Here is a 144,179-nt window from a genome sequence, read left to right on the forward strand (position 1 = left end):
ACTGAGATACAACATGTTGCTCATACAGGTCACTGGAAAGCTGCCTATCAGAAGTGGAGCAGAAATACTCTTCGCTGGATGGCCTAGTTTAGTTGGCCAGTTCATATGCACGTCTGTCCAAAACCTCGCATTAGGTTTACATATCCACAGCCTCCATGTCATCTAGCTGAGGGGAAACCTTACAGGAGTTAAGCCGCTCTGTGCTTGTCAGAGGCCCCTAGGAAGCCTGGCACCACAGTGAAGCTACTTCTTTCTGCAGGGGGATCAAATGTAGCCAACGAAGCTGGACCAAATCCCTGGTTGATGTTGCCCAGCTTTTCTTTTTCCCTCTCCAGCCTTTATTCCCCGGCCACTAGCGCAGGCCTCATTCCTTTACAAGCCGGGCAAAAGACAGAGCTCTCTTCAGGCAATGCTGTAACCTCACAGCCCAGAGGATAAATATGGCCTCAATGGAAAGTGTGGCGGCGTAGTGATGGGGTGTTGCAGGATTATAATAAAGTGTAATTTAATTTTTGCTCCCCCTCCATGTAAAGGAAACAGAAAATCAGCAAATGCATTCCTCTAACATCCAGGGACGTGTCATAAAACACCATTTCTCTTTCTGTCACCACAAGCATCAGGGATATCTCCTGAGAATACACTTCTAACTGACCCTGAGAGTGTGGATGCAAGGGATGTTTTCAACAGCTACCAGTGCATTATAGCTAAGTAATTAATCTAGAGGGAAGGCAGAGGGCTTCTTTGATAACAACCCAAACAGATGGTGAGTGGCAGACCCCTTCATTAAGATTCCATGTCCCTCTCCAGCACAAGATTCTGCCACTTTAACTCTCCGAGACAAGAGGCGCCCGTTGCATAAGCAAATAAGAAACCAAACTCTGTGGACACAGAATCGAAGACAGAACTGAAGCTCGAGTAGAAGTTTGTTCCTGGCGTCTCTGATGGAGACGGAGGTCATAACATATCAAACTGAAGTTAAACGTGATTCCAAACACACACCTGTTATAGTCTATCTAAGTCAAAGACAGAACAAGTTAAGCATGCAGAGAAACATGAAGGTTTTAGAGGAATCTGATCTCCCATTAGTCATTATGATAGGAGTGTATATACTACATTTGTGTCTGCGGTTTTACCTAAGAAGCCTGCAGATGCTGCTTCTGTAACTGAGTCTCTGGCTTGCAGCAGCCACACTCGGAGGCATCGGTGGTCGTGATGGGAAGTAGAGAAGGACCGCTGTAAACAGCACCGCAACTGCGGCCAATTCTGTCCGAGCAGAGACACAGATAGAAAAGAAAGAAAGAAAAAAGACGTGTTATTTTCAAAGATACACAAAAATGGTCAGACCAGTATGACATTTTGAAAAGGTCAATGTGACATCTTAAAGTTCTGTGCAGACATCCTGGAGGTGGTTGTAATGGTCTGCAAGACTAGACTGGAGAATGAATGCACCTGACAAAATTGATGGAATCTGACATAGCACTTGCTGATAACACAATTTACTTCTTTTTAAGTAGCAACACTTTTTAAAGTTCAGCTACTTCTAAAAAGGCTCCATGGCATTCATACTGAAGTATGTCCCATCCAACGTACCATAAAAGGAGCTGATATAAAAAAGTAAAAATAAAAGAAAAATTGAATGAGCTTCATATTCTTTGAATGACCTTTGAAACTTTTTGATTTGCAAAATGTGACAACTTTGTCCTTCAAAAATTAATAATCCGACTGTAGATTAAACAAAGCCACTGCTTCAATCTATAACAGCATGCTTGTTTCTCTTTTCACCGTGTTTTTAATTTTCTGAATCAGTTAAGCATAACAGTCCCAGCAAGCCATTTTTCAGAAGCGCAGTTATGAGGATTAGGAAAAAAAAAATCCTGAATCCGCCTGCCTGATTGTATTTCTGCCTGTCGATGAGGCTGACATGATGTTGGAATGATGTGCTATCGATCCCCAATGCTTTCACAGGTTCTCGCTCCCTTTTGGTACCTGCATACATAACAAGCTGGATCCTGTCTCGGATGGAGTTTTCAGTAACCGCTGCTGCCATTGTGTTGCCTGCCTGGGAGTCATTTGGAGCTGGAACAACCAGAGGTCCCACTACAAAGGAAGTAGCGCCTCCCAGGTAGGAAAAGAGTGAGGCCACGGCCGTTGCTGTTGCTCTCTGATCAGGCGCAAACCAAGTGGTAGACAGGAAGGGACCGGCACTCATTATAGTAGGTCCAGCTAAACCATTTAGAAACTGGCCTCCATGTATCAACCTGTAAAAGAAAAGACAAGAAGTAGTAGTTTCAGATGCAAAGCAAAAACCAACCAAACAAAACAATATTCATGAATCACATGAAATCACTGTGCTTAGGGGTGGCAGCCTGGCCAAAGGCAAGAGGCAGGACCAGGTCTGGGGTTCTCCTGTCTCGCCTTTGTGTGGGCGGGGTCACATTGGCATGATCACTCTTCTCTGAGCACGTTCCACTCTGTATGTTCTGCATGTGACACAGTCACTGAGTCATCCTGCATGTTTATCCACTAACAGCACCTAGTTTCTCATTTATTTATATTTAAATTGATAGTTTTTGGTGCTCCTGAAAGTTGATAGTTTAGTCCTGAGTTGATAGTTTAGGGGGAATATGAATCTAAGGTTGGCTTGTTTGTGTATATGTGGCTTGTTTGTGTGTGTGTATGTATATATATATATATATATATATATATATATATATATATATATATATGGATAGGTCTGCTTTTTCTTTCTTTCTCTCTTTATCTCTCTCGTTTTCTCTTTCTCCATGACGTGTTTTCTCTTCCCTCTCGTTCCCTTTGTCTTTCTGTCTCTCTTCTATCCTCTCTGGTCTGGTCCAGCAGTAGAAACTCTGTATTACAAACAATTAAGCAAAATAAATAGAGAAATAAAATAAGAATCTGGAAAATTGAGGGGATTATTGTACCAATAAAGCTCCCCTTGGCAAAGTAAATTTGCTCAGCAGAACTGCATCCAGACCATCATTCTGCTTGCTTAAATGCTGGACAAGACACATAAAAAAGGGAGAAAAAAAATTAAATAAAAAATAAATCACATAAAGGTAATTCAAACCTTAGTTCACTTAGATAAATATGACAATTCAAGTTTCTAAGCCCAACTGCTTTAAGTTAGCACAATGAGTATCAATATGTTCAGTATGGCAATACCTAACATTCTCAAACATCCCAATGGGCAACGGCAGATTTACTAAAATGTGGTCTTGCATCGTGTTAAACCTAGACCCGACCAGCTGTGAGGTTTTGGTCACAAAATTCTTTGAAGGTTGAGGCAACTTATAAAACAAGTTAAACATAAAATGGTATTATATTCTACTAGAAAAACAGGTCTGAGTGGAAAAAAAAAAACGATATTTTAACCAAAATGTGCCTTTTGAGAAACCTTTTTTCCTTCCCACTGTCGCCAGTGTGCTTGCTCAGGATGGGAGATTGAGTTGGACTCAACTCAATCTGTTGGTTTCCTTATATAGGCTGTTATGAATTGGCCTTCATTATGTTTTCCCCTCTGTCTGTAAAGCGTCTTGAGATGGCATTGCCGTGATTTGACGCTATATAAATAAAGTTGAATTGAATTGAATTGAAACCATGGGAAAAAAAGCTTTTGCACTCAACATATTTATATTACATAGACACACACACACACACACACACACACACACACACACACATATAAGTGTAGAAAATCTCATAAGATTAAAGTAATCACCTCCCCCTGAGAAAGTCCAAGTTTCAGCCCAATTGTGCCGCTTTACAGCAAGCTGTGTGAGACAGATGTATTCTGAGATATTCCCTGATGCCACAGGAGCCCTGAAAACCCTCAACCCCTTCCAGACCTGTCTGACAGAGACAGCCAGCCGCTGGAGACAGCTCACGGCTGATTGATTGTCTGTAAGCTCAGTAAAGACACCATTCATTCAGAGCAGTCTGAGCCAGCTCAGCAGGGAGACCAGGAGGGAAGGAAAGTGGAAAGAGGAAGACAGAGAAAATGACAAGGAAGACGGGCAGAGATCTTGTGCTAATTCAAAGTATCCAGTTTTCATAAATATTCAGTAAATGTTCCATCAGATTAGAAATTTCACAGCCAAGATACCCATCTGATTGTCACTGAGAATGAACTAAAGAAGACTGGAAGGGCAATGTTCAATATTTACAGTATAATTAACAGAAATTTTATATTTTAAAAAGATCTTTTTAATACAAAAAGCATGTGGCTATTTTACGCCAGAGGTGGACTGAGATACTTGCTTGAAATGTAGAGACTGCAAAGGCACTTTATTTCATTTTGTCGACATATTTTATCATTTTGGGGTAAAATCATGAACATTCTTACTCAAATTATTGGTAAGGAAGTTCCTGTAAACCCAAAGATGAGTCTGTTAAACATTTTTTCCAAAGGATTTCAGTTTTAAAAAAATGTTCAATTTTTATTAAACATTTATTTTCTGGAAGCAAAACGCTGTATTGCAACATCAAAGAAATCAGATGCCCCTTGCGCTGTTTCACAATGGCTAAAAGGAATAATTTTGTCACTCGCTTTGGAAAAGATAAGCCATACAACTAAGAACAGACTGAACCGGTTTAATAAAATATGGACTCTCGTTTATAACTTTTTGGAGAAAAAGAATATTTTTGTTGGCGGTTGGTTGGATGATATAAATTAATTGAATTATTTATTATAATTTTTGTTTTAAACTTTTTTTTTTCTTTTATTTGTACATTTAATGTGCCTTTTTTATATTGCGTTTTAATTTTCTTTGTCAACGTTGTCTATATAAGAAAATCTTAATAAAAACGTGGGGGGGGGGGGAGTGGACTGACTAAACCATGAAATAGTCACTTTTGCTTTAAGACAAGACCGTCACTATTTTTAACAACTAAAATTTTAATTATTATTGTTTAAAACACTGTTTCAGACTAATTACCATGTTTCTGATGTCCAACACTCATGGATTAACATTTACAGAAGAGACAGTGACAATGCTGACAAAAATCAACAATTACAGACAAACAAAAACTGCCTGAAATGAATTCTACTCCAAATCCTACTTGACACAAGCCTTTCATATGCTTTTGACATATATCTTGACATTTACTATCGTTAAGAGAAAAAAAAAAAGAGAAACAACTCAGGCATGTTTTTCTGAGTGCTTTCACCGCACAGACCTCAAACACTGTCTGGCTTTGCTGTGCACCGCCTCTGGGCTTCACGGACGAATGTGTCACATCACAACACAAAGAGCTGTGGTCAGTGACAGACTGATTGGAGAAGAACTTGTTCACCCCATATCTTCTTCCCACATCTCTGACCTGCTGACATCCCAGCCTACACACCAGCACCTTCTGAAACACTTTGCAGGCCTTACTTTTCATTCAGCCCACTCCTTCCTTCTTTCCAAGTTTCTTTGTAACTTCACTCTCAACTTTACTCCAAGAGTTTTCATCACTTGATACTTGTTTGTAACACAGGATGACCCTTTTATCTGTCTCTCCAAATGCAGAAGTCTAACATTACCAGGCCCTCTGATCAGGTCATCTGTATTGGTGCAGGTATGACTGACTCCTGTGCATGCAGTTCCTATCAGTCCTTTATTAAAATGAATAAACTCAGCAGGAAGGCTGTGACCAGTACTTAGACATTGCTTTATTCCTCACCATTTTCTTTGCTATGTAATTGTGCATGACAGGAGATAAGCTGTTTTTCATTTGAACATGTAGGTCATCACAATCATTTGTCATTATTTTGTTGTGTGACTATCTTAAAAACAATGTGCCAATTTACCAAGAGGCAGAGGCCTTATGCATTATCCAGTCTTAATACCTAAACTATATTAGTCACATCATTTGGAAAAGGGCTGGCATGTCACTTTATTTAATTCTGATGAAGTGCTTGAATGGTGTGTAAATGGCAAAAGGGTGCAACATTAAATCTTTATTTTGAACCAGACATTTGGCCATTTGTATCCGTGTCCCTCAACTGCTCCAGCAGTTGCAATCTGAGAGTTTTATCTAAACTACAGACTACTTTTGTATGTCTCCAAGAATGAGAAGTTGCATTCCTTGCAAATTCGCTGACCAAGAAATGGGGGACCTTAAATAACATGAAAGCACAAATCACATTCAGTCTAATTTAATCCAGTAATTGTATACAATAACAATATTGGCTCCATTGTACTTATTTTTCTTGTTAATATTCTAAAGATGTGTCCACAGCTTTACATTTGCTATCTATAAAAACATGTATTTTTGATCCATACTATTAATGAAGTTGTTGATACACACTTGATCTGTTTACTTGCAGCAGAAAGACTTTGATTACAGTCCACACACAGTTTGTGTGTTAAATCCAAGCATAACTATCGGAAACATCCCCATACCAGTCAGGTTTGGAGTGCTTTATAAAGGCTAAGACAGAAACCAGACCAATCTAATTTTATTATCAGAAATCATCTCATTGTTCATTTAAAACTATGATCTAGCTTTTATTAAAAAGGGACTCAACTGTCCAGGGTATGCTCTTTACTCTCATAGTTATGGGTAGTCTTGCCATCCATTACTTTATGTAGCAATGGGGACGTCACCTGATGCACTGAGAAGTACCTTGCTCCATTTCTCTAACGTATTAATGTATAAATATATGACAATATCATCGTCTCTAACTTATTTCTCCTTTTTTCCCACAGGTCTTCCTGAATAAGTGCAGTTGTACATGTTGATCTGTCTTTCCTGTCCTCTCCACCCCAACCAGTTGAGGCAAATGACTGCTGGAGGTTTTCTTCCTGTTAAAGGGGAGTTTTTTCCTTCCCACTGTCGCCTCGTGCATGCTCAGGATTGGATCAAAGTCATGATTCAATGCAATCAGTTAGTTTCTATTATAGGCTTTGTATCAATTTGCTTGAAATGATGTGTATGTAAAGTGCCCTGTGACAACATTGTTGTGAAGTGGCGCTATACAAATAAAGCTGAACTGAATTAAACACTAATAATCCAAGTAAGAGAAGTACTCAGACAAAAACTTAAACCTTAAGCATTGTTTTCTTTGACTTTCTTTCAGTACACATTTTGTTTTCTACAACACAGCTCCACTGCAGTAGCAAAAATAATTATGACTTTGTGCAAAATTGCGACAATAAAGCATCAAAAGAATTCATTTCAAGCTGAAATGGATTCATGTGAATAAATATAACTCGTTATTTGCACAAGAGGACAACTTTCACTGTTGATGGTTTTGAAACTTTGTTTTCTACTGCTGGTCGGTACTCTGCTCTACCGTCAATTAGATCACAGAAAAAATAAGACCAAAAAAAACTGTGTTTAATTTGACAGGTGATGCAGATGGATGGTCACCAACACAAAGATGAGAGGTCACATGAGGAAGCTGCAATGTGTCTGGCGAAGGAAAGAAAGACGTTTTTTTTTTCCAAAAAAGTTATTATCATCACATTTGATGAAACTTGTCAGGCCAAATCTGATTGAGAATGAGAAATGAAGGCTTGCTTTGTGCCAAATTTAGCCGCCTGTCTCTGTTCTACTATGGCTTACAGGTTCAGCTCTGTCATGATAAAAAAAAAGGCATAAAAAGGTCTAGTTGGGAAATGGTAAGACAGCAACACAACAGCCCGCCACAGGTTCCACTTACTTGTCAAACAGCTGTTCTGTAAGTCAATAAATCAGACAAACTGGGAAGGTGAAAGAACGCAACGGGAAGGGTAAAAAGCTGACCTCACTGATTCAATAGAAGAACAAAATCCCAGCAAGGTCTAATCTGCAGACACAGATGAAACCAATGTCCCTTGCTTGCAAAAAACGCATTCAGCTCACTTCCTTCTCAAAGTTCATTTCAAGCTACTGAACACAGAAGAGAGGAAGTTTCATTGGTCTGTGCTCACATGTCTACAGCTCCCTTTGATTTAAAAAAAAAAAAAAAAAAAAGATCTTAGAAACTCAAAACAAAGAGGCAGTTTGTTTCCTCAAGTGGCTGTCGTGAAAAGAAGTAATTGCCTTTTTAACATGAAAAGGTGTGTGAAACAAACAGGTCTGCAGGGGGGATTTTGAGGATATGTCACTGTTTTTAAAACCTGGATAACCGACGCAGCTTGTCTGCTGATCAGAGCAGCAGGAAATTTCCAGTGCCCCTGCAATCCCCTTGATCTCCACACATGGTTATGATCTGGAATCAGTTCAACTGTTTTTATATTTACCTTTCCTTTGTTCCAGGTTATCTAAATCAGTTCAGGACATTACAAAAAGGATTTTCATGAGAGGCAGCACAGTCTACAGTGGCATGTAATTAAACAATGCTCTGACAATCAAAGCAAAGAGTGACACCTGCTGATGATTAGTGGAACTGTTTAAGACTTGTCTCTTATTTCTGATAATCGAGCATGTCATCCGTTAAAACATGGCTTAAAGAGCTGTGACCTATTACATTTGGTATTCAGATTAAAGTGAACTGTGTCACACTAACATTTGCTGTGTGATTAATGTCATCTTTGCTTTCACCATGCTTTCTTGTTTTCCCCTTTGAACAGTGAATCTAAAGAGCTGAAGGTCATGGTGGCTGCAGGGTAACTGCAAAGAGAAACAGCAGGCAGCTCTAACTATTCTGCTTTTTAGCTTTGGCTCATATGACATTGAGAGTTGATGGAAGCTGCTGTACGGTAAAAAAAAAAAAAAGGAAAAAAAGAAACATAAAAACCAGCTGATAATCCTTTGTTGAGCATTAAGGAAAAGGAAGAGGTGTCTTTTGCCAACATCCTGTTTCAATTGCAATTCTTAGTTATAGTAAAAGCTGTTGGGTTGTTGGTTGCAGTGAGTGTTTGTGACTATTTTTAAAGTAGCATCTGTGCAAATGCCAGAAAGCATTTTTTTCGTTTTTGTTTTTTTTTTCCCCCCCAGTGGTTTGAGTGAGCTCAAGCAATCTTAAAAAAACTGCATTTGCATTCATTAGCAAAAGAAAATTGGCTAAACTTATAAATATCAGTGTCAGTACTAACTTGAGTTTGACACTGACATTGGTGGAGGTGGATTTGGTCGTTACAGCATTTATAACTTTAAATCTACATTGAGAGGCATGAAAGACATTAATGATCTCAGTTAAAAAGAAAAAAAAAAGTTATGGAATAAACACTGTAGATTCTAATATAGATAATTTAAATCAATCCTCTTTTGAGAGGATTTTGATTATAAATAACTGATAAAAATCAAAGTAATTAATATCTCTAGACTACAAAATGAAGGATGTCAAAATGTATGCAAATTATAACATGCAGGTCCCACCAAGTAAAAATACAGGACTGAAGATTAAAGTTTTTTTCACAGCTTCATTATCAGCTACAACAAAGCTGTGATGAAGGTCTTGTTTTTTGGGGGTTTTTTTTTACAGACATGCCTGATAAGATGCCCTTTGGCTTCAAACATATTTATCATAATTGATCTAAATCATCCAATTGTACCTGCCTATGTGGTCCAAGTTAAAAGGAAAATTCCACTGAAAATACATTAGGACTAAGATCTTGCATAACAGAAGAATCTATAGAGGGTCAGCAGGCTGAGATAATAAGTCTCTAACCAACCAAGTTAGCGTAAACTTGTGTAAGTAGACTCATATGAAAGGTCATCCCTTCGGATTTAAGATGGTAAAAAGACACATTAGTATGGAGTGTGGCAAAAAACAAATGAACAAACAAAAAACACTTCAGGGACAACAAATCCAGGTTTGATGTCTCTCTTTATAATACAAGTTCTTTTATTCAAGGTAAGCATTCCAATGAGGGAACTCTGAATAATTTCTTCCTAACATTCATCAAGAGAAGCTTTAAATTGTCCTTACATTTGGCATATTCCTCTATAAAACATTCACTCAACTAATAGCTTTTTTATTGCTGCCTCATAACACAAGGAAAAAAAGTGATGAGACACAAAATTGATTTATCTGCTCCGAGGAAGCCAAAATTGTTTGAAAAAAGCTCAACTTCAAGGACTAAAAGTGATATGAAACTCATTCCCACTGGAATACAATTCTCTCCATGCACTGATTTGAGTCCAATAGGAATCATTAAACAGATTACCTATTCAGTGGAATTACATTTTTATAAAAGGCACATGATAATTGAAATGACCTTTTCTGAGCTCTTGCACTCTCTGAAAGAGAAAGGCTAGGCCCATTAGTCAAACTGAAAATGAAATGAGGGGTTTCTTTCCTAAATATTTTCCAGCGATGCTTGTCAATGTGCTGTCTGAAAGGGGAAGGAGCTGAAAGGAAGAACTCAAAAGTTGTAAAGAAATCTCAAAACATTGAGCTGTCTTTCAGAACTGTTCGTATTGTTCCTCGAAGCCGCTGTATCGCTCTGCGATGATGAAAAAGAATCAGGACTGGCGGGAATAAGAATGACTGGAAACTTTGCCATAACATTGCATTTCCAATACATTTGCTCTCTTAGGAGACACTTTTTCAAAGTGACACACAACTTGCAGGCCTTAATGAATGAAGAAATCTGTGTCTGGGTACATTTAAATCCAGCACAAGTGGAGCAGGTTGTACAATGCACAAAAGTGCACGTGAACATTAGGGAAGTTAAGATGTTGAAGGCGACTGGAGGGGAGGGGTTTTCTCAAGAGACAATTTCTCAAGAAATACTTTAAGTCAAAGAGGGATGCCAAAGTTTTCATAGCATTTGATTCATTTCACCATTGAAGAACCATGATAGGGAACTGGACTATCAGACAACATTGCTGAAAGAAATGAAGAGGATGAAAGGGAACATGATCCTATACAACTAAGTTTAGGAACAGATCTTACATGGTCACTCTTTATATAAGTAGTGATGGCTTAGAACTGATTCAGATTTACATGGCTGGTCTCAAAATGTTAAGGAAAAAAAAGTTGCTTCCTACAAACATAAAATAGTCTTTTGTGTAACTCTGGTATTAAAATTAATGTTTATTAATGCACAATGTCACTGTGAAATAATCCAATTAAACAAAAACTTTTAATAAATCTAATTAAGAAAAACATGGATGGCTTCTGCCTGCACTGCAGCTCATGAACGACTGTTTCCGTTTCGGTCTCCTTCCAAACTTCATTGTCATAATTGACTCCTGAACTGTCTGTGATTGTAATGTTTACAGGCATCTTACCATTTTCTGAGATTTGAGTTTGTCAGTGGGATGCTTCGTAAGGTCGCTCCAAGCAGCATGAAGAAGGCAGAGAGGAGAAGGGATGCCCGTAAACCTGAAAGACAGAAGACACAATCATAGAGAAAGTAAAAAAAAATAAAAATAAAAAAAAATGGCCAGTTAAAGATGATAAAAATGAAATTGATTAGGACAACTATTCTGTATGTTAAGTGTTTATTCCAAATTAATCTGTATTTAAAAGTATTAAATTAAAAAAATAACAAAACAAAAAGAAAAACAGAATTCAAACAACTCTAAAATTCATCCTACAACATTAAGATAATAATTTTAGTACTGTACAGAGCTAAACATGGAAGGGTTACGGTTTTATACTCTTCACATGTACAACAAACTTCCAGAAAAATGCAGGTTTGCTGAAATTCCCAGTTGTTTTAAACAAAGGTTAAGCTGTTTCTTGCTGCCACTGGCTTTTATTAAATAATTATTACAAAATTCCTCACACTGTCACTTTTAGTTCCTGTATTTTATCTCTTTCAGTCTTTACCCAGTTCCTTTTTGTTTTTATTGTACTTTTTAATGCTTCTAATGTTTTATGTAAAAGACTTTTTATGGTCTTGCACGTGAAATGTGTTACACAAATAAATCAACCTTGGCTTAGACGGAGATTTAAAGGAGTAGATGAAATAAACAAAAATGCCATGCAGTTGCACTGACACTTAAAACAAACAGCTACAAAATAATCTAGCAGTCTTTATGGGAAATCTGGTGTGCTGAACTGCTTTAGTTTTCCTATATTGCACACATATAAGATAAAAGCCAGAAATATGTGGTCTGCATAACTAATGATGTAAGCAAACCAATCGTTTAATATTTCAGAAAGTTCCTTGTTTTATATTTCCTGCGTGACAGCAATAATAGAAAGACTACAACCTTCTCTATAAATCTGATATTCTATCATCTCTGTCGGTCACATGAAATCTATTTTAGGAAATTCCCTCTTTGTAACTCAGTTCCCCTCTTTCCACACACGTTATCATTTAAGCTTTGATTAGAAACATTTCATTATCATTGCTGCGCAGACAAATATATTGGCATAAGTTAAAAAGGGTTCAAACATATTTAAAGCAGCATCTGATCTAACAAGTAAAACATTTTGTCATCAATTCTGTAAAATTTTCTAAATGTCGCCGTGTTGGGCTGCATCAGGTCCTGACACGTACCACAGATATTGACAAGAGCTTATCACTGAAATGTTCTGTGGTTATCAGCTATCTTCAAAGACCCCTCACCTGTGCTTTACTTAAGAAATAATGTTGCTTTTTCTTGGGAACCTTGTTCCAAGTCATTTGGACATCACGCCATGAAAACAGCCTTTTTATTATCCCACCACTGATTTGATTTGAACTTACTGATAAAATATTCCAAATGAAACATTGCTTTATTTCTGTTAAACTGTCAAAAAGAAAAAACAATGTTTTTTGCTTCTGTCTCTTTGTAAAGAAAAAGATTTTGATAAAACATAACAAAGAATTTAAACATATCACTTTAAATTGTGAGAAAAATTAACAAAATTATAAAGATATCTGAAATTTTATGTATAATGACAATATACTTAAATGTCTCAGTAACTAGAATGAGATCATTTCTTGAGGCTCTGAATTTTTTTAAATGCCAAAAGCAGCAGAACTAAAAGGTCTTATCAGAAGGGGTAAATAAGTACTCCTACTTCTCTTCTTTCAGCAGTGTTTAGGTACTATTGTTGATTAATACCATCAAAAGTCTGCCACTTATGTGAATGTAAAAATTTTGCTACTCTGCATTCCGGCTTGTACCTAAAATGATGAAACAGTAAACAAGTAAAGAGACCATTTAGATCAGTTTCCGCAAAATTTAACAGCTTCAAGTAAATTTTGTTAACTTTTATTAAGCATTTCACTGTTGATTTTTCCCCTTATTATTAATATAAAAGTAAAAACAAAACAAAGAAATTGTAGAACCTTTAAGCAGTCAGATTAGAAAACTATGTAGAATATGTATTTTTCAAAGAAATACAACACAAGGCTGCAGGCAGCCATAATTATTAAGCACATAAATAACACATAAGATAGGTAACCTATATCTTAGAGAATCACCATTAAGGCCAACTGTTGCAAGCTTGCAGAACAGGTTTTGCAAGCTTTAAAACCTTATAGCTAAACGAATGGATCAGCTCTGTTACATTCTGCACCATCAGGAGATGCAGTTTATGTATGTAATTCACATGTATACACATGTACGTTATGCAACATTACTACCTCTTGATGGCATACATATAACATAGTCTGAAGACCTAGTTCTGGCAGGCAGTAATTGTATTGTTGATCATTAGCAGTTTCTGCCTTTAGGGAAAGGGAACCTTTCAGCAGAGCACAAAGCATTTCCATAGTGACAAGCTGGAACAGAGCCACTGTTTATATATGTCAACAAGTATAATACTACATGCACATATGCAGGAAGACAGATGTATTTCGAGCCTGTTTCACTCTCTGTAATTGAGCTTTTCTGAAAACAAAGTAACATGGTATAATCCAATTTATGAAAGCTGCCCTAATTTTAAGCATGACTTAGATGAAGACTTGCTGGTAAAGTAGGAATGAGCTTTAGAATTCATTTAAAAAAAAAAAAAAAAAAGGGAGTCTCTAGTTGTTTAATTTAGTCCTATAAAGTCCTGCCAGAACTTTTAACTACTTACTTTGAGAAGCAAACACACAGAGGCAGATTTGATGAAATTACGCAAACAGAAACACTCTTAAGTCCCTAATTGCGGATGAATCAGGATCACAAGATGATCACATCATTCCTTGGCAAGTTTATCCTGGTTACAGTCCTGTTTGATATGATGTTGCTGTGTTGTTACTGTCATCTGACAATCCAGTGTGGCCAGGTATTATGCATGTGATGCCTTGTCAGGTGATGCAGAAGAACTGGTTTGGTAGTATGGACTCTGGCTAAGAAGCTCAAATTGACAGGTTTTCCTCTGACTTCCCAACTATCAGCCAAAAAAATCTTTTTTTAAAATTATTATTATTTTTCTACTTTAAAAGTTATGCAAAACTTGTTTATCCAACATCAATACTGTTTAGCTCTCACATGCCTCCAACTCACCAGCTGCAACTTAGGACACAGATAAACCTACTTCTGCAATTTGCTATTGATTCACAGAGTAAAACAGGCTAATCATATTATCATTTCAATAAATTAGTAAGCAAAAATACTTTATGTATATTGTAAAATCTTTTGGAACATTTTATATTTCATTATGTCATAATTAAGTATCTGTGGAGTTTGGAAAATTCTGACTGGCAATAGTGCATTCCTACCAGCTTAAAAAAAATTTGCAACCAGATAGCCAGGGGCATTTCAGTGCAACAACAAAAAAAAAAAAAAACAGCATTTAAATATAATCTTCAATAGTAAAATGACCTCAATTCTTAATATGAAAATATATATAAAAACTTAACCAGCTAATCTTACGGTCTACTGTCTGTATAAGGCTGTGACGTGTGTGTGATTCCCATTGTATCTATAAACTTTTCAGTACACCAACAATCAATCAATAAATGTGTTACATTGCTGTAGAGGAGTGAAAAGTAACCAATAAAGGTCGAACAACATATGTGGAGTCAGGACACAATGTACCAAACAATAACAGCTCACCTTTTTTGTCCATTAACCACATGAACAGCAACCAGGGGATGAATCCCACAGGGCCCCACAGCACCAACACCGCGATATCAGACTTGGTGAATCCGTAAGCATGAGCGGCCGAGTTCTGTATGGGACCCCAGAAGTTCCATATCATCCCCTGCATCAATGCAAGCAAAGAAAACAGCGCCAGAACCAGCCATCTTCTCCCGTACACTCGGCTGTTTACTGGCTGGCTATTCGTCCCCGGGATAGAAGGAGCGAGAAGTGGCTCCCTTTCGGCCTCGGTGCTCCAACCAGCACCCATAACAGCAGTCCGTTTGGTTCGTTCAGGCCAGATGTCGGGTTAAACAACTGTACGAAATCAGGAATTTAACGTGAAGCTAGTGTTTTTTGTCGATTAGACAAATAACAACAGCCGACAGCCGTCTTTGTTAAATTATCCCACTGCGCATGTCCACACGGAAATGGGCGCATTCTGAAACTGTTGTGCTAAGGCCGCCATTTTGGTGCGAGTAGTTCGTTGAGTTGAGTGAAGTTGTTTCCGCGACCGTGGAGCCAAAATGGAGCAGATTCACGGGGGTGTCACAAATATAAACTGAAACTTACAGGGTCATGTGAGTTTTGTTTACATCCGCCAGAACGTCATCTACACGTGTAGCAAGAGGTAAGTTCTGTTTCTCAGACCTCTGCATTTCCACGAAGCTATGGTTAGCTTAGGGTTAGCTTTCCTGGAAAATCGTTTAACCGTAAAATGGAAGTACATTGCTAATAAATAGAAGCTAATTAACACCAATAGTTCCTTTTCTTTTACAAACACTAGGTTCGGATGGTGGTATTGTAGTTTAAAGGGGATTTACTGTGGACATGATTGAGCTATTTGTTTAGTTCCTATAACACTAAAAAGTTGTCTTGTCTCGTTGAGTTGAACACACCCAAGAACCCACTGTTGATCACAGCTTCAAGCATGCGACATTGAGGCTTCTGTTTGTACAGTGAGATGGTGGTTTAAAAAGAATCATTTTACGGCTTTGTGGGGGACTTGCACCACTAAAGATCAAGTCCATGTGAAATCACAATATTAAGAGTTATTTATTTATACAATCTTTAATTTATTTATCGACCACGATAGACTAGGCCCTGATGTTAAACCACAATCTTTAGGCTGGTCAAATCCTGACTAAATTAGCCCTCATTTAGCCTACTTGAATATTTAAACTTAATCAGACTATCAAACTGACTGTAAAATAGGTATTTTATAGGATGAATATATTTCAAATAAACAACAGCAAAGATATCAGTGTTTTACAGGAAAAGAACCAATTTGTCTGTGCAGAAATAGAAAACAAAATCCATCAACACTGTACTGAGGTTGGGCAAGTTTTTGGATTTCCAATGCTCATAATGTTGTCAAATAATGATTACCATATGATGCACAAAGGTTATGCCTTTTAGAGGTTTGCTGTTACCCAATGCAGGCCAACGTAAAAGAAAATGCATATCTATCTCAGTGCATGTTTGCAATTCGATACATGGGTTTAAGCATCATCTCTGAAATTGCCGTTTTATATTGTGAGAATAAGACAGACAAACCCAGCCAAAAACATAACCTCTTAGTTGAGGTAATTAAAAAGATGCAAGTAGGCAACAACATTCAAACGTCAGTACAGACAGTAAGGCAAGGCAGGTTTATTTAAATAGCACAATGCAGTGAAAGGGTGATTCAAAGTGCTTTACAGAGAAGAGTTATTTTAATTTAAATGTAAAATTTGAAAGGATAAAAACCAACATCAGATAAAACCATATTAAAAACATGATTAAGTTACAAAAAAGTCAAGCTTCAACTGTGTAGCTTTGGACTTTTAAACAAAAACTATGCAAATGCAGGAGGGAACAGGTGAGTCTTTATCCTAGAATTAAAATTAAGTTAAATTAAGTGTTTTAGCTGATCTGAGGCTATCTGGGTGTTTGTTTCAGACACATGAAGCATTAAAGCTTCATGCAGTTTCTTCATGCCTGGTTCTGAATCTGGTAACTGATAAAATACTGGATCCAGACGACTTGAGGTGTCAGGTAGGTTTTATACTGGGTCAAGAGCCTTTACAGAGCCTTCATCTCCTGGTGACATTGTAATATAAATATGTGGTGTCTGCATAGCTATGGTTAGAAATGTTGTTGTTATTTATGACCAGTGTCAGGTGTGACCTTATGCATGTAGATGTTAAAAAGAAAAGGGTCCCAGATTGAAACTTTTGGGAACCCCGCATGCAATTCTTGTGTGCTCAGTTGTAAAATAAACCTATTGACACAAAAGTACTTCTTGTTCTCTAAGAATGTTTTGAACCACCGTGCTAGAGAGGCCCATCCAGATCTCCTGTCATTTGAGCAAAGTATCAAGGTCAACTCTGTCAAAAGTGCTAAATCTTTGTAAATGTCAGATTCCAGGCATAAGAAGTAAAGATGTTTTATAGTAAGTCAAAGTCATGGAGTATGGAGTACCAGTTGAATCAAATTTAGAGAAATCAAATGTAAAATAAATTGCATGGATTCAGTTGACTTTGGTTTCCTCATGCTGTTAAGCAGATTAATGTCTGCTTGGAGTGATGACTGATCACTCCTCTGGGTTTTCGAGGGTTCTTCATAACAGTGCACTGAGAGAAAAACATGCAGCAGAGACACAGCTGTTTTTATGTTCAGATTTGGTTTTTTTTAAAAAACCCAAACAGCTACACACTGTGATAATCTTTCTGAATAAGAAGCACTGTCAAAGTCTTACTGCTTATTTAACACAGCATTTAAAACCTTTTCTTGATAAGCTAATCTGTATCTTTATCCTCTTTCCCAACATCCTATCAAAGTGCACTGCAGGCTATGGCAGCCACAACCCCCATTAAACCCTTCAGCTCAGAGGAGGCCCAGGGGATTCTGCATCATTTGCAGCAGCCTGCAGTTTTCCTGAACATGACCTGTGACTGGCCTGTTCTCCACTGGACCACAGAGCATCTTTCAGGCTGCCTCGGTGACAGACTCATCCGATTTAGACTTGGGAGAAAACGGGAGACAAACGGTAAAAACAGAAGATTAATCTTGACAGAGCTGTGCTCCAGTTCCTGTAATTCATCACCTGGAATGAACATTCAGGCTGAAGGCAGACGTGAATTAGACAGATCATGTTCAGGCTCCTGCCAGGCTGAAGTGGTTATTGTGAAGGCACGAGTTAATGTAAAAATATGCAACAGTAAAAGAATATAAAAAGAAAAATAATGCAAACTAAACTTATGCCCTTTGCTGTTTTAGTGGCTTTGTGAAAAATTTCAAAACAAAATGCAGAACCATCAAAACATTTCAACTTAAGTGTTTCAGCACATCATCAGTGATGTTCTCAGGTCTTTGGTGTTACAGGTCTTGCAGCATCATACACCCTTATTCATGGGATAAATCACTCCCCTCTTGATCCATATCCACCTAGAGGCTCTCTCTGCAAACTTTATGGTGGACTTGATGGCTCTCCTTTTTGCAGCTCCTTATATGTCAAGAAGGGTGTAGATCCTGCAGATGGAGCACGCAGCTAAGTCCCCAAACCCTGTCTGGTTCGCAGCCAGCTTTTTAGCCTTTCCCCTGGTATTCCTCCACTAGTTCTAGGTATTTGTTGCTGGCCAATGTACTGAAGATTGCCTCAGCCATTCATTTCAACACCTGGTCATCTCACTAACAGTAGCCACTCTCTCCAAGGGCTGTAGGGCAGCTGCTTAGGATGTGTTCCAATGCTCCTTTCTGGGGGAGAGCGAACATGTTGGAGAGTCATCCTTGCCACACAGGTACAGATTCTCCAGACTGGTTAGCACACCATAGACAGATTGGACAGTGATCCTAATTCATTGGTTCTGCTTGCCAGATGTCGTTTTAGTCAGCTTCCTCTCCAAACTCCTTTACACCTGATCCTTGCCCCCCCTCTGGCTGCCTCATGCTAACCATGCTGTTTGTCATCACCTGCTGGATTGTTTAGAAATCACTGCATAATAAGATAAATTTTTATATTTATTTTCAGAGCACAGTTTGTTGTTACATCCATAGATATAACTTAAACCACCATGGAATGAAAGAACGTATATCCAAAGCCGGGGTCACCCTATCTGGGCACGAGTTTCTTAAAGACGGACTGAAGCAAATGAAAAAACGTCTTGCCTTTTAGGTTTATAGCTAATCTGTTTCCCTTTGAACAGCTGAAATGAGCTGTAAATATGATCACTTTAACCACAGTGGCATTTGATTCCATGATACAAAAGAAACAGTAAATGTCTTTAAGTAATTGTTGAAAAACTTTTACTTCTAATGACATCCAGTGCTGTGAAATTGTTTTAACAAGATAACTTTTTCCCTGACAGTTTTCTAGTGATTCCACCGTTTCTTGACTAAGTGCTCTGTCATTGTCTCCTGCTCTTTAGCTCCTCTGTTTGAGACTCAGTGTTCCTATGTGGAGGCCAGAATGACTCAGTTTCTCAGCTGGACCCAGGGTCAGACTGATGTGGGACCTTTTTCTGAATACCCCTACTCAGAGTATTGGGCTTATGCTGATTACAAGTACATCGCACTGCTCTTTCAAGACCAGCCTCGCATGTTTGAGGTAATCATCCTGCTGCTATATACTTGTTAATGTATATTTTATTGCATCCTATTCAAATGATTTTAAAGCCTTTTCTGGTAGGGTTTTTTTTTTCTGTGTGACAAAAAATTCAATTTTTTCTTGCAGCTTTAAAAAGTCTCCGTGATCCTAAATTGGAAAAAGCAGTGTAGAAAATAAATGAATGTATGAGCTTAAAAGAGTTGCTTCCACATAGATGCTTTAAAATATGTCTGACTTGTTACGGTTTATATTAGAGGTGGGGAAATCGAATAAAAAAATTGAATATCGTGATTTTTTTTGCTTCACAATTTTAAAATAGATTTTTTTTTAAGACAACAAAAAAACTTTTTTTTTCAAATAAATGAAAATAATCATAAAATGTTGGTCATTTTTATTGTTTTTATTGATCTTTTTCCTTTTCTTTGGCATTATCACAGCAGAATGATGGTCTGGCTACTGTGTTGTGGCTCCCCTAATATTGGCACATGGATAAAAACTAATAGCTCATTGCAAATCCATGGAAAAATAACAAATTTTAAAGAATACCATGACACTATATGATCAAATTTAGAGCTCCTATAGCTCATTTACAGAACAAGCACATGACAGGGAATTTATAGATGAAGGAATCACAGATTCATAAAAGCAATAAGTAATGTTAAAATAAAACAATTAATATTCTGGCATTTGAATGCTGTGTCTTGTATAGTTGCTGACATGATTAGAAAATAACAAAAATATAGGAGAAACAAAAAATCTGAACTGGTCCCTACAGCAACTTTACATTAGCAGTTATTGTCATCCTTTGTGATGTACTGATATAAAAGTGCCATCCTTTCTTTAGCCGCTGCCAAAATCTTTATTTCACTTTTATATCAGTATTAAATTTTTTACTGGGCATTTACCTGCAATTATTAGCAACTGAAACTGATGCCTTTTAGACAGACACACATGGGCTTTAAAGGATAAATGGTTTCATAAAGGCTACATTAACCAGTCTGTCATTTCTATAGCTGCTTTCATGTTTGGTAACGACTTCATTATTCAGGATTCTTGTCTGATTGCAACATTTTTTCTCTTTGACAGCACATGATTGAGAGAGTAGCTTTGCTTCCCTACACAGAGAGCTTCATTGGTTATCTTTAATACTCCTTGTCATAGTATGTTTTTAGGCAGGATAAACACTGAGATTAAAAGGATGTTGTGACATTTTTAAAGATCCAAATTTTGCTTCCGTCTCTTATTGTCTCATAATTGTGGACACAATGAAGTAAAACTGTCATTTAAATGTCAGAAATGGTTATTACAGTACGTTTGTATTTGCTGCAGGATGTGAAGTGGTTGGATTTTGGTTTTGAGGGGCGCGATGGCAGAGAGAGCACTTTGTGGATTGGCACAGGAGGGGCAAACACACCATGCCACATGGACTCTTACGGATGTAACTTGGTACTGCAGGTCCAAGGGCGGTAAGAAGGCTCAATGCGTTTGGCTTTACATGTACCATGGTATCTAGATTTAAAAAAAAAAAAAAAAAAAGAAAGAAACAAATTCTTGTCTAAATAAAAGAACAAACAGGAAAACTTATTTTGTCTTATGCTGTATGTTATTTTGAACTTAAAGTGGTGCTATTATGGTATTTCGAGTTTTCTGAGCTTTCTACAGTGTTACAGTGTTGAATCCTTATCAGACATGTGAACAGCACTGTTTTTTATCACCTAAACGCATGTTTGAGTTTGAGTTCCAGCACCCTCTCCATTCGGTTTCCATGGCGACGAAAAACGCGTCATTTTAGAGAGTTTTTTTCTACTTGGAAATCCTTGTGACGTCCCGGGGGATAAGGTTCGGTGATTGGTTACATTCTACTGGTTAACAAGGACATGTACAAATACATCAGGCGGGTGGAAAACGTGGGATAAAGTTATTTCCAACGATGGCTGGTGAGTTTACCAAAGAGAGACATCCTGCTGCATTTGTTGCTGTGGGTTGCTGTTTTCCACTTTGTTTTCAGGGTCTGATTCAGGTTCCAACATGTAGGGCTGTATGCTATGTGTTGATATTGTATTTTGTTTTTTTTAATTGACTTGATATTAGCCTAATTCTTCTGTTTATGAGATGTTACAATGACGGCGAAAGCAGGTGCGGTGCGCGCTCCCGATGTAGTGCGGTGGCGGGAGGCGGGGCTTAATGCGGAAGAGTCTCAATCCACTCGTTTTGCCCGCAGGCTGATCTGACAGCCTACGGAGAGGGTCAGTCTGAAATAAATACAGCGATTTGTGACAATAACTCAATCAATCCCAGCCCTTCTGGGCTCAGAAATAAAAATAAATTAGCCTGAAATGCTCATAATAGTTCCACTTTAAGTGAAGCAGCAAACTATGAAATTTTGTTTAAAAAAAACTGAGCAGATTTGTGTTTGGTGGATTATTTCTCCCCTTTAATTCTACCAATTGATGTTGTATTATACATCACTGGAAAGCTTAATTAATAATCTTTACAGTAAGTTATAACTTGTAAAGATTGTGCTTCTGAGGAAAAGTGCAAAAAAGCTAAACATGTGGGTAATTTCTCCCCAAAATATTCCAAAATCTGCTGCAGAACTTCCCTGATGGTATTCACTCTTTTTCTGAGATCCAAGTGCTGCCAGGTGTGTGCCAGATGTATTACTGGCACCTGTTTGGCATCAAGATACACATGTCTGAATGAGATACTGGATCCAGTGGACATCCCATATATCCAGAATCTGGGATCTAGCTCCACTTAATCCACCAGGATTACAGCGCTCTTTCTCACAGATCCAGGCATGGGGAGGATAGGATGAGGCCAGACCTCAACACCAGTGATAAAAAAAAACACATGGGTGAACTTCAACAATACTTGTTTGAGGAATGGTACGCCAACCCACATGAAGATGTGACCAAGTTGGTGACCTGGTTGTGGAGATTGCCTGTATGGCTGAGAGTGGATCTTTCACACACTACTGAGGATAATGTGTAGAAATGGTCAATAATGGTTTTTTTGTTGTTGTTGTTGTTGTTGTTGTTGTTTTTTTTTTTGTTTTTATTTTTTACTTATTACTGTTGGAGAGTGCAGACATCCAATCCACCAAGCAACTCAAAACAAGAGTGAATACAAACAAGACAATATTGCAGTAGATTTTGGCAAAACTACCCACATCTTTGGCTGTGTTGCTCATTCCACAGAAACGTGAGTCTCACAAGTTAGGCTTCGTTGTAAAGGTGACCAACAACTGATCCAGTCTGCAGTGGAGTGGAGACTTGTCCAGGGTCTACCCTGCCTTTTGACTGCTAATTGCTGGGACAGGCTCCAGCTTCCCTGTGACCCTGAACTGGACTTAGTGGTGAAGAAAATGAATGAATAATCCAGTTGGTTTTATATAAGACTGCCTTTCCGTGCAAGAAAGACAGTCCCCACCTTTCCCTTTAAATAAAATGCATTCTTGGATTAAAAGTTCTTACATAGAAAGATGGATGACATCAAAGTCAACGCTGGATACTGGGTTAAATTAAAATTAGATTAGACTGAATCGATTTTACAGATATTTCAATCTTAAGTAATGTGCAAGTGCGCTACACAAGTGAGGGCAATGTGGCGTTAAGTGTACAGCATTGATAGCAGGCAGAACATTTAAATATGATATATGGATGTTGTCTGCCTTACTCTTTTGCAATGTTGAAGAAGTAGACTTCTGCAGGTGCTGACATGGACTGTGTTCTTTGGAAAAGATTTAATTTGTCGCACTGCTCACCGGGGGAAGAAGGTGGAGATGGAAGGGCAAGCTTCAATATGAGGAGACTTGGAGTCAATAAACGAAGAAAAAAAGTCTTCCTTATCTCTCTCTACTGTTCTTCGGGAGACCAAGAGTTATATCTCGCTCCTTGTAATTGGGTTGCAGCTTCTTTTATTTGGTATTGATCTCAAATGGAAAAAAATCCAGTTAAAAGAGTTCTTTGACACCAGTTGACCTATGAAAATACAACAGTGTTGATTGATCCTGTGGCATTTGGCCCATTTTGGATCAGATGAAGACAAAGCACCACTGGTAGTTTTAAAAAGCAAAAAAATATATCAGTAAATGCAGTTTAAGTGTTAAGTTGGAACAAACAGGACTGCTTTATATTAAAATCATTGGTGATTTTGTTTTTTATCATTTAACCCTATAAAGCTAAATATATATTATTTGATACATACTGTCTCTAAGACATTTTGCATCACTTTTTATAGATAAAACTTTGCTCAAAATCATGTTGAGCACAATCTAATACTGGTCTTTTCCCCTCCAGATAGATATCAGAAAGCAAAAGATTATACAATAATTTTGACATATCACATGGTTTTAAATGGTAAATAGTTAGACATTTCTTAACCCTTTAAAAGGTGACTCATGAAAAAATGGTAAGTAAATAAGAATGGTTTGTTATTTGAATTGCTGAAATGAAAATATCTTTTTAACTAAAGAAACAAAAATCCTTTAGTTTAATTTCAGTTTTTGATTTATAGAAAATTAGGCATGTTTGACTTTTTTTCACATATGCAAGTCAGTTTTTACAATTACAGTTTGAAAAATTTGTTCTAAATATTCATTGTTGCTGTTAATTAATGCATTCATGCCAGTCAGCTTAGATTTACAGCTTGCAAGATCATCAGGTGATACCTCTCCTTCTAACCAGACTTTTGTCTTTGAAACATCTAAAAGTAGTTTTTGACTGTCACCATAATGTCCACAGGAAGCGCTGGCACCTCTTTCCTCCAGGCGACACATCAAACCTTTACCCAACCAGGATTCCCTACGAGGAATCCAGTGTCTTCAGCCAGCTGGATGTTCTCCGTCCAGATCTGAAGAGGTTTCCGGCATTTCAGGGTGCCAGGGCTCACATCGTTACCCTGCAACCTGGACAGGTCAGAACTCAAGACCTATCAAACAAAACCAAATGCATATCCTGTTATTTCCTCAGCTTGTAGATGCAGGATGCAAAAAGGGTGCAAACAGATCTCCACTTACAGCATCATTTCAATATCATTCATAATTATTTCCTTTCTTCTGTTCAATGCAAATAAATGAAAATCAGTACAGTAAATACAAGTTTAAAGTAAAGGATTTAAGAAATTTGACATCGCCATGGCAATCAGAGACCCCTGTTAGACATTATTCTTTCCTTTCTGACCTTTTGCAAATATGTCAATTTACCAGGTAATGGGAAGTAATCAAGGAAGTATTCAACATTGCTGCAGCCCAACATAATTATAGATTAGTTACATAATGAAACGGCTGAAGAAATAATCTACTTGTAATTTGCTGTTTATTAGAAAAGTTCTCAGGCCAAATCAAGGGGTAATAGAGTGAAGTTTGATGTGGCAAAATTCTGTGCCTCTACAATAATATGATGAACTGCCAGTGACAGAGAAGAAATTACAGTGAAATATAACTTTATTGTTCTTAAGATGTGATTAAGTAAAAGTTGACTCAGCTGAGAGATTTATTTGTTTCGGTGTCCTCCAACTGTGAATGACGACAGCAGTCCTATTTGTCTTCCAATTAAAACAGTGTCTTTTACTGTGTCACCTTCAGTCGGCCGCAGTTTTTATGTTTAAAAAAACGGGTTGTAAAGCTGCAGTAAAGTAAGCTGTGTCATCACTCATGATGTCTTGTCAGAAGAAGTGGGGTCAAGTCCATGCTGGTAAGGCTGACAAATGAGTCAAGTTCCTGTCATTTGTTCTGCTTTAGAAACCAGTGAGCACCGAGTTGCACCTAATTTGTCACGGAATCTGAGGTTGACTTTCGTGATTATTTATAAATGTCTTCTTTGAGTCATGAATTAAATCTGAAAGTCCTTCTGTTTGCATCCGTCCTCCTTCACCTTATTTCAGATTCCAGACGTATATAGTTTCTTAAGAGTCAGATTGGCAAATAATGTCTTACTATCTGCTTTCACTGGTGCTCCTGTTGCTTACCAAGTAGCCCTCTATCAGCAGCACCAAATCCAGCCGTCAAGTCGCTCCTGGCTGCTTGTGAATTGATTTCTAGGTCAGGGTCACCGCCGATCCTTTTGTTTGCTTAATGGGAAATCTATTCGGATTTAAAATGCTCCAAATCTGTGTATAATCTTTTCCTTTAGCAAAGCTAAATCATCAAGTGTTTTAGTAACTAGGTCCTGTACAGTCTTAATGACCTTCCTGAACTTTGCTGCTTTGACATCCTTCCTCCTCCTCAGTTCTTCTGCAGCTGCAGCTATATAAATGTCATTTAATACTTGCAGCCAGTATTGTGGCCAGACTCCATGGTGTCGTCATGTGGCCGGCCGCTTTTGTGTTCAGATTTGCTCTCGTTAACATTTGGAATTGTCGAAGTCGAGGGTGTCCAGCTCTGGTCCTCCAGGCTCACAATCAGTCACTGTGCAGGACTTCATTGACTGTTGGATCTGATTGATGTGAGTCAGGTGTGTCAGAAAAGGGATACATTAAAAACCTGAGGGGCATCTGCTGACTTTGGACCCCCCGGTCTAAGCTATTGGCACACAAAGGATAGTTTTGGCACCTTTAGCCATCTCTTACAGGATGACTCCACCTCTGCAAATCAAATAAAAGGAGGGATCATTGCTCTTGTCTTTTCAGACTGTAGGCTACCAATGAATCAATGCTGTGGCAGAGGTCTGGAATCGATACACCATCTCCTATTTTTTTAATAGAGTCACTTTATGAATTGATGGATCTCTAAAAGCAGGAGATGGTTTATTCTGCCATCTAGTGGAATATCTAGCGGAGTGCAGCTATAAGTGATTTTTTTTTTCTTTTTTAAATAATAACATTTTAAATAACATTTGTTATTTTGAAGACTTGTTGTTGTTGAACAGCTTTAATTCTTCTTTACACAGGTTCTTTATGTCCCAAGACACTGGTGGCACTATGTAGAGTCAGTGGATCCCATCACTGTCAGTGTCAACTCCTGGATAGAGTTGGTAAGCACCTATTGTCACATTTCTTTTCTATCCTAAAGTTTTCAACCTCCAGACCTAAAATGGTGACGCAGTGCTCTATTTATTCCAGGCATAATATGACGCATGACAGGAAACACCACAACTAAGCTAAAAAAAAAAAATCCTGCTCATGTTGATCCTAATTTTAATTAGCGCTCTCGGATTATACTCATGTTTGACTAATGAACAGGCCTGGTAGTAAAAGATTCCCTGTCAGTATGATGAGTGTGTGTGCACAAGGAGGAAGGAGGGGCGGGGGGGCTGTTTACTTAAAGTGTTCCTCTGTAACGTCACAAAACAAACTGTGCATGCATCAAATCCTGAGATCATGGTATCATTTAGTGTAATTGCATTAATATGCTACCCTCAGTCTCTCTGCTCCTGCACAGGATGTGGATCATGTTGCAAGAGTTAGTGAAGCTGTGACCAAGACAGTCGTTTGGGCAATTAAAGGCGCAAAGAGTGATGACAACACAGATGACTGGCTCAACCCCACTGAGGTAAAAAATTAATAACTCTCTGACATAAATCGGGGCTCGCTTCACACAGAAGCTTCCAGGGGAGCCTTACTTTCCAGTGTGCCTCATTTTTCGATTTCAGAAGTCATGAAGTCGTGTATGGTGTTGCTGAGTGGACATATCTACACCCATGCTTGTAGTTAAATAAGCATTGGAGAAGAAGCACACATCAGAGACTTAATGGCTGCTTTTTGAGTTATAATGAAACTGAAGGTGATAGCAACTTAATTTGCAAAGATCTTCACAACACAGGAGTTGAGATGCAAACTACTTCATGGACTTCACCTGCACAGTAATCTTTCATCCACTTAGTATGGAAAACACATAGACAATCTCTTAAAGTATGAGTCGATATAAAGTGGTACATAACAAACTTTATAATGAATTTCTCTGACACAGACTTCCAAGAGCTTGATTGCATTTTGGTGTTGGTTTTTCCCATAGACCGTATAAAAAAGATGGACGGAGCCGCCGGCAGTTAAAAGTGAAGCCTATGCGGAAGTGCGTAAAACTGCAGTTCCCCCTTCATCCACTAGGGGCTGCGAAACAGAGAAAATCTCCACAGACTCCCATGTTAAAAAGACCAACTTCACAACAGAAATAAACATGTTTACAGCCTGGTTCAAATATCCATTTTCAGTTTAATAGGTCAGGTTTACCTTCATGACAACTGTGGGGGGAGTGAAATTTTGTCTAACTCACCTAATTAAAAGTAATTTCATTTTGAAGTTTAGCATATTTAGGGGCGTTTCCTTTTGATTGACAGGTATCAATCCTTCACCATGACACTCACAGCCCCCTGTCCCTTCCCCTCAGCTCTACACCTCTTTTCCCATATATGTATTTTCCGGGCGAGATAACACGCATGCCTGTGCCAAGATGGCGATGGTAGGAACCGCCCACCGAGCTTCAATTCATCTCTTCAGAAACCTATGGGTGACGTCACGGAGGCTACGTCCATCTTTTTATATACAGTCTATGGTTTTTCCATCAAATGTTCCTCTAACAACTTCATCTTTCTCTATGTAGTCATTCCTACATCCAGGAAGCTTTTCCCATCAAGATCTATCTATTCCACCTACAGGAGGTTATTTTTACTTTCTGGTAACAATGAAGTGTGGAAACACAGGCAACAGGCAGAGAATAAGGTTTTTGAAAATGCTTCCTGAACATACACAGAGGCTTCAGACCCTATTACAGTACTCTCCCAGAGGATAAAGGAAATCTTTTATCATGCTTTACCGAAGTTTGAGAAGTTGGGATCATTAAGTTCACTGTGGTTCTTTTCAAACCTCTGGAGGAGTTATGATGGTTTTAAGGGCCAGTTTCTGACAACCAGTTGCTACTGTGAACTGGGGATAGATCTGTTACTTTCTACTTTATTCTTTAAGGTTTGTTTGTAGATAAAATCTAAATCTGACATGGTCAGTGGGATATTGTTGAGTCTTGAGGGACTTGAATCAATTTCCTTAAATTTTCTTTCAACTGCTTTCAAGTTGGATTCAAATTTCACATTTCCATACTTTCTTTTTTTTTTTTTTTTTAATTTAAGTTTTTCTGTGTGATGGGGGAGGGGTGGTTGCAATTACAACTTATTCAGGCATACAGGAAACAAACATTGCACTTCTATTTGGGCAGAGTGCTCAGTCAAAGTTAGCGACAGATGAAATGTGCCTCCTTTTTTTGTGATCTTATAAGTTTTTAATGTTTATGGGTTTTTTCAGGAAGGGAATGTGTCCCATACTGAAAACATTCAGTATCTGAACCTGGCAGTGATGGCGTGTGCTCAAAAAAAGAGGGACCTCCGCCATGGAAAAGTTACCCAAGACTTCAGAGACGCTCATCCAGTCAAGCGGGACTCAAGTGGACAAATAAAGACTCACACAGACAACATCAGCAATTCTGAGCCCTTTCTTGTTCCATTTGGACCACATCTAATACCTGTGAGTCCTCCACTAAAAGTAGAGACGAAGATGACCTCAAAGGATGAAGGGATCAACTCTTTCAGCACCCGTGTTGACACGTCTCAAGAGGACTGCACTGATAGCTCAGAGGGAGCTGATGCTACCAGTCTGCATCAGGGCAAACATGCATATGGATCTGGTGTAACCTGGTGTGGAACATGTGACTGTGCAGATGGACCATCTGATCACTCCTCAGGGGATAATAAGGAATCTAGGCACACAACCATAACAACTAATGACCTGTTAAACTGTCTGGTTCACCCTGACATCATCAGTCGAGTTACTAAGCTTCTACTGGAAAGAAACCAAGAAGGTCAACTTTAATATTCACCTAAAGCAATGATTTTAGCTGTGGAAGGTCATCCACCATTTTCTGCAAAGGTGCATTAAACACGGACCACAGATGTTAGAAAACCAGCACAAGATTAATTGTACCATCAAGTGGTCTTGATGTTTCTTTATTTTGTTGTCCTCCACATGCTAATCCCGTTTGGTGCTTCCGCATTTGGAAAAATGATCACCGTAATCAAGTTGGTATGCTAATAAACAAAATAATTCAAGATGATTTTCCAGACATGGATGCATTTGTTTTCTGTGTAATGTTTCTCTGTCATTTAGTGATGAGAATTATCACTGAACAGCTGCAGAAGGCAGATCATAATGGGTTTGGGATGAATAAATATTGGATTAGTGAGAGTAAGTTAAATTTGTCTGAATATTCTGCTGCCGCTGGTCACACGTTTGAAAGGAGGAAGATATGCATCTACATGCAGAGTGTAAGTCATCTGGATCTCTTTTTTTTTTAATCGCCTTACTCATAGATGTAATGCAGGGAGTTTCATCATTGTTCTGATGGAAGGCTAAAAACTAAAAGAATGCACACTTTAATCGGTACTAAATGTAGCAACCACATTGCATCTCAGTCTCGATTTATTTAGAGGATTTTGTGTGATAAGTTTTATTTATTTTATTATTTTATGTGGATTCACTAGCCACAACAAAACAGCAGCAACAGGATTTTCCCCTCAATATAAAGAATTAAATATGTTAACAAAACACCAAAACCCCGATCTGTAACTGTGAGTACATGGAAAACAAAAAGCATCTCAAGAGAATCTTCTCCCAGCAGCATATTTATTTATCACTACAATAAAATGGATCTAACTCATTATCTGTATATCCTGTTCCAGTAAACCAGCATGAAAATGAACCAGTTTGAGAATTACTCCCATCTCGCAATTTGATTGGGAACAACAGTAGGGTTCTGGACATGGACCGACATGGTTCCGACTTGCAGTCACGTTGTGTGAACATTACCATCCATCCATCCATCCATCCATCTTCTGCCGCTTATCCGGGGTCGGGTCGCGGGGGCAGCAGCCTAAGCAGGGAAGCCCAGACTTCCCTCTCCCCAGCCACATTTGCCAACTCTGCGGGGGGGATCCCGAGGCGTTCCCAGGCCAGCCGAGAGATGTAATCCCTCCAGCGTGTCCTGGGTCTTCCCCGGGGTCTCCTCCCCGAGGGACGTGCCTGGAACACCTCACCAGGGAGGCGTCCAGGAGGCATCCTGACCAGATGCCCGAGCCACCTCAACTGGTTCCTCTCGATGCGAAGGAGCAGCGGCTCTACTCTGAGCCCCTCCCGGATGACTGAGCTCCTCACCCTATCTCTAAGGGAGAGCCCGGCCACCCTGCGGAGGAAACTCATTTCAGCCGCCTGTATACGAGATCTCGTTCTTTCGGTCACGACCCACAGCTCATGACCATAGGTGAGGGTAGGAACGTAGATCGACTGATAAATCGAGAGCTTCGCCTTCTGGCTCAGCTCCTTCTTCACCACGACAGACCGGCGCAGAGTCCGCATTACTGCAGACGCCGCACCGATCCGTCTGTCGATCTCACACTCCATCCTGCCCTCACTCGTGAACAAGACCCCGAGATATTTCAACTCCTCCACTTGAGGCAGGACCTGACTCCCGACCCGGAGAGGGCAATCCACCCTATTCCGGCTGAGGACCATGGTCTCAGATTTTGAGGTGCTGATTCCCATCCCAGCCGCTTCACACTCGGCCGCGAATCGCTCAAGCGAGAGCTGGAGATCACGACCAGATGAAGCCAACAGGACCACGTCATCCGCAAAAAGCAGGGACCCAATCCTGAGGCCACCAAGTCGGATCCCCTCAACCCCTCGGCTGCGCCTAGAAATTCTGTCCATATAAGTTATGAACAGAATCGGTGATAAAGGGCAGCCTTGGCGGAGTCCAACCCTCACCGGAAACGAATCCGACTTACTACCGGCAATGCGGACCAAGCTCTGACACCTGTCGTACAGGGACCGGACAGCTCGTACAAGGGGGTCCGGTACCCCATACTCCCGGAGTACCCCCCACAGGAGCCCCCGGGGGACACGGTCGAATGCCTTCTCCAGGTCCACAAAGCACATGTAGACTGGTTGGGCAAACTCCCATGCCCCCTCCAGGACCCCAGAGAGGGTATAGAGCTGGTCCACTGTTCCGCGACCAGGACGAAAACCACACTGCTCCTCCTCAATCCGGGATTCGACTATCCGGCGGACCCTCCTCTCCAGGACCCCTGAATAGACCTTACCAGGGAGGCTGAGGAGTGTGATTCCCCTGTAATTGGAACACACCCTCCGGTCCCCCTTCTTAAAAAGGGGGACCACCACCCCAGTCTGCCAATCCAGCGGTACTGCCCCCGATGTCCACGTGATGCTGCAGAGGCGTGTCAGCCAGGACAGCCCCATAGCATCCAGAGCCTTAAGGAACTCCGGGCGGATCTCATCCACCCCCGGGGCCTTGCCGCCAAGGAGCTTTTTGACCACCTCAGCGACTTCAGCCCCAGAGATAGGAGAGTCCACCCCTGAGTCCACCAGCTCTGCTCCCTCATGGGAAGACGTGTTGGTAGGATTGAGGAGGTCTTCGAAGTATTCCCTCCACCGACCCACAACGTCCCGAGTTGAGGTCAGCAGCTCCCCATCTCCACTGTACACAGTATTGATGGAGCACTGCTTCCCCCCCCTGAGCCGCCGGATGGTGGACCAGAATCTCCTCGAAGCCGTCCGGAAGTCTTTCTCCATGGCCTCGCCGAACTCCTCCCATGCCCGAGTTTTTGCCTCGGCAACGGCCGAAGCCGCATGCCGCTTAGCCCGTCGGTACCCATCAGCTGCCTCCAGAGTCCCACAGGCCAAGAAGTCCCGATAGGACTCCTTCTTCAGCTTGACGGCATCCCTCACTGCTGGTGTCCACCAACGAGTCCTGGGATTACCGCCACGACAGGCACCAACGACCTTGCAGCCACAGCTCCGGCTGGCCGCCTCAGCAATAGAGGCACGGAACACAGCCCATTCGGACTCAATGTCCCCCGCCTCACCTGGGACATGTTTGAAGCTCTGCTGAAGGTGGGAGTTGAAGCTCGCTCTGACAGGGGACTCAGCCAGACGTTCCCAGCAGACCCTCACAACACGTTTGGGCCTGCCAGCTCTGACCGGCTTCCTCCCCCACCATCTGAGCCAACTCACCACCAGGTGGTGATCAGTTGACAGCTCCACCCCCCTCTTCACCCGAGTGTCCAAGGCATGTGGCCGCAGGTCCGACGATACGACTACAAAGTCGATCATTGAACTGCGGCCCAGGGAATCCTGATGCCAGGTGTACATATGGACACTCTTATGCTGGAACATGGTGTTCGTTATAGACAATCCATGATGAGCACAGAAGTCCAATAACAAAACACCATTTGGGTTCAGAGGGGGGGGACCATGGCTCCCAATCACTCCCCTCCAGGTCTCACTGTCATTGCCCACGTGAGCATTGAAGTCCCCCAGCAGAACAATGGAGTCCCCAGAAGGAGCACCCTCCAGCACTCCCTCCAAGGACCCCAGAAAGGGTGGGTACTCTGAACTGCTGTTCGGCGCATAAGCACAGACAACAGTCAGGACCCGTCCCCCCACCCGGAGGCGGAGGGAAACTACCCTTTCATCCACCGGGGTAAACCCCAACGTGCAGGCACCAAGCTGGGGATGAGAACATTACGTACTTTTTTTTTTTTTTATTTATGCTGAGAAGTTACAAGCATGTCCTCCATGTATTTGGTAACAAGTTATAGCTAACAGCTAATGTTATTTTGTAAAAACTGTGATGCAGCAGTAAATTATCTAGGGCTGTGACGATTCGATTGAATTTCGATTTTTTTGGGTGCCGATTTGATTTAAATTGCAATTGTCACAATTCTTTGATATTGCTGATTTTTTGTAGATTAAAAACAAAAGATATGTGCAAAAGTTTATCTCCTCATCATTTTTCTTGATTTCAGTTGGGAAAAAAAAAACAGCACAGTAGCCAGACCATTATTCTGATGCCATAATGCCCAAGAAGACAAGTAAAAAGATCAATAAAAACAATAAAAATGACCGAAAACTAATAATGGATTATTTTTATTTATTTGAAAAAAAAAAAAAATTTTACAAAAAAAAAAAACTATTTTAAAATTGTGAAGCAAAAAATCCCAATATTCGATTCGATTTCCCAGCCCTAAAATTATTGGACTTGATTGCTTGATTGCTGGACTGTTCTGTTTCTAAAATAAAGACAAAATCAGAATAAATTAGCTTACATGTCCCGCAGAAAGCCTGCAACTTCTGTGTCAGTCTGTGTTGAATCGTCTCCATCTGGTAAACATGACTCTTGTTTGTACCATTTCGACAACCCTATACCCTATCACCTAAAGATGGCCATATATTTGTTAGTGTGTTAAGTTGGGTGTGCTGCCACCAATGTGTAAACTACATTAACGTTTTCATTTGGATTAGATTATCATATTTTGGAAAATTAGATATTTATGAAAGCAATACTTGATTTTAGCTAGTAAAAAGCCAAATTAGTTACACATTGTACCAAGAAACTAAACATAATATAGTTGTTGATATGCTTAAACAATACCAGGATCCTACTCTGACAGTGCTCACCTGGTAGACAACTGGAGATACTGTCAAGGAATGCCACCTTTCTAAAAATGTAAAGTTTTAAAACAGAAAAATCTGACATACCACCTTGTATTGCGAGTTCTCTGACATAAAGACACAGGGTGCACGGCTTGGTTGTATGTTGAATTATAGGGTTACTAGGCAGGCAGTTGCAAACTGCACCAGATAGACAAATGATCATTTAAATGTGTAGACAGGTAAGTGCATGCTTAATCCAACAGAACCAAGATTATACGATATTAAGAAACTTTTAAAGCTTGCCAAGTTATTCAATAGCAGTCCCCATTGTATGTCACCACAACCAGTGGCATATGTGGATGTTTTTCCTCAAAAGAAAAATGTGAAATTTAGCTGTAACCCTCCAGTGAGCACGTCAACCACCTTTGAGAGCAAGGCATCAATTCTCTAATGTGGACGTAGATAAATCATTAGCATACTGCAGTAATATAAAAATGTCAGTTTAGCGATCTGCTTTTTTGCCATATACTGTATATACATATACTGTACATGTTTTTTGCACATATGATTTTACTTGGTGAAACAGACCGCGCATGCGCAAACACAGGCGGAGCAGCGCTGCCTTCAGCAGAGGGCGTGGCTTACAGCGTAAGGGTGCAGCTTCTCTTTCTGGCCAGCAGAAGGTGCTGTTGAGTAACTTTTTATTGAACTATGAAAAGAACTAAATGCACATAGCACATGGATTGATATTACGGGTTATAGGAAATTCTAATCTGAAAGATTATGTTTAAAATAATTATAAAATATATATCAAGATATATCAGTTCTTAAAATGGAATGATTCTATTTCGTTCTTTCTGCCTGACTGCATACCATTGCAGTAAAATATCAGGGTTCTTCAGCTCTAGTCCGGGAGGCCCACTGCATTGCATGGTTCAGATGTTTTCCTGCTTGAACACACCATTTTATTAGGATCAATGTGATGGAGCAGGGAAGCGTCTGAATCCTTTAGGACTGTGTGGCCTTTGTGGACCCCTCCTCTGTGGTGATTGAATAAAACAATTTTTCCTCAGAACAAAGTAAAGTGGGGTTAGGCCACTGGAAAAGAGCCATTATCACTTCTATACTTGTTTTGTCTCCTTTGAATCTATTTAAAATTTTAATGACCTGCCAGCTCCAAATTTACACTTATATAAAGCATATGTGTTCTTGAAAGTTCAACTTTTCTTAGCATTTTTACTTTTAAGGTTAAGATTACAACTAGTCCTGATGTTAAAATTACTTTGAGGCATTTTAAAGCTTTTATTTAAATACTGGAAAATGACAAACACTGTTTTTAGGGTTTATATTGTCAGACTCCAGACACAACTGTAACCAGTAAGTGATTTCTGTTCAGCTCATGTTTACTCCATGAACTTTTCTTCGTGATGCTTGGGACAACTGGTAGTGTGTTCAAGGCAAGGTTAGATCAGACTGCTACAGACAGGTCGTGATACCTTTGCAACATCATAGAAAACAGATTTACATGGAGTTGATAAAGAACAAATATGTACAGATTCTAAATGCAAACATCTATAATATTATCAATCATACAAATGAAAAGCCTTAAATATTAAATGGATTCAGTCATGCACAAAAATTCTTGTGCTTCATGTACAGTTAAACTGATGTTATTCAAGTGTTACAAGCTCACAAAATACATTGTCAAAGTATCGCAAACATTCATTGAAAACTACTAAAAAATGCCTCATGTTCACACATCTTAGTCCTTTATTTTTGCACAAACATAATAAACATAAAAACCCACAAAACATACACAAAGCAGACACTGGTGAGATTACAGTTTGGTGTTCTTCCTTGTTTTATTCAGTTGTATGCCTTTGGTTTCCTTCTTGAAGTCGCCTTCATCGTCATCTTTCTCTGAGTTCTCAGAGTACAGATTGTCCAACTGCTCGGGGTCAACGTAGGTGTAGAAGCACGTCATGATGGAAAAGATGATGCAGACACCCAGCAGCAGCCCAGCAAACAGCACAAACTCTTTCCACTGAGAACAGAGTGAAAGATTTTAATATAAGAACAACTTGTTCAATTTTTTTCCCCCATAATGCTCCATAAAGCCGTACCTGTTCCAGACCCGCCCCCTCAGCCACAATAAGCACGATGACATTTCCAAACGCAACTGTGAGCAGCCAGCCGGCCTGCAGGACTGACTTCATGCTGTTTGGAGCCTGAAAAGAGCACAGTTTTTATGTTTGTGAAGTATATGAAGAACAAATAGCTCTGTTCTCTTATGCAGTTATTTAATCTTGTAATGTGAAGGGATTTTTGTCGCTTAAATGTTATCTTTGTTAAAAGTACTTGTCTTTTTGCTGGAAGGAGATCAAGGGAGCCTAAAGATAAGGCAATGCATTCAGACCTACATTTTTCATGGGATCTTTATATGATGAATCTTATGAAAGCCAACGTTTTAACTATCAAACCTTGTTCTACAGATAAAAAAAGATACTGATTTTGATCTCCTCAGCTATAGCCAGCTGGGATTTTTGCTGATTTTCATTTTAAAAATATGTAAAATATTCAGCTGTTTTTTATTCGAATAGCTGCCATCTATTTCTTTTCTTTATTTCCCTCTTTCATGTTTTGTTTCTCCAACTAACAGCATGCGATTTGTCCAGTTGTTTTTTATGACACTGTTCATTCCAACAAAGACGAGAAGAAAAGGCCTTTGTTTTTTTCTTTAGGTGTTTAACAATTTGTCATTTTTTGTTTAAAATGGCACATTGTGACACATTAAGTGTACAAATAAAGAACAGTTTAGCTTTCTCCCGACCATCTTTTCTTCTTTACCCCACCTTGATATTGGATTTATGTTATAATACACAAAAATCAAAGGCAACAGCAGCTAGAAACATTTTATGTCTATATGTGGTGTTTAACTGTCAACAGAGAACCAAGGTAGATGTAGAGAAAATGCCATTAGAGTGCATCATTGCAAACCTGCGAGTAGGAGAACTCCAGGCCTGTGATGGAGAACATGACTTCTCCAGCAGTTATGAGGACGTACTGTGGGATCTGCCAGGCAATGTGCACGTTGTTGGCTTTCACATCTTCCATCTTTTCAGCCACAATTTTACCCGATTTCTAAAAGCACACACAGATGGGTCCTCAAGCTGTGCAACAGGTAAGATCAGGCTCAATAAAATATTTCCACGTGAGGTATCCCGACCTCCATGAGAATGAAAGTGTAGGAAGCTCCAAAGTCCAGCAGGCCCAGGTGAACATCAGAGCAGTCTGATGTGAGGCTGCAGACGGCTGCTGTATATCTACACAAAGGATGAAAGTTGTGAGGGAAAACTAAGAAATATAGCACAATATAATAAGCAAAGCGTTGTTCTACGTTATACCGAGTTTACATGACACATTTTGCATAAAGTCATAGGAGTCAAAGTTTTGTTTTTTTCTTTTTTTTAAATAAGTGAACTCCCAGTTTGTTTCATTTGTTACATATCACACTTGATTTTTGTATTCTTGCTCTACAACAAACACAACCATAACTTTATTCAAGAGACTTAATTCACATGAAAAACTAATACCCATTTAAAATAGACATTTCATTATGTAAACCTGAAAAACTTCCCCCTTTAAGAGGATAAAACCATCCAAATTCAACTGCCAGCTATATTATTCAACATGAAATTTTCATCTCAACTTGAGTTTGTTTATATATCAGCAGCTGCAGGATTTTTGCTTTGGTTTAAACCCCAATGTCCCCGGATGTACTCACTCTCCCCGATCCACACTCTTGTTGTTAGACAGGTGGTAACCAGGGGGTAGCAGGGGGAAAACCACCTTTCCAACTGTCACTTGCAAGGCTTCCGGTTGCGTGTTTAAGAACCTGTTAGATTTAAACCAGGAGAACTTATGAGCGACCCCCCATGAAATGAACCAACCTGTTAAAAAGGCAGAAAGGAATAAATACAGTACATGTAAAATGTCTTATGCTGGTAAAAAGCCTTAGAGTGATAGAAAATGCATTTTACCGCACATTAGGATTCCCATTCTCATTTTTTGTAATGTAGTCCTCCTCCTGAAACAAAAGAAAATGATAGTTTTTCCAAGTTTCTGACAATGATACTTATCAAACTAAAGAAATTACGTAATGAATCAGTTTTTGTTTCAATACAAGTTAATTTTTCTATGTTAAATGTTTCTTCCGAGGCCATGAAAAGCCGTTTTCTCCTTTGATTTTATTTACGAGTGAGGGAGATCGACATTAACATATAGTCAGACTTTGTGTCCTTCAGGGTTTAAGTCGGATTCTGAGCACTTCATTGTTTTGAAATGTCATGAGATATGGAGGATTTTCTTTTCTTTACATGTTTTAAGTCTAATCTGCATAAAAGCTGTAAAAGTGATTAAAAACTGTGGAATGGTAAATGGACTTGTACTTCTATAGCGCTTTTCTAGTCATACAGACCACTCAAAGCGCTTTACACTACTTGTCACATTCACACACACTCACTCAACACACTCATACCCCGATAGGCACATCGGGGGGCAGTTTGGGGTTCAGTGTCTTGCCCTAGGACACTTCGGCATTTCAGGGGAAGCCTGGAATCGATCCCCCAACTTACCAGTTGAAGGACAACTGCTCTTCCTCCTGAGCTACAGCCATGGAAGTCATGTGTGGACAGCTACAGTTATAAGGTTGGTACGTAGGGGAAAGCAGGGTCACAGTAGGAGGGAGGGAACACTTCCAGTCTGTTTTTGTTTAGTTACTGGTTTAATTGGTTTGACTCGTATCTAAAAAAAACAAAAAACAACTAAATGTTGTCTGTCTGCTCTTCTGTCGAATGTTAAATGCTAAAACAAGAGAGTCTAAGAACTTTCCTTTTGTGACCTCAAAATGGGAACTATACACCCTCCAGTTGGGATACTGCTGGCAAGCAGAGCCTGCCCTCTTAAATCACAGCGTGGGCGCTAGCAAAAGTCCTGTCATGTCACTACATTTAGAAGTTTTAAGGTTCAGACCCAAACAGCCTCCGTAGAGCTCATAAGAGCCACTTTTGGAAAAGATAAAATGAAAGAGCAGGGCTGAATTTGGGGTAATAAGCTGTGAAAATAATGTAGGACCTCTGACATCCACATTAAATATAAAAAAAAAAATTATAAATGGGACCTCTAAGGTGGTATTATCCCACATTTAACATAATATCACATAGTTTATTAAACAATGGAAAACATAATCATTAGTCAGTGTTTCCCAATCCAGGTCCTCAAGGCCCCCTGCCCTGCACGTTCCAAAACACTCAGGTGGGTTACCTATAAAACATGCAAGGCAGGGACTCCTGTGGACCTGGATTTTGAAACACTGCCATAAGCCAACAAGCTGTCTCCAAAGCTGTGAGCTGATATGTGGCTCCTTCAGAAAAAAGAAGAAACGAAAAAAAGAATATGTACATGTATCTGTTTATTAAGTTGTGGGAGTTTCCTTAAAATTTTACCCTCTATTCACAAAGTCCCCCTCCCACCCCCTTTTTAAAAAATATATATTTATTTTCTATATGATCATGGAGAAATGTATAGTAGTTCCATGTCAAATTTAAATATGACAAGATGGAGCGGCCTGGTTGATGTTACATTTACATAATAAACCCAACAAAAAGAAAAAACAGGTTATACAAAATACTTATGAAGCAAACACCAATACAATTCTGTTTAAGTCAAGAAAACTCACTCCAATATTCTGATATACAGATAAATTTCACACTCATTTTCACAACTTAAGAAAATTCTAGTATTCATCAGGCTATAAAGCTGACTAATGATGGCATTAAGGTTTCAGAACTTTAGTTCTTTTAGAATATGTATGTGCTGTCAATTTGTAGGGAAACTCACCAACTTGCATTTAATTCCAGTATTTTCATTGTGTATGATGAGACTGTAGGCTCTCTCTTCTTTAAACATCTCCTTACACATAAAGGTGGTTCCATTAGAGCTGACTTCAATATTCACTTCTTTGATGGGAGCCTCGAGTGAAACCATTTCATATTTGGGAGGGTCCTGCAACCAGGACACAAGGGAGATGATGTTCTGGTTTATTTTACAATTTGCAAATTAAAAATATAGTCCTAAAAAAATAAATAAATAAAAACCAGCATGAATTTTATGTCAATAATAAAGAATGAGAAATCTTTGTGCTCGTGTAGAGTAGCTGCAGTTTACGGTTTTGTTGCTGGTCAAAAAATAATTTTATATTCAAAGCTGAAGAGAAATTTCATGACAATACACTGAAGGTTTATTTGAACATTATCCGTCTGATCTGATCTAAATAAGTTAACCAATGTTTTGTCTTTAGATTGATTTGAATAACTTGGTCAGAGCACATTTTCATTCTCAGTGAGACATTTCCTGGTAAAGTGAAGGTAATGTGACCCTGTAGCAATGGAGATGCAACCTGGCAAACACTCATCTCTGAGCTCAGAAATACAATATAATCCTGATCTGTGTTAAGTACAAGGATCAAACTCCAGTCCTCAGGGATCACTGTCCAGCAGATTTTAGATTTCTCCATTTAATGTAAATTCAGGCTTGTTGGAGCAGGGAAGCATCTAAAACCTGCAGGACCGTGGCCCTCGAGGACCAGTGGCAGAGACCCCTGGTTTGGGAGAAAAACAAAAACACAGAACACATCAAAACCACTGTATATTTTGTCGGCAGATATTCTGCAATAGTTTTAACAGTTGTTTTTCTCCTGTCTGGTTACCTGAAGGGGTGGGATCCAATCTGTAAACAGGTGATTGTTTTGGACTTTAACACTGACATTTCTTTCAGCCACATTAATAACCTGCAGCAGAGACATCTCTTCAGGTGCAGGGTTCACCACCGTTTTCTGGCAGACATGGACAATACACCATCAATATTAGAGAAGACAACTTCATAAAGACATTTTACTAACATTATAAATACCATAAATAAAATTTATCATGGCAGAACATGAGGAACACATTCATTTACTAACATAAAAGGTCACGCTTAGTTCAACCCTTGACACGAAAGGATGAAATAATCAGTTGGAGGATGTTTAGTTTGTTTATTTTCTTTCTACTAAATAAATACATGAAAATCATCCAATTTAAGATTCTAAAACACTTTCCAAATGTCATAACAAAATCCTGTGCACCATGGAATTGTCCTTCAGAAGCTATTGGATGCTTTTGGGACAGTGTAAGTGACTATATATGTCATAATGATTTGGTTTTATTAAAAAAAAAAAAAAAAAAAAGGGGGGGGGGGGGGGGGGTTCTATTAAAAAAAATAAAAAAATAAAAAAATAAAAAAAATAAAAAATTGCGACTAGTTGTCCCACGTACCACAACGTTCACCTCCACCAGTGTTGCTGCTCCAAAGGCAAGCGCTGCAAAGATCATCCCTGCAGCCATCTTCCTCAAAGGCCTGCAGGCAGAGAAAATTCATCATCAGTCGAAGCAAGAGGGCACACCTGCAATATCACCTAAATATCTAATGATTCAAATTTGCTACATCTTGTGGCAACTGGATCACTTTTATGAGGGAAACGCATTTTTTATGTTCTAATATAAAGTTTGAAAAAAAAAAAAAAAAAAAAAAAGATGAGCACTGATAAAAATTTTCAAGCTGTTCTTGCAGATGGGATTCCTCTTCATACCAGTCAGGTGAACCGTTTTTGCAGGTTTCAGTTTTGGACTTTTTCCTTCATCAGAAGCCTTTATATTGTCATCACAATCAACATATGCAGAACACCAAATGAATGCACAACATGTCCTGTCTTTAAGCAACAGAAGACCACAGTAGGTGTTACTCTTGTCAGCAAGGAACAGGAAACCGAGGCTACAACTTACAGACTCACCAAAACGTTGAAAAATGTTGCATGGTTCGATGAGTCTCTGTTTAACTGTGATGTTAAGATGGTGGGGTCAGAATTTAGTGGAAACATCACAGTATGGATCCATCCTCCTTTGTATTAACAGCTCAGGCTTTTGAAGGTGGTGCAATGCTGCAGAGAATACTTTCTTGGCACACTTTGGGTCCTCTGGGACCAACTGAGCATCATTTAAAAAACACCACAGCCTAACTGAGTATTGTTGCTGACCTTGTACATCCCTTTATGACCACAGTGCGAGATCTTCTGATGGATACTTCCAGCAGAATAATGCACCATGTCATAAAGCTCCGACTGGTTTTATCGAACATGGCAATAAGTTCAACATACACCAATGGCCTCCGCAGTCACCAGATCTCAAACAGAGCAACTTTCAATGTGGTGAAACAGGAGATTCTCATCAAGGACATGCAGCAACTGTATGTCATCATGTCAATATGGAGCTGAATATGTGAGGAATGCTTCCATCACCTTGTTGCGTTTATGCCACATAGAATTATGGTTCTGAAAGCAAATATATTCGCAAGTTGTACCATATAAAGGAGAAGCCTCGTACATGTGCAGACATACATGCAGACGTAACCTGTAGTTTAGCAACTGACGGATATAACACTGAATTTGATGAGCATGATCTTGTAGTTAAGTTAATTGGGGAAAAAATGTTACTTTTTTTTTTTTTTTATTAAGTTTTTTAAAGCCTGACCTAAATGTATAGGGAGTCAAAACATGTAATAAAAGAAATCTACATTAAAAAAGCAAAAAAATAAATAAACCTTGTGTGTGTTTTCTAGCCAGCTAGAAAGAGGGCTATAATGCATGTTGCACTTACTGCACTAATAGGAGCATCTCATGTAAAGAAAGGAGGTCATTGTGCACCAGTCTCCAGATTTTTTCTTAACATTACAAGGCTCATTTCATTCATTGCATTTTCCTGTGATCCAAAAGATTTTTCATGTGAACAAAAAGGCAGAAATGCATAAAATGGAAGATTTTGATGGACATCCTTGTAGGTTTTCATTTCAGGGAGTTTCCAAAATTTCTTGCTAAATTTCTCACTTAACAGGAACTATTGTGCTCATCAAGTTACAAATAATGTGCTTCAGCTTTAAATAATTTGGAAATCAAGTTATTTCTACATACACATGTATGTTTTTCACTCCGTCAGTTAACTGTTACATGAGTGCCATTTCTGATTTCTTCCAAAAAAAGAAAAAGAAACTCTGAAGCTTAAATGAGTTATTCTTTAAGGCGTATCCCTGTCATAAATACAAGGTCATATGAATGACTTTTCCAGTTAACAGGCCTCTTAAATGCTCACAATATTCATAAAGATGGGAGTATCCAAAACAACACGCTTTTACTCACGTGATGTTGATCCTGCAAAAGCCAACGAGCGGATATATAATGAGGTCAAAGATGGGAACAAAGAGGAGGATCAACAGAGCGTTCAGCATCTACACAGCAAGGAGGAAAAAACTTGCATTTAAATGACTCCATAAAAGCTCAGTAAAACTTGTAAAATCATAAAGCCGAGAAAGAAAGATTAGATTCTTATTCAGCACATCATGAACAAAAAGACATGATGGTGGAGATAAGTAGTCATAAAAGTGTTGACAGGAGAATGACAGGCTTATTTAACCCTGTTAAACATCAGTCTTCTGGTTTGGGTTACATAATGTTCTTCATGGATGTGAAAAACATGAAGATAGAAATAATATCTGTAGCTGCAGGTATTTCATGCATCAGTCTTAAACCATGTTTTAAATCAAAGAGTGAGGACAAAGGAAAGAGTAAACAAGGCCCATGTGGTATAAAGGGATTTTTTAAAAGATATTACTTTAATAAACGCTAACGTCTACATTTACAAGCAAGTAAATGATTAAGATTTACCGCTGCTGCGCTGTCACATGATGCCAGTGACTGTACTTAAACCATTCCAACGTTTCAGAGCAACAATCATTCCAGCTTTTATGAAATTTAATAGGTTTGTAGCCCATAAACTTAAATGGTGCAAAAATAAACTAAGGAATGAAAATTCAACAGAAAAAAAAAAGAAAAAAAAAAAAAAGTATTTTTCCAAGGGAAATGAAACCAATTATGATATATATAAGTCTGTCTTCTGTCATGTCAAGTCTGATGTGAAATTTTAGTTCAGTTTATTTATATGGACAACAATTCAGACAAGCATGTGGCATTTTAAGGCACGTCAAAAAGAGAAGAACAGTTTAATAAGTCAAATTAAATATATATAAATACTCCATCAATCCAAAACAGCCCAATCTCTCCATGTAATGACAATTTACCCATTTCATACAAATATTTCTTCTAATGCTGCGTCTCATGTCACAAATGAAGTCCTGACCAGCATTTTCTTCACCCATCTAACAGCAAAGTGCAGTAAAACTTATTGAGGTAAATTATCTTCTATAACTGTTTCAGCACACACCACATGCTGCCAAAATGTTTAAAACTGATGAAATATCAGTTTTACAGACCTGGCCCGGAGTGTCTGAACTAAAACATTTATTTTGTTCTAGTTCACCTTATCAGAGTAGACCTTGGCAGATTTAATGTTCTTACAGATTATGCTATAATTTGATGGAGGTTCCAAAGGAATATTCCTGTTCATCATGAAGTGTTTGTATGTTTTAGCTGAGCTGAAACGTTTACATCTGTGCTTCGTGCCGTCTCGATGTATTCTTCACCAGTAAATGCATATATTTATGTCTTAACATGCAAACTAATCCGACAAGAATTTCTTTAATATTGTGACTCCAAAAAGCATTCAAATAGACATTAAAATTTCATTTTCAAGCAGAGACCTAAAAATGGGCACAGAGCTTAAAGGGTTAACCATGCATCTAAGAGTTTATAGCTTGGAGCTAGTTGCATTTTTCTTTTGCTTTGTTGGTTTTTTTTTTATTTTTTTATTTTTTTTTTTTAATTTTCACAGCACTGCAGCGAAGCTGAATGTCAAACAAATTTTATAAGCACCTAAACTTCAGCTGTTTCTGACAGTTATCTTTGTTGGATATATATTTAGAGGTCTTTTTAAAGCAAAAAAACAAACAAAAAAACACTAAATCTAACAATTGCACTTCATTGCTTTTGTGGCAGTTACTACTCGCACAAATGTACTGCACAACACTGACAGGGGAAAAAGCGTTAAAGGTCACCTAATACATAAAGCAATGAAAAGACATTTGTCAAGACAACTGCCGAGTTATTAACCGACTGGAAGTTGCCTGAATGAGTTAACATACCTGCATCTGGTCAGGCTTAATGCTGAAGGACTCTCCCTGTGATAAGAACAGGACAAAGAAGAGAGACAATTAAAATTTATCTCAGCAAATCCAAAACCCAATGAGCTCATGGTTTTATCAAAACCATAAACAAAGATTTATTGGAACAAAATGGCAAATTGCAGCAACACCCTAACAAAGCTAAGACGTGTTTTACAGGACAGTTTGTACAATCAGATCAAAATCTAAATCCACCTGCTGATATTGAAGTGAAAATACGTCATCAGCACTTTTATGGTGACGCCATTACATTAAAAACAGCAAGGAGTCTCTTACAAAAGCCATGTTCATCCTGGTGGCTTGAAGTGTCCAGCGGGATCCCTGCAATTAGAAAGCAGCTTCACTGTAACAGCAGAATGACCTTTTACCCATATCTGATTATTTTTTCTTTGCACTCTTTAGTGAATAATGAACTGGTAAAAGATCTGTAATACCTTCCAAGGAATTTATAGATTTGTTTGCTTTTTCTGACTTTTTTTTTTTTTGCTCCACTCACTGTAAAAGAATGAGTGGGTGGCAAAATGAAAATCAGGAATGCTGAACTTGGCTTTGAGGTTTCCTATAAATCAGACTGTTGTGTTGAGTGTTGGCCAGAGAAAAAGATAACAGATAGTTAAATAGATTTTGTAAGAGCTATGCAACAAGTCCTTAGCCTTGTGCTAACAGAAGGCTGGTAGCGTACAGCATGTCCAAATTCTTATTACTCAGTAAAATAAATATTACCTAAAACTTGATTTATAACATGTGGGTAAAGAATGTTTTGTGGTCAGGTTCAATTGAAATAAAAATAGATTTATGTTTTTACTGTACTTCCAATCTGTAAATGTTTGTGTATCCTGGCTGCACTACAAAGTAAATATGACTAAATTAATCCCACCTACATTCAAGTCTTTTATAAAACTGTAATGTACTAACTCAGTAGTTTCCACTGATTCCCTCATGTGCAAGAGTGTTGTGGAAATGGCATCAGGTTGTTTAAGAATGTGATCATAAAACAAAAGCTATATTTAATTAGTAATGGTTAAGACGTTTGAGTCTGAACCAAAGTAGTAAAACAGAGGACTTCCAATGCCATCCGATAAGCTTTGTCTAATCAAGGCAGGAAATAATCAAGACTTGATTACTTCCTGCCAGTAACGAAGAAATGCAGCCATAACGCCACACCAATTTTCCATTACTGATCATCTAAGGGTCAATTTGTTTCCAAGTGAGATAAATCTCATCTGCACCAAAGAGCAGATTCCACGAGGATCCATGGGGAAACCTCTTCAAGGATCTTTCATGTGGAGCGTCTCCTAGCAGGAGATTTGATCAGATTTTTTTTTTTTTTTTTTTTTAAATCTACATTTATGGCATGTGTCCATGGTGCATTTCTAAAACTAAAAACAGAAGCAATAATGCATGATAAGAAATGTGGAGTCAGTGTGGCAAAATGTGTTAAAATACGTGCACTCTGGTGATATATTCAGGATTGACTGAGTAAGGCTCAGTGTAAACTAAATATGGTGAATTTCTTACATGAGGATGCATTAATGAGATAATTCCGTTTGACTTTTACATATTTTTCCAGCTCTCTGGCAAAAGGTACATTCTCCTGTAACACCACAAGTCACTGGAATCCGTAACCATTGTGAAGCGATACTGTGTGGAGATTTATACAATCTACACAAACATTAATACAAGGACATTTGCAGGGATTATTTCTGATATAAAAAAAAAAAAAGCTGTTAGCATTCCCCTTCAGAAATTATATGCAACTACAGAAAATTATAGATTTAAAACTATAGTGTGAAGCTTGTCTGTGTTACACCCTCACTCTTCACAAGATCTATAATAACTGACTGCTGTAAGTGTTTTTAAAACTGTTCAACTTTGTGCTTTTGACACATGAACTCATAATCCTCATGGTTTAAAATGCATTTAGGCCTAATGTGCTCTTTGTCACTGACCACTAGCAACTATGCAGGATGACTTGGCTTCAAAACAGTTTTCTGGGCTGAATTTTAGTTACCTCACACTGATACGTTTAAAATAAAATGAATACGTGGGCTTAGGACTGTCAGTTACAAATTTTGCCATGCGATTAATTGTCTCAGAAATTATTGTGATATACGATATTATTGCACCAAGCGATTATTGTTGTCATTTTGAGACCATTTTCAACTAAAATGACAATAATTTCAAAATAACAAGTTTCAAAGATCAACATACTTTAGTTTCTATAGAACATTTAGTACGATGTGCAGACTAGACTCATCCAGTCCTCAGTCTACTAAAACAGATCAGGATTTCTCCTGGGGTTTTGGCAAGATGTTTATCTGGAACATATGGTCTCCAAACACCATGTAACACAGTTACATAGTCTATGGTCAAGATATAAGGAGACATGTTTGGACTTGACCAGAGGTGGAATGGTAAAATGTCATTTTTCATGCCATTATAAAGTTGTGGAATAGCCGTTTGTAACATGTATGTTCATCCAGGTAATTCATACTGGCGGTGATATTTTCGCAACATTTTTCAAAATGTCACTTTGACAATATTAAAGGGCAGCATCACTTTACCAGCTATGCTGTCTGTATGTACACCATGTTGCACTGTCCTGTTGGTATTTAATCTGTCATTTTAAACATGTCAGTGATCGTGGACTGTCGGGAAGATGGAGCTAGCCTGTTTGTTAAGGTCTTAAGTGCAGATGGAAGCTTGTTGTATTGCCGTTTTTAGTTAATATTGTCTTAAAACAAGTGCGGCAGAAAAAAAAAAGAAAATCATTGCGTCTGAAACTTATTGCGTGCATTTTTTCTTATCGTGCGATTAATTGACTTATTGCGACAGGCCTACGTAGGCTGTCAGCTGTATTCATTGTTCAGGCTGTCACACTTAGCACTATCCTTGAAGGCAAAACACTGGCATTGTTGACTATTTGGTAAAAAGCTTAGTGAGGATGCAGAAATTTATCAAGTAAAATTTAACTTTTTTTTTTTTTTTTTAAACCGTTCATGAAGTTGACACTAGATTTCATCTGTATCGAAACTAATTTAAAAGGATCTTTTCAGCTTTGGTACATGGTCCATGAACGACTGTTCACGAGTTCTTTCTGATCCTGTACCTGCTGGTCAAACAGAGCCCAGAACATTGGCAGGGGGATGTAGAGCACCAGAACCCGCAAAACCATCTTAATCTCCTGAATCAGACGCTTCTGTAAAAAGGCACAAACACACAAACTGAATTAATGGTGCTGAAGAACCTTTCCTCAACTTCATCCCAGGAGAAAAGCTAACAAATGCAAATCTCAGCGTGAAAAAGCGAACAGTAGAAGTTCTGTGTGGTTACCGAGTACTTCTCTTCAGCCCAGTCCAACCAGTGCTTCCTCTTGGGGTCATACTTTGAGCTGTTCCAGCGTCTCCTGATGGCAAACTGCAATCAAAAGTGCAGTTGTTGGAGTTACAATAAAGAATTAATAGCAAAGACAAAGCAAACATAACTTTATATGCACAAAAAAAATCTCAAAAAATCTAATAAAATCAAATCTTGTGCTCTGATTGGGGGAGAAGTAGGAGATGACTCACACCAATGCATTTGCAGACTTTTAACAAGATGTTTCCCTGAGGAGGAGTCCTCTTGTACATACTGCTGCCAGCAATGAACACCACTGTGGAAGATGGATGTTGAGTTAGAGCGGCTCAGGAGGGAGTGAAGGTACAGTTTGTTAGTGACAGCTTGTCTTAATGTTTCCACCAACTACACGAGGGGAAGCAGACGTATCTAACAGCCGTCTCAAGGGTTTTGTTCTTTCTCTGGCTTCTAAAATGCTTTGGAATAACTCCTGCTCACGTTGCAAACAAGCATCAGGCTTCAGACACTAAAACCTGTCATTTCTTCTCCCTGCGATATATATGTGTCCTCCCTAATATTGACACATCGAGTTTGTTTTCACAATGAGCAGTCAGCCATGCATGAATCCCACAGGGATCAGGGGTGGCAGGGAATCAGAGGCAGAGAAAGCAGACTGTCAGGACATATGTGGATTGGCCTTGATCAACAGGATGTCCGGCCTGTACAAACACAGTCTCTGCATGGAGATGGCAGCTTGAACGGAAAGCTTAGATACAGCCACAACATCAGCAACAACCTGGTCAAAACGCATTGTGCTAAACAATCTCATAAGGTTGACAAAGCGGTGCATTTCGATCTTTATTCAAACCCTTAAAATAAAGACAAACTCAAGTTTTAGTTTCCCAAAGACACTGAATATACAGTAAAACTTCTCTTGTCTGGTCAGTTATGTCCCATTGGGTTTTTTAGACTGAAAATCTAAAAAGCGAAAGAATCACAGCAACTCAAAGCTTCAGACGGAGAAGGCTGCACACATACACAACATACAGTACATACAGTTGTGCTTATATTTATTCATACCCTTTCATTAAAGAAGAAAAAAACAGCTGCTTGTAAAATAAGCTGAAATTGACTAAAGTAATAATAATAAATATAAATTTGATGAAAATCATTACATTTTCTAATTCTGGTTCAATAGAATTTTTATTTTTAAAAAGCAAACATAAGATAATTTATTACATATTACAACACTCAAACCAATATTTTGTTGAACAATCCTTTAATGTTTCCGCTCCAGTCAGGTGTTTTCTGTTCCTCTCAGTCAGACTTCTGCACCTGTTGACAGGTATTTTGTCCCACTGTTGTGACTTGTTAAAAGGATATTGGCAGGTTCCTTTGTCCCAGCGTCCACAGGACATAGCTTCCTTTATTACACCCTCGGGACTTCTTTCATATAAGGTCATACCGTTTGGGCTGCGAAATGCCCCTGCAACATTTCAGCAGCTGATGAACAGAGTGGTGGCTGGTTTGGAAGGCTGTGCTGTCTATTTAGGTGACCTGGTAGTTTATTGTGATACTTGGCATTCTCATCCAGAGGATTCGTGCACTGTTTGAGAGGCTGGCAGAGGCACTCTAATTTGTCCAGGACCAATTTGTTTGTTTGTTTTTCTTTCTTCAACTCAATTAAATGAAAAAACAGTGTCTTATATTACTAAATTATATTTTTGCAAATTTTTAGTTATTGTTCCTTTGTTAAGTCTCCAGTTATTTGAGTGACTGTTGTAAATTGAGCCTTTTCTTAAATGAAAGGGGATGAATACACATGAGCACAACTGTACATGCATGTGGAAGCAGAACTCTGCCTAAATCATTTGACAGCTATTTTAAACTGCAAAAGGAACTGGGGGATCATTTTAGAAGACAAAAAGCAGATCATGTAGGCACTGCTTCGTTGTTTCCCATGCTTTTCTTCCTGCACTGTACATCCATCTAGTTATAATGGAGATTTTTGTTGTGTGCCCCCACCCAACACAAGGTCACATCTGGACAACATTTCTTGTAACTCCATTTAAAATATACTCATATTCTTTTTATTATTAGGTGCACCTCTAATTTCCTGTCATCACAAGCAGCGACTCAGCCAATCACGACAGCAACTCAATGCAATTAGGCACGTATGGTAAGGATGACTTGTTCAAGCATCTGAATGGGGGAAGAAAGGGAATTTATTGACTTTAAACCAACTTTGTCGGTGTCAGACAGACTGGTCATATCCAGATTAGCCAAAAATGCCTTGTTGATGTGAGAGGTCAGAGGACAACGGACTAACTGGTTTGGGGTGATAACAAGGCAGCAGTAACTCGACCACATACTACAATCAAGGCGTACAGAATATCAGCTCTGAATGCATGTTAAACCTAAACACACATGGTCTCCAGCAGCAGAACATCACACCGGATCACACTCCTGTCAACAAAAGAAGAAATCTAAGGGCACAGTTACAGAAAGGCTCACCTAACTGGAAAATAGCAGATTGGAAAAATGCCACCTGGTCTGATGAGTCTTCATTTCAACTACCACATCGAGATGGTAGAATCAGAACTTTACACACACATGTATTGCCTACCATCAGCATACCATCATCTCCTGGCTACTTTCAGCAGCATAACACAGCATGTCACAAAGATCAAATCACTTCTAAATGCTTCTTGAATCTGAAGATGAGATAACTGTACTCCACTGGCCTCCAGTCACCAGATCCCAGAACGGGAGGCTCTCATCATGAATGTCAACAAATCAACCAATTTGCTGCAACTGTGTGATGTTACCAGGTCAACGTGAACCTAAACGTCTGGGGAATGTTTCCACACCTTACTAAATCTATGACACAAAGAATGAAGGCAGTTCGGAAGGGAAAAAGAACAAATGAGTGCAAACTGAGGCTCAGGTGACTGTACAACAGCCCAACTTTGCCATATTTTCACTGGTCTGACTGAAGGGTTTAATAACATCTAATTTTTTTTTTTTTTTAATTTACTCTTTGGTTATCAGTCTCAACCTGCAGGGCTCAGCGTGTTAATGCAAATATCTGAAAACACCGGATTGGATGGCACCGTTGAAACTCACCTAAAGCCACAACCATCAACGCTGCAGGAACCCCGAAGGCCAGAGCATAGCAGTCTCCACCGAAACACTGCACATCACCTGCAGGAGCGGCGTGATGTTACTCACACTGTGAATCTCAGCAGGTTGAGATGAACACGAACTTCAGAGATGTGAAGCTCACCTCTCAATATGGGCGTAACGAAAGTTGACAAGAGGCTTCCAGCGTTTATCGACATGTAGAAAATGGAGAAGAATTTCTGCCTCTCGTTCATCTGGAGGGAATCAATAAAAACATTCAGGGTTTTTTTTTTTTAATCTGACTGTGTTTAAAGTCCTGAGAGATTACAGATTAGCTTCATCATATATCGATGTGTCCAGCAGACATGTTAAACAAAAAGGCTAAATGTGGTTGGCAGGTCAGAGACACTTGACATATGACACACACAGATCACCATCTCTGGTCACCCAGGACCAGTGTCCTTCAGATACTGGATGTGTCCCTGCAGTAACACACATATTGCAAATGAATGGTTCATTAATAGACTTGTGCAGAACTTAACAAGCGGGCAAAGATGTATTTGGACTGAATCAGGTGTGTTCCAGTAGGGAGAGATCACGTTGAACAGAATAAAGCATCAGAACTTATAAAATCTCATTTTAGTTTATTTTGTTAATATTGTAAACTCTTCAAGAATTGAACATTTTAAAACATGACTAAACATTTTCCATTTTTACACAAGTTTCTGATTAAAAATGTTAAAAAGCGACACAGTAAGCGATCTAGTTGACTTGGTGTCAAACTTCATTCTTCATCTTTCTGTCGTCCAATGATAACATAAACGCCACAAACTGCAACGTTTTCATGTCTCCACGCTCATATAGAAGAATAGCTGATGCTTACATGCTCCTCCTCAAACTGATCCCCTCCAAACGCGGCCACACAGGGTTTGATTCCTCCAGTGCCGAGAGCTATCAGGATCAGACCCAACATGGACAGAGCGCTGGAACGAACACGAACACACACACACAAACACACACACACACGAACACACACACACACACACACACGAACACACGAACACACACACACACACACACACACACACACAGAAAGACAAACAGATTGCTGATGCAAGTGTAAAAAAATAAAATAAAACGACCTTTTTTGTTTAGCAATAAAAATAAAAATCCTCAGTTTTCTGTTTCTGCCCAAATGTTAGAATTTTTCTTGCGTTTTGGCTTAATTGTTTAAATCTCCCACAGGCACCTTCGCATCTAAACAGATGAAGTATATTAATTAATTAAACCTAACCTGGTTTTAGACTTGTGAATTATACAGTAAACTTCAAACATCTGTGAGATAATGTTCAAGAAGGGAAAAAAAAAGGCATCTTTTGTCTTTAAAGCTCAAACTGACTATACCAGCTCTGCATAACTTACATGTGCACATCTGTGTTTCCCACTGTGGGAATGGCTCCCACCGATTTCACCACATGGCCGATCACGTAAACAATGGAAAGGTATATGATGGTCCTGTTGGAGGCAAACAGTCATGCAAACAACTTCAAATCAAGCATGTGTCCTGTTATTTTAGCACATGGGTGAAGTGATCCTGAAGGACACACACACACACACACACACTCACTTAAATTTTCCAAGCCAGGAGTCAGCAATGACAGCTCCCAGGATGGGCGTGAAGTAGCACAAGCCACTGAAGGCGTGATAGATCGCAGTGGAGAAGTCCTTGTCCCATTTCAGGTAGGTGAGGAAATATATTGTCAGCAATGCTGCAAACGACAACATGAGCTGGCTGAGAAGATGAAGCAAAGATGTCGGATTTTCTTAAATGCCTGTAACTTTAACTCTTCTCATCCTCGTCGGCTCACATCATTATATGAAGAGGAGGAAACTGCATTTTGAGAAATTAGGACATCTTTAAAGATGTTGTGCCCAGATTGATTTTTGGTTCACTTACAGGCATAAATATGAGAAATGGAGAAGACACAGGACTGCTAACATCTAGCGGAAAGACAAGTCTTTGTGTGTCCTGACTGCTTGTAATTTGTAGAAATTTACTGTCTGTTTGGTTTGGGTCTGATCCCATTTGTTTCTTTGGACTTCTGCTAAAGGTTATTGATTTTTAGCCACTCCCCCAAACAGTCTCCTCACCTAATTTTCTTGAAGAACTTTCCTGGTTTAGCTTGCTTGGATTGGAGGTTTTTTTTGTTGTTTTGCATTTTATATGCATAGTTACACAAAGAAAATTTGACCTCTAGGAACAACCAAAGGGAAATTTCTCTATTTTCTAACAACCTGATTATTAAATTCATCATTAGGTTTCTGCTGCCATAGTTTGCAGGACTTACTTGTTCCAGTGTGATCTGCTGAACTGATATTGCATGGCATGTTTGTGCGAGTGTGTGTTCACACTGTTAAAAACAAACTGGGATCATGTGAGAGGAGGAAACTCCGGGTTTATCTGTCTGCTATAGGATAAACTCTCCAGTTTGTTTAATCTTTTAGTTTAACAAGCATTTTTATCATTATTCACTTGGCACTGTGAAGATAGATTCCTGTGATTTGTTTACATACCTTTCATGCCATAGTAGGAGAAACGTTCACAGAACTCATTCACCACTATGAAGCAGATGCTGACCGGGTAATTGGTTCCACATATTTTCTAAATGAGCAAAAACCATACATTACATGACAAGAAATTAACTTTTTACAAAGTTATCTGATGGAAACCACCGACAGATGGAAGGAATGTAGTTCCTGCAGTCTCCCAGTTAAACAGTCTGATGAGATTCTCAAGTTAATCATTAAAGCAGAAATTTAAAGTTCCACAGATTTAAAGCTTCTGATAAGATCATGCACAGTTACACAGATGGGAAACATCCATTTGACGTTTCACGAACTCAGTCTTATTTCAATAACAGAGAGGAAGCAGACAAACTGAACTCATATTGGTTTCAGTGGGGGCTTCTTTTACTGGTTCATAATGTAGTAAATCATTCTCACTTTTGTTAGCACAGTTCATTTGTTTTGTGTGCGTCTGAAATAGCTTTTTAAAATAATCACGAATGTAAGTTAAAACTGACTGAGAACATTTTAAAACTATCTTATAGATTGAGACGATGGGATGTGTCATCAAACCTGATGATTTTATATGTACAATTGGATCTGTTCAAATGACTAATGGTTCAGATCCGATCAGTAGTTCTAGCAGTCAAAATAAGTCATTAAAGGATTAATCACTTCTAATTACAAATTACTTTTTTAATAAACAAAAATTCTACACTGCATTTACCAAACAAGGTAAAACTTTACACAAACTACCTTCATTTAACTTGAAACCAAATGAAAACTTTAAAGAAAAAATGTCAACACATGAGAACTGTCAGTTTCATAGCAATGTCCAACGTGAGTCTGACTGGACTCTGTTCACCACTCCAGTTTTGAAAAAAAAGGCAAAAAACAGCCAGATTAAATACACAAAATTAAGGTTTTTCTCCATGGTGGACTGAATTATTCATACACCCCCAGCTGAAAGGTATCTGACAATTATTCCAGTTATTTTCACGCAAATTCATTCAGACACTTTGTACTCGCAGAAAATACTAAGACTGATGAATAAATTACAACTTAATAGGACTTAGACTTGCTGTAATTGAGTTCCACAACAAAAAAAAACAAAAAAAAAGCACTACTTCTCCCTGTACCTCTATAAAAACAAGAGGTGAATGCTAAGTTGTTTTCAGTCCTCAAAGCATGTGAGCATTTGTGTTTAAACATACATTCAACATTGCATTTGCATTTGTGTTTAAACAAAAAACAAACAAACAAAAAAAAACCAAAACATTTAAAGGTTTATAAGTCTAAATAAGTAAACCAGTTTGCATTCAGCAGAACTTTCTTTGTCGCAGCTTTTTTCTTATCTAAAATCTCATTTAAGTCATTAAGACTTGATATCAACAAAGAGCTCATTCAGAGAAAACTGATGACAGCAGTGATATCCCAGGCTGGAGAAATGAATGAAAGCATGTTGCACAAATAGTTTGTATTTTACTGATGATAAAAAAAAAAGCCTTTCGCAGGTATTTTAGGACAATCTGTACCCAAAGATGATATGTGGAAGAGCGCGTAGCACAAAGTTTCCGGGTTTTTTTTTATTATTTTCGTTTTGTTTCGTTTACACACCTTTAAAGGAGGACGTCTGTGTCTAATTTACTCAAACTAATTGTTTAACCTAAAGTCTCAGTCAGCAGAGAGGAATCACCCATCGGATGGGGAAAGAGCCCAAACATCTTGACAAACACTGGACTCCATGTGTTCCCAGAGTCTCTTCCAGCCTCCAATTAAATTAAATCCCCTCGAAGGAACAAATACAAATACACAACAAAACTCGTCCAGCATCAGAGACATTTACCTTTGCCATGTTGTCTTATTTTTACTGTGAACTTTTTGGATGTTTACGGCCGCATCGGGGTCTGACTGGAGTCCAGGTCCGTCCCGCTCCGTTCCGTTGTCTGAGGGCACCAAAGTAAAGCCTCAATTATTTATACTCGTAAAAGCAGGCTTAAAAGTTAATATTCCACCTTGAAACTTGGACTTGTCACCTCAGGAAGCAAAGACCGCTTGCAGAGTCACAAAGCGGCCACGGTGTCATCCAGCAGGACGTTGTTGGCAAAGTTAACTCTAGTTTCTACAGCAGGAGGAGGAGGAGGAGGTCGTTAGATGGAGGGAACCAGCTGCAGCAGCAGCCTCTCTGGTTGTACAATGGTGTCGTTGTTGCAGACCTGGCTGAGGACGGACTGTTAAAATGTTCTGCTGTGATGACCAAGTCGTTTCTCTTCTGGATGACACGCAGCGCATCACTGTTTTACCTCTAATCCACGATAAGACACGCAGTCTCATGATGTTGCCTTCGTCACAATCATGAGTCGGCTCGATTTTAAGCCAAAAAAAAAAAAAAGTCCTCCGAGCCTCTTTCTGAGACAGGAAACAGTTAATCTTTTCAGTCTGAGTGGCAGTATGACAATGCATGGTTCCATATGTTTATGCAAGTCGGTGGTTTTGCTTCTGAAACTGGGAAAACACAACTGGGAGTTCAGTTCGCTTGACCTCTGAGGTTTTAACATAAACTGTCACGGTGTGATGTTTCATGTTGTCTCTTTCGTTCCCTGGTGTCATGTTGTCTGTTTAGCCTTTGTTCCTGGTCATGAGATTCACCTGGACTCATTAGTTAATTCATTACACCTGTGTCTAGTTTGGTTTCCCGACATTTATGCCCCTTGGTTTCTGTTCCCATTGCTGGATCAGTTTCATGTGTTTTTGCGCCATGTGTTTGCTTCTCCGTGCTTTAGTTTAACTTCCAGTTTAGTTCAATAAAACAGCGCGATCTCTGGCTCATCCCTGGCTCCCGTCCCTGCGTTTCGGTCCACACTTCGGTCACACTCCGAGACATAAACACCCTGAAAACACACAATCACCTTCACATGTTCAGCTTTGTAACGGAACTGATGAGCAAGATGTGACAGAAATAACTGGTCAACAGGGACTAAATTTGTTCCATCTGATCCTGACCCAGAATGACCTAAATGACCTGCGCCAGATGCAGAAAAGTGTGGATCTGTTTAGGTGTCTTAAAACTCAGCTTTTTTTTTCACTTTTTAACCACTTAAACAAAGCAAATAGTTATTATGGATATAATATATTTTTTCATGTGTTTCCGTTGATGGAACAAGGGGTGCAGCTTCACAAACACACAGATACACAAATATGTGTATAAAAGACATCTAATTTTATTTTCTTATTTAAAATGATCAAACCTGAAAGTGACAATAGGATGTTTCCAAATACCAAATCAAACTTTGGGAAATATCTGACAGCAAAACAGATGTTTTTTTATTTATTTATTTATTTATTTATTTATGGTGTTAAAAACTTTTGGTAGCACTAAACTGCAGAAGTTTGTACTTTTACCTCTCCTGGTTTCAAACCTGACTCTGCACCTAGAACTTGTTGCTCCACTTTCTTCCCACAGTCCAAAGTTTAATCTGTCATTTTAAATTGTGTGACTGGGTGTACATAGTTGTCCGTGTTAGCCCTCTGCTGGGCTGGTGGCTGGTCCAGGATGTGCCTGCTTAAACTTATTAGAGCAAAATATAATGTACTAATTCAGTGTTTCCCAATCCAGGTTCTCAGGACCCCCTGCCCTACATGTTTTATAGGTAACCCTACTTTAACACTCCTGGATGAAATAAAGGGCTCGTTAACAGGCTGCAAAGAACTTGATGAGGAAGTTCAGTAATCAGACTGAGGTGTTTTGGACGAGATACATGCCCACAACATGCAGGACAGGGGGTCCTGAGAACCTGGACTGGAAAACACTGTACTTATTGAGTATGAATATAGCTAGAAAGTGCAGCTGGTAGTGGAAATATATTTTATATCAGTTACTTTCAGAAAAGTCAATACAATTAACACAACTTAAAAACATGACGTATCCTTTATATCTGGGCTGTGATATATCTAATTTATATTTCAGGATTATTTTAGTCAAAATATTGGTTCTTTTCTTAGATTGTTTTGTACATTAACGAGAGTGTACTCAGAAGAATCTTTCCAAACGGAGCAAAAACAAATATGATGTATTTCTTTTATCAGTTGATAGAAAATAAGATTAGATAAGATTAGAAAATAACTCATCCGCTTCTTTTCCATTTAGCATATCAATAAATATTTATCTATTTTATCCCGGATGTACCCATTTAAGGATGTAATTGTTGCATTTTTGTGACAATTTGGTCAAAATAAAGTTTTGAACAGTTGATATTATGTAACTTTTTAATATAGCATATGTTGAGTTTTACATCATTAGCAATTTTTATTTATTTATTTATTTATTTATTTTGCAGATACTCTAATCATCTAAAAATAAAAAAGGAAAAAGAAAAAAATGCATGCTAAAAAGCAGCTGACCATTTAACCATACAATTATACATCATGGTCCGCTGAAAAGCTTTCAGCAGCCTCCCTGCTTATCAGCAAATGGGCTTGTCTCTGTTGTCATGGAGATGGCTTAGATGTTGTAACCAGGGGTCATAAATGAGTAAAGCAACATTTAGTTATCTTCTGGAAAATACTGCAGGAAACACCTGAATGACAACTCAACTGAGAAACATCTGACATGCAACTGAAAGTAAGGAAGCACAACTGATGATATCACATGTATTTTCTGCCATATCCAAACTAGTAGTGCACATTTCATATGGAATATTGTATTTCACCATATCATAGACATGGTTATCACTCATTCCTCTTGTCATAACTGATCAAAATAGGTTCATGTTTACCTTGCAAAAGATCCTTAAAGTTTTACTGATCACAACAAAGAACATCTACTCCAATAATAAGAGATCAGTTAAAATGACCAAAAATATCTGTTAGGTTTATAAAATATAAGATTGATGTCAGACATGAAGCTGCCCACATATAGATATAAATATTTACCTGTAAACTTACCTGTGCAATTATTTACTGCAGATTAAAGTCATTTTTACAAGTTCAACTTGGTTTAAGAGGCGCGGTTTGGTTATAATGAGCACTTACTGAGCTTTTCTGATCATGAATTAGAATAGCTGATTGTGCAACCAAACATTTTTAGTTGTGACTCCTCAGTGGTGTAGATAAGGGAAATTATTTAATCAAGTTATCATTTTTAACAGATTACACAAATCCAAAAAGTTCTGACCTTTTGCCATTTGGAATTTTGTTCAAGTGTCAAATTCAACAGTTTTCAGACCAGCTGGAAGCAATAATAACCACAACAGATCAATTTACCGAAGTTTTCAATGCTTGAGCCTACTTGAGCGCTTTACAGGCATTAAATTTTTGATCAGCATCAAGTTATTTTAGGGTGATTATCCTTATAGGAAACAACAGACCTTCCTGCAACAGACTCATAATTCTCTGACCAGACTGGCCTTTACTTCTGTCAGCTGCTCACCTGCACAGTTTTATAACATTGATGTAAACGTTGACTGTTTACATTGGTTTAAATCCATTCTCAAAACACACCTCTTCAAGAAAGCGTGCTCTCTGTTATCCCTCTGTCCCACGTTTCATGTTATATTTTATTACTTATTGTTTTAATGCCTGTTTCTATTGTACAGTGAACTTGAGTGACTTGAAAGGTGCTTTTAAATAAAATGCATTATTATTATTATTATATCATTAACGACTTATTGCTCATATTAATGTGCTGACAAAATAAATAGAGGTAAACAAACACCTTCATGATCATTTCTGCTGCAAAGAGTAACCCCCCCACCGTCCACACACACACAAAGGCTCACACAAGGTGAAAAAAACATCTGTCACGTTGTCATGATTGGTAAAAAAAAAAATAAAATAAAATAAATAATTTTTAAAAAAATTATACAGTACCACAATAGTCCACACGAGGGCAGTATTAGCTTACAAATAAACCGATCATTGCCAGGGGTCTGAAACTCTGGTCCTGAAGGAAGTCCTTCAAGTGTTGCAGTTTACCTGTTGCAACCCACCTGTGTGCATAGTTTGACATCAGACTCTTCACATGCCATGAGACAATGCTTTCAGTCTAACAAAAAGAAAACAAAGTGCTTGATACTCCTGCTTTTATGATTTATGATACCTGAAACAAATGAGACGAGTCTGAACTTAAATCCAGAATATTGAGAAGCAAGGATATTTTTTTTTATTACTAAACATTAATATATCTCTGTACAACTTCTGATGACATTCTGATTAAATACAAATTTTATTTAAAAAAACATTATTGAAACTTAATAAAATTTTCTCTTTATGTAAAAAAAGCCCTCAACAAATGTTTGTCTCTTGAATATCACCATGTTCCAGCTTTTATGTAAACACCAGAATCTCACATCATTTCAATATGTAATGAGTAATATGTAATGAGTGAATATATCAATTTAGTCATTAGAATTAGACATTTTGACATAAAAGTTAATCGTCCCACAAAAGCAGTGAAACCAAAACAGAAATTTGGTTAGGATCATATGGCCTTTTCTCATCCTCTTTTCATAATTCTGCAGGACTAGAGAGATAGAGTACAATATAACTGATCTTTCTAATGCAAAGGGTTAGTAGTGTTTGCACTCCAAAAGCCCAAAAGTGTCTCTGGATTGTAGACTTTGACGACGACACCTCTCCCTTCTCCTCTGAACTATTAACTTCCCGTCTTTCCTGGTCTTCCGGGCATTTTTTTAGATTTCCAAGAATCCGCCAAGTGATAAGTTGAAAAAGCAAAACTGACTTAACAATAACATCCTGATTAACTTGCATCGACACCCACGAGGACTAGACGTTGAGAGTTTTTACAAACAGCTAGCAGATGGGAACTCAGAAGCCAGTCAGTTTCAGACCTTTTGTGGCCTGTTGCCTGCAGGAAAATCTGCTCTTTGATGACATCCTTACACTCCACCATAAAGGAAACACAAGATTAGAAAACAAAAGTTCATTGTCTAAATGCATGTGGATATGATAGCAGAGAAGCAGCTTTCTCTTTTAAAGCCAAGGACAAAAAAAAACCTACAAAACAAAGTTCTTTATCACATTAAATTTACAAAAATATCCAAATGCCATCCAGAAAGGAAATATTGAGTATCAACCTTACACCTTCAATGCTTTATGCTGCAAGGCTAAAACAAAAATCGCATTAAAACATCTAAAAGTACCTTTTAGTATTTCCATGAAGAGGCACTTAAAAAAAAAAAAACCCGTGCTGCATAACCTGCCACGGTCAGTTAGACTGTTATGCTTCATGATGTTCATGATGTGAACTCTATAAACAAGTCCTTGGTGACAAGAGGGTGACGCTAGGCGAATGCTAAAACAGCTCAAAGAGAAACTCCTGCTGCTGCTGCTGCTCTCCCCGCTGCCGGCTCAGCTCTTCTGTCCAGGAATTGAAGGTTGATCGGCGTAGCAGGGCAGAGCAGGGTTCTGGTGATCGGCTTCACTGTTACTCCAGATGGGTCCGGCCTCACCTCATGCTGCTTAATCACCTTGAACAGAAAGGAGAATCTTTTGTTTAGGCATGCTAATGCAGACAAACCTCAAAACAGGCAGCGATCATCAACTTCTCACCAGTACCACAAATGCTCTAACTGTGGCTTTTGGTTGGGATGAATCAAACCAATGCCATATGTCTGAGAAGTTGTCTGCACATATTCAGATAGCATATTAACACAAGAAGCTTAGACACAGCTCTGGGAATTGGTTGGAAAGTTACTATGGGTCATTACTTCTCACTGATTGTAGCTAGAAAAAAACAACAGATTTACCGGAAGTGAAAATAGATGTAGTAGCTGTTTAACCCGTTAAGTCCACAAGGTTTAAACTTCTTGCAATATGTGAGCAAAATGATTGGTCACCCTGATAATGTCATGGTTAAAATAATATAAGTAACATGACAAACTGGTTTGTAGTAATAAAAGAAAAAAAAAAAAAAGAAAAAAAGCCTTTTGCGTAGCAGTTTGCTCCTTTTAAGTGAGCATAACACCTTTAAAGCTTGATAAAGGTGGAAATGCTAAGCAGAGATGGGAAAAGTTATTTATACTGTGAAGTTAAAGTCATAGTTGCCATGGTTTCTGACCATACATATGCAAAAAAAAGAGCAACTGGACCCAAGATACCAGAGAGAGAGATATGGAGCAGGGGGAACAACAACAAACAAAGTCACTCTGACCTTCCCTGCTTGACATAATACCACACAAATAGGAATTCAAAGAATGATTAGTTACAGAAATGGCTTATTTTTTTGCCTGTACTTGCCGATTTGCTCTTTACAACATCAAGAGAATCAGACCATACCTGACAGAACACACAACTCAGCTTTTGTTTCAGGCTCTGGTCATTTCACGCATCAATTACTGCAATTCCCTTCTGGCAGGTCTGCCTCCATGCCTTGTCAAACCTCTGCAGATGGTCCAGAACGCTGCAGCACGTCTGGTTTTCAACCAACCCAAACGGGCTCATGTCACTCCGCTGCTAATCACACTTCACTGGCTTCCAGTTGCAACACCCATCAAATTTAAAGCATTGCTTCTGGCTTACAAAACAATAACTCAAACGGCTCCTGTCTACCTTCACTCCTTAATCCAAATCCACACTCCCTCCCGACAGCTACGTTCCACCAATGAAAGACGCCTTGTCTTACCACCAATACGTGAGACTAAATCACTGGCCAGACTCTTTTTCTCTGTTGTGCCACGACGGTGGAATGACCTCCCAAACTCTGTCTGCTCTGCAGAGTCCTTGTCTACTTTTAAGAGCAAGCTGAAGACTCAGCTCTTCAAGGAGCACTACCACACTTAGATGTATTTGTCATAGGAGTTGGAGAACTTTATGGTATTAATTCTTTGTATTTTAATATATGTAATATTGTGAGGTGGGAAGGGAGAAAAATAAAAAATTTTTTAAAAAAAAGCCCGTAGCAATTCATGTAAGGTGGAGAGTCCACTAGCACCTTCCTATGATGTCCTCTAATAGTATAGAATAGAATAGAATAAACGTAAAGCACACATTAAACAATCAAATCCTTAACAGCAGATGTTCTTACCCTGGACAGGAGGAGATACATCTCAAGTTCGGCAACGCGCCGACCTAAACATGCTCGGATCCCAAAACCAAACGGCACCGAGCCGAACGGGTGCTGCTTCAACTTATCCTCCCCTCTGAGCCAGCGTTGTGGCAGGAAGGTGTGCGGGTCAGGAAAAATGTTCTCATCATACGACACAGCGTAGTGGCACAGGTGGAACAGCGTCTGTGGAAGAAACACCACGATGCGCACTCACTTTTAGCACTTCACCATAATCTTCACAGCTTTTTTTTTTATCCATTTGAAATAATATTTTGTGTTATCTGTTTAAGATTAAGCAAAAGTGAGAACAAGTCTGTGCAATAAATCCTAAATGTTAAAGGATTCAACGCTGTACTATCAGCTGACAAGTGGAGTATTTCTGGATAAGCAAACAGTTTAAAACATCTTTATTGACCATACAGGTCAAAATTAGACAATCTGGTCAATAATTGTTAATACTTCTGTAAAGCACATGGAAAGCTTTACAATAAATAAAAGAATGCATGAGACTTGGGAAGTAGAGGATGTCACAAAGCAACTTATCAGAGCTGCATCAGACGAGACTCAACTTGCATAATCTAGCGCTGTAAAACACAGGTGCTATCAGATCAGTTTCTGGAGGTCACGTGGTGTTAAGGACGCTGTAGTATGGACAAAATCTCAATACATCCGCTGTGGCTGCAGATTAAATTTAGCCAAACAATGTCCCGGCAATGTTTGTTAAAATCTGATCTAGATGAGGTGAATCACAGAGGTGCAAATGTGATAGTGTGACGCTGCATGAGTGTGACGTGTGTTAATAGAAGATGTCCCTGCCGAGAAAGATTGAGTTAATTATCAAAAAGCAAGGTACAAAAAACTAGGACATCTGATTAGCATTAAAAACCGTTTTGACTATTTAATGTAGACGTTTGGCTTTTGTGCATCTTATCTAAACATGGAGTGACATGGAGGTTGGGGGCTGGGACTGCCTGACCTGCATCTCACCTCTTTTGGGAACAGATGATCTCCGACAACAATCTCATTGTCAACAGAGACACGAGCGTTCCCTGGCACCACTGGATACAGCCTGGAGATTAAAAAAGACAGCATCTCAGTCGTTATTTATAATATAAAAGACATAAAAAGTCCAACATTTCACCCAGCGTTTCTTAATCCTGGTCCTCGGGGAGACATGTCCTGCATGTTTTAGTTCTCGCCGACTAAAGCACACCTGATTCGGATTAATTAAACTGTGAACCCCTTCCATGCCCGTCTGCTAATGAACTCTTCACTTAAATCAGGTGTGTTAAAGTAGAATTACCTCTAAAATATGCAGGACTGGGAAACACTGATCTAACCAGTAGCTACTCTTAAGCATGCAATCAAAAGAATGCTTTCAGAAATAATTTTATTGCCTGTCTAGCTTGTCTCTATCTGCACAACACTAATCTCTGGATTGGAAGTCAGAGGAGTATAAAGTAGAAGTAAAAGTAAAAATAAAGTAGAAGTCCTGCCAGGTTTTTGGATCTACATATGCATTTAGAACAGGTGTTTTCACTAACAGGCTCATCTACCTGCAGTGGAGCTGAGCTTAAATTCACCTGGTTTAGTGACTGGTTGGAAAGAACTGCCAGAGAGGACTTTTACTTTCTACTTTTACTTTATACAACTCTGTAGAAAGTTGTGTTTCAGCTGAAGCACAGATGCATACTTTGGAACATTTAAATCAGAACATGTAGGTGCGGGGAAATGTTTCATACACAGGAGCAGAAAAATTTGCCAACCTAAGGTAGATCATATTAATGCTAAAGTAAAGTCCACATCTTGCTGTGTGGAGGATTTTATCTCCTTTGAGCTGGATCTCCTGGTGTTTGATTTTTGTCTTTCTGAAATATAAACAGGTAATCTCTCTAACCTTAAGGTTTCCCTGATGATGGCCTTCAGGTACGGCATCTGAGCAATGTCATTGCTGGTTGGCACTGTGTCTCCGGGGCAAACACTGATAATTTCCTGGTATAACTGTTCCTGGATCTCTGGCTCCTTTGCCAAGTGGTAAAGGCACCATGAGATAGTGTTGGAAGTCTAAAAAAGGGAGAAAGAAAATAGACTTTGATGGGCAGGTTAAATCTAAACCACTTGGTTAAATGCAGTAATACAAAAACTTTCACAATGAGGGCATTGAACCATGGAAAGAGCCAACAGAAGCATCACTTGGTCAGACAAAATACCTCCTCATTCTATCAACTTGGACTTCAGTACGATTACATGTTATATAAAATATATGTTTTTTCTGCTGAGAATGATCTGATAACTGACAAAATAATGGAACTAACTGGACAAAAAAAATGGAAGAAAGCATGCAGGTAATAATGGTACATTATGACCTCATCTCCTCATATGCCTCCCTGAAATAAGGTAAATCTGGACTCATTTGTCTGCATGACCTTCCATTGCTCCAGAAAATCTTTATGCTTTCTAGCAAATGGAAGTTTTTTTCTCTATTTAGTCTCACTTATTGATCAGAAAGTGAGATATTGATATAACGTGTTAAATTTGTTTATCCAAATCTAAATGAAATTATAGTTTAATCATTTATAAAACTTAATAACAAAAACTAATAGTTACACAAGGATCAAGCAGTAGTTTGTTATGCTTAACTGCATTCAATGAGATAATTATATTATTACATTTAGTCTTCTTGTGAGTTATCTTGATTTGTGAGTTTGTGAATTTTCAAATGATGAATTGGTAGGTGACCACGTGAATTTAACAATAGTATTATTGGAGTTTGTTGCCTTATGAACTAACCCGTGAAAAACTTTTACTATGAGCAGGCATTAAGATAAATTAACACATAGGCTTTGCCATCTCACGAGGTTTACTCTTTGTTTAACATGTGGGCCTTATCCAACCATGTTTCTCAAGTTTAAATGCATGCATTCGGCAATCTTCCACAACTATTATAAATGCAAAACTCCAACTTGGGCCCTGGCCAGTAAATCTTTCAGCAGATGTTTTTTTATTAGCACAAGCTGCCCAACTGCTGAATGGAGCTGTAAATCGGATAAATGAACCAATTTTACCTTTGATTAACAACGGTTACAGCACATAAAAGAAAAACCCACACAGATGCACACCTCAGTGCGATCCCTTCTCTCTGTGTATACCAAATAATTTCCATCACAGCGTGACGGATGGATGGAAAGATGGGGTGGGTCAGTTGAGTGTTACAATGCAAATTTCTAATATTTAAAAAAAAAAAAAAAAACATTTACATTTTCAAAATTATTCCTTATATAAAATTTGGAGTTAAGGTAGGGTTTATTTATTTACATTTATATAGATTTTGTTGCTGAACCTGAGGTAAAACTCAACTGCAAGCTAACTAGCAAGCTAGCTTAAACACATAAACACTGAACAGTGTGGAAGCTAATGTGATGATTTATGCTAATGTGACAAGATAACACTAATTAATAAGAAAAAAAATTGGATGTAGCCTCTGAAAATTGTACTTTTTTTTTTTTTTTTTTTACTTGTTGCACATACAAACAAGACTTCTTTAATATTATTTTAAGTTTTTTATGCTGTTGTTTTCAAACAATCTATAATTTCTTTTTAAACATCCCAAGGTTAAATGTAGATATGACAGTCATATCAGCATCAGCTGGGTCTGGACTGACTTTTATTGTCAAGATAAGTTGTATCTTATAGGTCAGTTTCAGAATAATTTGTTTGATATGGTGGAAAGTAGACAGAAAAAAAGATTTATTTGAGTTAAACAAACCATTTGTGGTTGGTTACACACTGTTTGCACTTGTAGGTTTGGCGAGTGTTCAACATGTGTTCAGACAAATTGTTTGCTCTGTTGAAGTCTCTCAACATACATGGCAATAAAAAGTTATAGTCATTTACAGCATAATGAAATTTAGTAGTGTTACTAATGCCTGGAGGGAGATGGGAATATAAAATTGACTTTGTAATTTAATTGATTCATAAAAATAATTTAGCTTTGCCCTGTGCATGTAAAAAATAAATAAATACAGGAAGATTCTTGAGGACAAGATCTTCACCAAGTGTGGAGAATACTGACAGCCAAGTACTTACCGTGTCGACTCCTGCCAGCAGGAGTTCAGTGATGCTGCCTAAAATCTCTGTTATTGTCATCTGTTCACTTAGCAGCAGGTGTGTGAGGTACGCTCCCTCCACGTTCTTATCCAGGTCCATTTTTTCCTGGATTTCCGCCACTTTCTTCTTCACCAGATCTTCGGCTTCGAGAGACAAGATAACACTGATCAATTTACCGCATTTCTCAGGAGACAGATTAGAAATTCTATCCCACCAGATGGCGACAAAGACGCTCTGTAAGGGGGATCTTGATCAGAAACTGATGTCTGTTAAAGTCAGCAAGACCTGAAAGATGGACTTTGCCTTTTCAGAGAATCACAGGAGTGTGTTAACCTTGAAAAGATTTGATAATGCAAACTGAAAAATGACCATGAAGCATAAACTGCAGTAAACGTGCGGGGCTACTAATCTGCAATATTAGATAAAGTTAGATAAAACTAACTCATCTTTCTAAAGCAAATATTATTATGGATACCTTTCCAAATAAAATATGTAGTATTTTAACATTTTTTGTTTTCATGACTTAAAAACATATTTACATCTTAGTCAATTACACTGTAAAATTGGTGACTTTTGAGAGTGACGTTTTGATTTTGACGAAGACACAACTAGTGTTGAAACCCTCTCCTCTTCACATTTTACAATAATTTTTTTTATACGTGGATTTGCCCAATAATAAATCTACTTATTTTATTTTGTAGAATAAAATTATTATGTAGAGTAAAAATCCACATTTAAACTTGAAACCTGGTTAAATTTTGTAGTCTTTTGTGTGTGTGTGTGTGTGTGTGTGTGTGTGTGTGTGTGTGTGTGTGTGTGTGTGTGTGTGTCTGGATGCTGTGTTCTGCTGAGCAAATTTACTTTGCCAAGGGGAGCTTTATAGATATAATGATCTCCTTGACTTTCTGAATTCTTATTTTATTTCTCAATTTTTTTTTTTGCTTGCAATTTTGTTTGTGTTGCAGAGTTTGCGCTGCTGGACTGGACCGGGGAAGACAGAAGAGAGACAGAAAGACAAAGGGAAAGAAGAGAAAACACCCCATAGAAAAAGTGAAAGAGAGAGAGAGAGAGTGCATATACGCACTCGCCTATATGAACACATGCCCCTACAAGCTAACCTTAGAATCATATTTCCCCTGCGGGGGCTTTGGCTATCAACTGTCAGAAGCCACAGAAACGAACAAGTTAAATATAAATCAGACACACAGATAGAAAACTGGACACTGAACCTGCAGGATGACTCAGTGACTGTGTCACATGCAAACATACAGAGTGGAACGTGTTCAGAGAAGAGCGATCATGCCAATGTGACCCCGCCCACATAAAGGCAAGAGGCATGCCAGGAGAACCCCAAGACCCAGGCAGCCGGCTGCCACCCCCAAGCACAGACCCTAACTGCCCCACTCCGGAAGCCAGCCATGCACCCACCCAGGAGGTGGCTGTGGGGGGGCCCAGCCAGAGTCTCACACGTCAGGGGGATGGTGAAGCCCGACAGAGCCCGAAAGCAACCTCAGCAGAAAGAGGGCCAGCCCACGTCAATGGAAGTCCGGGATCCCCAGACCGCCACCGAGTGGCAGCCAGGCCGCACACCAGTGCACTGCCCGCCCCTCTCCGGGCACAAGACTCCCTGCCGACCACACCCACACACATATGCCCACACATTCATGCCCACACGCACCCTCCCTAAACACACCCTACCCACCCCATCTCTTACACACGCTCCATCTCACACTCTCCTACCCCCCTGCCCTCACTTACATACTTCACCATAAACACATACACACCCCATAACACAACCCTCCTCCCAAGCTCCCCCTCAACACACACGCCCCTACTAGACCCCCATTCACACACTCCCTCCTTCATCCACACACACACACCCCATCACACATACATCCCCACTCCACCTCCAATCATGCACTCCTCTCTGCACACACATACCCCAACCCACCCCCCACCTCTACTCATATACTGCCCCCTATACGTGCCCACACTTCTCACCCAATCCCTCAACCCCTACCCACCGGCACATGCCCCATCAAACACCCCCTACCCCATGCCTACTAACATACTTCCCCTTTATTCATGCACACGCCCTATTGCGCACTTCCCCACCCCACCTCCATTCTACACACACACATACCTCCCTACACCCCCTCTATCCTCATTCACACTCCTCCTTATACACAAGCACACTCCATCATACCCACACCCCTCCATCATGCCCCCCTAGCACCAACATACCCCCACATACACACCCCCACCCATCTGCTAACACCAACCCACTTTGGTGGGTGCTAGCACCCACCCACTTTCACCCCACCCCCCACTCTTCCTCCCATCCCCACACTACCCCATACTCACATCTCTTCCTCCCCCAACACACTCATGCACCACTACACTCCTCCATACACACACACATACCCAGTATGTGGAGTATACCCAGTGTATACAGTATGTGCCATCATTCATGGAGCATACTTGTCCCTATAAAATAAAAATAAAATAAAAATAAAATACCCTGTCCTCAACTATCTTGGCCCCAGGGCCACAACCAGGTACCAGGGCACGGACCTGCTCCCTCATTTTGTAATCTTACAGAAGTCTGTATCATTTCTTACAATAGGGAGCATTGCGTTTTCGTGACTTCAGCTTTTATTAAGAGAATAACATGAAAAATATTCAACTTTTTAATTCTTTACTAATTTTATTAAATGTTGGATTCCATGCATTGGTTAGCAGGTTTTATTCGTAAAAAAAAGAATCTGAAACAGCCTTTTGGTTGCATTTTATGTTGCCGGTGCTCACCAACTTTAAAGAGATGATCCCAGGTTGAAACAAACTGTTTCCAGAAAGGTAGGTAAGGCCAGAGGGACTTGGGGAAGAGGACGATGATGGGAGACAGCCGGAACATTTCCCCAACAGAGAAAATGAACTTTTGGGTTTCCTCGGGCACCACCTCATTCATGCAGCCCATACGAGTCTCAAACAACACTGCACAGATGCCTGCAGATAAAAGATTATAATTATTCACAAGTGATAGTTTAAACACCCTCCTCCAAAACTCTGGTTATTCAGTAGCTACTCTGACGTCACTCCAAGGAGATTGCTGAACCTTATATTCCCAACTCTTGATCACTCATAGACCACAAAGGCTTAGGATGTTTTTTATTGGTTTCATGCCATCACCTTTTGGAAGGAGCTGCTGAAACCAAAGGCACAGTGTGTACCATGTTGTAATGTCTGTGAATTTGCAGACTGCCACCAACAAAACATCCTTTTTTTTTTTTCAATTTTGTAGGGGAAACTATGGTGGTTGATAAAAGAGGTAAAATAAAAAGGTGCTGAAATCTTTTTTGGAAGAGGACCTGTACCAATTGGCAGCTCATAGCAAAGTAATAAAAACACCAGTTCCTGTTTTACATTCTTCCTTGTTAACCAAAACATAGTCATCCAATCCAAATTCATTTATAAAAACTTATTTACTTTTCAAAATTATACTCCAATATTTGTTGTTGGGTTTTTTTTTTTTTTTTGTGTATTTCAAGATCGTATTGTTGTGATATGGATCCTCTAGGTCTGCAGGACAGACAAAAACAACTCTTCCGAAAGAGCATGGACTCGGGTATGAATGCACTATGAGGCGATACTTGCCCTAAATCTCTGAACCATTGCCATGAAATTAAGCTCCATCAAACTGAAAAAACCCACTTTCTTATAAACTAAGCTTATGAATGCATTTATTGTTAACACCTAGGTGCATTAAGCGAGTTTGAGTTTGATTTTGAAGAGGAACAAGCTGACCTGGTTGTATTTGGCACCTAAACATTTATAAAAATCAACAGTTGATTTGCAATTCACTTTGGAAAATTACTAATTAAACAAGATTACATGTCTACTACATGTTAGAATAAAACTGTCTGGCTTACTTTTTGGAGAGTAAAGTAACTGAAAAATAAGATAAGCTTATAACTTTTAAGTCTGCCATCAAGACCTGACAGACCAAATGGAACATAACCTGCAAAGAGAAAACCAGTCATACCCTTCTTTAATAAAAAGACCAGATTTGACTTTGCAAATAAATAAATAAAGCAAGTAGAGCTCATGATCCAAAACATATCACATGCAAAACAACTCTGAGCTGGTGGGATGAGCTAGGAGACAATACAAAGGATATGAGTGATGTCATCAGCTGAAGTTCAGTCAACAAACCCAAAGATGACTTGATGGTCCTTCACAGTACATACGCATAAAAACCTTAAATATACTGTCAAATCAACACGGGAGATTTTCCAGGTAAATAAGATATAATATTGTGAAATTGTTAAGTCAAATGGTTTAGCAGGACCTGATGCAAACACAAAAGCAAAAAATAACCACAAACAACTGATAATGTCAGTGGAAACCTTCTCAGGAAGAAAACACACAACTGTAAGTTAAGTTCATGTTTTAGCCCTCATGGCTGTCATTACACGACAACAATTCTTGACATAGAATTAACGGTGAATCTGTTACATTTGGGATATGTTCTGCATTTAAAACATTTTATGGACTACAAGCCATCATCCCTAAATTTTTTGGGGGATGAAAAACTCCACAGTGATAGCTACTATTTATCACATCCTCTTCATGCATGCATTATTAAAAAAAACAATGCCACATTTTTTACATGCAGTATTTGACCCCTACAGATATATGCAATGATACTTTTTGTTTATTAGTGATACTTTAATTTTATTGGATTTACTTTATTATATTCTATAAAATATTTCCATCCTATATAATCATATGACGTAATTATTTTATTTGAAAAAAAGATATAGCTGTATCATTTCATTTTCCTATTTATTACAAACTTGTGTAATTACAATGTATGTATTTATGTTAGATTATATAATTTTTTTTTTTTTTTTTCAGTGAACAGTAATGTATTGGATGATGCATCCACTCCTTTAGTCGTATACCATCCTGAATAATGAATATGCAAGAGAAAAGCTTGTAAATACATGTCCACTATAGTAATATTTATGCATAAAAGGGATATAACACTGGAATATTTTGGTGAAAACTGAAGAAATAAAACATTTAAATATTAAATATCTGTGGGCCTTGTGTCAGGAGAGGAGCATGTTCATTAATCAAGTTTACAGGTAATCTCACAGTATCTAATCAGCTGTGAAGGCCAAAGCACTTGGCAATTGTGACAAAGTTTGCAACTAAAATGACAACACATGTTACACCAGTGTTTCTCAGTCCCGCTCCTCAGTACCCCCCTGATCTGCATGTTTTATGAGGTAGCCCTACTGAACACGCCTGAATGAAATAAATAACTCATTAGCAGGCTTGCAAAGAACTTGATGAGGACATTTATTATTCTGTGTTGAATGGGGAAGTTGCACAGCATCGGGTCCTGAGGCCTATCGGGACTATTCAGCTTGATTCCACGAGAGCCACAGTTTTCCAGGTTTTCAATGTACCTGTTCCAAAACACCTGACTCAGATTAATGAGTCATTGTGCAGAATTTCATAGGCTGTTGGATGCATTTAATTTGAATCAGGTGTGTTGAAAGGATTTAATCAAAAACCTGCAGGACTGCAGCCCACATAAGACTGAGTTGAATAGCCCTGCCCTAGCATGACAAACACTCGACTACTGCTTTACAAAGTACAGCCACTGTTTCACCCACAGAGAGAGTCAAGGACAAGTACAACAAGTGTAACAGGTCCTTTGTGTATGTCATCTTCTCTAACTCTATTTTACATACCAAATACAGATAACACACAGACTGCAATTATATGACTTTGCACCTTGCTGCCAGGTGTGACAGTATGCAGTTAATCTTCTAGGTTTTTGTTTTTATTTTAATCAAAACTCAAGGAAAACAAATACATTAACATACTTTTGATGATTTGCATTAATAAAATACAATACAAGACAAAATTTTAAATAATGGTTTTTATCCTAGTTCAACAAACCATTAATAACTCGATAATGTCAGTTTGTTATCATGTAGTTATCATGATGTACAAAAAGAAAAGGTTTCTAAAGCTAATTAAGGGGAATCGTACTGTTTATTTGTTCTTTGATTACCTTCAAAAGCAAATTTGTAGAGTTCTCCAGTCAGGTCATTGACCATGACTCCCTGTCCACTGGTGTCCCTCAGCCAAGCTATTCTGTCGATGAAGTCTGTCACCACCTCATTGATGGTGTTCGAGTAGGCGGAAACATGTTTAGGCTTCAGCATCCGAGGATTCAAGATGCTACGGATCCGCTGCCACTTGGCTCCCATTCTGCAAACAAGAACAATGTGAGGAAACGACCTTCCAGACATATGTTGTAAACTTTATATCCTTTCACGCCCAACCCCAGTTGTCAACAACTAGAGACGAACTTCAGACACCAAAATTACTCATCTGAGTTGTTCTCTTGTACTTTACAAGTCCAAGTTCAGACCAATAAGAAAACAAAAACCTCAAGAGTTATAAATTGTGGTTGAGAAAGTCACCTGAATTTGCATTTATCTGGTCATGATCAATGATGACTTGAAATAGTATAAATTTCTTTCCTTCTTGGTTGGATGGCTATGTTATGCATTTGTATTTGCCAAAAACTAGCAGTGAAATAGTCCTTCACTGTAAAATATGTTACGGCCCGGCTCAAAGGCTGCAACCAAGATGGGAAGCAGGCACAAAAGTGGTTGTTACAAAAATAAACGTTGTTAAAGAAACATAAGAAAATTAGACACTTAACCAAAACAAGACCAACAAAGCAACCTAAACCAAAGCAAAACCAAAATCCCATGCCTGCACAAACCCAGGGTGATCTCCCAGCCCAAGCCTGAGAGACACACCGAGCTCAGGCTTGGTGGAGATCTTACAATATGGCAGAGCACACCGGGCCCAGGTTATGTCACTCATTAGGACGGCACCTGCAAACAAAACATTCATTCATTCATTATCTTAACCACTTAGTCCAATGAAGGGTCACAGGGAAGCTGGAGCCTATCCCAGCAGTCTTTAGGCAAAAAGCAGGGTACACCCTGGACAGCTCACCAGTCCATCGCAGGGCCACATAAAGACAAACAACCACTCACACTCACTCCAATGGGCAATTTAGAGTAACCAATCAACCTAACATGTCTTTGGATGATGGGAGGAAGCCGGAGTACCCGGAGAGAACCCACACATACATGGGGAGAACATGCAAACTCCACACAGAAAGGCCACTGTTCCAACCAAGGATTGAACCAGCGATCCTTGGTTAGTGGTTAGCCTCACAGCAAGGCCACTGTGGTTAGCACTATGGCCTTGCTGTGAGGCCATAGTGCTAACCACAATGCCACCAACTCCATCTTGCAAACCAGCAACTCTGACGTCTAGAGAAGCTCTTGTAAGGATAGCAGCGAGGATGACAGCTAGCAGGGTGAACAAGTAATAGTAATGAGTAAAACAATTAAAACATCTGAAAGAACATTTGTAATGAGCTCACAGAGTGTGGAATCAGCACGCTGCTCAGCCATCTTTTCACTAGTCTAAACTGGCAGTCAGGTGTAAAGACAGTAACAGCCTCACTCCCATCTGTGCTACCATTCGCAGCCTGAAGCAAATCAGTACACATCACCCTGGTGACAGCACAAGCTGGAAACACCTCAGGAAACTGTATCACACACTCATCAAGCTCAGCAACAGATGGACAAGATGTGACAACAGGAGACGGCAAACCACTAACCCAAACATTATCACCTGCCAGGTCATTCCCCAAAATTACATGCACCCCCATCTGGACCTCACCCTGCACCAGGTCACAGCCAAGCTCCAACCTGTGCACCTGAACAGGCAGAACAGAGAGCTCCATTCCCCTCACCAGAACGTAATCTCCTGTACATGAATCAGAAGATAATGGCTAAACAGACCACACAGTAAATGAGTTACAGGCACCCGTATCTCTCAAAATCTTTACTGACACCTGTTTGCAAGTCCCAACCAAAGAAACCAGGCCATCTGACACAAAGGCCCCAAAGTCAGAGTGCTCCAGATCACAAGTAGGCCTAGGGTCAACCTTGTCAAGAGGGAGGAGAAACACAGCAAGAGTCACCACAGCTGAGATTTCTCACAGTTGAAGACAAAGCTACTGGTCTATTTAAAATTTTTCACATTTCAAATATAAATAATATAAATTCACCCCTCTAGTCTGTGTCACAGAACTTTACTGACTTTCAGAAACCATTAAAATGATGAAAATCAGCTCTACATGTTGTGCCATTTTTTTCTTTTTTGGACAAAGTTTGCTAAAATCTACATTAGCCACTTGCTTTTTTTTTTTTTTTTTAGAAAATTGCAGGGTCAATTATTTAACAATTAAATAAATATCTACAAGCTTATTGTTTTCTTTAAGCAGAATCAAAAGGTTTGTTACAGAAAAAAAAATCTGCTTTCTTGTAAAGGGATTTTATCACAATGAGCTAGCAATGTTGTTTTTGTTGCCATTTTTCAAAGGTAATGGGTGTCGTGTACCAACATGTCTAACGCATGCAAGTGTTGATATGATGTCAAAGCTGATATCACTCACTTCGTGCTGCCGCAACAAGTCTGGCAACACTAAATGAATACCAGAGCAGGCTACAATTTCTCAGCCAAAGAAACCTACTATTTTCTGTTTTAGAGTGCTTAAAGACTTATGAAGTTGTTGATGGTATTTACTGTATGCCAATAGATGAACACACACAAAACAAGAATGAGAATCCTTGTCAGTCAGCCTCTTGTTTATAAACTTTGACTGCTCTAGCAAGGATCTGTAAGAATAAGTATATAGAATCTTTAAAATATAAAGGTTTGATTTAAAAAAAAACAAAAAAAACAACTTAAATTTGTTAATCAGATTCATGTTATACTAGTTAGTGTTTCAAAGGCTACTAGATAATTCTTTAACTTTTTCTCAAGGCTACAGAAATCTAAGGTGGCCAAATACAACTTTTCATGATGACAAGAAAAATATAGGGGAGACCACAGTGGTGCACACCCAGCTTGGAACTAAACCGTAGACATGATGGTATGCACTGGTAGGGTGAAAGGAGTTTATTAGGTTTCTGGGTATTTTTAATACTTAATTCTCTAAGTCTCTCTTAGGGTATTACTTTTCTTGCTGAGAATATATAATATATTTATGTACATTTTAAACTCACATCTTGATCACACAAATATTGAATTGTCTTTCCTTTACTTGTTCCCAGGTTAGCTGTGTGACAGCACAAGTCAAATCCATTTATTTGTATATCCCAGTTATTGTTAATAATTGCATTTTGGCAGCAAAAGTGATTAAACGAATGATTAAAAAATGTTTGAAGGAACATCTTCATGTGAATATGGACTCAAAACTTGCCTGTGAGTAAATCCTGTACATTTGCTGGTCATTAACCCTTTCAATTCCTGTTCTACCATTTGGTTGAGGTGAACTTTTACAGTGAGTTTGATTAATGTCTATAAAAAATTGTGGAAATAAACCTTTCCTAGCCCTCTCTACCAATTGGTTTGGATATGTAAAACCCAAACTAAGTGTTTGTTATAACCCTACTGCTTCAAATTTAAACCATTTCACTGTTGCTATATATATTATCGTTAACTTTTCTTTAGCATCTCAACCATTTGCTAAAAACATTTATTCTGTTTATTCTTGTCCAAAACAAACATTTTTCTCTGGCCCCTTTGTTAGTTTGGAAGTTAAAGGGTTAAAAATGTGTATGTGTAGCTGGGGCAGTATGTCACTCACTCTGTCAGGGGGCCGTGGGCCTGATTCCTTAGCTCTCTGTAGCCCCTCCAATGAGGCATGTCTGAACGAACCGGATGTCGACCTTCTTGCCTCAGAACCTCTTCTATCAGCTCGGCACTGGCCACGTTTACGACAACCAGAGGGCCGTATTTAGACTTCCAGAGGGGACCATAGATTTTCTTGTGCTCAATCTGTGAACAAACATTGTGAGTTAAAGGGTTATTACTTGGGTTTTAACTATGGATGTTCAGCAGGCCTATGTTCAAACTGTGAAAATTGTTGCCTGCTGAAACAGGAAATAATGATGGGCAATTATGTTCTCCAAGGTGCTATCAAAATTATGATGAAAAATCCCTTCAGTACCACAAACCTAACAAGTCCTCTTTAACACTAATAATAGCATCAGGATCCCTTTTGGAAAGAGTCACGGTTTACTAAGAAAAAAAAACGCTCAAGCTTCAAGCACGCTCATCGTGGGGGATTTAATCGAAGTGGAGATTCAATGCAGTCTGATGGATTTCTCTCTTTCTAGGCTATTTATTATGAACTGACTTGAACTGATGTGTCTGTTCAATGCCCTGAGATGACATTGTGAAATGGCGCTATACCAGTAAAGTTGAATGGAATTGAACTGAACAGAATTTTGTTAAGTTCAAGTACTTTTATTTATTGATAAATTTGTGTTTTCTGCCTGCAGTTTTGGAGTCTGTATCCAGAGAAAAACTTCTCCCTCTGCTGCTCATATGATGATTAAATAAGTGATACTTGAATGTCAACACCTGATAGCTGTTAAGTAATTCAGTACAATATGTTTAGGAGAACATGTAACAGCGCCATTTAACACTTAAGTTAACTTTTTCTCTCACAAATTCTGGTTATTATAACGATATATAGTTAGTTAAGGACAACAAATAACTCAGTTTCCATTTAATCATAGTTATTAGCAATAGTTTAGTCCTGGGTATGCGCAAGTATGCCCACTTCTTTTTCAGTCAGCACTGAGTATACCCACTTCTAAATCAAATCAAATCAAATCAAACTTTATTTTTTGAGCACTTTTCATGCCTCAGGCAACACAAAGTGCTTTACAGGATAAAATGAAGTCATAAGGATTAAAACAAACAGTGGATAAAAAGGCATTTAAAAATAATCGACACAAGCTCTTTCCACACACTCACACACACACACAAGGACATAGAGCAGAAACCCCCCCCACACCCACCCACACACACCCACCCACATTCCCCGAAAAACATCATTCCCTGAATACTGTCTCTTTAACTGAATTCTGGTTAATAAAACAACTAAAAACATTCAGTAAGTGATAAAAATTCTGACTTGAAGCTGATGTGAGGAAACAATACCTCGGGATCCAGCCACACCAGGAGCCAGTCCCCCGCATGCTCATAGGGGCCGCTGCCACAGCAACCGCACAACTCCCAGGCAGCAACGGGGCCACCCCGCAGCCGTGAAGCTGCAGTGGTGGACCCCGCGCCACCCAAACAGCAGCGGTCATCATGACAACAGCCCCCAAACCAAACAGGCAGGGCCCCCAGCGTGCTGGATCCCCATAAGGAAAACACTGGAGTTAAAACCAGAAGATGAATAACCTTAAGAAGCAGTAAGAAATAAGAGCAACAATAAAAGAAAATATACATATATACATAGAAGGACTTTACAATAATGTATTAAAAATAAGAAATCTAATAAAACAATTAAAAATAAATAAATTAATAAATGAAGTAAATTAAGATAAGTAAATAAAATAAAATAAAATTCAGTTAAATGCTAAGCTAAAAAGGTGTGCCTTGAGCCTCTTCTTAAAAACATCAACAGTCTCCGCAGCCCTGAGGCTCTCTGGCAGGCTGTTCCACAGTCGAGGACCATAACAATGGAAAGAGGTCTCACCGTATGTCTTAGTTCTGACTTTAGGAACCACTAAAAGGCCAGTACCAGAGGACCTCAGGGTCCACGAAGGCTCATAATTAAAAAGAAGGTCGGATAAATAAGAAGGCCCAAGACCATTAAGGCATTTATAAACAAGTAAAAGAATCTTAAAATCACTTCTAAACCCCTTGTGATACTACTTTTACAAACTACAAGTATCTACACATGTACCTACATCAAACAGCAGCTCAGCTAAGGTAACCTATGCTACACTATTGCAGTAAGCCATCAGGTGTGTTAACTTTAGCCTGAACATAGACATAATAAAGATATATGTAAATATTACTATGAGCCTGCCTCTCACTGGTCTGTGTACCAGTATCTACTGGTTTAGTCATTTCATAACTCTTCCTCCCTGAAACCAAAAAGGCAGAAATTATGTGATAATGAGCAAATATACTGATGTATTTTGTGAGTAAACTAAATAGAGTAGCCACTAGTTACATGTCACTTTTTCTGAAACAGTTTTTCTGGGCTACTTTTCTGTTTTTGTTTTTTTTGTTTTTTTTTTTAAGGGCGAAAAATTGAGTACATCCACTTTTTTAGGGACCACTACATCACTGGTTATCATGGAAAGAAGAAAGCCCTAGATGCACTGCACACAAACTACAATCTGCTGGACATGTTCTGGGTAAATGGACACTCATTGACCCTTATCAGCTTTCAGTGTCAGAGGACTGCAGAGCTCTGCCAGGGTTTACCACGGTTCAAACTCAAACTGGTTTTCCCTCGCCCCTTTCATGCAACTTACTTGCATTTGCTGCGTCGTTTGGAAATGCCCTTTAACAAAAAGCCAGTATAAGGTAGTCATGAAACTCGGTCCACCTAAATCATCCATGGTTTTCTGTTTGTTGACACCCAGCGCGGTGCTGGCGGAGGATGTCCCGCGACGGTGGATGTCCCCACGGTGAGCTGCAGCCAGCACCGCCGCTGCTTTCTCGGTCGCGTTATGTCGCTGACTGCTCCCCCGCACTCCGATGTTCACCAGAGATTTTCTCAACATATTTACAGTCAAACGAGTCCGGTTTTTTGACGGTGCTAAGAGTCCAGACCAGCGTTTCTGCCCTGCTGCGTGCCTGTGTGTCGGCTGGAAATAACAGTTCCTTGTTTGCAGAGCACATCCGAGCCGACTCTGGACTTTGAGTCTGCTGCTAACTATAGTTACGAAGTCCACAGAGTTGTTAGGAGAATAATTTCAGTCTAAACATAAAACAAAAAAAGAAGCCCTACTGATTACAAAAACCGGGAAAAAAAAACCCTATAAGAATGAAAAATATTTAGAAGTTGCATCAGGTGCACAAGATCAATATTTTCTTGTTTTCTGTACTGGTCGTACAGTTTTTGTTTGAGCTGTTATTTTGGCACCAAGAAGCAGCTTAACTTCCTACACATTCTTCAGGAATTAGTTAAGAGTCACGTGAAAGAGAAAAAAATATACCCTCAGCTATATATAAAACGACTGAGATGGTGCTAATAAAATGCACTTGATAATCTGATCGTTATGACTGTCAGCACCATTTGCTTTAAGAGGAAATATTTTAGCACTTGCATGGAAAATATTCGACAGATGCTGTCTTCCCAGGATCGGACGTCCCAGCAGGTTCACTCCATTGTGAGAAAACGCAATGCTTAGAGCAACTGCAAGAAAGATATTTTCAAACACTGGACACACTCGGCTTGTCTGAAAGGGTTGTTTGGAGGTCTCTTCCCTTTAATAACAACATGGCAGAACAGCAGCCTGAAATGTTGCATTTGAGTAAGCTGCAATACTTTTAAAACAATCTCCTTTGGACAGACAAGACCTCAAATAAAGTCTGGCTACAATAAAAAAAAAAAGAAAAAAAAAAAAGCCAAACAAAAAAACAAAAAGGAGGGTGGAACAAAAGTTTGTTTAGTTTTCATCTCATATTACAACAGGAAAAGGCAGGTCTGTTTTTATAACCACAAATGTCTGCATGAACGTTTTCTTTTTTTTTTTTTTTGGACAAAAATGTAGTCCATAGATCATATATATATATATATATATATATATATATATATATATATATATATATATATATATATATATATATATATATTTTTTTTTTTTTTTTTTTTTTTTTTTAAATGATCATTCCTTCATTGTAACCAACTTCATAAACAAGTGTTAAAAGTAAAAGTATTTTTCAAATTACTTCCATCTCAGTCTTATGAAAGTTTTAAATAACATTTTGTTGGTATATTTCATGTACCCTTTTAAAGAGCTTCTGTTTAATAGAACAGATAAAAACACAATACATGTTGCATTAAAAAGAAGCTCTTTATAAGGGTAACCTGAGCTACACCAATGAAATGTTATTTAAAACTTTGTAAACCACATGGAATAAATTTGATTAATACACACCATCATGTCTTTGTAATACTTTAAATTTTAAGTGAGACTTTATGGACACCATGTATATAGTCATCCTCAAATTTATTCATACCCTTTCATTAAAGAAAAGGCCAAATTCACAATAGTCACTCAAATAACTGAAGATCAAAAGTAACAGTTAAAAATGCGTCAAATTATAATTGAGTGATTTGAGCGTTGCTTTTGCATTGAGTAGTTAAAAAATAAATTTAAAAAAAGCACTTTGCTGATAATCAGTGGGCCAAAACAGCTGTCAATCAGTGCAGAAGTCTGACTGATGGTTACAGAAAACACTTGATAACAGTGACTGCCTCAAACTATTGTTCAATATATGAGTTTATAGTGACAAACTATAACAGTTGGCTTGGTATTTTAAAAAATATTTCTACTGAACAACAATTTAAACACATTTCAGATAGATAGTTCAGTTTGAAAGGGATTTACCTTGTGCAATCTTGTGCTGCTGCAATCTTAAAATTAACAGTGAATCAATACAAAACCATAATGGGAAGTTTCCTTGAAAAAACATGTCTTGTACATATCCCCCCCCCCCCCCCAATAATGCCAGCTTGAGTATAATATGACATACGCTCACATGTCTAAATCTTAGTTGTTGGGAAAACGTGCAAAATGATGCAAAAACACAAGAAAGAATAAAAATCTTTAATCATTCTCAAAGATTTTACAAATGAATTTTCCACCTTTGTCCTAAAGGCTTTAGACACACTTTGACTTGTCTAATCCAAAGGCAACATGAATCGCAGCCTCCTATTGTATCCAGTCAGTACAATTGGCAAAATTGTTACATAAGCAGCAGCTTTCAGTTTGTGGAAACGGCTTAGCTGTGATAAGAAATTTTAAATGACTTCTTACTCCTTGTGGGCTGTTGTAAAAACTGCTTGAGAAAACTTGAAAAAAGGCACAAGAAATTCTTTAAGACTCAAACTGAGATGCAGCTTTGATGCACCTGGATTGTTTTCTTCACTTGCGCTTCCAAAAGTTTGGGAATTAAAAAACATACATCAAATTAATTCTACGTTGGTCGAGTGTGTTCAGCAAGATAAATTATTAGATTCAAGTATCGCAGGTTTAAAGCAACAAAGAATTACCCTACCTGAGTCCACCAAATAATAGTGCATTACTTTGTTCTTGCAAATAATTCCAATCCTCTTTCACGCTACATCATTCATCCAATGTGTGAGATATGAGAGAGCTTGCTTTAAAAAGCTGCAATAATAACCATTTTTTATGTTGACAATTACCACTGTGTTATGGGGTAAAAGGAGAGTTGAAGTAACAGTATAAAACTAGAGATAATCATCAGCAACCTTTACTTAAGCTCCACTGAGAATTAGTCTTCCAGCTCTCCACTATTAAACGCTTACTGTCCTAAATCCTTCTTAAAACAGGTGGTCATTCTCCCTTATAAATTTGCAGGGAGATAGTCCAATATTTTGCAAACAGAGTGAAGAGTTTAGTCATTAAAAAGGGAGATACATTTGTCCGGAGAGAGCAATGACCTAAAGAAATCGAGCACTGGACTTACATTCTTCATGCTGCAATAATAAACAACCATGAGTCACTTATGATCAACCATTTCTGGATACTTGTTCTGCTGAGTAAAATAATGTTTAAATAATAAATTAAGTTTGTGTTGCCCTGCAGTGATTTGTAGGAAAAAGCTAAATAAGGATCTTATAACTCAAAAGAGACAAAGAGAAGACTGTCATTTCTATGTGGCTTATTGTGAAAACTAAAAAATATATTGATCTGCTGCTACAGTTTTGCCTCAGAAACTAGCAGCTGATGCAGTCTTACTACTGATATAGAACACTAGGCACAACCAGCATCACTAAGCTGAAATGTAGAAGAAAAGGAAGTGATTTAAGACAATTGATCAGGAGAAACAACTATTTACACTTTATGAAGACCACTGTCATTTTACACCTCATATTTCCATGGTCAGTTTAACCATGTCAGAGTATTTTATGAGAGATTTTACAGATATTTCCTGGCTTCTTGCACTACAACTTCATATCTGAACTAAGGCATTTCTAAACATAATCGTCTCACACAAAAAAGAACTAAGGCTCAATTAGATGATTTTTTTTTTTTTTTTTTTAAAGGAGAGAAGCAGCACAGAATTATGAATATGCAAGAAAGTCTCACGTTAAAAGAAGCAAGACACCAACAGGTCTGTTACTGGCTCCTCTTCTCCTCAATAAGAATAATCTTCATATGTTTTAGTCATCGCTTTCACTGCCGGAGTCACTCAGATGGAGGTCTTTCTCTGAAAGTAGAGGGTTAAAAAGATAAATATATATATGTAGTGTTGTGTGTATATGTGGAGTCAATAAACAAAACATCTCAAGTGCACTTATTGGTGAAAAACATGCTACAAGTGCTCTGCTCTCGATTGGTGCGTGCTTTCACACCAATGCTTACAGAATCAGTAGTGACAAAGAGGTGAATCTGTTCTGTGATGCCCTTACACACATACCCCATTTTGCCTGTTACTACTTGTGGGCTTTGAGGTACACAAACTTCAACCCCTTCCGCATGACATCTATATTTCCTCACATGAAACCCACACACCATCTGTCATAACTTGAAAGAATAAGTCAATATTCTACTTGTACTTACTTGCGTTTGGTAGTGTAGACCCACTAAAGTCGATTTCACAACATGATTTTAAGCCTTATTTCACACAGTGAACAAATGGCCAAGATCACAGTCTGACCCGCTTCTGCTTTCAAATCAGCAGTATGTATGTTCAATGTAGAACACTGAAGGAAACAATCCTGCCAACTTGCTACTTGGGGTTGTGAACCAGTGAAATGTGACATTTGCAAAAGTTGAGACTAATGTTTCTTGCTTTTCTTTTAAAGATGGTAGCCATGATGTGCTCTGTTTGAAGCAGTGTCCCATGAAAAATACCAAAAAGCTCACAGATCCATTCTTAAACAGAAAAGACAACTGCTTTATTGCTTTATTTCTAAATTCAACCCCCAAAAAACAGCACTCTTTTGTCACTAAACTGTTTACAAAACCTGTGGTCATGAGCTGTGGGTCGTGACCATGGACTGTATAAAAAGAGATGGACGTAGCCTCTATGACATCACCCATAGGTTTCTGAAGACCTAAACTGAAGCTCGGTGGGCAGTTCCTACCATCGCCATCTTGGCAGGGGTATGCGCGTCATCTTGCCCAGACGATACAAATATGGGCAAAGAGGTGGAGCTGAGAGGGAGGCTGTGAGCATCATGGTGGATGATTGACATCGAGCGAACTCCGAGCTTTCTGTAGCTAGGAGCTAACCGAGCTAACCCGGAAATAACAGGAGCTAACCAGCTAACGGAGGTAAGTGGGCTAAAGCTAAGTCACAATATAAACCGGCTAAAAACCACGGTTGTTTTACGTTCTTCTTGACTTGAGATTGGTACCTGTCAATCAAAAGGACATGTCCCTAAATATGCCGAACTTCGAGATTAAATTACTTTAAAACGGGCGAGTTAGAAAAAAATTCACTCCCCCCACAGTTGTCATGAAAGTAAACCTGACCTATAAACCGAAAATGGATTTTTGAACCAGACTGTAAACATGTTTATTTCTGCCGTGAAGTTGGTCTTTTTAACATGGGAGTCTATGGGGATTTGCTCTGTTTTGCAGACAGCCCCTAGCGGATGAAGGAGGAACTGCAGTTTTATGCACTTCCGCATAGGTTTCATATTTTAACCACCAGAGATTGCCGCTTGGTCGTAACCCAAAGAAAAACATCCCGTGTACAGCGGTTGTTATGAGATTCCTATGCAGGGTGGCCGGGTTCTCCCTTAGAGATAGGGTGAGAAGCCCAGTCATCCTGGAGCTGCTCGTCCACATCGAGAGGAGCAAGTTGAGATGGCCCAAGCATCTGGTCAGGATGCCTCCTGGATGCCTGCCTGGTGAAGTGTTCCGGGCACGTCCCTGCGGGAGGAGACCCTCGGGAAGACCCAGGACATGCTGGAGGGATTATATCTCTTAGCCTTGGCCTGGGAACGCCTTAGGATAACCCCAGCAGTGCTGGCAAATGTGGCTGGGGAGAGGGAAGTCTGGGCTTCCTTGCCTCAGCTATGGAGGCATTGTTTTATTATTTTTTTAAACACCTTTATGGTAGTTATTTCTGTACATTTAAGTGTGAATCAGAATAATCCTGTGTGGTCCTTTCTTGAAAATAACTTAATTTAAACAAGAGGCACTAAACAGTGAACACTTTCCAGTGAAATGACTTTAAAACCTTTTCAACCTGAATTTCAGACAAACCAATAATTATATGGATTCAAGACATTTGAAGACTTCAGGACTCTTGCTATATTCATAGATAGTGAAAAAGAATGTGAAATGAGCTTCCTTATATACTCATTAAGTTAAATAGGCTACATACCGAGCGTGTTCATGAGTCCTCCACTTTCTTGGTGGCGACTTGTTGGGTTGGTGCTGGCGTTTATGATGGGCATGCTCGGGTTAGCCGAGGGTGCTGCAGGGGTCTGTTCATCTTCTGAATCGCTGCTGCTCGAGCTGTCATCACTGCTGGAGGATGAACTATTAGAGTCTGAAGAACTGTTGCTGCTGCTCAGCTGATCCATGACCCGTGCTTCTGCCATCAGCTCTGTACAAAATGGATCAAAGAGGAAGAAACGTGGGTTAATCCCAACCATGAACCAAGTGTGCACACTGGATAAAACCAGACAGAAATGTACAATCATTCACCATGTAAATATGGTAAATGTTGAATGTAAAGCAGATGTAGATTCCTGTGAAAGCAATTGATATGTTACCTCTCTCAATATCATCCATTGGTGATGCTGGGGAAGTCTTTTCTTTGGAAGGGGAATTCTTTGAGTGAGTGGACGTCTTGTTACCGCTGCTGCTGCTGCTGCTGTTACTCTTCATCTGCTGGCTGAGACGACTGGTTTGTTGTTCCAAACGAGAATGAATTTTACTGCTACCCTCAGCTCTGAAGTCCATGTAAATAGGAAAAGAAAGAAAATAAAATCATGAAAATGTTACACACATTTACCACCAGTTTAAATAATTACACTTCAACTAAATGTAAACCAGCTATTTTTTCCTGTCAATTATTTGTGCTGCTGTTGTAAATCTGTGATTTAAAAAAAAAAAAAAAAAAAATCTACACAATTTTGCAACTTTTGCCACAAAGGGCAAGAGTTGCTAGGGGACAATTTTTTCATCCCACCTGGTCTTCTTTACAGCAATATTGCTGTTGAGTTTTTCCAGTCTGTACTCTCCTGTATCATGGTTTACAATAAGGATGCACTCCTTCATATAAGGCCTCTTGGATCCCTTAAAGACTGTTACTGGAGCACTTGAACCCTATAAGAAGGAAGTAAATAAAATAAAATTAAAAATATAAAAGTGGTAACTTAGGTAGGTTTAAATTTTAGACTGCGAAACGCTATAAACTTGAGTCCAATCTCAGAAAAAGTTTGTGACAAGACAGAAAAAAGTTGAATAGGGTATGTTAGGTTGTAAAACTTAATTGTTTATTTTCCAATTAACAGATGATAAGGCAGTTTGAATTACTTAAATCTTCAAAATAAAAAATTATTTAAATCTTAATTAAGACATTAAAATCTGATCAAATGTGAGAGTGCAAATCACTCCCTTTATGTGAAATATGAATCCACCATCTGCAATGGTAAAGTGTTAATATTAATATTGGTATATAATTCTCTATCATCATTTTATTTTATTCTTTTAAAAAAAATCTCTAAATCCAAACTATTTTTTAACAAAACTCTGAATCACCAAACTCTAACCTCTAAATTGGGTAATGTAATTGTGACTTGTTCGCCTTTGCCAACTTCGAGCTCCCCTTCACATGTTGTGTCAATGGATGCTGGTTTAAAGTCATCTGTTGGAAGAATAAAAAGAAAGAAAATTAGGGAACTGTGTATGCTTCACTTTTTAAATACATAAGAAAAAGCAAAAACATACATGGCATTATTGATATAAACTGATACGGGCTGCTTTTACCACCAGGGGTTGCTACTGCGCAACCTAATACTGCGCTAACTTCAGCAAATACTTTGAACAGCCTGAGGTAATGTCTTGCGACAGTAAAAGTATGATTATACAAAAGCCTGATAAATACGAATACAATATAACTTGGAAACAGACCATTGATAGAAACGGAAAAACCAGAGTAAAGAAATGAACTACAATGCACGTCACACAACAATTTCCGGATGTTTAGCTAAAACGCTAACTAGCATGCTACTGTTAGCTACAGTACAAGCCAACTGAAACAAATCACTTACATCGCACTGTGTGGTAGGCACTTTTAGGGTGTTTCTCAAATGTCTCTCCTAATTTCAGGACATGTTCTTGTTTGTCAAAGTTGGAGTATGCGGTCCCATTCATTCTAGGAGTTTCATAAGCTGTAAACTTTAGTTTCCGCTGTGCTTTTTTTAAAAATATGGTAACCAGCAATGGCATCAGCACGGCTAAATCCCGCCTTCTATAAAATTAGCTTTTTTTTGATTGGCCAAAACTGGCCTTATATATTTTTTGATTGGCTCAAAATCTGTCAGTCAATAATGCGTCAGGACTAATAATTTATTAGTTTCAAGTTTGCTCCTCAAAAAGTTATTTTACAGAAAATATTGAAAGACTGAAGGTTTCATGAGTTCATCAGAAAATAAATAAGTTTAATTAAAAAATAATAATAAAAAAAAAAAAAAAGTGAAACATGTTGTATTGTGGTCAACATAGTCTTGATATTGTTGTGGGTACTTGAGTGATCTGACATTTCATTCAAAAGTTACTTTTATATACATTTACTGACCAAACATTGACCCACCACTTTACAAAGTAAATTAGAGGCATAAATAGTCTGAGCTAGAAACCTAATCACTCACTTAGCTTGAACAGCTCAGATCCAGCGCGGAGGTCTAAAACTAATGAGCCACTGCAGTAGCATTTGCTGTCTGCAGTTTCAAGGTCCACTGACTGCAGGGGTCTCAGAACTCCTTGAACCTTGTGGCAGTGAAAATAATCTCTTTTCCTTTCTTTAAACTGTTAATTATTCCTGAGCTTTAAAATCCTGCCCTGCCTGCACTTTACTGAGGCCATATGCTCTGCTGCCCTCAGACATTAAGGGATCAACATCTAAGACAAGTAGAATGTCAAGATTATACAAGCGTATTATCGCCAACTGTCCAGTCTTCATGTCAACATGAGGTGATGCTGTATTTGCAGGTGGATTAAACCTCCAAATCATTAAATGAATTAAAGGGAATATCACATAACATTAGCAGGGTCTCTAAATGACCTATCTTTGTCTACTTTGATTTCTGCTTTCTAAAAATAAATTAACTGTTTTTAGTAAAACATAAAAAACTGAAATAATCTTGAACAAAGAGATGACATTTAATTTATTCTTCCACCTTTCATGGTGGTTAACATCCTTAGAGTTGTCAGGGCTTTGAAAATTGACCAGGATGGATTATCAAAGAACCGGAATCGGGTTTCACTGTGTCTAGGATCTCATTTGAAGAGAAACCAGCATGAGTCTGTTTCCATGGCTGGAAGTAAACAGTGGCTGTCCTCTGGTGATATCAGTTACTTTAGGGGTTGCCCCCTTAACACTGGGAGGTGGAGTTTACGGTTTCTCAGCAACTGTATCCTCAAGCTGCAGTAGAGTTCCCTGGTTGTAAACCAGAAGCTGTGATGAAAGAGCTGATACTACTTGTCTGCAGGGGGAAAGGTATTCTACCTGCTAAGCAAGCACCTTGCTAGGAATACACATAATGATGATTATGTTGCTTAAATTTAAAGTTATGAGCTTGGAATTGTGCATCATGCATAAAATGATACAAACCCAGTCTGCAAAAGCTTAAGACTGAATTAAACTTATTAACAAATATTTTCTTATTATTTAGTCTTTCAAATGTATGCAAAGCCCCGATCTTGTTTTTGACCAGACCTCTTCTTTTTTTCCCAAACAAAATTACTATAATTAGTTAATACATTTAGCTTGGAACTCAAGTCTCATAACTTGGGATCTATATACTATGAAGGTTTTAGCCTCATTTAGTTGTTATTGTTGTTCATATTGTTTAAACAAAGCGTTTATGTAAAACTTATGGGCTTAAATGCTCCTTTTTGTCAATTTTGTTTCAATATTATCCTTATTAAAAACAAACTAACTAACAAAACAAAAAACAAAAAACACATATTTCCTTCTGAACTGCAAGTAAAATTGACCTTCAAAGGTATTCTGTACAAATGCAAAAATATGACAGACTAACAGCTGCCGCTTATAGCTTATGCAAGTTATGTATAATGTATGTATATTGAATGTCTTTGAATAAAAGGACTAATCATAAGTCTCATATAAGTGAGCACATTACTGATTAGTCAAGTCTTCATGTGACTGCTGAAAGATGTAAGTGACTGCCTTTGTTATTCTTATTGTTCTGGGATTTCTTATGTATAATCTCAAATCTAAAATCCATGTTAATTCTCTCTTTTTACTTAAGTCCACACGTCTACATGCACTAGTTTGATTGAATAGAATTAGTCCTTTTAGAAATCATCCATATCACATGGGTAAGATTTCTCAGGAGACTCTTGAAGTGGGCTGCATTAGTGTTACAGTCTAAATGCCCTCATGTGAACATGTTTTCTCAAGGTGCTACATGTAATAATTGAAAAAATATACTTACACCACCATTTTACAAAAGCTAAAATCTTATTATCTTTGCTTTTTTAGTATGTTGTGTTGTTAAGAGTTTATTCATAAACAATAAGAGGTTGCTATTAGTCTGATCACTCATTGAGAGTGGAATGGGAGCTAGCAGCTGGCAGAGCAGAGAGACATCAGGCTCAGACCTGACTCACAGCACCATGATCTTCTCTGGAGGAGGCAGAGGAGGGGACATATGGGCCGAGTGTGGCAGCTTTTTTCATCTGGGCCAATCAGGAGGGGGCTAAGAGCCATGTCCTATGGCTTGTGCTGCCTTCACGTGCAAAGGGCAGAGTCAGATCATAGTGAGAATTTTACAGTGATCATTACACTGTATATTTGTGCATGGTGTTTTTTGCTATTTGTTGTTGTCTTTTATGGTTCTTTACACCATCTGTAATGCTTTTAATGTTTTATGAAAAGCACTTTTAATTGTCTTGAGCATGAAAAGTGCTTTACAAATAAACTTGCTTTGCCTTGTGAGATGGGCCATTGCATTCTGGTATTAATCTCTTTTATTTGAGGTCTATATCTGATTCATGAAGACAGTATACGTCAGTGACTGCGAAGCTACATGTCATGTTTGGTATTCTGAAATATGAAATATTTCTCTTCAGTTTCTTTCCATGTCTAAAGATAGGCAATGCGTCGACATCGTAAGCCTTTAGACACAATTTAAATATTTTTAAAGATAAAATCAAATTATTAAAGATAAATTCGCATTTATCAGGACCACACACAATACCAATTAATTGATTTTACATTTAGTCAAAGGCATTATGTAATCTATTTTTATTATATCATTTTTTTCTTTGGTAGCTTTGTCAGTAAAGTTTCACAAAAGCTTGAGGCAAAGCGAGAGAGAAAAAAAGCCATGCTGGGCTTGTCAAAATTATAAACACTAACATTATTTTACGAGCTGCCCCTGAAGGTAACACGGTTCCCAAGGAGAAACTCGCAGAGGAAAGAGGTCGTGTATGCCGGATCTTCCAGGAAAACCTCATAAACCCAGCACCAAGGGGCAACAAATAAAGCAGGAGTGTCCGTTTAGTGCGTGGTTGTGTGTCCGCACCGTCACCGTGCAGCCTGGACGGACCCCGCCGTGTGGCTGCCATCAGTGTGTGAGGAGCCGCGAGGTTTCAACCTGCTCTCTGCATCTGAAGACACACACAAGCTGGACCCTTCTGGAGGAGGAAGCGCTCTAAAAACTAAGTAAGTACCCAATAGAGGGACTTGATCAGAGTGCATTTTATTATGAAAGACAATACTCTGCCTCATGGAGTCACCTGAGTTTTCCCTGCAGCCAGTGTTCTTTTAGTGTTGGGTTACAGCACACTATAGCAAACTTCTCACAGCTCTGTGAAGCAGAATATATTTGTCTTTACACTTTTTTTTTCTTCACCTTTATGCAGTATGTACAATATGACAAAGTGTCACGTTTCTTTGCATAACTTTGGTTTTAGAATTTGATGTTGGGAAGCAAACAAAGGCTAAATTAACTGCATGAATCATTATTTTTCTTTCTTTCAAATTTCTCTTAAGTGTTGTCTACTATCAGATGCTTGATCAATTTACATATTCATCTTAGATAATAGAAGATAACAGGCTACTATTATTGACCTTTCTCTGAAATATTTCATTAGCAACTGTTTGGAAGTTGCAATGCAGAAAAACTAGCAAATTTGATCATACTTTACCTGCTCCAGTTACTGAAAGCTACTGCAACCAAATTTCTATAATGCACAAGGTTACAGATGAACTAGTATAAGAAAAACTGCAAAGTTAATATCTTATCCTAAGGGCTCATATACCAGGACATAGTAAAAATCTGCTCCTTGCTAGATCTGACAAATAAAAAGTTCATGGAACCTCAGAGGGTCAGAACATATTCTACGTTTCTCCATCACTGGAAGTCTTTTAGTCCATGTCCATATTTCAAAATTGCTTCAGTTCATTAAGGTTGGTGGGTTTTAGGTTTTGCATGCCCCTCTTTGAATCCTGCCACGTTAATTCAATCAGATTAAGGACTGGACTTTAACTGGGTCATTGCAACACCTTGATTCTCTTCTTTTTTGTCCATTCTGTAGCATATTTGCTTGTGTGCTTAAGATCATTCCCCCGTTGCATGACCCACATTTTGCGAATCTTCATCTGTCAGACAGATGGTCTGACATTTGACTCTGGAATACCTTGGTATACAGAGAAGTTTATGGTTGACTCAATGGCTGCAGGGTTTTGAAAACAAGCCCAAAGCATCACCCCACACCGCTGTTGTGTTTGACAGTTTGCATGTCTTTGTTCTCACATGCTGTTTGGTTTTCACCACTTTTGGCAACCATGACCAAAAACCTCAGTTTTCTTCTTGTCCAAGTACCAGTACCACTTTTAGTTCATTTTTGTTCCTAATTTTAAAGATTTATACTATGTTTTCTGTCTGTTGAGTTTGAAGCGTCAGCAGCAGTGAGTTGTTGTTATCGATACTTATGTTGTTATGGTGGGCTTGTTTGTTAAACATTTCACCAATATATATGGTTTATTAATCATCATTACTCAAATTGGTGGATATTCTCTATCTTGTAACTGCGTCACTTCCTCTTGACCGCTTGGTATCATGATACAACTGAAAAGCACCACAACTATGTAGAAATGTTCTGATAATAATTACCTGATTAATGGACAGCAACTGTTGGTTCTATAAAAAATGGCAGATGTCTTTCCTCCTTGGTATCATGTTAACACACACTGAAATGCCCTAAACCAGTAAACTAGCATCTTTTTTTTTTTTTTTTGGTGTGTGTGTGTATTTATAAAAGAGATAATACACATAGATTAGTCTATTAATTAACATACAGCTGATTAGATGCACTCAGCTACGTTTTACTCTCTTAATTCTATAGAGACTGTAAAGTTGAACTGTGGGATTGGGAATGGAAACCACCCCCCACCTCCACTTTGCTAGAAGTGACACTAAGATAATGCTATTTATCCTACCAACAGGGCTTTTTATCTGTTATCAATTATAACCCAGAAATATTGCATATTTCAACACATTCAGCAATTGGTCTCCACATCTTATCTGGGTTTTGATTTCATTTGAGAGCACCTGTAGATGTCTACATGCCACAATATTGTTGTTCCTACAGAAATACTTAAAATGTGGATATGATAAGAAGCTGACATGAACAGCACACAACAAAGATGCTCAGAAAGCATAAATATAGAATACTGGTGCAAATGTTAAGGCAGTTCCTGTTAAACTGGGACTTAGTTCTGTGTCCAGTAAGCTTAGGCAAACTTTGGTGAGATTAAAGTGTTGAATATGACGGGTTACCTCAAAACCTCACAGCAGCAGAACAGTGACTGTGTTTGTATTTGCCTTCCATCCTCTCTTTGCCATTTAGTAAATGAAATAGAAACGCTGTGCATTCATCACTGCTTTTCTTGGGGGAGTCCACTGAGTTGATCTGAAACTCCTGGGACTCCTTCACCACATTTTTCAGGATGACTGTGCTACAGCAGGCAGGCAGGTGCATCCAAGCCATGACTGGAAATGCCTCTGGGGCTGATGGGGATTCTGGCTGGCTTCCAAACTGCAATCAGATAATGTTAATGAATACGGGGAAATTCTGTTATTTGCATTGCAGCCACAGCAGTTTGCTTGTTTTATAGGAAGAGAAAATACTTTATGTTGGGACCTCAGGCTCACTGCACATTAAAATATGCTAAATTCCCACTTATTCAATGTCTTTATTCCAAGATGAAGATTAAATCTTGGAAACAAATCTAAACTTACTGTGTCCTCAAACATTTTATTGATTATCTTGCACTGTTCCAGATTTTTTGGAGCAGTTCTTGACTAATGGATGAGCTGAGCTTACAGATACTGACATTGCTGATTCTTCCAGTTTTTTTCCTGCATCATTTATGAAGGAATTTAATCAAGGTCTTCTACTGTGTCTGTGTAATTTCACATGAATGCATCACTCGCCTAGAATTTGATGAACTCAAAGAAATACCAGTGTTTTCAAGGATATTTAGATATTGATAAGAGTCATGGACTGGGTTGTAGCTGTTCATGAATATGTTGAGTGTAAAGTCCTTCCTGCATTCTTCCTCTCAGTTCACACATATATTACCATTTTAAAATGAAAACAGTCTTCACCTAGATATGCATTTTGGCTGCATTTCAGAAATTATTTCCATCTCTCTTATCACAAAAATCTTATGACATGACCCCTTTTGGTCACCGTGACAGTGCAAGTGCCGGGGACATGATAAATGACGAAGGATTTGAATTGATCGATAAAACTCAAACAGGATTTAAATTTGTGTCTTTTGCTTTAATAATTGAATCAAGATTAATTTTTATTTTCCTCAAGAGGGAATTTGCTTTTCAAGCCACCACAAACAGACGCAAGGTAAAACGGACATCATATTGGGGTGGAGAATATGGTGGGCCTTTCTGAAGGCAGCAGCTGATCATCAGAAATCAAATGGTGAGGGCAATCCCTCAGGTTCTTCTCTGCTTTTGCATATCCCTAACTTTATGCAAACAAGGCAGATCATTTAACTGTAATTTTACAATATAATCCAACGTATCCAACCATCCAATATATCAAAGTAACCAGACGTAACCAGTAAAGTTTCTGGGAGGAAGTAGTAGGAGCCTGACCTATAGTGTATCAAGCATCTTCACCAGTAACGGCCACAAAACCCGCTGAGAAAGAGCTTTTACAGAACACAAGATGAAGTTTGAGGTTCACTCAGCCTCCAGACTCTCTAGATACAATTACATGGGCTCTGATAGCAAGTCTTACATAGAAAGGCGTCACAGGGCCCAAAGGATCTGTTGTTAACTAATGAAATCAAGCCACTTGATGTCCTTAGATGTTCTTTGTTTACACACTGAGTGAATTTAAATAAAAGCAAAAAGTAAAGCTAAATCGGTTTAGTTTGATATTTCCACAGCACTGCTCAAGAAATTAGATTTAGCTGACAAAAAAAAAAATGCTGTTAAGGAAAATGTTTGGGAAAAACATACAAAGAGAGAATCAATGAACTTTACAGATATTGTGGTGTTCCAGTGCTTGTAGTGTGGATTGATCACCTCTGCAGTTGTTTTTACGGGTCCTACTTCATATGTGGCTGATATTTGAAGACATTTTTCAGCATATTACTGTCATTTTGCTGTCAAGATGTTACTTCCCTTTGTAACTGAATGTGGCCGACAGACTGTTAAACTCTGTGAGAGACCTCACACTGTCGAGTCTCATAGATTTTCCTCCGTAGAGTGTTGCTTTGTTGCTCCCTATCTGATCTCTACATGGACTCAATCAGTGAGGTGATGTGATAAAAGATCATGCAGTGGACCTGCAGACTTGCACAGCTTCCTGCATGCTTCAGACACTCTCACACAAACACACACACACACACACACACACACACACACATAGAGGCAGTTGTGTATGTATGACTTTAGGAGGACATAAATGGTTTGCATTTATTTTCTTGAGGCTTATTCTAATCTAAACTATAATTACTATTTGGCCATCCTGATGCTGAACAAGAAAACTTGATTCACCTGCACTGAATTATTTCTCATGGAGATTTGCCTTTTTGCCCATGGAAAACATTTCTTACCAGTGATGTGTGGTTAGATCTCCACAACATAAGGGAAATCTTCAACACACACACACACACACACAAACTCACACAGCTAAACAAGAGTCAGCTCTCTATGTTTAATAAGACAGCATCAGTGTGTTAGGCAAAGCCAGCAGAAATGCGTGGCAGCTACCCTGAGGGCCCTGGGGCCACTAATGCTAATGATGGGCATTGTAATGTACTGATGTTGTTCTAGAGATGGATCAGCTTGGCTGGACAGGGCCTAATTACCTTCCATTAACTTATTGGCTGACATCAGGTGCTTTTTTTATTCTTTTTAGTCCACTGACTTGCAATTATTTTGATCCTGAGTAGTGATCATTACTGTGGTCCTTAAAGGATTAGGGGTCGGTATCATGAGCTGTTTTGCACATGATACAAAAACCTGCAAAATGAAGCCATTTTACATAACTCAGAGAGTGTATTTCTGTTGTTTAGTGTGTGAAATACTGTAGTGTGACGTTTCAAGCCAAATCCATTAATTAGGGGTGGATATCAGTGATTGGGTAGTATTGTTCCAAAAAGAAAAAAAAGTCACTTAGACACCAATACAGTAATTATTTAAGGGGCACATAAAAGATAAAAGTATTAACATTAGTTTTGTTCTAATAAAGTTTTTTTTTATATGATGCAGAAAAATATAGCCTTTGTCTACAATGGTGGTGTGTAGCTATGATACAAGACCAAACTTATCTCTGTTATCATGAATAATTTCAGACTTTAAGAGCCCTTTGCTCACTTTGCGAATGTAAATGTGGGAGATCTGTTTCACATGTCAAATGTTACTGCCCACACACCCCCATGCATACATTGTTCTCGCTTGGATTTTCAGCAACATATTTGGTAGAGGATATTACAGAGTTCAGAGTTCACTTCTGAGTTCTGATGTCAGTTTCAGACTGTAGGACATATGGCGACAGTTTCCTGCCACCGTTGTCCAAGCAAAGTAACATCGCAGTGTTTTGTTCAAATTTGTTTTGTTCAACCTCTTAAAAAAAAACAAACAAAAAAAAAAAAAACTATTTCTGTTGTCTTCTGTGTTTATTTAGAAATTAATTGAAAATTACTTTGCAATTTCTGTGTGGGGTAATAATTATTCAGTTTTCTTTTTCTCAGTTTATTAAGTGAAGATTTTAAAACATGATATATAGAAGGCAGCACTTTGTCACAGTTGTTTTTCCTTTTAAAGTGGAACTATTATGTGCATTTCAGGATAATTAATTTTTATTTCTGAGCCCAGAAGGGCTGGGATTGATCGAGTTATTGTCACAAATCGCTTTATTTACTTCAGACCGACCCTCTCCGTCGGCTGTCAGATCAGCCTGTGGGCAAAACGAGTGGATTGAGACTCTTCCGCATTAAGCCCCGCCTCCCGCCACCGCACTACATCGGGGACGCGCACCGCACCTGCTTTCACCGTCATTGTAACATCTCATAAACAGAAGGATTAGGCTAATATGAACTCAATAAAAAAACTACATACAATGTCAACACATAGCATACAGCCCTACATGTTGGAACCTGAATCAGAGCCTGAAAACGAAGTGGAAAACAGCAACCCGCAGCAACGAATGCAGCAGGATGTCTCTCTTTGGTAAACTCACCAGCCATCGTTGGAAATAACTTTATCCCACGTTTTCCACCCGCCTGATGTATTTGTACATGTCCTTGTTAACCAGTAGAATGTAACCAATCACCGAACCTTATCCCCTGGGACGTCACAAGGATTTCCAAGTAGAAAAAACTCTCTAAAACGATGCGTTTTTCGTTGCCATGGAAACCGAACAGAGAGTACTGGAACTCAAACTCAAACTCAAACATGCATTTAGGTGATAAAAAACGGTGCCGTTCACACGTCTGATGAGGATTCAACACTAACACTGTAGAAAGCTCAGAAAACTCGAAATACCATAATAGCACCACTTTAAAGTCTGATTAAATTCAGAATTAAAAATGTCAAACGATATTGCAGCTGCTTTTTATGATTCAATGTGGGTGAAAGCGATTTGGTCAGCATGTCACATTGTTTTATACAGACTGTCATTTCCTTAACCAAATATAATTATTAGAAATGTGTGATATCAGAACACTGAATTGTTTCTATAGAAACTCGCGATTTACACATCTAGTATTAATGAGGATTGTATTCATCTTTATTCTTTATTCTTCATTATTCTTTTGTACCTACACATACTGGTTAGATGTGGAGCCTGCAGAATTACTGAAGAAGCCCTCAGAATTACTCTGGTGTTAAGCCTACAGAATCACAAACTGTTTTCAAAACACACTCCTGATTATAAACTCTCACATCCTCTCATATACACACACAACATGCATTCAGCGCCCACTTTTTTGTCTCTTAAACTGAATATTATGGAGATAAAAATGTTGTGAGAAAACATTATCTTGAGGATCTGTTCATACCAGGAGCCAGCACATTCAAGCCCACAGAGGCCACCACCACTGGAAAGCACCAGGACAGGTAGATGTCCATTAAGACAAAGGCAATCCCCACGGAAACAGCCATGCGGACTGAGCAGTTATAGCTACTGGCATTAAGGATCCCAATGAGGAAAACATTGGAGGTAAAGGTGTTAAACAATAAGGCCAAATAAAAACAAAAGGTATAACATATAAATAAAGGAGTTCATAAAAACAATGTACCTGGATAAAACAGTACAGTAAGAACAGAAAGCCTCATTAGTAAGTAGGTGTTATTCATAATAAACAGACAAGCAAATAATGAATAAAAAAAAAATATATATATAACATGATAAAATAAATGAGAAAGAAAGAAGGAAAGAAAGAAAACAAATATAACTAAGTCAAAAGCTAAGCTAAAAAGATAGGTCTTAAACCAACAGTCTCTGTAGCCTGGAGGCTCCCTGGCAGGCTGTTCCACAGCCGAGGGCAGCAGTAAGTGAACGAGACCTCACCATAAGTTCTCCTTCTAACTTTAGGAACAACTAAAAGGCCAGTATTGGGACCTCATGGTGATAATAATTGAAAAGGATGTCTGATAAATATGATGGGCCCAATACCATTAAGACATTTGTAATCCTATGATAAAATCCTATTATAAACCTACCATTTATTGCACTCCAAGCAAAATTTAGCATACTTATATCATACAATTCTACTATAAATGCAACTTTTAGGCAAACAGTTTATTCTTGTCTGACAAATTGTATCTGCGACAGAGATGACACCTTGTGTTTTTACTGTGGGAAATGTATTTTGAGCTTGCACTGCGTCTTCGTGATAGATAATGATGGTCACTTTAAGAGTGTGAAAAAATAATTTCAGGTTTATCTATCTTGTGTGACAGCTGATAAAATAAATTTGTGGTTTAAACATTGATCTATTGCAGGCATTAATGATAAATTAGACTGAATTATCTGCAAATGTGGTAGTTTTATGTAACCCCTGTTAGAATTATACTCACTCCTAGATACCACATTGGTATTTTTATTCCTGGAAGGCAAAAAACAAATCATTAAAAAAAATCTCAAAACAGACAGTAAACCACACACTCTTCAAAGTCATGAAAAATCTTTCCCCCTAGTGTATTTGTTGGCTCCATTCACAACCTAGTGTATGTGACTATGAACCAGTCTCATAATGTGCAAATTTGTCATGAACCTGATCCACATTTCCACCAGTGAAGGGTGGGGCAGCTCTCCAGCCTACTTCTCCATGACCTTCCACTGGATAAGCAAGAGGAGTTAATGAAGGGATGAATTTAACCACAATGCAAAGTCATATCATGTATTGTACAACTAGTACCAATACTTCTTGTTGGCCGGAGTTTTCTGAAGTTGTAACCTTAATCTTAGTTTGATAGAGATGCAGCCTTCATCATGCTGGGAGATTAAAATGTTTAAAGCAGAAATTGTTTAGAAAGATATATCTGAGAAGGCTTCTCCGTCATCTAAAAGGTTCTCAGCCTTGATGGGAAGAATGCTCTTGATTCAAGAGGTCAGTCATTCCTCAGGCTTAAGATATGGATGAAATTCCAAAACTTTGTCGTAAATGATGCTCTTCTCAAGTCATTTCCATGTCAAGACTGATGGAAACTCCTTTTGACTACTGCATTTTGGAATTTAAGGCAGATAATGCTGATAATGGGAGGATGTTTGAGGCAGCCAAGCAACATCAAAACTCATGTAATGAACTCTGCTGTCCCCCGAGATCCCCTTTTGTTCTTTGGTCCTGCCTGCAGGATAAACTATAATTCATCCCCCTGTGTCCTGTTAGAACATCAGTCACAGCTGCATGCACTGTTTCATGAAGGCAGCATGACTGACATTGTGTGTGAATATTTGTTTTAGACCCCCTCCCCCTCTCTCTTTTTTTTTTTTTTTTTTTTACTATTAACAGGATGAACAAAGTGCATTGTGGGTGGATGACAGTATGAAGTCCCAAACCCAATTATAGACAATCACTAATTACCATTGGAGTAACTGAGTATCAGACAGTCAAATAATATTTGTCTGTGAGGCCAGCTATATACGTATGAGCTGCTAGAGATGAAGCAGTTAATTATGCCCTTTTGACGTCCCTAAAATATGGCCGTATAAGAGATTAATTCAGTGTCTGCGTGAGTGATGGAGATCAGTTTGGGTCTCTCCGGGTTATTTATTATGACTGTAAAGTGAGAATGAAAACAATTTTTTTTAAAGGCTGACTAAAAAGTTGGAAGGTCACTCGATAAAATGTTGATGTGTGTTCAGAGTCAATGAATGCACTGTCAGTCTGACGGTCAACAGCATATAGAGGCACAATGCTCTCTCTCTCTCTCTCTCTCTCTCTCTCTCTCTCTCTCTCAGACACAAGCACACATGCATTCACAGACTCAATGCAACAGTTAAAACAGGTCAATTGTTCGTCTACGAACATTGATTCTAACCACCAGATTCTCAGTCTTGGAGATACGTTTTATCTTGTACAATTACTCAAGATAGCTTCTTAAAACAGCTTAGGGAAATTTGTGCTGGCATCCTAGGATTTTTTTTGCTTTGCTATATTTAAGTCCTGCATAGGACTGTTTCTACAGTCACACTGGATTTCTGACGAATACCATTTCCTCTGCTTAAATTTGCATCAGATCCTGCAGGAATAAGTCCTTTAAGGCAGTGGTTCTCAAAGTTTTTTAGCAATGACCCCCCAAGAAATGCTTCAATGACTTCAATGCTCACGTGGGCAATGACAGTGAGACCTGGAGGGGAGTGATTGGGAGGCATGGTCCCCCCCCCTCTGAACCCAAATGGTGTTTTGTTGTTGGACTTCTGTGCTCGTCATGGATTGTCTATAACGAACACCATGTTCCAGCATAAGAGTGTCCATATGTACACCTGGCATCAGGATTCCCTGGGCCGCAGTTCAATGATCGACTTTGTAGTCGTATCGTCGGACCTGCGGCCACATGCCTTGGACACTCGGGTGAAGAGGGGGGCGGAGCTGTCAACTGATCACCACCTGGTGGTGAGTTGGCTCAGATGGTGGGGGAGGAAGCCGGTCAGAGCTGGCAGGCCCAAACGTGTTGTGAGGGTCTGCTGGGAACGTCTGGCTGAGTCCCCTGTCAGAGCGAGCTTCAACTCCCACCTTCAGCAGAGCTTCGAACATGTCCCGGGTGAGGCGGGGGACATTGAGTCCGAATGGGCTGTGTTCCGTGCCTCTATTGCTGAGGCGGCCAGCCGGAGCTGTGGCTGCAAGGTCGTTGGTGCCTGTCGTGGCGGTAATCCCAGGACTCGTTGGTGGACACCAGCAGTGAGGGATGCCGTCAAGCTGAAGAAGGAGTCCTATCGGGCCTTCTTGGCCTGTGGGACTCTGGAGGCAGCTGATGGGTACCGACGGGCTAAGCGGCATGCGGCTTCGGCTGTTGCCGAGGCAAAAACTCGGGCATGGGAGGAGTTCGGCGAGGCCATGGAGAAAGACTTCCGGACGGCTTCGAGGAGATTCTGGTCCACCATCCGGCGGCTCAGGGGGGGGAAGCAGTGCTCCATCAATACTGTGTACAGTGGAGATGGGGTGCTGCTGACCTCAACTCGGGACGTTGTGGGTCGGTGGAGGGAATACTTCGAAGACCTCCTCAATCCTACCAACACGTCTTCCCATGAGGGAGCAGAGCTGGTGGACTCAGGGGTGGACTCTCCTATCTCTGGGGCTGAAGTCGCTGAGGTGGTCAAAAAGCTCCTTGGCGGCAAGGCCCCGGGGGTGGATGAGATCCGCCCGGAGTTCCTTAAGGCTCTGGATGCTATGGGGCTGTCCTGGCTGACACGCCTCTGCAGCATCGCGTGGACATCGGGGGCAGTACCGCTGGATTGGCAGACTGGGGTGGTGTTCCCCCTTTTTAAGAAGGGGGACCGGAGGGTGTGTTCCAATTACAGGGGAATCACACTCCTCAGCCTCCCTGGTAAGGTCTATTCAGGGGTCCTGGAGAGGAGGGTCCGCCGGATAGTCGAATCCCGGATTGAGGAGGAGCAGTGTGGTTTTCGTCCTGGTCGCGGAACAGTGGACCAGCTCTATACCCTCTCTGGGGTCCTGGAGGGGGCATGGGAGTTTGCCCAACCAGTCTACATGTGCTTTGTGGACCTGGAGAAGGCATTCGACCGTGTCCCCCGGGGGCTCCTGTGGGGGGTACTCCGGGAGTATGGGGTACCGGACCCCCTTGTACGAGCTGTCCGGTCCCTGTACGACAGGTGTCAGAGCTTGGTCCGCATTGCCGGTAGTAAGTCGGATTCGTTTCCGGTGAGGGTTGGACTCCGCCAAGGCTGCCCTTTATCACCGATTCTGTTCATAACTTATATGGACAGAATTTCTAGGCGCAGCCGAGGGGTTGAGGGGATCCGACTTGGTGGCCTCAGGATTGGGTCCCTGCTTTTTGCGGATGACGTGGTCCTGTTGGCTTCATCTGGTCGTGATCTCCAGCTCTCGCTTGAGCGATTCGCGGCCGAGTGTGAAGCGGCTGGGATGAGAATCAGCACCTCAAAATCTGAGACCATGGTCCTCAGCCGGAATAGGGTGGATTGCCCTCTCCAGGTCGGGAGTCAGGTCCTGCCTCAAGTGGAGGAGTTGAAATATCTCGGGGTCTTGTTCACGAGTGAGGGAAGGATGGAGCGTGAGATCGACAGACGGATCGGTGCGGCGTCTGCAGTAATGCGGGCTCTGTGCCAGTCTGTCGTGGTGAAGAAGGAGCTGAGCCAGAAGGCGAAGCTCTCGATTTATCAGTCGATCTACGTTCCTACCCTCACCTATGGTCATGAGCTGTGGGTCGTGACCGAAAGAACGAGATCTCGTATACAGGCGGCTGAAATGAGTTTCCTCCGCAGGGTGGCCGGGCTCTCCCTTAGAGATAGAGTGAGGAGCTCAGTCATCCGGGAGGGGCTCAGAGTAGAGCCGCTGCTCCTTCGCATCGAGAGGAACCAGTTGAGGTGGCTCGGGCATCTGGTCAGGATGCCTCCTGGACGCCTCCCTGGTGAGGTGTTCCAGGCACGTCCCTCGGGGAGGAGACCCCGGGGAAGACCCAGGACACGCTGGAGGGATTACATCTCTCGGCTGGCCTGGGAACGCCTCGGGATCCCCCCCCGTAGAGTTGGCAAATGTGGCTGGGGAGAGGGAAGTCTGGGCTTCCCTGCTTAGGCTGCTGCCCCCGCGACCCGACCCCGGATAAGCGGCAGAAGATGGATGGATGGATGGATGGATGGATGGCCCTAAATAAGCTTCTTTGTCAGACAATGCCAAATTCCAATTTTCAATTTGACTTTTACTAACTTTATTGTTTATATGTTAATGTAAAAACTGTTAATTTCACACATTTACCTCAGCATTAATGGTTATTTACTGCCCTTGTAAAAAATCCCAATATAATTTGATAAGTTTAGGCTATATATTTTTACAATTATCTGGCAATGCCATGAAATAACCTCACAACCACCAGTTTGAGAACCATTGCTCTTATATATAGTAAATCATTGAATAAACAAGTTACTATTTAGGGTAATAAAATACAGCAGGAATAGATAAAAGGCACCAGATTATCAGCATTTACGCAACTAAATCAATCTACCTGGTTATGATGTCGCAAGCAAGAGTATTTGGGGGTTTTGTGATTTCAGATATGATAAAGAAATTAAAAAAAAAAAAAAGATATCAAATCTTCTAAAACAAACTCAAACTTAATGAAAACCTGAGAGAAACCTGCTTTGAAAGTTAAAACTGATCATCTTTCCTATAATTTTTATTTTCTCTGTGGTATTTCATTTATCTTTTATATTCATTAATATTATTTTACTTGCATGCTTGATTTTTGCTTTTCTGTGCTACCTGAGTGGTGTAATTTTATTTAGTGTGACCTTCTTCAGCAAATAATGATTTTACAGAGATTAGCCTCTATGATCCATTACTTTATTATCCATTATAGTATTAACATACAGTAGAATAAAGTTTGAAGTTCTAATCACTGTCCAAGTAGTGCATGAAAGTAGGATTTAAATTATAATAAAAATAATATAATCAAATAAAAAAAAACAAGAATTTCTGTTTTCGGTGTGCTTTTTTATTCAGAAATAAAACATTCTTCAGTCTTAAGATTTGACTCAGAGTTTCTTACTTGATCTGACACTTTCTGCATATCTGGATGCCTGACTTTGCTGTTCTGACTCCAAGGCAGGTTTCTCTAAGTTCAGACAAAAGATGAAGGGTGTTAGCTCAGCGAGCAGCAGCAGCTTCCTGTCAGTGAAGTAATTTTTTTAACAGTACATGCTCACTGACAGCCTGCAGCAGGGTAAAATCTACCTCAGCGTGAACCCTCTTCAGCCATCATCCTGTGTAACCATGAGAGAAGCTACAGAAAAGGTTCCAGCTGTGCTCACTCTCCATCCACACCATTTCTTTTCCTTCCCTAACCTATCAGCTACATTTGTAATCTTATTCTCATTTTTGTTGTGAAATGTGAATACAGGAGATGAGGTGTTAGGACCCAAATGCAGAGCTACTGGAGACGAAGCATGAAGATTTAATTAACAGAAAATTATGCATGAGTTTGAACACTAAGGCTGGGCTAAGTGACAACTAACACAGAAACAGTATGAACTGGCACAATACAGATGAAAACTGGGAGCTTAAATGCTAAGGAAACTAATTAGAAGAAGCAGGTGTGACAGACTGACTGTAAAGCCGGAGCAGGAAGTAAAGCAAACACAATAAAAGTGACTAAACTCAGCTAAATAAAAAAGGAAAGATAGAAGTCAAAATGGCTGACAAAACTATAAAATATGACAATTTGCTTGAGATCTTTCCCCTGTCCATTCCCTCTAATTCTTCTCTAATCTACTTCCATCAAACATTTAGTTTTGGAACATGAGTAACAAATTTTCTCAAAGCTGTAAGGACTGGAAAGTTGCTTCTGGACCAAACGAGTTAGGAAACTTAATGAAGAAAATGTTCTTCTGACAGCTTAATGCCTGTAAAAGCTTCTTTCCAGTTTGCATTTGCAGCAAAGATAGGAATGCTGAAGTGATGAAATAGCAGCTGATGGATGAGTTAAAGCCAAATCTTATTTCTTTTATTTTAATGTAGCTCCTTTACTAAATGTCCAGCAAATGCAGGACAGAAGACATAAATGACCTGTAAAAACATGTTAAAACCTGAGGCTGCATGGTGTTTTTGGCAACTTTGTGCTGCTTTTTTCACCTAATTGTCGAAACAAACCAAAACAAAATCCCGCTATGTCCGTGCGCCATGTTGGATGTTTTGAAGAATACGTGGGGATGCAAGGCAAGAGGCAAGAGTCCTCAGATTAACCAATCAGAGCGGCCGGTTTGTTTTAAGACCGATGCGAATCTCCGTGAAGGGGAGGGACTCCAGACTGAGAGCTACTGAGAGCTCTGTACTGAATATATAGAGCACACCAGTCTAGCATGCCAGGCGGTTAGGGGACCACTTTAGTTGAAAAATCATTTAATTATTTCCTAAAATCTTAATTCTGCTTCTTTTTCTGTCAATGTCTCATTTACATGTACCACATTTTTTCCTGTTTGTACCACTCCTATATTGTATCACTCCTAGGGGCAATTTAGAGTAAATTAACCTATCATGCATGTGTTTTGGAAGGTGGGAGGAAGCCAGAGTACCTGGAGAGAACCCACGCATACACAGGGAGAACATGCAAACTCCACACAGAAAGGCCACTGACCAAACCAGCCAAGGATCGAACCAGCGACCTTCTTGCTGTGAGGCCACAGTGCTAACCACTGCGCCACTGTGCAGCCCCCTGCATGGCCCATTTATATTAAATATAAAATAAAAAACCTGCCCCTGGTTGGAGCTTTAATGCAACTCTTTGGGTTGTTTGGACTCAGTTGATCCCCAAAGATTAACAAAATTTTAATGTTTTTTCCTCTGGTTTAATAAGATATCAGACAACTTTGGGTGAATAAATAGTGGGAATTATGTTGATATATAGGTTTAGTAGCCCCTGGTTTCTCTGTCACTCTATTTTACTGTGTATTCAGTTTTTTTTGGATGTCCTTTTATTTATTATTTATTTATTTTCTGTTTGCTTGTTCACCTGGTATCTGAAACAATTTCTCCAAAGCATCAAATATTTTGCGAAATAAGCTTATAAACTTTATTGAAAAAAAAGAAAGTCTACCATCTACGACCTTAAAGAACTATGAAACAAAAAGTCTAAAATGCCAACAGCTGCAGTTACCTTCAGTGGGTTTCATTCTCACTCTGCAGACAAATAACAGGCCTGGCCTGCTCGCTGTTATCTGGTGGCGTTCACAGTAAAGTTTAGGTGGTTGACTCTGGTGACACTGGATATGCTGATCATGACATCTCTGAACAATTAAATCTCTCCCTCAATTTTTTTACATCAGCAGCTGGCAATTTTGTGAAGTGATCCAAATCAATGAGCTGAATTGCTTCTTGGCAGAAGACACAAAGCCTTCAACTTGTCCAAAATTTAATCCAGTGGATAAGCAAAAGAGAGATATTGCCGATGTGTGTGTTCATCCAGTGTGATCCGTTTGCATGATGAAGAAATATGTTCAATTCTTCTTCTTCAGGAGTCCAGATGGTTCCAATCCATTAGGCAGGCTGCTTGTCCTTACAAGGTAGGATTTCACTTCAAACCTTTTCTGTTCTTGTGCCATAGTTAGCACACAACATAGGAAATTACAGTAATATTCTTAAATCAATTTAGCTTATCTCAGTGTAGCTTTATGTTTAAACAAGGACAACAGGCACATTCGATTTCAGCAAAATGAAGTTGTAGAAGTTCAAGTTTTAGGTTTGGAGAAAGTTTCTGTGAAAATGTTCTGTTTTGTTTTTGTTTTTTACTTTTGAAACCAGAGTGCATTAACACTGATTGATTTTAAATTCAATATGACAACAGGAACCTCTCACCAAATCCCTCCTAGTGGCAAATCCTGAATTAGTTAAACATCAGTCTGTTCCACAAAGAAAAAGAAAAGGTTTCTACCTCCAACAGCATTTTTCTCTGTTCTATGTGTATTTCCATCCACACAAGGAAAGCAGTAGCATTTTACAGGCAACATAAATTTCTCTCTGAGGATATTGCTATTTATGTGAATGAGGGTGTCTGTGTGTGTGTGTGTGTGTGTGTGTGTGTGTGTGTGTGAGTGACTGGAAGTCAGATGCAGAATGTTAATAAGACAGGAAGCCTCGGCTGCGTGTACTACCTGTCAGCTTGAAGACATCTTCTGCTTTTGTTTATACCACACGTATTTACTACTGCACTGCTTAGGATTCAGGTCAGAGAACATTTTTACCAGTAGGAAGGATAGTCCTGAAAGTAGCTGAATCGGCATGCCTGTTTTCAGCAGGGAGGTTGGTTAGTGGATCTGCAGGGTCCCAAAGGAAACTGTCTGGTTCTAGAGGCTGAAGACCCTGCGCTGACTCCCTATGTTTTTGCTTCTGCTTTGCCGTTAGCTATTTGGATGGTGAAATATGTATTCAACTGGTACTGTGCACATCCCCCACATAGTTTTTTCCCTCCTGTCTGTATCTGGCATCCATCAGTCCTGGGGTACAGCATTGTTTTCCTTATTTCACTTCTTCCATCCATCCATTTTCTTAGCCGCTTAGTCCAGTTCAGGGTCGCAGGGAAGCTGGAGCCTATCCCAGCAATCATTGGGCGAGAGGCAGGGTACACCCTGAACTGGTCGCCAGTGCATCGCAGGACCACACAAAGAGACTGACAACCCCCCCCCCCCCCCCCCCCCCCCCCACACACACACACACACACACACACACATACACTCACTCTTAGGGACAATTTAGAATAACCAGTTAACCTAACATGCATGTCTTTGGACGGTGGGAGGAAGCCGGAGTACCCGGAGAGAAACCACACATACATGAGGTGAACATGCAAACTCCACACAGGCCACCTGCCGAACCTCCCTATTTCTTTTATTGTATTAAAGGGAATTATAATATTATTATAATATATTATAATCCCATGCCCATTTGATTTCTTCAACACGGTGTCTAGTGTTGCACCGCTGGTGTTCAGATTAAAGCAGTGTATACTGTTGACCACCAACATTTAATCTTCTTTTAATTTTATTATGCTGATTTTTACTTGATTACTTACACTGGTGTATATAATTCTTAAAAAGCTGATGTGGATGCACTTAAATTATTCAACTTATGCAAGTGTAATGTATGTATATAAGTGGGTGTGTGAGTGTTTGCAGTGTAACAAGGCTTATATTTTTCAGTCGTAAAACAAAAACATATTTGATTTAGAAAGATGGCATGAATAATTTAAACTGTTAAAATATTAGTAGCATTAATTCAAATAAATCTGTAAATAGATTCAAAAATCCATTTATGGGTTTCATTTGGTGCTTATGCAGTACACCATCCATCACCGGGGTTTCATCATTTACATAAAACACATATTTTACACATATGAACACATAAAAAAAAAATGCAACTCACAAATAATATCGAAACAGAGGGAGTCCGGGGGTGTTTTCCTCCAACAACAGCCCTATTGATTATTCACTGGACACAGTGAGGAGCTGCCGTAGAGTTTAAAAGTTGCATTTTAGTTGCATTCAAAGTAACACACCTAATTAGTGAGACAACATTTTACTGGAATGTAAACATTGTCAGTGGTCTTATGGGTCTATATTTAATAGGAACTGATTTCTTCCCAATTTGCTGGGTAACTATGCAGATAGTGCTTTGTTAAGTGTCATCATGGAGCAACAAGGATCTGTTGTTATACGGTCATTGTTGACAGTATTGCTTAAGATTTTTTTTCTTTTTGTCTTCTTTTTTTTTAAGCTTTCTATCTGCATATATACATATTTTGCTTGCTGAGGAAACCTGGAGCCTGGTGGAAAATAGAAGTCTTGCAAATTGTTACAGGGTGTGGTCCAATGCCTGGGGGATCCTACTGTTTGCTTGATGTAACGCCTACCTGCAGCTCATTTAATTCTTTAGACCAAGCTGCATGTGACGATTTGTTCATGTTCTTTTGTGCGTGTAGGTCAGTTTAGGATGTAATCTGTTCAAGTGGAAGTCTGTAAATATGCCACATTTAAAGGACAGTTAAGAATATCTGGATGAAAATGTATGCAAATGAACAAATCCCTAGGCAAGTGTCAGTGAAGGCTCTGTGTCAGCTAGATGAATAACCATAAACCAAGCTTTAACTAAAGCTGGGCAGGTGTTTGTATATAAAGCATATTGCTTATGTTTTAATATTGCTGCTTGACTATAAATGTGACACCAAGCAATTTTTTATGCTTGTTTACTTCCCTGTGTTTCACACACGTGACCACAGTAATAGCAGTTCTGTTCTTACAGTGTCACAGTCCTTTAACGTTAAACTGAGCCACGTGAGTCAGCTGTAGCCTAAAGGCTCCTCTAATGGCTTGTCTATGTGGAGTCATTTAAAGTGCAGCCAGCCCTATTGTTTCCTGCTCATTCCATGGACCCTCGGTTATGTCACCGTCTCAGAATAATGTTACACTCTGCAGCGCAACCATGTTTGATGCAGATTTCATCCTTTAGCAGAATAATTGGCTCCAGCAGTTCACAGCCATCAGTTGTTATCATCATTCTGCTCAAGTGTACCTCCATTGAGATTCAAAAAGCCATGCCCACCCTCTGAATAGTCTGCATTATAACATCATAGCCCCCCTCACTCAGTATCTATTGATGTGTAAATGCAGATGTTTCTGAAATACGCCCAGGGTTTGTACCATTATAGATTATACCATTGTAAATGTTTTTTAAAAAAGGCTCAAGACCCACCTTTTTCATTTAGCTTTTACTTGATTTTTTCTTCTTTTTCTTATTTGTCTGTTTATTTATTTATTTATTTTTAAACAAATACATTTATATTTATTATGTATTTATTTTTATTTTTTCATTAATTTTTAATCTTTTAGATATAATTGTCTGACATAATTTTATGACATATTTTATGTACTCTTATTTTTATTTTGATATTTATATTACTTAGGTTTTACTGTTCTAATTATTGTTTTACAGAATTATTGATTTAGTTATTTTATCTTGTGTGTCTTTATGTTATCTTTTTAACCTTTTAGCTCCAGTGTTTTTAGTCTTCCTCATGGGGATCCTCCGTGTCGGGACCTGCACCTGTTTGACCGATGGGGCCGTTGTGGTGGGAGACATCCTGCCCGGGATGTTGGTAGGGGTTCTGCACTGCAGCTATATGGCTGTGGTGTTGACCTCAGCCTGCCCTGGCCTAGGCGTTATCTGTGGCTGCGTCTCTGTTGGTCACTCCTGGGGCGGCTCCTGACATGATTTGATTATAGAGATTGCTGCTCTTGAATTTTGAAGGCTGATGTGTGTTATTGTGCCTCATGTCACACTCTTTATGAGAAGTCGTAACTTGGAAATATTGGAATATCATTGATCTCTGTGTATTAGAGGCTAATCCTTTCTTTATAGAAGGGGAACCAGTCAGTAAACTGTCGCTGCTTTGTTTTCATTTCTGAAGAATACGTCCAGTCTCCCTGCTCAGAGGCATCAAAATGTGAACAGCTGTGTGTTTACTGTTTCTCCTGCGTGACTAATTTAGGTTGAATATTAAAAGATGAGCACTTTCACCATGTGAAGGAAGCTCAGTAATGTTTCTGCATCTATTTGTTAATGATCTGTTTGGCTAATATTTATTCAGATGCATGCTGGTACATCTTTGTACTCTGTTCTGCTATGTTGCCTTGCCAAATGAAGCAGGCCAGTATGACATCAAAAAGTGAATCTAATTTCCCAGTGGTGATATTTCATATCTTAAGTCTCATCTGGTGGAGAAGGTGATGGCTGAGAATCTGTCATCAGCACTATAGATGCTGCGCAAATAATTCTGCTTTAAGAGCTTTGAGTAGAAAAGGAAAGATTGACAAGAAAATTGTATTTCATGCCCTGCCATCCAAAGGACCGTGTTCATTCAGTGCACTGTGGCTGCAGGCATGCTAGTTATGAAGAAGGCTGTGCTCTGGTCACAGGGTTTTAAAATCAGCCAATATATAGCTATAGAGCACACACAGTGTGAGCTGACACTCATTTATAGACAAATCTGAGCATATGGGTCACAGAAGTTTTCTTTATGTAACATCTGACATATAAATGGCAGTTTAATGGAGTTCTGCCGGGGCTTCTTTTTCCTATGAGACCTACTTAGGACCAATGGAAAATGTAATAATGAATAAGGGTAATAGGTCGTGATGATTACATGTGACCTTGTTTTCTATTTATTTCTCATCTGTCAGGCTGGTCACCTGGTCTGGCGCATTGTCTGGTCCAGTCAATAAACACACTTGCACCATGAGAGTAGCTGGATGTTGCTGAGTGGAGCAAGTCATCAATGATCTACAAAACACGGCATGTACTGTAGCTCTGTGTGTGAATGTTGGTGTTTTTATAAGTGTATTAGAAACCATCAATTGTTAAAAAGGTTTGATAATGAAGAAATGGATCAGAATGAGACTCTAGTGCCCGTGAACAAATGGTGATGGCATGTACTGAGTTTAATTATTATTATCTGATAGCAACCACATTTATGCCCTCAGATGTAAGTTCCCTCCAGTTTTCATTCAGGGGTTTATTTTTTTGGACAATTGTAAAATCTCTTTCCTCTTTGGCTTTTTATTCCTACAGCCTTTTACAGATATGTTGAATATATGCATGCTGTGTCATGTTGCAAGATCACACAGGAGCATCGTAGTGTAAGAACGGCTCTCCCATTGCCTCTGTTTGCTGTCACTGTTTCAAGGTGATTGTTTGTTTTGTTTAATAAAAAATAGCAAGTCTATAGGAGAAGGGACCAGAAGATGGAAGAAAAAAAGTCGAATGATGAGTTGGAATGATTGAATTGCATCACAGAATGTAAGATTAGCTAATTATCAGTCAATTTAATGTGAAATCAAATCAGCTTCCTTGTTTTTTTCCCCAAATTATTAATATACACGTATTACTCCCATGTCCCACATACTGTCACCCCTGTGTCATGAGCCGTATGCCGCAGATTTTATAAGTAGAACATGTTGTTATTTGGAACAATGCGAACTCACCTGGAGGGACTTTGGGGAAATAGAAAGAAGCAGACTCAGCTTCATCATCAGAGCCACCTATGATGTTCCTCCGACTCCCTAAAAGCTAAACCAGTGGCTAGTTGGTGATCCCACATGTGTCAGACATCTGCAGCATTGAAGCATATCCTTACCGGGTGCAAAACTAGCCTGTCCCACCTGGAGGTCATGCAGGTCGTGCAGGACCTTATGATCACTCTAGAACAGGGGTGGACAACTACGGTCCTGGATGGCTCCAGTTCTGCAAGAGTTAGGAGTTTCCCTGCTGCAACACACCTGCCTCAAATCAAAGGGTAATTAGCAGACTAGTGTAGAGTTTGATGTGAAACTGCATAAGTCTGCCACTGAAGTCTGATGTGTGTCAGGTGTGTTGCTGCAGGGAAACTCTGTCAATGCCCTCCCTCATGTGATGCACAAAGTACCGCTCGTTTCTGAGAGCAGGCAAAGATCAGGTCATGGCACAGTCAAAAGCTAACATGAAACCCCTTGACCTTACCCATGACTTGATAAATGTGGGTCAACTTTGACAGATAGGCTACCTGTCTTTCCAACACAGATGCTAACAACTTCTATCAGACCAGACTTATACTGTGGTCAACTTCGAAGAAACTCCTGTACATCCTGGAACTAACTGTACCATGGGAACCTGCTTCTGAAGAGCAAAACAAGTCTGACGTAAGCAGAAACAGCAGCCCAGGTAGAACAATGCGACTGGCATAGTAAGGTGTTCCCAGTAGAAGTTGGAAGCAGGTTTGTTAAAAAGACCACAACCAGGCTTCTGAGTAGAATAGGGGTAAAAGGACAGACTTAAAAAACCATTGTAATACACTTTTGGAGGCTGCAGAACAAAGCAGCAACTGGCTGTGGTTCAAGAAGAAGGACTCTGGCTTGGCTGCATTGACGTAGTGGTAGAAACAGAGGGGGGCTCATCTGGGAGTTCCTTGGGAGGCCTGGCGCTGAAGTTGAGCCCTGTGGATGTGTTATGATGATTAGAAAAAGGGAGTGAGATATGATTTTAGATGATTATCCTACAGTTTAAGAGCAGAAATACAATCCAGAAGTTAGAATTTAGGGACAACAGCTTCTGAGCAAGTGCAAATATAACATGACACCAACTTTAGGGTGCATTCACATCAGGAAAGTCCGCTAGGCTCAATCCGATTGGGGACTCGGCTCAGTTGTAGGGGGGTTTATCCACGCGGACCAAGATCACATTCACTCTGCACTTTGGTCAAATGAGACAAACCATTAGAATAATATATCCCCATTCTCACCAAAGGTGGTGCTGCACTGGTATTTAGCAAATGAGAGGACAAGACCCGTCTAAAGAAAAAAAATGTTTCCCCCACTTGCAAGCTAAACATGGAGACGAAACTAGCGCTGTTTTGGGTTTTTTATTTTGTCTGATGCAATTATACTGCAGAAATACACTGCAACAATGGACACAGTATGAACAACAGACGAGGCAGAGGACCCTTAACACGAGCGCTATGTTTTTACCTACAATGCAAAACTATGCCAAATGCAGGAAGTGACTTTTTTTTGTGAATTTGTAGTCCGCTTCTTGTATTTGGTCTGCTTGAAACGGACCAGGACCTGCATTTGTAGGTGGACTGAGTCAGTTTCTTTGATCTGAATCAGTATTCGTTTGGCGCATTCACATCTCCTCAAATGAAGTGGACTCTCTAAGCAAACGGACTCGGATTGTCACTTATAGCCGATACACACTTGTCTTCTCCCCTAGTAAATTTACAAAACATTTTTTTGTTATAGAAACAATATTGAGAAAACACAAGGCCAATTTCTTGAGAGAAATTAACTTATCACTCCAAAACATGCTTTGGTATCTCAAGATAACAGAATGAATAAGTCATGATCTCAAGACAAAAGCATCCAAATACATCGCTGTATGCAGGGCTGTTCTCTGCCTCAGCAGAACACCATTAGTGTTGCAGAGTGTGCAGTTCAATCAAGAATGTTAAAGATTTGACATGTTACTGGTGGAAAATACATAATAGCTCAAAAATGGATAATATGTCATAATTAGCTGGACTATCTGACCAAGACTACTGTTGCCAGAGACCATGCACAAACAATATGAATAATACATCACCAGTTACCTGTCATACAACAAATGATAACTGAGTAAAATGTTAGAGTTAAAACAACCACAAGTCAGAAAATCCAACAAATTAAGTACAAAAGATGTAATTGAGGATAAGTTAATAAAGATCCTTGATCACGCCTGTTTTCTTGCATTATGAAATGGATTTAAGTCAAACTCTCATTTTCTGTCAAGTCTTTTTTGTTGTTTTCTTTTGTAAATAATTTTGTGCTTTTCATATTATCCAGGCTATAATAATTGCACAAATTCACTGGTTTTTATGTTTCCAAAACAGGTGATGTATGAAAAATAACTAAAAATAAGTGGTGATGGACCACCTATGTTCAGGTTAAACTTAATGTCAGAGCACAAAGATCCATTTAATGGTGTGAATATAGTCCAACGGGTCAAGCCTATGGCAATGTTTCTGTATGTGTGTCACTGTGTTCCATTGTGCATTGTGACCTTCATCGGCCTCCACCCAGTCACCCTTTCCCTCTGTTGATTGTCAGGCATCAAAGGAACGCACTGTGACCCACAATGCGGTTGCGGTTGCCAAGCAATCATGCGCCAGATAAATTGGCAGTGGACGTTTTTACGACGCCCTGTATTAATGCACTCCTCGGCTGCTGAAATGTAAACATTTCCATCCAGCCAAAAGGATCACAACAATGCATTATCCCTCCCAAGCGACACTTAACATTAGCAACCATTGTGCAGCAGTGAGGCATAGGGTTTGTTTGGATTCACTCCAATAGTCTTCTTCTGCACATATGTGTCATAATATGGACAAATGGTTGGGATTTGGTTTATCTTTGCCTCTTCCTTTGCCTTCTGTTTCAGGGAAACCCTTTTTCCAAGAGGATGCTAAATGCTTTCAGGCCTCCAGGGTAACTTAGTCAACACAAAAAGCTGGCTCACTCTGGTTTGTCTCCTCCCCTGAGTCATGGAAGCAGTGCTAAATTTAGAAGACCTCAAAAAGTAATGGTGTGACAAGTAGTTCTTATTCAGTTTTTAACTCAGAAATGTCTCTATCTCTCTTTATCTCAGTGAAAAGTTTGTCTGTGGCTCACCCACAGCTAAGAGGTGCCTCATAAATAATTAAACCAATGGCAAAGCCCTTATAAATAATCTAAACGTGTGTCCCTCAGCAGTCAATACAACCCATCTTGACCCTCCATATTTGTACCACCTGGACCTGGTTCTGATAACAGGAAAAGACCAACCTGGATATTCACCCATAAGAACTCAATGAAAGTCACACGTCCCTCTAAGAAGGTTTCCACTTTCACCACTACTGAAACATTTTTGATATAGGTTTCAACCTTGAAATATCGCTGTAAGACAAAGCACATTGCATCAGGATGCAAACTAATCAACAATAGATATAATCTCATTTCATGAATAATTAGTCAGGTAAAATGCTCTCAGGTCTTAAAAGGTCTCAAACTTCTTACAACATAAAATGACTTGTACAATAACCTCTATTATCTATTAAATTTTAATTGTACAGGTTGTAAATTCTGCCTTGTGTCCCATTTCTACAAGTAAATCCATTGATTTGTCTTGTGCAATGTGTCTGTGTAAATAAATTCATTTGTTCTTTTGATTCTGAACATGCAATTCTATACGCAGCTCAGCTTGACAACATTACGAATCAGCTGATGGGAAAGACAGTGGCACATTTAGCAGCAACAGATTGATGTATTTTTGGGTTGAGTCCAAAACAACCTGTTCAGCAGGGGGACTGAATTAGGTCCTCATGGGGCTGCAGTCCTGCAGGTTTTTAAGATGTCCCTGCTCCAACACACCGGACTCAGATCAAATGGATCCAACAGCCGATTAAGTTCTGTTCAATAACTCATTGGGATTGGCTCCAGCCCCCTGCAAGCCTGCACTGAAGTAAGCTGGTATAGACACTGGATAGATAGAGTCCAAAACAGACCTTAAAAGAGATTGCAGAAACAAAGAAATTGTGACAAAATGTTTGGAGATTGAATGAAGCTACTTCAGACAATCATTTGCTGTTGGACTGTTGTTGTTTACTGTTTTAGTAAGTCACATAAAGACTTGTTTATAGTACACGTTTATAAGAAAAAAAATACTTTAGCTGCAATCAATATTTTCAGATTATACCAAAAGAAATGAATTGTTAGCGATGTCATCATTTAGAAAGTGTGCTGAAAATCTGCGCTTTTCCTTATGTAGTTGTTTACTGCAGTGCAGGTTGGAGTGTTTAGTGGGTGACATTAAACCCACAGCTACAGTTTGCTTACTTTATATTGCTGTGACGGGGTTCTGTGGAGTACAAAAACGTGGCGTAGTCGTGGTTCCATTTGAGGTGGGGGTTTTTTCTACAATCCAACTCTCCAAAGTACAGTTCAGTGTTATATACAGTCAATAAATATTTACAATATGTACATATTTACACCGTAAATCACCAATTCGTTTTCAAATGCCAGCTTTGCAGTTATCCTCTCACTTCCTAACTCTCCACACTGTGAGCTATGAATGAGCTCCTTAAATAACAAACATCACTCCGCTACAAACAGGAAGTGTCTCAATTAAGCAACAAAATTAGTTTTTTATGGTTCTCGTGTCTCTACACAACAGATACACACAGAGAAAAATCCAATAAATAATAAATATTTCAAAACCAAACTATCATGATTGTCAAATCAACATAAAGAAAAATAATAAAGACAATTGACACAGTGCGGCAAGTCGTGAGTCACGGGACTGTGACGTCACCGCCGCCTTATTAATGGCACTGCCTTTTTTAAACGCCACTCAGGCATTGCCTCAGTTTGATCTAAACCAGAATTGTGACACACAGTGAGTAACAGCACAAACTATTCACAGTTGCTTAAGAGAGATTAAGTGTGCACCCCTAATCTTACAGTGTATGACGGTGGGAAGTGGACATTGTCTGCTGCCAGGTGTCTTAAGTGTCTTATCTGTCAGGTAAGTTGGGTGTATTGTGTGTTAATAGGATATGACGTCTGTTGGCAGGACGCGTGACAAGTCCTCCTGCTCACAGTTGCTTAATTTTCTCTTATACAGGCAATCTGTTGCTCTTAAGTCATAACAGAGACCAGCTCTAGAAAAACTGCTTCTCTAAAAGCCTTTAAACTTGTATTTACTCAAATTTGAGGATTACCCCAACTAAATGTGAGGTAAAGTGGATGAAGCGTTGGAGGGGAAAAAGAAACAAAAAAACATACACTTAAAGACAAAATAAAGTTTCTTGGGAAAAAAAATAAATATAAAATCACAAATTGACTAGCTGACAACTTTATATTGATTGATTACCGACTGAGTGTTTAAAACACGACTAAAGAATGCTCTTGCTTTAAAAACAACTTAATCAGTGATAATGGCATGGACACTTATGCGTATATTTGTAAGTGTAAAGTCCTGCCATGTTATTGAGATGCTTTTTACAGCTTACAGCACCTGTTTGCAACATGAGCTGCACCTGCAGTTACTGACCACGCTGGGCCATTAAAGATTCAGATTGGTCATTAATTCATGTAAAAATGGGTTTGTTGATGCAACAGGGCTGTAATAGCATGCTATATATTTAATATGCTTCACCATAAATATACAAACCCCCTTCCATCCTATGATTAATCCTCTCTGAAGTGACTTTATTGATTTTTTTTTTTTATGATTGGCGGTGCTGCTAAATATTGAAGAAACACTTTAGTGTGTTTCTGTTGAAGTCAAACAGCCCTGAAATACAGAACAGCAGGTGCTTGTAGTGAACACACCCCCTATGGTGAGTGGGTTGCACCGAAGGCTGGAAATCTGTCTTTTTAAGCTGCATCTGCTTTTGCTTTTGTTGTTGCAAATTTTTGTGCCGAATAAGCAAAATGAAGTGCATGCTTTTTTTTTTTTTAGTTTGTGTATAAATGTAATAAATGTGCTTCTGACTTGATTGCTTTGTCCCCGTTTTACAGAAACTCAGTTAGAGCTCATAGATGCATAAACACAGCAAGGGCTGTCTAGCTGATGGTCTGCATGGTGCTTTCTGTGGCTGTCATCCTCATTGGATGTCGGGGTTGCAGGATGTCCCTCGAGCATCCCCTCATTTACCCAGCAAAAAAAGCAAACAGGCATATTCCAGCATCAGCAATTCACACTGCAGCAAGAGGAAAATGACGTGACATCACTGCCATAGTTTTTTCTTTTACTTGATTACACAACATTTATGTGTGATGTTTAAATCACAACCTGTTAAAATTGGTCATCCTCCAACAGAGCAGATGAGATTCTGAACATCCTACCATGTAACAAAATTAATGAGAAAAATGGATTTTATTGAGATGCAGACTTGATAACTCTACTACCCAGACTTAATGTGAAGGCAAGCGCTTTTTGCTACATAAACATCCTGTAATCCAGTTATTTTTATGTCTCAGGACAGCTGATGGAATAGTTATATAGGTTGCTGTTTTTTCATTCTTACTATAAAATTGTGTGCAAGCACATGTAACCCTACCCTTTACATATATATATAAAAAGAAAGACTTGAGCAATGAAGAAATGTAATCATGAAAAAATATTTCTGTTGTACATAATGCAGAATTATCTCAAGTGGTTTAATATTTCCTGAATCACAAAGTTCTTAATTTTCTCTGTCAACATTTTGGTGTTTTTTTGTCTGCATGTTTTTTAAGACTGAGAAAAAACGGGCATGTTGTGGCTAATGCAGGGTTAGATTTAGATGGAGTACTGACTTGATAAGGCTAGGGAAACTGTCATCTTTTGATTTTTAAAATAGAAGATAGATACCATAAAAAGACAAATAATAACCAGTGCTTAAAATATTATTGAGCATACAATACAACAAATGTTAGACAGAAAAAAAACTGCATATTTAACTGGTTTACACAGACAAACAAAAGCAAAGCTGGTAATGTTCATAATGTTGAATAACTATCATAATTAGATATTTTACATTACATTATTTTGTTCAAGCTGGAAGTATTTCTATGTTACTGGGTTCAGTAAAACAAAATGCTTCAGCTTTGTTCATAGTGAACTGCAGTTTGTCACTAATCAGTTTTCGGGGCTCTCTTTCTTCACCTCTTAGAAAACCCATTATGTTTTTTTAAAGTTGCAAGACAAACAATCTTTCATTTCATTATATATCTTCTTTAATAAAAGAAAAGTGTATCAAGTGGCCCTGTGATAGACTGCGACCTGTCCAGGGTGAACCCTGCCTCTCGCCTGATGATTGCTGGGATAAGCTCCAGCTTCCCTGCGACCCTGAATTGGACTAAGCAGTATAGAAAATGAATGAACAAGCAACCTTGGCCTAATTTGGAAACAACCATAATGTTTAGTGCATATACAGCATGTCCTGGATCAGGTGGAGATTGTCAGAAATAAAAAAGTTAAGCATTATCTGTGAATGCTCAGGCCTGGAAACAATCTGAGAAGCGGTTCCTCTGCACTTAAATAGCTGCTCTGGTCTTTGCTTCAGTTCCATCTCCGCCTCCAACCCTGCATTTGTCATCTGCTTCATCTTGTGTCAAACTATTCAGTTGCAGTGGTTTTGGGGGCTTCTGCAAAATTTACAACAGGTAGTTTTTGTGTTTAGTGTGTTTCAGCTGTGGGTATAATTGTTTCTGACGGATCAGAACAAGGTAAAATTATACTTATTTCTTTTAAACTGTTGTGTTTCATGTCAGTGTGCATTTTGATGTTGTTTTGAAGTGAAATCTGACATCTTAAATTGTCAAGGTTTGGAAGCCACCAAGGTAAAAAAAAAAAAAAAAAAGGAAAAGGAAAATTATCACACATTTTCTGGTGCAAATATTAAGCATCTCTAGTACTTTGTTCAGTTTTTGGAAAGAAAACAACTGGAGGAAATGATGCTCCTTTAAAGGTTTTATTTTGTGTAGCTCGAATCATAAGACTGCATTTTAGCGGATGTTAACATGCAGTTCTGTTCTGTCGCCTGTGGAATTTGGGTTAGACTGTTGACCATTAAAGTTTCAGAGTGCTACTTTCCTACAGAACTGATGCATCACAGAGCTGCAGCAGGTCAGCTACAGTGCTTCTCATCTGCCACAGTTTACCAGATCAAATGTCATTTGTTATGCTGAGAATCAATTTTGTGGTGGATTAGTTTTATCCAGGACAGTATGTGAACTTCTGTGTGCGATCCAGGTCATCAGCTGACAGAGGAGCTGTCACCTCATTGTGACTGATGAGGATTAACGAAACGGAGAACGAGGAATCATTCGATTCGCGGGCGGGACGATGACACGGCAGCAGCACCTGCTTGTACTTCACTCTGTGTTTGCGTGCGCTGAAAAGGACCTCACAACTTGAGCAAGACATCCTCATCCCGGTCTCCATGCCGACCGCATGGGCTGTTCATGTGTGAGCATGCTCAGTTTGGCTCTCTCCCCCTGTAACAATAGCCAGTGAGAGGGCTCGCACTCACTCACACATGCACACACAAACGGGCAAACCCACACTCTCACACTCACTCTACTCCAGCGCGCAGTGGGAGCGAGACAGAGAGGAGAGGCTGCCTGCTGCGCTGCAGAGCCCGTAACACACTCCAGCCGACACACACACACACACACGCGCTTTCTAACAAAGGTGAGTAACCAAACCAGCAAATATTCCTCTGTATTTGTCAGCTTTTGTTTTCTGGTGGCAAAGAATTTGTTACATCCTTAGCTTTATTTAAAAATAAAGCTAAGCTAGCTTTATTTTGTGAAAAATAAAGCTAACAGAGCTGCAGAGTGGAGACAGTTGTTGCCGGTAGAAAACACTGGATATAAAGAGAAAGCATGTCCTTCGCTTTGTGAGTGACAGGACTGTATGTAGTTTCCTTTATAGGCATAGATCTATCTTTTTTATATTGACACAGTTTTGTTCCATTATCTCCTTCTTTGAGCTTTAAAAGGGTCTTTTTTAATACAGAGGTCTTGTCATTTTATGAATGAATGAGAAAACAAGTCCAGAATGAAATCGGCAGTAGTTGACAAAGCATGGATCGCTGAATAATTCATGTTGTTGTGTATGGATTGAAGTGAGGTGATGACAGCAGGTGTAGTGTGATGCTTTGCATAGACACAGAGAGCTTCTTTATACTTTTGATACAGGAGCCAATTTTACAACCTTGTGTTTCCATATTCGCATCTTTGTGTTATTTATCAAGCATTTTAAAGCCTTTTGACTGGAAGAAATGAGGAGATGATTTTTCTTGAAGGAAGAGCAGGATACACAGAGGGAGTCAAACATTTCATGTGCTGCAAGTAGAGGGAATTTGAGGAGCTTCTCATGACTGACTGACCCTCTGAAATGGTGTGTGTCTGAATGTGTGTGTGTGTGTGGTCTGTCTGCCTGTGTGCAGTCAGACTGAATGATATCTCCTATATTATCATGTAGTCTCGCCCCATTTCTCTCCAAGCCACACTTGGAGGGCTTCACTCACACACACTGTAAAAGATTCAGTACCCGCCTCCCACAAGATTAATTATTGTGGCTGATGAATTCCTGGTTGGTCGATAGTGTATTCCTCCGCAGCCGGCCAGCCCCCTGAATTTGTGTGTGCTATTGGCTGAGTATAAAACGGCACGAATATCATCTGGCCTTGTCTGTAGCCTTGTATGTAAACTAGAAGAGCAGGGATGATGTAGTTGGAATAATATTTTATCAGTTTTAGAAATGCAAGAGACAACTCTGAGTCTTCAAAGTCCCTTTATGTACTGCTTTTGTAAGAATTTAGCCACTATCTTTGTTTAATACTAATTGGATTGTGCGCACATATTTTACCAGGTGCAGATGAGAGCTGACACTGAACTAAGCGGTAAATGTGATATAAAACCAAAACTATGAGCCAAAGCCTCCTAGAATGCTGAGGCAGATCATAAGTTGGTTGTTAATAGATTTTCTACTTAATCCTCTTTTCACTCAATTGTATCAGCACTTCCAGAAACCACAATGGGATCCTCTGAGTCACCTGTTTAGGAAGAGGAAGCCAATGTGTTGCATTCAACACGCTGGATAACATTTCATCTGACGGTGAACACAGACAAATAAAAGACAAGTGGACTGGACACATGAAGGACCAGAGAAAGAGCTGAAAATAAGGAGTTGTAGAGTGATGGATGGCAGACAGATAGAGAGTGAGAGGCACTCTTTCACCCTGCGGGAAATTGGAAAATAAATTGAGTTGACATAAGCAGGTTTGCATAGAGATATTGATACTGCGAAATGGGAAGAGAGAGGCTCAGACTTGAGGCTTAGAGAGTTCATGCAGGGCTAATCATCTCTGTTAGGAAGACCAAAAGGCTTCCTGGGGTAAGTAATTAGCAATTTCCATCTGCCATTGATAAAATCATAAAGTGATACAGTCCAATTTGGTTAGATCCTCCGCAGACCTTAGTTTGTCCTGGGGAAAATTTTGGTTTAAAGAGGAACAGAAATCCTAATAATTTTAGTAATGATTATTTTGAGCTCTTCAGAAGAGGCAGCTGTTATTGGAGGCTAATTTTATCGCTGAAAGTAAAATTGGACCTTGTGCTGGATGAGAGGTTTGATCAGAGTGTTTTGACACCGTGGGACTTTTCTTGTTGTTTATCCTTTCTTTCAAGTCATTTGGCATCTTTTCTTAACTTTAGTGTTCCCAGACACTCGGTTTCTATTTTTGGCATTGCTGTGTAGGAGATGTGCTGAGCTCAGCAGACTTTTATCACATGTTTGAGGAAAAACCAAGCCTGAGACCAAAAAAAGGGGGCCTTGTCACTGGTTCTGCACGCCAGCGCCACTTGACCCCGAACCACACACACTAATGGACCTACCTAGATTATTGAGGATCCACACTGGAGGATGATGGAAGTTGAGGTGTGTATGTACCAGGTGTCGCCATGTTCACTGGGAGCTGGGGGGGGAAACCGAGCTAAGGTTAGAGCCGTGCTTATGACGCAGAGGAATGCCGCCTTGCGGTAGTGACGTCACTGTCACTGGACTTTAGGAGACGCCACCCTGGGGACATATTATTCTGTTTATTTCTATTATACATGGATTATACATTGTGAGGTGGACATTGATCTAATGTTTGTGCTCTGGGGAAATGTCTTGGTATAAATGTTGGTTGTTTAGACAAATGACTGGTAACGAAATGACCTTTATTGAAGTTAATTGAGAAGCTTCTTGTAGTATGGAGGAGCTACAGGGTTATAAGCAGCTCATTCAGAGCTAAGAGGTGTGGAGAGAGAGGAGTGAGCATAGGAAATGGCAAAGTGTGTTTTTGGAGCTAGAGATGGTGGGGAGATCAGTGTAAATATTGTACATACTCTACATATTGTCTCACTGTATATATTACTGCACTTTGGACCACAAACCCCACCACAAACTAAATTTTCAATTTTTAGTCACAAATTTTACCTCTCCTCTCCTCTCCTCTCCTCTCCTCTCCTCTCCTCTCCTCTCCTCTCCTCTCCTCTCCTCTCCTCTCCTCTCCTCTCCTCTCCTCTCCTCTCCTCTCAACTCAACTCAACTCAACTCAACTTTATTTATAAAGCCCTTTAAAACAACCAGAGTTGAAACAAAGTGCTGTACACAATCGGCCAAAATAAAAACAGAATAAATAACACAATAAAACAAGAGGTCATACAAGGAATATGGAATTAAAACAATAAAACAAACTAAATAAATAGTAAGTAAAAACCAATAATAAAAGTAAGGCACACTGACCAACTGTTTGACGTTGGGTTAAAGGCCATAAAAATGGGTTTTATGATGAGTTTTAAAAATGGACAGGGAGGAGGCTTGTCCACTCTTCTCTCCTCTCCTCTCCTCTCCTCTCCTCTCCTCTCCTCTCCTCTCCTCTCCTCTTCTCTTCTCTTCTCTTCTCTTCTCTTCTCTTCTCTTCTCTTCTCTTCTCTTCTCTTCTCTTCTCTTCTCTTCTCTTCTCTTCTCTTCTCTTCTCTTCTCTTCTCTTCTCTTCTCCTCTCCTCTCCTCTCCTCTCCTCTCCTCTCCTCTCCTCTCCTCTCCTCTCCTCTCCTCTCCTCTTCTCTTCTCTTCTCTTCTCTTCTCTTCTCTTCTCTTCTCTTCTCTTCTCTTCTCTTCTCCTCTCCTCTTCTCTTCTCTTCTCTTCTCTTCTCTTCTCTTCTCTTCTCTTCTCCTCTCCTCTCCTCTCCTCTCCTCTCAGGTCTGGCCTTGGCTCCTTAAGAGAGAGTGAGCAAGCAGCTTTCCTGTTTTCCTTTCCCCCTCTTTTATTTTCTTCCAGCTTCCCTCCTCTTACTCTCCCTCTCAGTGTGACTCACATGATGCAGGGGTAGAGGGGCTTCAACCGATACAGATCCTTATAGATGCCTGTAGAAGCCAGTTGGTCGATAACAAGGCCTTGATGTATCTCTGATGGGTCCTTGTTGAAGCCGAGAATGAGCCAACAAGAAAGGCTTTTGGAAAGCATTAACACCCTTCAGCAAGGTCAAGGTTCAGTATTGATCCAGAGAAATGAGGCGACTACAAGTTATTTTTATTCTATTGACTCAGATTATTTTTCAGTAACAACAACTTCATGTACCAAATGTTTTTCTTCAAGAATCAAGTCAATTGTTCTAATTTCACAGCAACTGGTTCTTTGTTTTCAAAGGAGGCTTTCAATGCGGAAGTATCAGTTAAAATCAGAGTTAAAGATCACACATATCAGTGATTTCACTCAGTTTTCTTTCAATTGACTGTTCACAGCACAAACGTTACCTTGTGTTTTTTGCATAAAAAACCTTGACACTAGGTTTTCTAGGCAAAAGAAATAAACAAATAAATAAATAAAAAGAACCTAGGAGCAAACACAAAAAGTGAAAGCTACCTTGTAGCTACCACTTTGTTGAGCATTATCTTGGATAAACCAGTAAAGGGGACTCTGTGGGCTTTTTCTCCACATAGATGCTTTGTAGCAAAGATGGTGGTCTAGTCAGTGGAGGAAAAAATGCAAAGCAGGGATTCACATGTTGTCAGAGGACAGAACACATGAACAATGGAGAGTATGTGCACATAGAGGTGGGGCTGCTCTCTGGTGGGATTATAATTGCCCTGATATATCTCCACACGGCTTATAGTTGTTTGCTGATTTATTTATTCTGCTCTCGTCTCCTAAGATAAAATTAATCACAGTAAATTTATTTGAAAAGTGCATGCATTTGCTTGTCAGAGGGGAATCACCTCTCCATATACTGTTAAGTCCAAATACCAAAATAGATTGTAGAAAACTAAAAGATAAGAGTCACTCCACGATGGCCGTGTTATTGTAAGAGTGTTGCTTGTTTTGGAAAAATGAAGATGGAAAAAAAGAATAAATTGTGGTTGACATGTGTCCTACCTGCCTCGTGCTTCATCCTTTTATCCCATTGAACAGCAAATCACACAGAGCACTTTCAGTGATGTACAGGAATCTGATTCTGCAGGTCAAAGCGGCCTAGAAAGGAGGCTGGCGGTGTCTGATTATGCCATCAAGGGCACAGACACTGAATAATTTGGCTGGTTCTTGGCTTAGTATGTAAGAGTCCATAGTTTCTACACCAAGGCTACTCAGCTCGTTCATACTAGTCCTGCAGGTTTTCACTAAATATCTGCTCCAACACATCTGACTCAAATTAAATGGATACAACAACATATGACTGCTATGGACTGGTGGCATGTTCAGGTTGCACCCTGCCTCTCCCCTGCTAAGTGCTGGGATAGGCTTCCAGCTTCCCTGTGACCCTGAAATAGGCTATGCAGTTAAGAAAATAGTTTTATTGATGGTATAAAAAAATGAATAAATGAACGAAGAAACAAACGAATGAATGAATGAACAACAGCCTATAAAATTCTGCACAATGACTTATTATTTGCAGTCAGATGCGTTGAAGTAGGGATACCCTGAAAAACTGTTGAACTTCAGGCCTTTCAGGACCAAATGACTATTCCCTGCTACTCCAATAGAAAAATGGGATTTACCACTTTATAGATTTCCTTAAAAAACCATTTATGTTAATTATTTCCAGTGGAGTGTTGCCAAAATGTTGCTAAGTGCAGCTCGATGGCATCATACAATAATTTTTATATGTGTGTTGTCATCAAATTATGTTTGCAATCTGCTTTTTGTCTGCCCTTAAGATCTGTTAACATCTGCTCTGTGCTCACAGAAACTTTATAGCAACTGAACTAAAATCCTTATAAAACTCTTTTTATTTATATTTTCATGTCTGTTATCAGATAATGAAATGAGTCATTTTGTCGCTGCTGCTCTCCATCCATCCATCCATCCATCTTCTGCCGCTTATCCGGGGTCGGGTCGCGGGGGCAGCAGCCTAAGCAGGGAAGCCCAGACTTCCCTCTCCCCAGCCACATTTGCCAACTCTGCGGGGGGGATCCCGAGGCGTTCCCAGGCCAGCCGAGAGATGTAATCCCTCCAGCGTGTCCTGGGTCTTCCCCGGGGTCTCCTCCCCGAGGGACGTGCCTGGAAAACCTCACCAGGGAGGCGTCCAGGAGGCATCCTGACCAGATGCCCGAGCCACCTCAACTGGTTCCTCTCGATGCGAAGGAGCAGCGGCTCTACTCTGAGCCCCTCCCGGATGACTGAGCTCCTCACTCTATCTCTAAGGGAGAGCCCGGCCACCCTGCGGAGGAAACTCATTTCAGCCGCCTGTATACGAGATCTCGTTCTTTCGGTCACGACCCACAGCTCATGACCATAGGTGAGGGTAGGAACGTAGATCGACTGATAAATCGAGAGCTTCGCCTTCTGGCTCAGCTCCTTCTTCACCACGACAGACCGGCGCAGAGCCCGCATTACTGCAGACGCCGCACCGATCCGTCTGTCGATCTCACGCTCCATCCTTCCCTCACTCGTGAACAAGACCCCGAGATATTTCAACTCCTCCACTTGAGGCAGGACCTGACTCCCGACCCGGAGAGGGCAATCCACCCTATTCCGGCTGAGGACCATGGTCTCAGATTTTGAGGTGCTGATTCCCATCCCAGCCGCTTCACACTCGGCCGCGAATCGCTCAAGCGAGAGCTGGAGATCACGACCAGATGAAGCCAACAGGACCACGTCATCCGCAAAAAGCAGGGACCCAATCCTGAGGCCACCAAGTCGGATCCCCTCAACCCCTCGGCTGCACCTAGAAATTCTGTCCATATAAGTTATGAACAGAATCGGTGATAAAGGGCAGCCTTGGCGGAGTCCAACCCTCACCGGAAACGAATCCGACTTACTACCGGCAATGCGGACCAAGCTCTGACACCTGTCGTACAGGGACCGGACAGCTCGTACAAGGGGGTCCGGTACCCCATACTCCCGGAGTACCCCCCACAGGAGCCCCCGGGGGACACGGTCGAATGCCTTCTCCAGGTCCACAAAGCACATGTAGACTGGTTGGGCAAACTCCCATGCCCCCTCCAGGACCCCAGAGAGGGTATAGAGCTGGTCCACTGTTCCGCGACCAGGACGAAAACCACACTGCTCCTCCTCAATCCGGGATTCGACTATCCGGCGGACCCTCCTCTCCAGGACCCCTGAATAGACCTTACCAGGGAGGCTGAGGAGTGTGATTCCCCTGTAATTGGAACACACCCTCCGGTCCCCCTTCTTAAAAAGGGGGACCACCACCCCAGTCTGCCAATCCAGCGGTACTGCCCCCGATGTCCACGCGATGCTGCAGAGGCGTGTCAGCCAGGACAGCCCCATAGCATCCAGAGCCTTAAGGAACTCCGGGCGGATCTCATCCACCCCCGGGGCCTTGCCGCCAAGGAGCTTTTTGACCACCTCAGCGACTTCAGCCCCAGAGATAGGAGAGTCCACCCCTGAGTCCACCAGCTCTGCTCCCTCATGGGAAGACGTGTTGGTAGGATTGAGCAGGTCTTCGAAGTATTCCCTCCACCGACCCACAACGTCCCGAGTTGAGGTCAGCAGCACCCCATCTCCACTGTACACAGTATTGATGGAGCACTGCTTCCCCCCCCTGAGCCGCCGGATGGTGGACCAGAATCTCCTCGAAGCCGTCCGGAAGTCTTTCTCCATGGCCTCGCCGAACTCCTCCCATGCCCGAGTTTTTGCCTCGGCAACGGCCGAAGCCGCATGCCGCTTAGCCCGTCGGTACCCATCAGCTGCCTCCAGAGTCCCACAGGCCAAGAAGGCCCGATAGGACTCCTTCTTCAGCTTGACGGCATCCCTCACTGCTGGTGTCCACCAACGAGTCCTGGGATTACCGCCACGACAGGCACCAACGACATTGCAGCCACAGCTCCGGCTGGCCGCCTCAGCAATAGAGGCACGGAACACAGCCCATTCGGACTCAATGTCCCCCGCCTCACCCGGGACATGTTCGAAGCTCTGCTGAAGGTGGGAGTTGAAGCTCGCTCTGACAGGGGACTCAGCCAGACGTTCCCAGCAGACCCTCACAACACGTTTGGGCCTGCCAGCTCTGACCAGCTTCCTCCCCCACCATCTGAGCCAACTCACCACCAGGTGGTGATCAGTTGACAGCTCCGCCCCCCTCTTCACCCGAGTGTCCAAGGCATGTGGCCGCAGGTCCGACGATACGACTACAAAGTCGATCATTGAACTGCGGCCCAGGGAATCCTGATGCCAGGTGTACATATGGACACTCTTATGCTGGAACATGGTGTTCGTTATAGACAATCCATGACGAGCACAGAAGTCCAACAACAAAACACCATTTGGGTTCAGAGGGGGGGGACCATGCCTCCCAATCACTCCCCTCCAGGTCTCACTGTCATTGCCCACGTGAGCATTGAAGTCCCCCAGCAGAACAATGGAGTCCCCAGAAGGAGCACCCTCCAGCACTCCCTCCAAGGACCCCAGAAAGGGGGGGTACTCTGAACTGCTGTTCGGTGCATAAGCACAGACAACAGTCAGGACCCGTCCCCCCACCCGGAGGCGGAGGGAAACTACCCTTTCATCCACCGGGGTAAACCCCAATGTGCAGGCACCAAGCTGGGGGCTGATGAGAATGCCCACACCTGCTCGGCGCCTCTCACCATGAGCAACTCCAGAGTGGAAGAAGGTCCAGCCCCTCTCGAGGGTACTGGTTCCAGAGCCCAAGCCATGCGTCAAGGTGAGTCCAACTATATCTAGTCGGAACCGCTCAACCTCGCGCACAAGCTCAGGCTCCTTCCCCACCAGAGAGGTGACGTTCCACGTCCCTAGAGCCAGCTTCTGCAGCCGGGGATCGGACCGCCAGGGTCCCCGCCCCTTGCTGCCGCCCAGCTCACATTGCACCCGACCCCTGCGGCTCCTCCCGCAGATGGTGAGCCCACGGGAGGTGGGGCCCATGTAACCCTTTCGGGCTGAGCCCGACCGGGCCCCATGGGCGAAGGCCCGGCCACCAGACGCTCGCTCTCGTACCCCGCCTCCAGGCCTGGCTCCAGAGGGGGGTCCCGGTAACCCGCGTCCGGGCAAGGGAACATTCATGCCCAGGTTGGTCGTCATCATAGGGGTCTATGAGCCGTGCTTGGTCTGGTCCCTCCCCTAGACACCTGTTTGCCATGGGTGACCCTACCAGGGGCATAAAGCCCCCGACAACATAGCTGCTAGGATCTTCGGGACGCACAAACCCCTCCACCACGATAAGGTGACGGCTCAGGGAGAGGCTGCTGCTCTGCTGTGATAAAATCCTGATTTTAAAACAAGATCACCCTTTCACATAAATAAAAACAAAAACAAATACCACATCTTTGCTGGGATTTGGTTGATGTTTTAACATGCGGTCATCTTCTTGAGAGAAAATCAGAAGTGACAGAATGTCTGAAATGTTTTCTCGTCCATCACCTTCTAACACACCACAAGGACAACACTGTTCATGTGCAGCACACAGGCGAAGCTCCTGCTCCTCTCTGCAGCTGACCCAGCACAGAGGAAGCAGATAGAGGTATTCCTGAACTAGGAGAGTGATATCACCCTTCCAGGACAGTATTTGGGATGTTTGTTCCACAACTAAAACATTTTTATATCTAATCTGACTTTTGTAGAGCTTGTAGTGATAGATTACTCGTCCACTTTATTGTTCCACTCTAAACAGATAAATTTTGTTGTCAGATTCTGCACATGCAGTACTTTATGCAGTTCAAACAGCCAAGCAATGGCCTTGTAGATAATGTATTCTGCTTTTAGAGTTAGGGAAGACACTATGACTAATTTTAATAATATAGATCATAAAACAAACATGCCACTTTCAGAGATTGTAACATAAATACTTTCTCGATCGTATAAGTGATCCTTCTTCTTCCCTGGTCACATGGTTTCAATCTTCAAGTCTTTAATAGTAGGTTGTTTATTTTTACGATCAACAGCAGTGAAATATTTTCCTCTTTTATTCACTTTTTTAATGGCGTCTGTGACCTAGCGAGTAAATAAAACCTGGCAGAGCATCCTTATCTCTTTCAGCTAAAAGGCTGTTAGGAGAGAAAAGAAATTCCTTGAAGTGGTGGATGAATGATTTTTCTGTTTGAATGTCTGCCTTCATCGTCAATCTCTATTTCTTTTCAACATCCACCTTCACCCTCACCGAACCTACTGTCTCTATTGATTCTCAGTGATGAGGTGACTCACGCAGCCATCTGCTGCCCCGCAAATCCTCTCCTGCCTTATTACCCTCATTCTTGTATTAACACTTGGGACGGCATTGATACCCATATCTGCCTTATCAGTCTCTGCTTATCTCTCAGTTCAGTAACCTGAAGTGCTCTTCCTCCTCCTTCTCCTCCTCCTCTGTGGACTTTTATCAGATATTCCTCTTACATTCCTTTTTTACGTCCTGAGCTGAATTCATCGCTGAGAGTGTTGTTTCCCCTCATTTCATCTGATGGATTTTTTTCCCCCTCTCTTCATCTACCAAGGCTGTTTTCTCCCGGGAGACAGATTGTAGGAATGAGGTCAGACACTGAGTGTGTGTGCGTGTGTCAGTGAGTGTATGAGCATATGGATATGAATGTGGGCAGATTGTTGATGTGTTGTTTATGTAGGTGTTGGAGTTGCTGATGTCATAATGATCCCCTGCCGAAACAACATCAGACACAGGAAAACACCCTGGGGGCAGGTCCATAGGTGTGTGTGTGTGTGTGCAAGTGTGTGTCTGCCTTCTGCTGAACCTGACTTCTGTCATATTGCATAGCTGTTCAGGAAAAGTCTGCCAGCAATAGTTGTTATCCGTTCACTTAATACTTTTTTTTCCCCCTCAGTTGCTTTCCTCAGGCGATCATAACACGTTCAAGGTATCAGCTACACAACCTTACACTGTTAAATCTCTTTTGGTTTTTCTAGAGGCCAGATATTTCTCTAATTAACTTCTAGAAATTATGTGTAACTTAAGGAGAAATTTGATCAGTAAAACTTAAGACCTGAGAATTAATGAACACCTTCAAATTCTAGGCCTTTGCATGCGTACATCCAAAACAAAACATGGATATTATTTCTTTACATCTGCCCTCTAATTTCAACACATTATTCCTCCAATTTTTATCCATAAGCATCGAACAAAACATCTGTAGTAAAAAGAATGAAAGAATAAGAGTTTCATTGTAGGCTATAGTCTGCCATCCTCATTTGGTCTTCTTAAGGAAGATACCCAAGAGAGACCAGGCAGGACCTGCATGCAGTCCAAATATTTGCAACTGTGCAAACTGAAAGTGCAGAGTATGCATGTGTCTGGATCTGTCTCCACTGAAAAAAATAACTCTCACACAGAGAAGACTGACATAGATGCTTTTTTTAGATTGGGATTTTGCATGAGAATCACAGGCATCCTTACATTGACAATCGACCTCAGACTGATCACATTTACATGCATTAAAGCATCCATGCAGCGGTTGTTTGTATTGAACCATTTGCAGAGTTCTGATAGAAAATGAACACAGAAACCAATTACCTGCATTGTAAATATGACCAGTCTACACTGTAGAAAATGTATTTATTTAAACAAAGAAGCACTTATTTAAACACCAGGTTAGAATTAAGCTGAGACAGGGAAGTCGTCTTAGGTACAATGTTGCTGAAGTGAAATGTTAAATTGATAGTTATTCCTTAAACATATGAACTTCTTCCTGCTTAATCATCTGTTTGAGAAATGATTAACTATGTTGGGAAATATGAGGTTCTTGGGTGAAAAGTTTAAAATTAGGACTGAGTTCATGAAAACTGTTGGATAATAGTTAGATTTTCAAAGTTATTATAAAGTATTTAATAACCCAGAAAGGCATTTTATGTGGTTTTGTTTCATAAGCAGGTTGATTACTGGGGATCGGTTATGAGGTTTAAATGAAAAGGCTGAACTGAATCAGGCACTTTCTATTCAAACTTCACTGAACAAGACATCTTTATCTCTTCTGAAAAATAAATGATGTAATGTGAGGAAAGTTGAAGGACAAACAAATATTGGACTGTTTGTGAGCTGTGGCTGTAAGATGCTTTAATAAACAAATAATAAGTGTTACTTTGATTTGAAACCGTACATCAGAGCCCAGCTTCAGGCAAGCAGCCTCATCCTGAAAACAGTAAGTCATTATTTTTCTGACACATAAATACCAGCAGTATGTTTCTGTTCCCCCTGCCCCCCACTGCAAAGAGCAAAATGTAGATGTTACTCATCATATTACGTTCTGTCTGTATTTGTTAGTGTATGTTGCTCATTTCTGCCTCTTTTTATAGCAGAGATGGGCAGAAATGTTTCATTTCTCTTCCTCATAGATACATTACTCAGTCAAAGCTTCATCAAATGCTCATCTAACATCCTGTTTGAAGATTACAACTTGAAACTGTCTCATGGGAGTCATAATCACTGCAGTACAGCAACGATGTGACCATTTAAAAAGATATACAGCTGTTTGATAAGCTATCTGTGAGGTGTGTGTTATGGATGCAGCCACCCAGCTGAGTGGGATCCATAATATTCCATCAGTCAATAGGAGAGGGTTGGATGTGGCGCAACAGAAAGCCACTCTGATGACTGGCTGACGAACACATGCTTAGTTATTGAGATTACAGCTCATGATGTGGAGGCTTGTTGTTCTCTGTGATCAGGGGGTAATTACATGGTTCGCTGGTTTATCAATTAAACATGAGGCACTGACACGCTGACTTTGATCCATTCTAATACTGATGAAAGATATTGTGCCATAACAACTTCCCTAAAAGCAGTCATCAAAACAGTTGCAGATGTTTTACGGTGTTAAACACGTAATCATTTAACAGATTTGATCTTTTTGCTCCTCTGTAGGAAAATGCACCAGTTTCTTTACAAAAGTCTGCAGAACAAAGTTGCTTGCATGAAAATTGTAGTAAAGTTTGCAAGACTAATGTTAAGTGATATTTTGCATTGTTTTACACTGAACTGAAAAAAACTGAAAAGGTATATTCTTGGAAGGAAAGGGGAGTGTGAGAGCAAACAGGCAGGAAATCCAATACAAAAAATGAGCCATAAAGCAAATCTGAAAAATGCTCCATCCAGAATAACAAGCACATCAAACATAATAACCTATACTTCTCAGTGGGATATCAGACATTGCTTGTATCACTTCAAAGCGCCTGTCTTTTCACAGCATTTTATCTTTATTATGAGGCCCCATATCATATGATAGCTCCGGTCATCATTTGCATGAATTGGCTCCTTTGAACCGTCTCTCCTCAGCTGAAGACTCCCTCTTTTGTCCTCTTTGAATATGTGCGCTTGTGCTGCACCGTTCATGGAAAACCTCATGCAAAAGAAGTGGAGTGTTTGCTCTGAGGTCATCATCTGCTTGTATTATTCATCTGCAACATTTCCACCTCCTACCACATGAAACATGAATGAGACCAAAGATGACCTGGAACCACAGGGAAAGAGGACAAAACAGTTCAGGTTGATTTATGGTTGCTCTTTAGTGCCAAACAGTGTTGTTTTGAAGTGTTAAAAGCTTAAAATTGACTGATTAAGTAAAAAAATTTATTGGGTGAATAAATTGGAATGTGTTGTTTTTACCAGCAAATATTTGGAAACTGACTTTCCTATTTTATAATTAAAATACTGTCTGATCTGTGAAGGTAGAAACAAATCAGTAAAATAGAAATGTTATACTTTTTGGGCGTTACTTCCAGCTCTTAAAGACGTATTCCATAACTTTTTTACCTTAAAGCTCTGCGTCCTGGACTTCTTTGATGACACACAGATATCTATTATGTGCATTTCTCGAGCCGCTGCTGCCCAGTAGTATCCTGAGGCTGAGAAACTGCATTATAGGAATTACAAAAGATCTTACAAGAGTCATCATAAGATCAACTTTTGCTGGATAGAGAGAGCTAGCAGGTCAGGTAGGATGAAAGATGGATGCCGAATTAGCCGTCGAGGGGGTGCGTGTGACGGGAAAAATGGCTCTGTGGTGTGTCTTTAAGAGTCTAGTTGGTTTTACCAAAGTTTCTAAAATCCATACTTTATAAACATTTTAGTTGTTTTGAATCTCCTTCTCTTTTTCATTCCCCATTTGCAAATAGAGACTAAACATTGGCACTGCTTGAACCTTTCGGTTACTTTGCTGGTGACTTTGCTGGTCTGTCATTTGGAGATTGTTGCTATTGGTCTTTTTCATGGATTGGATGCAAAATAGCATATAAAAAAATGCATGTTATTGTTAAAAAAAATATATATGTAGTGTGATATATATATAAGTGTTAAAAAATACACACACGCACACACATATATATATATATATATATATATATATATATATATATATAGAGAGAGAGAGAGAGAGAGAGAGAGAGAGAGAGAGAGAGAGAGAGAGAGAGAGAGAGAGAGAGAGAGAGAGAGAGAGAGAGAGAGAGAGAGAATGAACCCCGAGAAATGTTCTGGGTACCACACAAACCGTCTGACTTCTGGACAGATTAAAGTCATTTTAATATGTTTATTTAGCGCAAGGCAAACAACTAAATGCTGATATTAAAAACTGTGAACTGCTTAAACAACTTATAATTCCGTTTTAAAGTTTTGAAAGCTATTAAGTATGACACATTGTGTGTTATGCTGGGCTCCATTTAGTTTCAGTAAGAAATTAAAGTGAGATTTAGGAAGAACTGGCCATAAATTAAGGCTGAGCGGATGCCAAAACGCAGTGCAGTGACTTATTATGAAGTATGACTTTACATCTTTGGAAAACAATTACAGCTGCAGTCAGATTCTCAGCCTGGCAGTGGGCCAGATAAATAAATGGATAAGAGAATTTAATGTGCAAAAATGTTCTCTTTTTCAAATTGACTTCATTGTTATGTGACAAAAGATTTTATTTATTTCAGAGTTTTTTCTGTGACTTCTGAATCCAGGAATATGACTGTGCACTGCTGTAGTATGAAAGAGAAAGATACTTTTCTCTTTTCTGTCACTGTTGCAGCTTTTTAAGAAAACCTTCCTGCTGCTGAGCACACAGCCAGCAGTGTACAATAACAATAAGGCCATTTTATTTTTACCTCTGCAGCTCAAAATAACAGTCTTCAGATTCCCGCCGAGCTGAGCTGGAAGTCGCTGCTGTAAAGCTTCTACTGTACAACTCTCTTCTTCTCCACAGAGACTTGTGGAAGTTATCACACGTGTTGCAATCATGCTACTTCATTAACGCAGTCTTCCACACATTCATCTTTGATGTTGCATGTGCTCCAAGTCTCGCACCCCCCTCACACCGTGGCTTCCCCTCCCTCTGATGAGACCCGTATTGTAGGTGTTGCTGACAGTGCCCCGGGTGGTGCCTCATTAACCCACATTTCTCCTGCTGATGGGAAGCTGGGAGTGGATGGGTGGGGGGTCGTTGCTATTCATTGAAATGTGTCTGAGACGAGAATGTGGGAATATTTTATACCTTTGAAGAAACTCTTAAGCAGTGAGATGCATGTACAAATGCTGGGAGCTATTCATTTTTTATTTTTTTTTACAACCTTTTCTTTTTCATTTCCATAACCTAATTTACTGTGTGTTACAACTGACATCAGGCTAATCCAGCCGTAATGTTGCATTTGTTCCTGGTTTCAGTTGAGAAATAAAAAAGGTAAAAGCATAATTTCCAGTGTTGCATTTTCTAAATGTGGTGAGAATATGGATGCTGTAACAAGTTTAGCTACACTAAGTCCCCAAAAGGTTTGAATTTGACAGATATAAACAATTAACACAATGCATAAAAGTACTGATTAATTCTCAGTTTCTTGTGTGTATTATAATATTACATGAAATTATGATATATTGTACTATTATAACTCTACTAAACTGAAATAGATTAAGTCCGTGTCATTATTGACTGCCATAATTTGGTGTTCTCTTTTCCATTAGTGCCTACAGAATGTGTTGTCGAACTAATTCATTCTTTTCAAAAAGTTCCTTTAAAGTTCTGACTTTGAGCTCAGAGGGGCCTCATCCCTCACCAAAAACAACAACAACAAAAAAAAACTTTGCCACCACAGGTGCAGATAACAGTAGCTAACAGTGTGGTTGTCCTCGCCCCATTAGTGCAGTATTGTTAATATGTTTTAATGAAGTTAGCTATTAGCTCTTGCTAGCAATGCCAGTTGATAACAATGAACCATGTGCTATTCAGTTTAAAAGTAATATTTCCAGATAAAGATTCGGAGGAATTCAGTGTACAGTACGTCTAATGAGTACCAAACCAATACAGATGCAAATGGAGATGAATAATTTATTAAATGTGTCGCTCCACAGACATAAGGAGCAGCCATATTGTATTTTGAGTACAGGGTTGGCGAGGTTCCCCCTGCTTTTTGATTTAAAAGCTAACTTATGGCCATCGAGGACTTCAAAACATAGTTTAAGTCGATGCTTTAAACTAAACTTCTTATTTGAAATTTTAAAAAAAAAAAAACAGTTTACATGGAAGATGCAGCCAATAAAGCTGTATGTTTACTGATTTTAGCCTGGAGTGAGTAGCTTGTTGCAAAAACAAGGACAGATTTGCAGTTCTCTTCTTTTTTATGCCTGTAGATTTTTATTTAATTGTTCATTTGTATCAAGATACAGATTTACATCCAACTGTTGACTGAAATAACACTGGAGGTGATTTATCAAACTGAGCAGAATTTCCTTTAGAGCTTTTACAGCCTTTACAACTGGAGGTCAAAGGGCAAGCAACCTAAATTTTGTCTATGAAATGAAGAGTTTACCAACATTTTTTTTTTTTTTTAACTCAGTCATTCAGACCTAGACAGGAACAGACATAGGATGTGGTTTCATTTAAGCTTTTCCTCTGTTGTATTTAGAGCTGCAAACACTTTGAATCTGCTTGTCAACACATCTCCTTAAAGATGCAGTGTTCTTGTTTATTCTGTGGGTAGCATATTGCATACTATGTGCATGTCCAGTCTCAGTGTTATCATCACCTTATTTTTGCAGGGCTACCCTGATGGCTGAAACTGAGCTTATGATACTGGTGAACTTGTTCCAGAAAATAAAGTAAATTTTTTTTTGTTATGCTGTGCATCTAGCTGCCCCACCCATTTCTGAGAGTTGAGGTATTTATTCCTCTTCATATCAGGAGTTTTTTTTCTTGAGTTTATCTTTTGCAAAAAAGAAAGATTTTGATTTGTTGTTGTGAATCTACGCATCTTGTGTTTGTATATTTGGACCAACATTTCCAAGACCCCAGTGTGCAAGACAATTCTAGCTGCACAGACAAACTACAGAAATGTGTTGCAGTAGGTGCTCTTTAAACATTTTAAATAGGAAATTACTTTTAATGCACTGTCTTCATGGTTTAATATGGGTACAGACTGTGAGTGGACATTTAACATTTGGCTACTTCTAAACTCTTCCATCTTGTGTCAAGCTTTGTCACAGTACTTCCCCTGACTGCCTTACACTCACAGCTCCCCCGGTCACTGTATAACTCATTGTTGTAGCTGGTGGTTGTTATTGTGGCTTAAGGGGGCAATAAAAAAGAAACCAGTCAGCCATATTTCAGTGTCTGCTGGTGGCCGATGTCTGCAGACCCTTCATTGTTCAAAGTGAAATATCACAGCATCCGTCAGGATCAGGGTGTTGTTGAGTTGAGGATTCATGCTGGCACACTGTGAGCAGACAGCAGTCTGCTGTTTTCTGCCATGCACTGAGGAGCAAGCACCGCCTGTCTATGCACTCAAGCACATTTACACACCCACACATTTGTATTACTACCATAAGGCATTGCTTTGGCATAAAAAAGAGTACTTTTTCCTGTGGATCCTAGTCTCAGCAGCAATGCAAAATATGCCAAAATGTCATATCTGATGTGAAACAGTGAGAAAGAAAATGACAATAAACAAATATGGATTCTATTGTTTGTGAAAGATGTCTTCTGAACTGTATCACCACAAAAGAACCACCAATAACTATAAATGTCTGAATCTCTGCTTTCCATCAGCCTCGCTCAAACTAAGATGAGAATTTTACATTTTTAGAGTAAGCCAATGGAGAAAATGTTAAAAAAAAAAAAGATCACTTTTCAAGTTGCAAAGCCACTGGTGCGTGTGGACTGAGGTCCAAATAGTAGGAAATGGAACACATTTGAATGTATTAGTCTCAGCTCGTCTCCCAGTGTCCTCTCCATCCTTAGCCTCACAGTGCGAGCTGGCAAGTCTGTCACATTCCTGCTGTTCCCTCCAGCTGTGCTAACGTTAGCCTGCTTCTAACTGGCTCACATCACAGAGCTTCACACTCTGAAACCTGCTGAGCCTCTGCACATTTTTGGCGGGAGGTGACCATATCCATGCCATTTTGGTTTTAATGGTGTTTACGTTTGTTTTCCCCAGTCCACCTGACATATTGCAGCTATAACTAATTCTCAGTCTTGTTTACAGACAGTTTAATTTACACTTTAATTGCTGGAATTTAACTTCCCTGAATTTTATTGTACCACAGCAGCATTACTTGTGTACTTCCAGATCATTTCATTGATGTTACATCATATATGCACCAGATTCTCAAGTTTAAGTGTTACTTTCTGCCAAGCACCGTCCTCTGACTGGCAGGCTTTTCTGCTCTTCACTAACAAAAAATAGTTCATTTCCAGTCTGTGGCGGCATGGAAATACCAGTTGTTGCAGAATCTCATCTTCATTTATCTCCACATTGAGTTTGCCTCCTGTGATGACAAGCTTTGCTCTTCCATTGAGGGAGATGCCACAACACACCATCACACAGTCTTCACCAAAAGCTGTTATCCTATCAATGGAGCAGCCTGCATAATGTTCTGTGCAAATTTTCCACCCAACTGACTGGTGTAGCAATGTGCTGTCAGTCAGGGAATACCAGAATAAGCTGTTTGGCATTGGCAGACAAGATTTGATTAGTTTTCATGGTTCCAGCCCCCAAAGTCAACTCTGCTCAGCCCATAGTTGTATCTTTAGAACCATTTAAAAAGATAATTAAACATTATAAGACTTATTAATAAGAGGCCTTATTATAACAAAGACAAAACACATTTCCTAATGACTTGTATTCAGTTTATTTTATGTAATAAATCTGTGTAAAATCTAAGCGTCTAAACTTTTAAGTTTTTGTGATTTCAGACGCTTTTTGTAGCTAAAGTCATTATTTTAACCTTATTTTCAATACTAATTTGAAAATGTGACATGATCACAGAGATGTAATGTTTCGATATGACCAGGTGTAGTTAGATCAGAACTGGAGACAGTATGGATTTAGGATACTGTGTGCTGTTTTTCACTTGCTGGACTGCTTTTCATCAGCTGCATCAACTTTTTCTTTTTTTCGTATTTTATGGATGCAGGAAGCATTTCATGACAGCAACAAGACTGTATCAACACATAAATAGAAATGAGATGACGGCATTTTCAAAAATACGAGTATTTGTGTGTTTTCAGACATTTGAGGTTGAGAGATTTCCAGGTGGTCTCGCGCACACAAACATAGACGTAGAGCAAACCAGACAGGCGTACATGTAAAGCTGTATGTCTGCAGGGAACAGTGAATGTGTCAAAAACCATGGAGCACATTATTATCACCTCCTCTGCTACCGCGCAGGATGTGAAAGACATCCAGTCTACATCACACATTCAGAGATCAGTAATAAGACAGCGTGCGCAGTCTGCTCAGAAACACTTCTGCATAGTTAAGGAGGTTCAAAGGCAGGAGAGGATGGATGAAACCGGCCGGAACGACAAGGCTCAGCGATTTAAATGCTTGCTTGGATAAAAGAGAAGAAATAAATAAATAAGTGGGTCCCATCAGTCAGTGGCGATAACCAGTTTCTCATTCCCTCCCTGCAAAGCCTATCAGTTTCACTGGGATTGTCAGAGTGAGGTTGTTCTGTGAGCTTGAAGACAAAGAGAAAAAGGACCAGTGTCTCCCACAATGCAAAGCCTAAAATAAAGAACTGAGAGGGTTTTTTTTGTTGTTGTTGATGTTGTTTGAATCAACAGAGTTGGTGACAAATAAAATGTGACACAAGTTAGTTGGATCTTGTGTGTTGGGGAGGATTAGAAGTGTGCATGGGAGAAGAAGGAGGATGTACTGGAGACCCTGTCAATCATCCAGCACTCCTGGGATGGAGGAGAGGGAAGATGGAAGGTTTGTTTCTAAGTGACAGCTACTTGTCTAAGCGTTTGGAAGATGCTGGCGCAGCTCTCTCCATCCCTGGATCCCACAGGGGGGGAAGGGAGTGGCATAAATCATGTGATCTCAGCTTTGAATGGCAGTATTTGGTTGCTTTTCTCGTCGTGTGGCTGAAGGATGTTAAAAAGTTGAATGTTAAGTTTAGTAGAAGAGCCAGTTTGTAAAAAGGTAAAATGCTTTTTTGTTATGTTTTCTTTTTTAATTTATTTATTTGCGCATGTGAACAAAGTATTTCCTTGTGGAATCTTGTTTCTGAGTTGGGGTCGTGAGTTGTTGCTGCAGTGCATGCTTTAGTGTCTTTTGTTTCAGGACCGCTGTCCCAGATTGCATTCATGTGTATGTGCAGTTATGTCTGGAATCTATGTCATTTACTTCCCAGCTTTTATTCATCTTTACTGTCTAGAAAAGTGTCCTAGTCTAATGCATTTTGATATGCGGACATTAGTAATCCAAACTGATTTTCTTATTATCTCCACCAAGAAAGTGGTGAAGGAAATGTTTGTTTCTTTTTGGTGTTTATTGGTCTGTCTGTCTGCAACTTTTCACAAAAGCAACTTGACAAATTTTCTTCATTTTTTTGACTTTTTTTGGAGAATTGGTTTCAGTCCAACTCTGAATCTATTGGATTTTGGGAGCTTTCCAGATCACCATTTGGATACGGGAATTTTTTGGAGGATTCGTTGTCATTCTCAGCAGGTTTTACTAGATAAGAGAGATGGATCTGAATCCCAGCAAAATTCTGGATACCATGATTCATAATGTGAATACCTAAAGTGTATATGTATAAAACGAATGTAGGACAATAACACAGGGTAGAAATATCAATGCGAGTGGAATGAGCTGCTTGATGGAGGTCTGCGCTCTCCAAGCGCTTTTCTATTTGTTTTTTGTTTTTTCTAGTTTAGGTTGTTTAAGTTTTTCCAGTTTGAGTTGTAAAGAAAATCATTTTGACCACAATACGGCACACTTTTGTTGGATATATTACTTCTGACCAGATTTATGAATTTTAGATAGGTGTTTTGCAACTGTTTGTCTCAAAAGGAGTTGATAAATGAAATTAAATTCACAGAGTCACAGTTTTAAAAAACTACTTTTTCCATAAATTCTTTTATTTGTCTGGCGATGTGATGGTAGGGGTTCTTCTGGAGAATTAATCAACTTGAAAATTACACTTTAAATTAAATTAATTTGTTTACAAATATCAGAAACAAATTTTTAATGTACTGTTTAAATTAATTTGCTCCTTTTTTCATTCATAACAGTGTATTTTTGTTTTTGGGGGTGTTTTGCCCAAAGTGATGCCCAGACCAGGAGGTGCCTGGCTTGCTAATGGGTTCAGTAATTTCTGCTTAGATGATCAAATGCAGTTTTCTTCCAGTATTTAAAACATTCCTTTTCCATTAATGGCCATATTTTGTTAATTTTGTATTGTAAGGATTGGTATTTGAGCTTTGCTACTTGCACATGTCTTTCAGCAGTTGTACAAGTGTTTGATGAATCTTAAATTTGTCTCCCAATTTTTTTTTTTTTTCAAATTTCCTAATGTGTTTATTAAACATATATTTGTTTTCAAAAGGTAAATACATTTTCTAAATTTAATTTTCTTTGTAACCTAAAGTTTTAAATCTCAAAAATCACTTTTTACCTGTCAGGGGAAATACATTGCCAAAATATTTATAAAAAGTTCCCATACGTTGGTATTCTTTCAGATCTCTGTCCCCAAAAAAAACAAGAAACGCACACATCCACAGATGCTGTAACGGAGCTTTTGCTGTGATGAGTGTAATCCAGTATCATTGTCTCTCCTGACAGAAACACTAATTATGTAATTGACTCAACATCTAATTCAATCAGAAAGAGGAGGACATGGTTTGTTTTACAGTATCAGGATACATCTGCTATTTAAGCCTCAAGACTCTGTTGCTCATTGTGCCTTTCTTCTTGTCCAGCAGAGTTAAAAGCCCATGGCAGCTTAATCATCTTCGCTGTGATAGCTTGATATCAAACACAGAAATGGCAGCTCATTGACTGAAGCACTTTTTCCACTCTTTTCTCTCTCATTTCTTGTAGCTCAGAGCAACTTCTCTCTGGCTTGGTGGAAGCTCCAGACAGATTGGAGTACTGAGACACTGAGAAAAGGAAGTTTGGCACTCTGGGATCTGAGTCAATGATTCGCTGGATAATACAAGACGAACAAAGGCTTGATTAAAATGGGGTAAGTTTAGAAGATCAGACAGCGCATTGCCTGCAGCTACAGGAACTGCCGACTGCAACAGGAGGATTTGCCTACAAACATGATCCCTGCAACATGATGCACATTGTTAGGTTACCTGTGGCCAGTTTGTCAGGAAAACTATTCACATGCTGGATAACACACTGATCTGTCTAAGAAATATGCATTATCAAATTGCACAGTATCACAACAAACCCTTTAGGAAAATTGTAGATGAAATCCGGCTTTTCTTTTTCCTTTTTAAAAAAATTTTTTTTTTTTAGACAAAACAAAACTTTATTTATTTAAATAAACTTATTTATTTGTTGTTATTGTTATTATTATGATTATTATTAATAATCATAATAATAATAATAATATTAATAATAATAATAATAACAATAACATTATTAATAATTATAATAATAACAATAATAATAATAATAATAATAATAATAATAATAATAATAAATGCATGGAAGCATTTCACGTCAAGCATTCTTCATATTTGCTCTCTAAAAATAAAAGAATAAGCAAAACATATTCCTTGTGATTAAAACTACAACATTTTAAACATGGTTTTATTAAGTTACACTTTAAGGTGGCATGCTGTATAATGATCCATTCCCACAAATCAATACTATTTCCTGAGGTTTTAGCTCTTTCTACGATTTGTTAAAGAAAATTATCAGTCACTGCAAATTTACCTTTACCAAATGATAGACCAGGACGTTAAATGGTTATTAAAATATCTGTCATGCTTTCATTAATATCCCACATGGTTACTGTGGAATA

The 144,179-nt window shown here is 39.5% G+C and overlaps 5 protein-coding genes across 5 annotated transcripts in view; 1 reads left to right on the forward strand and 4 right to left on the reverse strand.

The window, feature by feature from the left end:
* slc49a4 (solute carrier family 49 member 4) overlaps nt 1-15,160 on the reverse strand; it is a gene marked incomplete at both ends in the record, with an annotated part of 46,287 nt that extends 31,127 nt beyond the window's left edge. The window contains 4 exons of the mRNA XM_079254463.1: nt 1,134-1,263; nt 1,987-2,258; nt 11,170-11,263; nt 14,866-15,160. Of these exons, the coding sequence (XP_079110589.1) occupies nt 1,134-1,263; nt 1,987-2,258; nt 11,170-11,263; nt 14,866-15,160 (791 nt within the window). The remainder of the gene's footprint in view (nt 1-1,133; nt 1,264-1,986; nt 2,259-11,169; nt 11,264-14,865) is intronic.
* Nucleotides 15,161-17,724: 2,564 nt separating this feature from the next.
* On the forward strand, nt 17,725-34,562 carry hspbap1 (hspb associated protein 1; the record flags this gene model as incomplete). Its single annotated transcript, XM_079254642.1, has 8 exons — nt 17,725-17,920; nt 19,299-19,477; nt 20,807-20,943; nt 24,223-24,394; nt 26,368-26,451; nt 26,859-26,969; nt 28,712-29,092; nt 34,518-34,562. 8 exons carry the CDS (start codon nt 17,725-17,727, stop codon nt 34,560-34,562), a joined length of 1,305 nt encoding a protein of 434 aa, XP_079110768.1.
* Nucleotides 34,563-35,747: 1,185 nt separating this feature from the next.
* On the reverse strand, nt 35,748-54,250 carry slc15a2 (solute carrier family 15 member 2; the record flags this gene model as incomplete). Its single annotated transcript, XM_079254648.1, has 21 exons — nt 54,167-54,250; nt 53,220-53,361; nt 53,015-53,107; nt 52,476-52,575; nt 51,756-51,846; nt 51,596-51,673; nt 48,703-48,785; nt 48,467-48,550; nt 48,243-48,332; nt 45,410-45,454; nt 45,095-45,130; nt 43,197-43,285; nt 41,284-41,365; nt 40,677-40,802; nt 39,809-39,973; nt 37,951-37,997; nt 37,695-37,805; nt 37,137-37,233; nt 36,908-37,051; nt 36,034-36,138; nt 35,748-35,954 (listed from the first exon to the last, which is right to left on the reverse strand). The coding sequence occupies exons 1-21, from the start codon at nt 54,171-54,173 to the stop codon at nt 35,748-35,750; spliced, it is 2,022 nt and encodes a 673-aa protein (XP_079110774.1). The 5' UTR covers nt 54,174-54,250.
* Nucleotides 54,251-60,311: 6,061 nt separating this feature from the next.
* Nucleotides 60,312-80,133, reverse strand: cyp27a3 (cytochrome P450 family 27 subfamily A member 3). Its single transcript, XM_079253802.1, has 9 exons — nt 79,793-80,133; nt 77,095-77,285; nt 73,420-73,619; nt 70,137-70,334; nt 67,308-67,471; nt 65,119-65,285; nt 64,209-64,290; nt 63,201-63,404; nt 60,312-61,644 (listed from the first exon to the last, which is right to left on the reverse strand). The coding sequence occupies exons 1-9, from the start codon at nt 80,042-80,044 to the stop codon at nt 61,480-61,482; spliced, it is 1,623 nt and encodes a 540-aa protein (XP_079109928.1). The 5' UTR covers nt 80,045-80,133; the 3' UTR covers nt 60,312-61,479.
* Nucleotides 80,134-82,136: 2,003 nt separating this feature from the next.
* On the reverse strand, nt 82,137-87,904 carry eaf2 (ELL associated factor 2). Its single transcript, XM_079254184.1, has 6 exons — nt 87,751-87,904; nt 87,250-87,344; nt 86,667-86,803; nt 86,248-86,426; nt 85,854-86,078; nt 82,137-83,723 (listed from the first exon to the last, which is right to left on the reverse strand). The coding sequence occupies exons 1-6, from the start codon at nt 87,851-87,853 to the stop codon at nt 83,677-83,679; spliced, it is 786 nt and encodes a 261-aa protein (XP_079110310.1). The 5' UTR covers nt 87,854-87,904; the 3' UTR covers nt 82,137-83,676.
* Between the last annotated feature and the right edge of the window lie 56,275 nt (nt 87,905-144,179).

The sequence above is a fragment of the Telmatherina bonti genome (genome assembly GCF_933228915.1).
Source record: "Telmatherina bonti genome assembly, chromosome: 15".
Classification (NCBI taxonomy): Eukaryota; Metazoa; Chordata; class Actinopteri; order Atheriniformes; family Telmatherinidae; genus Telmatherina; species Telmatherina bonti.

Bases quoted from the DNA above. Each gene is read 5' to 3' on its own strand.
- eaf2 (XM_079254184.1), bottom strand. From the start codon at position 87,853: ATGAATGGGACCGCATACTCCAACTTTGACAAACAAGAACATGTCCTG. The intron at 86,427-86,666 runs GTGGGATGAAAA...CATGGACTTCAG, and splicing joins ATTGCTGTAAAGAAGACCAG to AGCTGAGGGTAGCAGTAAAA. The intron at 86,079-86,247 runs GTAACATATCAA...CATTTTGTACAG, and splicing joins AATGGATGATATTGAGAGAG to AGCTGATGGCAGAAGCACGG.
- cyp27a3 (XM_079253802.1), bottom strand. From the start codon at position 80,044: ATGTTGAGAAAATCTCTGGTGAACATCGGAGTGCGGGGGAGCAGTCAG. The intron at 65,286-67,307 runs GTAAGTACTTGG...TCCCTTTTTTAG, and splicing joins TGCTGGCAGGAGTCGACACG to ACTTCCAACACTATCTCATG. The intron at 61,645-63,200 runs GTAAGAACATCT...TTTCTGTTCAAG, and splicing joins TGTATCTCCTCCTGTCCAGG to GTGATTAAGCAGCATGAGGT.